Here is a 113,964-nt window from a genome sequence, read left to right on the forward strand (position 1 = left end):
TAGACAGCAATCTGGGTGCTCAGCAACTGTTGGCTAAGACTGAATTCCAGGCCTCAGATTTAGCGTGGGTAAGAACGTTTCAGACTGGAGTTAAGTCTGTTGGGAAGCCCTCCAGCAACTCATTGAAAAGACTTATATTCCTTTCCTGAAATAATTGTTTCTTTTCCTTTAGTAGCCCTGCTGCCTCGCCTGTTCTGCGGCAGTGTAGCTGTTCGTGACAGAGCTGGGTGCGTCGCTGCATCGCTCTCAGGCGTGTTTTTTGGGACCACATCCAGGTATCATATCTACCCACACTGTGGTCAAATCTTGTGTCTCTGATCCAGCCCTCCCTTCAGGGCCAGGCTGCTGAACCACTTACTGCAGCCAGAACTTTGTTCTTTTCCTCCCAAGCAGCAGACGATGCAGGAGCCTTCCTTGGTCTGAGACAAAATTCTTCCGGCGGGGGATTGCACAGGGGGCAGAACATTGTGTGTGGTCTCTGAGCCCTGGTTCCTTTGCATTTTTGCCTGGGGTCAGACTGGGTTTTTCCACATTGCTTTCACTGAGAGCCAAGACAAGCCTTTTTGCTGAGTGCAGTGGGCAGCTCATGCCTTTCCCTCTCCCCTTTATTCGAGGAGAGAAGCAATAAATGCTGCTGGCTTTTAAACTTGGAGGCCTCAGGGAAGTGAGCAGGGCAGGGCTGTCACTGTGCACATGCAATGGCAGCAGCAGTGGCTGAATCCAAGCCCCAGGGGCCCTGTTGTGTTATGCACCACACGAATGCAGGGAGGACATTCCTGCCTGGGAAACACGTAGAGCAGCCAGGGTGGGACATGAAGCGCGGTAGGTGTGCTGTGCTTGTGGCCTGTGCTGCACTGTTAAGATTTGTCTATAGAGCCTACCCCAGGGCGAATGAGAGCAGATTGCCACTAGCTAGGGAGAACAGGGTTGCTTTAGAGAGGAGCCCCATTTTCATCTTCCTTTGCATAAACTGCAACTCCGCGGGCTCTGGTCTGAGGCAGCTCTCATTACTTAGATGGGGTTGTGCCATGCTACACCAGGTAGCCAGAGAGAAAGGAGAATCCAGTCCCCTATGCTGGCACTCGCAGAACAAGCCACTGACTGATGGCTGGGGCAGCACAGGGTCCTGCCACAGTGAGCATAGATCTGCACTGCCCAGTGTGAGCTGCTGCCTTACAGGGTTATAATCCCCAGCTCAAGGCTTGGTCATGAGGAAAGCTTTGGGGGAAAGCTCCAGTTTCCCTGTGCCCTTAACATATACCCAGCAAGATTTGCACCTGTGCAGGTCTAGAGCTTAGGGAATCTTTGTGGAAAGGGCTTGTTTTGACATCTGTTCTCTTTTCCTAGTGTCCACACAAGCAGCCTCCCATCCCTATGCTCTGTCACACTGCACAGCAGCAGAATCAAAGCAGATGCTGGCTTGGCTTTTGGCCCGGCCAACTTGCAGAAGCAACTTGCCTGCTTTTTTTGTATCTTATTTCCCCCAAGCTGCTGTGTTAGATGCAGGGCACATCACCCTGGCTGCAGAAGCCCAACACCCAGTTCCTGCAGGAAAAGGGCTGTTCCCAACTCAAGTGCAAAAAGTTGCCCGGGGGAAGAGCTGCCCATCATTAGTAGGGTGCTGTTTCCAGTAGTGTCTGTGCCAGTGCTGCACGAGGCCTGCAGCCCCTTAAGATGCAGCACAGTCTAGTGTTGAGTGGAAGGCTGGACCAGAGGGCTTCTGGAAAACCTCCCAGCCTAAGTTGTTCCAACTATAAAGCTTGGAAATGGGTTCTCTTCCTGATGCTGGCATAACTAAGGGAATTTGTGTGCAGCTGAGAGCAAACCAGAGTGTCACTTGGTCCTTCTAGAAAAGACCTAGAAGTCTAACAGTTAGTGGTTGCATGATTTGAGAACCTTTGCTTCATGTAGTTACTGCACTAGGAGCCTGATACTATTTTGCTAGAATAGAACTATCCCATCTTCCACCAGCCCCAGCCCCTTGAGTTATAAAACTGCAGATATTCAGATTAGAGGTAACATGTAGCCTCAATATTTAGGGATCTATCAAATTGGAGTGAGGTAGAAACCAGAACTGGGACTGTAAGCATTTTAGGAAGGACTGCCTGATAGATGGTGCTTTGAGTTTAGCAGATTGCAGACAAAATCTCATTTCTTTGGTGGATTTCCCCAGAGCAGATTTTCAGGAGCAAGGCAGCTGGGATCCTTTATCAGTAATAGTGCTGGTTAGTAACATGGCCATCTTCTCTGGAGCAGGGATTCATTTCTAGAATAGGAAGCACCTTTTTGTTAGCTTGTTTGCAATACTTAGAAGATGATAAGAAGCCTTAACTCAGTTGGGTCAACAGTAAAGTCCATGTTGAAGGTTGGAGATAGGCTGGAAACTAAAGGAGGTGCTAAAAACTTGATGCAGCAGCTCTTCACCTGAGATGGTGCTGTAAGACTACAACTTTGTAACACTGTCTTTGTTCCAGGAGGCTAACTTCAGTCTGAATAACCAGCAAGGCCAGCTTCAAGAGAGTCAGAATAGATGTTCAATGTATCAAATAAGACCAGTCAGCTGTGATTCGGTATTTGGAGTGGGCAAAAACAGCCCTTGGACTTAGTGGCTTCTCTCAGTTGCAGCTGTGAATTTGGACTTCATGTTTTCATTTGTCAGCTTCATTTGGATGACAAACAACAGTAGTCTGGGTCAATACAGCATAGCAGCTTGCTAATCATGATAGGCAGGATGTCAGTGTTATTTGATGATGTGTTCACAGCTACTTCTTGCTGGGTGAATTTCTTGAGCCTCAGAGTAGTATCAGGGTTATAGTTTCATTAGAGTGAAGGCAGATCTGGAAAAGGAATTGCTGGGTTCAGCTGGTTTAGGCATTTTTCCTAGAACATAGGTATTGTGCATGTGTTCTAGGAATACCTTCACTGGAAGAAGTGTTTTTCAGATACTGCAGTAGCTGAAAGTTTCCTTTATGGCCAGGAGTTTGCTACCCATCTCAATTTTGCTCTTGCAGCATATGCTTAGGTGAGCAGAGCATGCTGAAGAGCAGCTCCAGCTGTGTGGCTGGAAGCTGCGCAAGTCCACAGAGGCAATAATGTTGTTATATTTGGGCACTTCAACTTTCCTGTTCAGCTGCAGCAAACTCTTCAGCTGGTCACAGCAAGGCTAGACTAAACTTGGTACTGTGATGTGAATCTCAGGCAGGTATGAATACTGTCTCCAGAAGGCTTCAGGCATTCAGGTACTGTGCTGATTATCTTTCGAGGCTGCATCTCTTGTGATGGAGAAATGCTTTCTTTGAACCTGTTCTTGTATGATGGAGTAGCTGAAGAAGTCTGGCTTGGTCTGATCTGACCAAGCTGGTTGGGACTGACATCAAGCTTCTCTCTCACATCATTCAAGCACCTCACACCCTATTACAGGGAGGTTGGGGTTTCAGAGTGATCACAGCTGAGTCAGCTGATAAAATTGCTTACAAGTCTTTAAAGATGCTGATTAAGTGCTGAACAAGTCTCATGCCCCTTGGTCTATAAGGGCTTCAGCAGAAGCCTTTTCTTAAGCAAACAAAGATCCACCAGTTGCAGGTGACTCCAGAACAGAAGAGTGCATGGTACTTGCTCTAGGCTTCAGCAGCAGCTGGGTTGGTTTGAGTTTGCAGGAGCAGGTAGCCATGACTCATTGCCGACAAGAGACTTGCCAGGTGAAGGGTGTAGCTGAGATGCAGAGGTTCACAGAGCCCTTCTAGTCAGGCTGAAGGCTGGCCCTGTGCCTTCTTGCTTGCAGTTCAGTTGGATAAGGAGGGTCAGAACAGCCTTCCCCTCCATACTATGGCCCAGTCCACTGCTACAGGTCTTTTCAGCCTGAGCAGTATTTTTGTATCATATTCACTTGTGTGTAGAATTCCTTGCTTGATCTCCCACAGTGTCAGGAACTGAGGGCCTGGATTTTCAGAGACATCACAGTTTAGGCAGCTGACAAAGCTGCTTACAGGCCCTTGGAAGTGTTGATGAGGTGTTGCTTGTTCCCCTGCAGTGCCAGTAACTGTAGATGAGTTGCTATCTTCCAGTAGCAGCTGTGGATTTAGGTGCAGAGCTCAGTTCCTTCAGGGTCACCAGCAGCAGCCAGGTGTCTGCCAAGGACTGGGTGGTGAGCCTAGAGAAGCTGAACCACCTCATTCAGCTTGGTGTCAGACTCAGCAGTTTGAGCTGCATTTCCTCACCGTCAGGGCAGATCTCTTCAGGAGCAGGCATCCTAGGAACATGCTGCATTTCTCCGAATATGCAGGTGAAACAAGTACAGTCATCTTTTTTTCTTTCTTTTTTCAGTAGCAATATCTTTGAGCTGCAGCTACCACTGATAGTAGAGCAGGAATCAGCACTGTGCAGCAGCAGCCATCAAGGCTTGGAGCTAGTCAGCTTGAGGTCAGCCAGCTCAATGAAAATGAAGCCTTAGGAGCAAAGCAAACTTCTGCTAGGATCTGTGAAGGTAAGCTATGGCAGTAAAGCTCTCTAAGAACCAGCTTGCTCAAACTGTGGGCTTTTATACACACTCCCAGGGGTGCGGCAGCTTAGCAGGGCTCAGGCTTGGGTCAGGCAGGACTCCAGGGTCATCACAGGCCTGCTTGGGAATTGGAGTGGGGAGGGCTCAGGCTTTTAAAGGGGCAGTTGTAAGTAGGATACAGTGGGGTGCTTGCACACTCCATCTATTTGCAGGTATGTCTATGAACACAATGTCAGTTTTAGAGAAAGGACACTTACAGGTACCCTTTTAGGATATGTTGAGAGAAGTCCATTTTATAGCAAGGGAGAGGGCTAAGTAAGCCTGGCTTTTGTGACTCTGCTCCCCTGGACTTATGCTTTTGTATTTATTTTTCAAAGCTGTTTCCATCCCTGTTTCAGCCTCCTTTATAACTGTTGTCTGTGAACCACAACATGGGGAAACTCTGGGGTTTAGGAGATGGACTAGGTGTTGTGAAACATGTTTGTTTCTTAGTGAGGTTTTGGTCAAGTTACTTCAGCTCTGGTTTGCTTATTGTCTGCGTTATGCTGGGGCCCATGTCCCATTACCTGAGCATGATTGTGCGTCTAGCAGTAAGATCCTAGTATGTGCTTGCCTGCTCTGTGGGCTTCCGTTATTCCTGAGAAGATTTAGGAGATGATTTGGGGAGGACTCAGACCTGTGTCTTTTAGTTGCTGGTTTCTATTCCAGCTCAGATTTTCTCTATATGGTCTTTTTTTACCTAACATTGTGCTGTAGGAAGGGGACAAGGGTAGTGTTGTTCAGAGGGAGGTGTGTGTTGGCCACAAGGCAGAGGGCAGACAACTATCTCAGCTGCCAGTTACCCAAGACCCCATGCACAGTCAGGGGTGTGTAAAGGAAAAGGGGCAGCTTCATTTACCCCTAGTTGCTGCCCTGTGGCCATGAGCCTGCTGGGAGGAGGTGGTGAGCCAGAGGGGCAGCCTTTGATGCAAGTTTACTCGGAGAAATGCAGGCCAGTCCAGCTGTCATACTGCAACCGAAACCAGCCCCTCCAGACCTGATCACTCTACCTGCAAGGAGAGTTTGCCCAGTGCGGAGCAGCCTTGAGAAAGCAAATACCTCCCTCTCCCTCTGCACCACTGCACCTATCCATCCATCACAGTCAGCAGGCAGACAAGCCACAAGTGAGAACATGCAGGCCGGCAGCTGTGCAGGTGAGCCTTGCTCTCAGCAGGGTTGAATATAGGTTGAATATAGGTTGCCGGTATTTGTGGCAGGGCTGAGCTAACAGCTCCGGCCAAAGCTGCTGCGATCAGGTTGCACACAACAAACTTTGCATGCCTTGTGCTACCTCCCAGCCACCGCTGCTGCAGCCGCTTTGCAGCAGCACAGCAAGCTGAAGGGGGTTGGGGGGAACTCCCAGATGTAGCCTAAACCTCCTGCGCTGCCCCTGCTGATGGGCTGGGATGCAGAACTCCCGGCTCCCCTGCTACAGCCCAGAACCCAGAATAGTCCAATAGCTTTGCTCTCTCCCTTGGTTTGGCTCTGCTCCAGACTCCACTTAGCATCAATTATTCAGTGCTGACTTGCTGATGTATTGCAGAGGCGCACAGCAGGGCTGTTGAGCTCTTAGTTGTTGCAGATGGCAGGCAAGGAGGATGAGGAGAGCGGCCATGGGAGCTGGAGAACAGCTGGCCAGGATGCTTCACCAGGGTGAAACATGGCTTCTCTCATCTGTCCCAACTCCTGGCACTGCTAGTTGGCCATCGTGATTCGAGAACAGCAGAAGCCAAAGGAGGTTGCCATGAACTGAAGGGAACTTGCAGGTATCTTAACATGAAGCCCTCAGTGCTCTGGCATATGCTACCGGCAGCCAGCTGGCGTTGATCACCCTCAGGGAGCAGCCAAGCAGCTGTGAGTGCCATAATGTATGCTAGATCTCACAGGAGGCCAAAGAAGTTGCAACGCTGTGACCTTCCTTGGCTGAGGAAGGCAGGGGTCATGGCTGGCACCCTGCTCCAGTGTGGCAGGGCAGGGCAAGTGAAACCGCGGTGCTGAGACCCAAGGCAGAGAAGCTGGTTAGCTTGTTTGGGTTGGTGCCTACAGGCTCCAAAGTCTTAGGTGAGAAGCCATTGCCAGGGGCAGGGATGGAAGAGGCCTCCTCTGACCAGCCCGGTATTTATTTTGGACGGGGAAAGGGGCTTTTTGTTGCTGGACAGCCCAGCTCAGCAGCTTGGCTAATCAGTTTTGCTAATTTGTACTTTTCTGCAGCTGAGCAGCTGGGCTAAAGTTTTTGCAATCAATTACTGCTGCTGTTAGGACAACTGCCCTTCTCTTACTGTAGCAGGGCAGACACAGAGCTTGTGGGGCTCAAGGAAGGTGGCGATTTCTGGATGAAGGCCCAGGAAAGAGAGATTAGGAAGATGGCAGCTCAAAGACAAACTGGGCAGGGGTTGAAGCTGCTGCTGGTCTCCTGCTTTGCTGTGCTGAGCCAAGCAAGAGGGCAAGCCAAGAACTGCCCAAAACGTGCAACAGGAGCTGCAGCTCCTCCAGGGGAAGAGTTGATTTAATGGGATGAGTGCAAATGCCAAGTGCAGAGGGAGATGCAAGACGAGTATTGTTAGTCTCTGGCTGACAATTTAATTAGGCTTTAAGCAGCAGGCTTGACACCTTTGCCCACAGTGTTCAGCCTCCACCTGTGCCGGTGCTGCACAGTGATGGGGTGTTGGAGAGCTTGGGCTTGAGCCCCTCCCCCCACCCCGGGTTAAAGCCTGTGTTTGCCACCAGCTCAGCAAAGAGCCGGTGCGGCCCATCACCCTCTCTGGGGTGCTGGTAACATGCTGCAGGCCAGCCCTTGCCCTCATTTGTGTGGAGATGGTGGTTGCCAGCAGTAGGCCGCTTGGCACCACTGCCTCCACGTGTCCTGGGGAACGTTGTGCTCCCACATTATTTATTGTGGCTATAAGGGTGCTGTTGGGGAGCAACGCAGGGTGCTAGGGCCACCATGAGACCTGTGCCGAGGTGGGTGCCTGCAGGAGCTGAGGCAGGGTGGAGAAGCACTCCACAGCCACAAGGAGGCCACAGCTGGGTGCTGGCAGCCTGCACCTGGGGCTGCAACAGCCCAAGATGGCAGTAACTTAACTTTTTTTTTTTTTTTTTTTTTTAATGATTGAGAGCACTGATCCTTTGTGTCTTTAGTGAGTAACAGGGCTCTGCATGCCACGTTTTTCAGCCTCCCCCTGCCCCCACCCAGCCTGTGCCTTCCCCAGAAAAACTCCCTTCCCTTCCTGAGCCAGCCCCAGCGGACACCACAGGGTGGAAGCTGCTCCTGCAGTCACCTAAAAGCTGTATTCTGCCTCCTCCAGGAGCAGACAGCCCTTTTCATTTGAACGTTTGGCTTGTGCTCGTCTCTCTCATGCATACAGAGCCTGCCTGCACAGTGCAGTTATTGCTGAAGGAAGGTGTGCAAGCACCCTCCCCTGCTAGCACAGGGCCTACTCCTCCCGCATCGGCAGCTGAATTCAGTGCTGGGGTAGGGATGATTTGTGGTGCTGGCATTAGGGATCTGGCCTTGTGCTGCCTGCTGCTCTCCAGGTATTGCTTAGCCATTTACCAGTAAGTGCTGGCCCAGGGCTGCTGTGACAGAGAACAGATGCCAAAGCACCAAGAGCCACCAGTAAAGCAGCTGCAGGCCCCTAGTAGCAGAAGAGAGGCACTCTCAGTGCCCTGCTGGGCTGAGCCTGCACTTCAGGATGGCCAATCACCCTCTTCTCATCTACCCTGGTAAGGGAAGGGGATGTGCGGGAGAAATGCACCCAGCTGCAGCACAAACACAGAGAAAGGGCAGAGTTGCAGCAACCTGCAGTGAGAAACAGGGAATGAGAGGTCTGACCAGCTGTTAGCAGCCACTGTGCGCCTGTGGGGATGACTGATCAGGGAGAGACATTGCTTGACTGTCCATCAGCAGAGCCGCTCTGCCTCCTGCTCCTTCCTGCAGCTGTGGTGCCCAAGATGGAAATTTCTTTCCATTTCTACTAGAGAGCATCTGGCCCTGGATACTGTTTGGCTCTGCCTCTGCAGTGTGTCACATAGGCAAGTGCTGGAGTAGTTCAAAGCTAGTCTAAACAGGCCATTTCCTTGTTGACTGAAGGCCAGCAGGTTCAGCTGTGAGTTGAACTGAAATCATCTGTTTGACTGTGCAGCAGGGCTGTCTGCTTGCAGCTGAGAACCTCCATCCAAGGTGAGCATGGGCTGGACGGGGCTGGTACTCAGCACAAAAAGCTACCTGGGAGCAGTGGTGGGAGATGTGCAAACAGCTGCCTCTCACCATGTTAGTGCTCCACAGCCTTGGTTACCAATAGTGGGCTGCAGACAAGGTTTTAACCAGTTAACATACATGCCTTAGCCTCATGACACTGGAGAACTAGGTAGCTGTCTGATCTTCTTACCTGTCCTGTGGTAGCTGTCTGAGGTATCGGAGCACTGATGAGTATTCTTTGCTCGAAGCAGGAATAAACACCATCCAGCAGAGACTGGGTAATCTGGCATTGAGATGCCAGATTTCATACACTGCTTCTAAACCTTAGTGTGTCTTTTAGCTAATCCTGGCCCCTCTTTTGCTCTCTGCACTGTTCTCCTTGGGACAGAAGAACTTCACTGTAAGCATATTGTATGGCAGCTTTCTCTTGTGTGAAACCAGAATAATGGTAAATTTAACAGTCCAAACCCCAAAGTACCGTGAACATTTGAGAATAGGAAGTACTGGACATGAAGGCTGGGGTGTGTGATAGGCACTGATCACATGCAGCTTCTTAAAACACAATTTAGCTGCAAGAGGCACCACTCCTCACCTGTGGTCACAGTAAACATTGCAAGCATGAATCAGTCCTGATACGAGGTAGATCTGTCATGGCGAGTTGCACCTACCCACAGCACATCCTGCAAGAGCTGTGCTTTTCTGCTCTCCCTTCATTCCAACTGTTCTCCAGTTCCTTCCTCAGCATAAAACTGAATGCTGGCAAGAAAACAACTCAGAACCTGAGCTCTCTGCTGAAACAGAGCCTAAGCAGGGCTGCTGGACAACAGCAGTGTTTCTTTTCACATGGGAAGCACCTGAGCCTGAAAGCTGTTCAGCGAGCCAGGACAGGAAGGCTTTACACAGAAAAAAGGAGCTTGCTTTCCCCTACTGGTTGTAATGCCTCATTCAGAGCTGCGGCCTTGACTGGGGAGCAAGACCAGGATGAGCCAGGATGCTTCTACCATAAAGGCAACATAGGTGAGTCTCAGCTGACAGCAGAGACATCTGCTTTAGACAAATGTCTCCACCATCTGCACGCACGGAAGTGCACACTTTTATTCACGTAAGGGAAACACCAAGCCTAAAACTTGAGTGTTCTTCCATCTGGATGTTCTCATATGCAAAGAGCAGTTCATCCTGTAAGCCTTTCTCCCATCCTGTATCTAGCTTTAGCTGCAGTATAAAAGCAGGGAGGAGGTTAGAAATTCATGGGCTTGCACCCATAACTGAAGCTCTCTCTCGTCAAAAAAACCTAACAGCCAGCAAGACAAGGGCTGGAGGGAGCAGTTGGGTCTGCAGCAGTTCTTGTTGTAAGAAACCTCCTGGAGCCAGTTTTATGCTAAACTTCTTTAACCATTATCATTACAACCATGTGAAACACAGCACTGAATACTATGTACAGTCTGGATCAGAGTAAAAAGAAACGATTGACTTTGTCTTCCAAACTTTCTTACAAAAAAAAAGGGGGGGGGAGGGAGGGGGGGAAGCACAGATATAAAAACGATTTTAAGTAGCAATTACAATACATTAGAAAGTCATGGAGGAAGCGTTCCACGCTGTAAACAAGAACAGCAATTAAAAATAAAAGCCAATGGTAGCAGATCTATCAAAGTGCACAGAAGAGACAAACTGACCTCTAATGCCACAGACCTGCAGAGATTACAGCTTCAACGAGGGGGCGCTCCCAAGCACCGGGGCCTGCTGCGTCTGCTCAAAGTGCTCATTTACAAAACAAAAAACCACCCATGTCTGTCAAACTAAACACCTAAGAGCTATCCTGGGACTGCAAGACCAAAGAAGGGGTGGAGAAGCTGTTTTCCTGAGTTTGCTTGCAATAACACTGGCTTTTGCTATGGGCTTGAGGCTGTTGTAAGGAGTCTGGTGCAGGAGTTAAAGGGCTTTTGGCCAGTGGTCGTCCTAGTGACCTGTCACCCCTCTTATTCCTGCTCAACTTCCTGTCCTATCCCCAGAGAAATATCTGGGCCTGGGCCTTGTCATTCCCACCTCTGCTGCCACAGAGGCTTTCTAGAGCCTGGAGCCTCTAGGAAAAAAAAGGGCACAAGAATCCAGGCAGGAGCAGAGGTGTCCTTTAAAGACTGAGTCCTTTCAGGAGCAGTGAGCTGCTCTTACAGAGGCTCTGTGCAGTCACAGCAGGGACCAGACCTGCAAAGGCTGTATATTCATCTGCAAAAACAAGCAGAAAAGGAGAGATGCTAATGTAGCTGATCAGCAAAGACGAGCACACGACATGCTGAAGTAGTACCAGGTCTAACTGAGGCGTCACTCCAAGGAAAGCAGTGCAATGCTGGTAGCTCTCAGTGGACTTCTGGGGGCACCTTTGCCCGTGGGAGCTCTTCCCAAACCTGCCAGAGAAGAAGAGGGCAGAAACCCCCTTTGCACTTTCCCCAGACGTGTACAATTTGATGGCTCTTTTTAAAATTATAGCAAATCACCTTTTAAATGTAAATACTGCAAAACATCCTAGACGCATTCTGGATGGGGATCCAGGACTCTCACACAACATTGGCAAACAAGACATGCAAAAGCTATCAGAAATGAGGGGGAAAGAGGGTCTTGCATGTGTGAGCTGAACAGCTGTAGGAGTTAGCCAAAGTCCTATGAGTGCTTCAAGGAGAGAGCTGACCCCAAGCTACAGAAACCGAGCCAGGAAGAGCAGAACAGCCCCTTGGATGCTTCTCACTGTTTTCCACCAAGGCCAGAGGCCGGCAGGGGTATGGTTCCTAGCTAAAGGCAATTGATACCTGTAGGAAATACTGCCCAGGTATTATAACACAGAGACATGTGTAACTGCTGCACAGTTACTGAAAAACGTACACTAAATTTAAACCAATTCAAGCACCTTTGCCCTTAAAATGATCCATGGTGTCTCAAAATACAAATACTGAGCATTCATACAGCACTCCTCAAAGTGTGCCCCAAGCAGCAACTGACTCCTCACAACCCCCCCTGTGAGGTAGTTAATACGATTATCCCTGCTCCCCGGAAAGAGAGGACAGGCAGATTGAGAGACTCCTTCAAGGCCCAAGATGGGGTCTCTTGTCAGAACAGGGGTTACAAGAGGGTAAGCTGAGGGTGCTGTGGTCTGGTCAACTACATCCAGCCGACAATGGTCTGCTCCCTTCAATGTCTGTACCTGCCACTAGCATGAACCACCTCGTGTGCAAAAAACACCTGATTCCTCCCCCCAGATTTAGTGGAAGTCTCCTTCTGGGCTTTTCCAGGTAGGTTTTCCATCAGCCCAGGAGATAACAGCTAGTTGTAAAGTCACCTCAAACCTTAAATAAGCTACTGCACAGGTTTCCATTGGAGTGATGGACACACAGTCCCAAAGGTGGCATCTGCAGCAAGCACATCTGGGCAAGAGTTTACTTCCTGCTGCATTGATCAAGACGCCTTCATATTGAAGTCCCTTCATTGTAGGAGTGAGCAGCTGCTAGGGAATGGGGACATGTTTTTTTTCAGTGGGGTATGCCCAGAAGTGTTGGAGGCAAGGCTCTGCTTGGATCCCAAGCAGTTACTGGGAAGAGGAGGGCCTGATGATAGGTCACCGTGACTTTCCACAGCGTGAAGGGAGAGCGAGTGGAAGGGCTCCCTCAGGTGTCTCCACAGCAGTGAGCTGTTGCAACACTGATGCTCTACAGCAAGACACTTCTGCACCCACCTGTCAGCTTTATGAGAAAAGCATTGTATTCCAAACCTCCGTGCCCAGCTCTCTTTTCTTGGTTACAGCTGCTGATTTCTGGCACTGCTAAACCAGAAGGGCTGAGAACAGGTTCTGGGCAACACACTCACCCTTGCCACCTCCTGTAGCATTTCCACCCTGAAACTATTTGCTCAGTGTAGAAGCTGGATTTGGCTTGGGCACTGTGCTTAGACATTACCATGCCTCCAGCAGCCCGGTAGTGAAAGCGAGACACCTGCCAGGGCATTGACTCTGTTGCATCAGTACAGCTCAATGCTGCTTGGTGGTTTACCAAGGTAGCAGCCTCTTCTCCTGTTCAGTCAATGGTAAGGCAGCAAGCCCACTTGCTGTCTTGGATCTGCAAGGGAGAGGGCACGAAACAGGCCACTCAGAGGCCTCCCTGAGAGACCAGATTCAACCTTCATCACTGTGCTTGTCATCTCAAGAACTTCAGGAGGGAAAAAAAAATCCAATCAACCAGTGCTCTGTCTTTAACACCCATCCAAAGATGTGCAACCCACATTCCCACCTTGCTTTGTAGTCCTCCTTCAAGGTCAGGGCAAGGAGGCCCACTAGGAGCAGAAGAGCTCACCACTGTTAACAGTTCCCCTCTAGGAAATTGTCCATTGCAGCTGGGGGGAAGCAGAAGTTCCAGCACACAGAAATGGACACCAGTGGGCACACAAGCTCTACTCCGTGCAATGGCTGGGAATTGCATAGACTATTCAGCAAGCTGCCGCACACCGTGCAGAGGCTCTACAACCTCCCCTGAAAGGCTGCTGCCTGCTATCATTTTGAAAAAGAAAAAAAACTATTGCTACAAAGGCCTTTGAAAGAAATGCCGCTGGCCACACTGGTCAGTCATTTGTAAAGAAAGGTTCCCTCTACTTCTGCACACTCCTATGCATTGTGCCTACTGCCATACCCCTGGCTGCCCACCTCCAGCTTGTAAGCCACCAAGCTGCCAAAATACAGGTAGAAAAACAACAAAATATGTAACAAGTTAACCAGCCTTGTCTCTCCCTCCAGAGTGGTAGGGCTTTGGAAGTTTCCAGGAAGAAACAAAAATACAAGCACTTCCCTATTTGTCCATAGAAAAGAAACCATGGATGAAAAACAAAACTGAGTTTTAGTGCCTCCTGGTGCTGATACGTAACGAACCAAGGCTTCCCCTGTGCAGTTGTACCGAAGCACAGCTCAGCACACAGTTGCCTCCTCGCTCTAGGCAGGCTGTGTTGTCACGCAAACACAAACCTACTGTATGGACGTCTCAAGAATGGACAGTGTTGCTCCAGCACCCAATTCCTCTCCCTGCCCTCCCTTTTCCCTGCTAAAATGTCACTGATTTGGGCAACTGTGCTGGGAGAGCAGAGCCTGAATCAAAATTATTCTCTGATTGGGATTTGGTAACCTTCGGTGGCAATTTTGGTTTTGGGCTCAGGGGAGGCCGTGGTGCTCTCAGTGCATTTAATGATTTCTGAGTGCCTTTTTGAGCAGCTACTGCCTCAAAGTCCTCTGCAGCAGGAGGTGCCCCTCCACCAGGAGCCACGGAGGTGGCAGCCAGGGGACGGCCAGCCTCTGGCAAAGGCAGCGCCACCTGTTTTCTGTTCAAGAAGTCTTGCTCTGTTGCATGGGCTACCTGAAGGGGGGTGGTGGTCTTTATAACTGTGTAGGGGCTGTTCTTCTTCTCTGTGGCTGGGGAGGGCATCGGCTGGAAGTGGCCCCTCTCCATCAGCCCTGCTGTCCCTGAGTCGCTCCCAGGTAAGATGGGCACGCTGCCGCCAGACAGCCTTTGCGAAGGAAACGCGTTGAAGGCTGCAGAGCCCAGGCCTCCTGGCTGATCAGCTGCGTCTGTGTTCCCTGGGCCATTTTGCTGCAGGCTGGCAAGCTCACCCACAGATGCAGACTTGGGTACCAAGTGTCTGAAGTGTGTTTTGTTCAGCTGCATCACTCTGCACTGTTTCTCGGTTTTGACCACCTGTAAATAAGCCATGTTTTCCCTGTACTCACTCTCAGGGAAGTTATCGTACTGAGATGTGTTAGAAAGCTGTTGCCTGCCATCTGGCAGAGGAACAGGAAGGGCATCAAGTGCTTTCTCTTTACACAAGGGAGACATTTGTTGTCCTTCTGGCAAATTGCACGCCACAAGATTTGGCTGCCCTGCTGAGCAGTCCACGTTGGAAAGCTGCTCAGGCAATGGCAAAACCTCCCCAGCTAGTAGATCTACAGAAGAGGTTGTGGTGCTTGAGTCTGGAGGACTTGGCACGTTTTGAAGAGAAGAGTCTACGGAGCTGTGCTCAGCAGGGGTGGAAAGGGAGAGAGTTTGGCTTGGAGACTCACAATCCACTGCTGCATGACTGTGATTGAGAACAGGCAGGTCCGCCCGCAGGGCCTGACCCCACGTGTTAGTGTCTCTCTCAGAGCAGCCCTTGGCTGGCAAGGCTGGCAGGACCCGATGCAGCACTGGTGACCGAGCCGTTGCAGGGCCAGCAGTTTTGTTCATACTGTCTGCAGGGGCTAGCAGTTTGTTTTCCTGCTGTTTCCCCTGACACCTCCCAGGCTTAATCCATGGACTCCCACATGAGACAAGGTCTCTAGTGGCAGAGGCATCATCTTGGCTTTCTGGGAAGGTCTGTATCTCGCTTGCTTTCAGAAGAGGGGGCTGCTGGGGTGGGATCTCACCAGCAGCTTTCCTGGGTGATCCCACCTGATCATCCTCTAAAGGCTGCTCCTTGTCCTGGCTCTTTGGTGGATGCACATAGGCGTCTGCCACTTCAGCTGGTTTGCTGCGCTGGAGATCAGGAGTCCTTCCAGTTACCGCTGTGCTCGCATCAGTGGCCATTTCTCCTGGAGCTCCAGGGCTTTTGTTCAGAGATGGCTGTGTGGCATCCCTGTCCGGGTGGTGCTCACCCACGATGCCATTCTGGCCATTGGCTGCGATGTTGGCCTTCACTGCCACAAGGTTGAGAGAGAGATCCAGGCCCAGGGGTTTCCGTGGGAATTCCTCAGGCTTTGCTACATTGGAGGGAAGGGAAAACAGAGTAAACAAAACAAGCAAAAAAACCATGCATTATTTCATTTTGTATCAAGTACTTTACCCAGCAGGCCGTGTCCTGGCTGCAGAGGAAGATTCGCATGGCCCTCACTGAGTACCAGCCCTTCATAGCAGAAGGAGCAACCCCGGGAGCCCAGAAGGACCTCAGTATGAGCATCCTGTCCTGCCCATTTCCCTTATCCATCATTTGTGAAGTTCCAGATATTTCCCTCTGCTGCTTTTCTGCTAACTGCTAGTGCCAGGAGCAGAGCCCACAGAAGTTGTACGCCCTCAGGGCAGCTGAGGGCTGCTGAGGAAGCTGAGCCTGAACCTGTATTTAAGGCAACTGAAGTTGTTGAGCTGGTGGTTGCCCACTCTAGCCTGACTGACACTGGATGGAGCAGTCTCGCATGCAGAGCATGCACCTGTTCCTTTCTAATGCCTCTTTGTGGTGATGAGATTATCAGGAAACAAAATGCAACAGTAGCTCACAGGACAAAGAATTAACAAGGATTCAGTTAAAAAAAAATAAAAAAGTATCACCCCAGCCAACAGAACATTTTTTACCACCAGGTTATTTGCTCCTTCATGCTGTACTTACCTAGTTATTCATAAACTTGAGAAGGTAAGGACAAGCCTAGCAAGGTTTAACAAATGCAGTTTTGTAGTACTTACATTTTCCAACATTATGAAGAGAGATGTCCTCTGAGCTGCAAGGCAGCACAGGCAACTAACAAACAGGGACATCACAACATATGCTGACCACCATGAAGTGGCAGAGGCCAATGCAGGGCCTGGCATGTGCGTCAGAGTCACAAGCTAGTGGGTCTGAGGTGATCCACAGAGCTCTTATATTGCCCAGCAGACCCCATGAATTGGGAACTACTGGTCTAGGTGCTGCTAGCTCTGCACAAGTGAAAAGCCTGAGCAGTCAGCATACGAACAACTGCTGGGCCAGACAAATGGTCTCTGCGGCCCAGAGCCCTGTCTCCAGGAACAGTCATAAGCAGAGGCCTAGCAGGTTAACCCAGTGCCTTTATAGAAATATTTTCAGTTTACAGGAGACAGAGATTTTCAAAGGTTTTTCCTTGTTTGTGTTTCCATGATAGTTAATAACTATTTAAATGCATGAACCTAACACTTTCTATCAGAAAGGTCTTTGTTCAACATACCATCTCTGTCCAGTATTTACAGACAGGGCTCAAACAGGCATTCCTGTAGGTCCCTCAAACTGGGAAAGAGCTGATTCACTAAAAACAGCACGGAGTAAAAAGCAAAGAAAACCAGAGAAAGCCAGTGCAGAAGCATAGCTGTGGTGCCGGATGAGTCCATTTCAGTGTTTCCTCCCTCTGTTTACCCTGTCTGTGAGCAAGGGAGCAACTACCATGTCTGCAAGTTGCAAGATGCTGACTGAGCCGGACTGTTCAGCTGGTGCACAGCACTGCACTGCCCGAGAAAGGGCACTTCCCCTGGCAGCCCCCTGCACTTGCAAAGCTGCCACCTCGCAAGGCCCGCCTGGATGCAACCCTGTCTACCATGCTCTAGGTGACCCTGCTGAGCAGTGAGGTTGGACTAGATGATCTCCAGAGGTCCCTTCTAACCTTACTGGTTCTATGATTCTAAGGCACCTGTGGTCAGAAGCTCTGTGCAGCCAGGAAACTCGCCCCATTCGTACAGCGTGCATGCAGGCCACAGCTGTGGCATCTACCAGCAGTCACAGCAGCCAGAGAGGCTGGGGAGAGAGATGAATGACATCACTGGGAGGAGCAGCAAAACACAAACACGTACATTAGGATAAGACCTGGTGCCACACAGAGCCAAATTTCTGGCTCCAGCACTGAGCAATGCTGAGCTCTGCCTGATTGCTGCCACGCTCCCAAAGGAGCTGCTGGCTGCAGAAGACTGAAGGAAGCCTTGGCACATTCATCCTCCCTCTGCACACAGCTCCTGAGGGAGCAGAGAGCTGGGAAGACACAGCCGCTTCCACAGTTTGCGAAGCTGTGGTAATAAACCTCCAGCTGCTGTGCGGAGACAGCAGCTCCCCAGGGCAGTGACGGTGGTCTAGCCCCCAAGGGTGCACAGTTACTGCTGGCATTAGGGTGCAGCTCCTGCTGCTTGACCTTTCCTCTGCTCTACACACCTGGTGGGGGGAGGTCGAATTTCATCTTGCGCAGTTCAGTCATGGACACCTGCAGTTGCTCAATCACAGCATCATCCTCAAACTGTAAAGAAGCAGCAATTTTCTCCTGCAGAAATTCCCGTAAATCTTCCAGAGACATCTTCAGCAAGCGTTCTAGGTAACAGCAGAAAACTTATCAAAGAAAGAAGGGTGGCATGGCCAAATCACAGGGTTTTGTTTAAGTATGCAATAGGAACGCAGGCAGCATTGCTTTGGTTTGTCTAGATCAGCAGAGTGAAATCTGCCGAGCCAGTGGGTTCTGCTGCTGCTTGCAAGTCAGCACTCTGGAGGTGAGGAGGTCTGAACACATTTGCATCTATTCTGCTTTTTTTTCTCCGAGGTTCAAGGTTGTCTGCCTTGTGCCCTGCTCTAACCAACACTTACGCACCCGTACCAGGTAAGTCCTTTGAGGAGTTGCTTAGCAAGAGTGAGAGGACAACACAGATGTTGGTAGGTGTTTGTGGGGTCAGGGCCTGGCATGACTATGATGTGGGTTGTTTCAAAAGTTCTCACTGATACCTCTAGGAGGAGAAAAAGCTCCATGTGATAGACCTCAAGTGACTGACTGAACAGCATGCAGTACCTGCTGCTCTCCTCATCAGGTTTCCGATCTCCTGCTCTAACAGGGCTACATAGTAGTGCCTTGTGGCTTTGGGCAGGCAAGGAGAAAGCAGTTTCTAACTTTCTAATGAGGCTGGTTGGCTCACCTCAAAGGCACAAAGATCTCAAGATAGAAATGGAACCACCTTAACAGTATGTAAGAAAAAGAGTTTTGGGGCATCTTGGAAGTATTTTAAAGGTATATTAATCATTTTATTTTTCCCTCTACAACCTTTTCAGTAGCCCTCGGCTCAGTTTGATTGCCCATTAAAGCAACAGGAAGCTTTTCAGAGCAGTGCCAAGCCTCCATCCTTTTTGCCCTTCCTGGCAAAGGAGGCCTGATCTAGATCACCGTCTCTAAACCAGCGTTGTCACACACAGCGGTGCAGCTGTTCACCCTGCACCAAGGCGTTCCCCAGCACCTCCAATACCCTGCCAGTGGTGACTGTGCAGCAAAGTAAAATGAGCAAGCTAAAAACAAATCACTGCCTTTGGATGGCAGCACAGATCTAGGCTGACATGAAAATGCACCTCTCAAGTCATGGCTATGTGGCAGTTAATCCATTCTTCTGCCAGAAGGGCTCTCCCACCCTCCCCGGGAGCACTTACCTGCACTGGTGCTCTGCGCCTACCTGTGGCCATGTGATAAGGTGGAGCAGGGAATTTCCACAGCCAGATCGGTTAGTGCTCACATATGCATGCAGAGTTAAGTGATGGGGGTAACCATGGCCTAACCTGTCACCTATGCTGTATGAGACAAGTAGAGATTTCTGCTGGGATCTTACTTTTGTGCAGTTTGAGTATTGTGTAAGCCATGGCTGTCAGGACCCGTTCTCCTTCCAGGATGTAGATATCCCACAGGCGCAAAGTGAGAGTGAAAGGCGTCTGCATCAAACAGAGAAACCCAGCTCATCAGACAACACAGAGGCTTCTCTCCAGTGTTACTCTAATTGCACTGACCTCTGGGATGACAAATACAGAGCCTAGTGGCATAAATATGTCCACATTAACTGAAACACACACAGAGCAAGGCACTTGATGTCCAGGATTCACCTAGACTGAAATGTATTTTATATGCTATGATTAGGGCTTTAAAGCTAACGCATGGGTGGCCTGGCAGTTGTACTTAAAACAGAGACAGGAATGCAGGAAAAAAAATATATATTCAGCTCAGGCATAGTAGCAACTGGATTCCTGTACTGTGGAGGAAGCACCACTGCCCTTCAGCTTTAAGTGCATAAAACCACTCCTGTTTTCAAGGAGGATGTCAGAACTGCCCAAGTAAATGGCTGTTTAGGTGACAGAACTGAAGGTGCCTAGTGCTCTAGGACCAGAGTGGCGTGGGGTATTTCACTAGCATTAAAAAAAAAAAAAAAAAAAAAAAAAACCTACTGTGGGGCCTATCGGTACACAGAAATTTCTTTCTGAGACAAGGCTGAGAAGGACTTATTTCTGCTGGCTAGATTATTCTGAGCGCCTCTGGAAGAGGTTCTTACTTATGCCCATTCTGATCAGCAGGAATGAATCAATACCCAGAATGATAGAGCAGCCCATTTCCCAGGGAGGTCAGTAAAGATTTTAGCGCCTCTGAAAAACAGAAGTTAATCCTGATCCTCCTGTGACATTTAAGTTCAAATTTAGGATGCTATACTTCTCCAGAGTCTGGCACAACTGATCATCACAGCTCATTTACCATAGATTACACAGTTAAAAGGTTTTGCATTTTTAACAGCTTTTGTCCAAGGAACAGAGCTCTGTACCAAGGCAACTGAATTCACTCCGGAAAGGAAGAGCTTATCCTCTGTTTTATAAGAGACGGGGAAGAGACTGTGGACACACAGATGTACTAAACATTACCAAACCCAGATCTTTATTCAAGTATGTGAGCACAAGGCTGCCCCCTAAAAATAAGGTAGTCTGGGCTCAGCATTGGCAAATTAGCTCTGGACAAATCAGGGTAATTTTTTCATGCTTTCATGTGCCTCTAGTGCACAGCCTGCTCATTTGTGTGCAACTGCTGTAGTGCAATTTGTTCAGGTTTATGCCTCAAGCTCTTCTTCTCTATACTCTGGCTTTCCAGAGCCAGAGTGAGGTTAATTGCCTTTGCAAGTTCATAGCAGTGCCAGTGGCAAGAGAAAAATCTCTCCCAATTTTGAAGCTTATACTTTTGCTCTAAAACCCTCTCCCAGCTATTATTTATAGTGTAGCAGACAAAGTTTGCTTGTCATCAGCCTTGAGTGACATGCAGTTATTTTTAGCTTCTCCCTTGTTAAATTTTCTGCCTTATGAAAATATGCCTAGTATCCCACCTTATAAATATTAATGTCTTCTTAAAATTAAGATTCTTTCTCAAAATCCACTAATAAAATAACCAGAATTCACTGTGAATACAGGTGGCAGAGCGGAAAATAACCCATGAACAGCACTCACCCGATCGATGAAACACTGGAGGAACCATTTGGTCGTGTAAATCCCTGTAGTCATCTGTTCCTTGTCCTAGGATGAGACAGCAGAGACATGAGTTTTATCAGATGGACTGCTAGGAGCTCAAGCAATTCACAGGGCTTTGGTGGGGGTTGCTTAATTCATTAATGCTAGATTCTGGTTCTGGCTGTGGCTTGTCAGGCTCTTGTTGGCTCTCTGAATCAGTGTCTAATCCCAGCAACAGTCCCTACCTTAAACACCAACACTGAAGTCCCAGTTTGGCCCTTTACCCAAGATACTCAGCTGAGCATGATTTTCACTGTGGTCATGGCTGGAGCCAGATTTCAGGCATTCCAGACCTTCAGAAATTAATTTCTGTCAGAAGGTTTTCTGGGGTAATTTCTACTCCAGAAATGTACAAAAACCTTCTAAGAAGCCAAAACCCATGTATTCCTTAGAGATTTATGTTTCTGCTTCCATAGCAATTCCCATTCAAGCCTCTCAGAGCACCAAAAAAATAATTAACCACTAAGGAACCCACAAATAAACCCGCACCTGTCCAGCAAAGCAGATTTTGTTAACACTACATCATTCACACAGTACTCCTGCTAAAAAGCCTAACAATCTGTACCATAGCTTAAGGGAATACTTAAAAACCTCGCTGACATCACCAAGCTCTCTCACTTCTGCACCAAGACCTATCACTTCTGCAGGCTGTTTGCTCTCAGAGGTGACGTATAAACTGGATATTTACCTAGGCAGATACACAGCAAAGAGGGACCCTTGCCTTCCTGCCAGCTAACAGTTAGCTATAGGCAGCTGCTCATTAGTGGTAAATGCTTGCTAGGATCACGACTGAGAGCACAGTCAACAGGCAGAGTGCAGAGCCAGACACCTTTCCAGCACTCTGTGAAACAGAGTACAGGGAGCACACAACGCTCTCAGCGGGAGAAACGCAGGTACCGGCACTTACCGACTCCTAGAGTCTCTTAATGAAGGTTCTTTCTTTCTTACTGTCTAGGATTGCAGTTATTCCCATCCTCCTCCCTTTTTTCCCTCCAATGGCTGTAATTAAGTGAAAACTTGCCCTGGCTCTGTTTTACTTACACAGCCAGAACTGGCTCATGCGCAGCACTAAGTGCCGTTTCAGATGATGGCAATATAAGCAGCTTTTCCTGGAGTTGTGCCACGGAGCCCCTTGGGAGCATAAGAAACCTTCAGGAGAGTCTGGCCCTGAATACCAAATGTCTAAAGCAAATGCAAGGGAGGGAGAAGTTTCTTTTTAAAAAAAAAGGGGGGGGAGGAGGGGGAGCAGGTGTTGCAAAATAGTTGCCTAGCCGCTAGCTGTTCGCCTGCGGCCGATGTGTCCCACAGCCGCTCCTCCAGACGACAAATGGGCTTGTACCATCTGCTGAGGAGGAGAAAAACAACTGGATGGGCCGAGTCAACTGAACAATATGACACTGCATCATGTCTTATGCGCCTGCCTCCCTGTTGGCAGGGGTTCTCCTGCCTGTCAAACAGCAGTGCAGGTCCAGGGGGATGTTAAACGCAAACGCAGGACTAGTAATTACTCAGATAAGACTCTAGATATTCCAGCATCACCCTTCACGTTTCATGGCCAGAGTAATAATATAGCAAGGTCTCACTGCTGAGAGAAAAAGCTCCTTTTGCCTGCAGTCTTCATAAATCTTCCTGCCTGACTTTCCTAAGGAAGCCTTTGGATTTTAGCAGTTCCTACACTAATGTGTGCATCAAGCAATCAAATTATAACCATTCTTCTCAGCAAGATTCACAAGCAAACCACTTACTAAACACTTGCCTCTTTGGGCTGAAGTAGTTGTATGCAATTAGAAATATTTTCAGTTGTGCATAGGCTTGGCAGAACATTACATGAATTGCTTTAACATTAAAATGTGACATTAGCATGCAAAGACTGATAGCAAAGGATTACCATGTGCTTCTTCAGCTTTGGAAACAGTTTGCTTAAAATCTGCTCGTGATGAGCTTGAAATCTCTGCAGCTTTGGGAACCCAGGAATGAAAAAACCTTAACAAGAAAAGGGACAGAAGAAAAAAAATTAGAGAATCTTTGGGAGCAGTCAAAGGGGCAGCTTGATTTTCAAGCAAGCTCATCCTCTACATCATCTACTGAAGTCAGCAGGGCTTGCGGGGAAAGGGTACCTTGCATCTTAGGCATCTGCGTGCATCTCTTTCATAGCCTATGTTTTAATCCTTTTATTGGGACTACATCAAACTCCAGCACAAGCCACCCCTTCATACCCAAACTGAAGCATCTAAGGCTGCCCTTGCAGAAGAGGCTAATTCGCACATCCCATCACCTACCTATTTTAGACTAGACCTGGTGCTCACTGGTAAAGACCTCACTGGAGCTGAGTCAGGCACTTTCCTTGCCTGGCAATACACCTCTATCTCATATCTCAACGTTTACAAGTTTAGACAGAGTTAAAGATGTTTGCCTCAACATTAGTGCAACACAAGCTTGTGCGGTACCTTGTCGCCTAGCAGGAGATGCACCTAATGCGCCTCCCAGATGTATTTTTTGGGAAAGCTTTAGTAAAATCAGGCAGTAGTTCTGTGCCCCGCATGCTCCTTTGGACTATTACATCCCAATATCCCATTATGTCCCCCGAAAAGCAGTGCTTTAGCAGCGAGTATAAAGCAAGATTAGAACTAGAGCAAGTTGTATTAGGGCTCCTTCACAGAGGCCCTAAAGCTAGTAGATCATAAGGCCTCATCCTCCATTTATAGAATAACATGTGTGCATAGATTGCTTTTAACCACAAATAAGATGAAAGGACCTTTAATGTGATTAAAGTAGAATAATACATCATATAGTTTAGTCATACACCTTAATAAACACATTAGAAAATGTAGCTCACAGCATATTTAAAACAGAGCACTACATGGTGCTCTTGGATGTGCTTCTGTTAAGACTTCTTAAAAACTCATAACCTTGAGTTAATTGATTGCCAAGGGCAAGACACTTTGGATGGAAGATATCACCTCCATAAGAGTGTTAATTACTAAGCATTAAAGTTCTGCAAAGATAAATCACATTTTTCTCTGATGCACTTGTCAGTCTCCAAGAGGCTCTGTGCTTAGCTTGCTTTGGCATGTAATTAAACCTTACCTGCTTTAAACCAGCATGTAGCAGCCAACAGGGAAAACAAGGCTCTACTGACCAAATAACTAGTAACCTGCAGCCTTCTCTCAGCAACTCTCTGCAGGCAGAACCCTTGTCCTGCCCTGTTCCCAAGCCTTACCATGCATCGCGTGCTTCTGGTTGGTTAGCAGCTGTGCCAGTGCCCAAAATGCATCCTCTTCATTTAAATACATCAGCAGGATGGCCGCAATCTGACTCATCCCTTGACAGTAGCTCACTTCCTGCAAGAACCAAGAGGGGCACATGTGCTCACATGCCGCGTACGCTCTGTGGCGGCCAGCTAGGCTTGTGTGCAGCTGTGGTTTCCTCCGTGCCATATTTAAAATCCTCACGATGATGTTGCTTGCAAAAAAGGCACAGGTGGGATGTGCAAAAGATTCAAGGGATGAAACAGCAGGGATCTTCGGGCAATCCGCAGAGTCTGTGCTGCTGCTGCTGCTCAATTGCTAAGCCAGAACTGTCAGAAGCAGCTGAAGCTGCCTGTGCCTCCCTGTCCTCTTTCAAGATCCCTGTTGGTGGTGGTGGTGGTTTGTTTACTATCCTCAAATTTATAGCTCCCTTGAGGTAAATATACTATGTTCTACAGTGCCCCACTTGCAAAGCTTTAAAATCTCTAAGCACCTTTCCATGATGAGTAAAACCATCACATGAACTTCTCCCTCTTTCTCCCAGTCTAACGAAGGCACCTGACTTCTGCCTACCTCAGTAGGAGCCAAGGTCCTACTTGGCCCTCCGAAAAACCTCCCTTAGTCTGTACCATTGGTTGAACAGCGCCTTCAAAATGCTTATAAAAGACCTTAAAGGTGACAGACCTAGGGGACATGTCACCACACATCTGTGCACAACAGATTGGACATCAAAGGGGTTTCACATCAGGACGTAGCACCCAGATCCATCCAACCTCTCTTTGGACTTTTAGCTGTGACAGTTAAACTGGCAGCTTTGACCTGGCTGCAGACCTCTGCTTTACTTCTTGAAGGTCCCAACACATCCACAAAATCAACCAGGAGGCCTACTGACCTGCCTGAACTGCAGCGCTGCGTAATTCCTGACCATGAAGATGTGCCTCTGACCCAACCCCACCAGTGTGGCTTGAATCTGGAGGGCGGAGTGAAATTAATGTAAATCTGAGCTGCAAAAAGCTGATTCCTAAGTAGTACCTGCAGCTGTTTCAAGAAAAACTGGATGGGATGATAAACAGCATGTAGTTCTGATGCTATTTTGGATTCCTTTAGCCATGCAAGCAGTGAAATAGTTAAAAAAAAAAAAAAAAAAAAAAAATCTGGTAAGCCTGTATGGATACAGCAAGCAGAAAGGAAGGCCTTTGTCTCTTTGGCTACCCCTTGTGCAATCTGTGCCTTCTGGGATAATCATACCCTCCTGGCAGTGTCTGCAGCTAATTTAGGCCTATTCTGCCTGTGCCCTTCAGCTAAAAATGACTGTTTCACTGTAACAAATCAGCATTTTCAATGAGGATGCTATTCAATGTATGACAAAAAGTCAAAAATGTGATGTATAGACAAGTTTGACGGGTCTTTGACTAGGAGGCTACTCTTGCAGGGAAGTCAAAGAACAAATTCTTGTCCTGTGCTGACACTCATCCAAATCAAATCTGCAAGGTGTCATTTACCAGTGGGAGAAATGAAGATGGGAATGAAACAACAGCGTGAAGAATTCAGCACTTATTCTGCCTGCAAGTATATCCTATCGCAGCTCTCTGTACAAACCCACATTAAGAGTTAAACTGAAATTTCCATTGCTTCCACGAGGAAGATAAATGTTGACTGCAGGTTAATTACGTACATCAGCGCAGTACTACTCACTTTAATTGGACTAACTTACTACTTACAGTGTTATAAACTGAGTATGCTGACAGCACGTGGAACAGCGCCTGCTGCCTAGGGAGAAAGAAGAACATGAAAACACCTAAGTGAGGAGTCCTAGGCTTTGTGTGTACACAAACATACATACGCATAAAGAGCAAAGGCTTTAAAAATAACCAAACTTAGGTCTTTTACAAGTTCCCTACGAAGGGAACATGGCTCAAAGAATTACACAGCATTGCTGCAAGCACCTCTACAGGCAAGTGGGATGGGGTTGCTTCCTTCAATAGAAATGCACCAGGGGCTCCACACAGCAGGGCTGAACTAGGCTGCTGCATCACCAGATCAGCCAGGAGGGAGACGTGGACATACCCACATGTGCAAGCACCCACATGTACAGTTTTCAATGCACCTGCTCTTCAGGTTTGACTTGGTGAGTTTTTTATTGTTTTTTATAGACTTGCAGCATCCCTGATATCATGTGTTATAAACCCCAGGGGTAAAATTTTGTCACCATTATTTATTACATTTCTCCTTTCTCTCTTCTATCCTTGCTAAAGGAGTCATGATCACATATATAAATAAGCAGCACAGATTTCCTTGCATGGCTTGTTTCTGTGTGGGCATCAGTCCTAACGGTCTAGGGCAGCCATGCTGTTGCTCACCCAAGTGACAAAGCCATTTTTTTCCAAACTTCTTCAAACTCATCCATTTTCGAGGCCATGTAGACTGCAACTTGCCCAGGTCTGCATGGCCCTGCCCAAGGTCCCTGCTTTCCCAAACTAAGCCTTCTGCAGCTCCGAGTTTAACACCCACCCACGCACTCCAGGGACCAGGTGCCATGGTAGGGTAGTGCCTGGCTCAAGAAGAAGGGCTGGTCCAGTTTGGACCTGTCCAAAGAGGGAGTCAACAGCTAAATCTCAAATCTGTGAAATCAGTAACCTCTGTTCAGACTCCTATTCCTGGCTCATGACACCAGCCCAAGCCAGCTTGTGCCCGTGATTTGGAGACCAGGCCCAGGGGTGGCTCTGCTTCCCCGTGACCAGGCCTTGCCTGAGCTAGGCAGCAGGAGGCCGTCCTGCTCAGACGGCTTGTACTAAACTGGTTCACACATGATTGCCAGCCAGAGGGTGCACAGCCCAAATACCCCCACTCAGCTACCGTGTGAAGTCTTGCACGCCACACTCACTTCACTCCATAGCGATCCCGAAACATGATATGGTTTCGAAAGGTGCGGTTAACATCCAAATCTATCTGCTTGATTTCCGACGAAAAGCTCTTTGCTTGTTCCTTCATTTTCTGTATAGGAAAGAGGGGTAGACAAAAGGGAAAGGTCAGACATTCTCCAAGGCTCTGTCTCTGGCCATACAGCCCACTCAGGAGAAGATGCCCCTTCTTACACAAGGCCCTTTTCAGCCTGCCTGTAGCTGCTGCGTGTGACTTTTGCAGAGCTATCACAGAAATTCAGATGCTGCCGCTTTGCAGAGAGCGGACCGCAGCCTGGAGATGACCTGCCTCCCCCTCGGCTGTTCTGCTCCATTTGTCTGAGGCCAACTGAAATGGGAGAGGCTGAGGTTTTAACCAGGCTTGGTATTTCCAGAGCTGCAGAACAAGTAAAAGCAAGGAAACGCGAGCCAGACAGCCCAGCAGCCACTGGCAAAACACAGCCTCAGCCAGCAAGCTCAGAGCACTGACCTGGATGCCGCTTCACCGGTCAGCCCAGGTACCTCACAGGGAACGGTGACCAAAGCAAACCCCCAACTCACCTTTCTACAAGGACAGACCGCAAACATCTTGGTAGCGCATACATCTACACAGTGGGTCCGGGACAAATATATCCTCAGTTCCACTGAATAAATGCCATGCATGCAGGGCCTGCACGACGTGCTCTTTTACAGTCTGCCTCGTCACCAAGGTATCTCCAAAATGAAGACTGTAGCACTTATCACCAAAGTCAGTAATGAGTGTGCTGAAATAAAAACACGCCACCACCAAACCAGCATTCACTCATCTTAATGTGCAGGTGTACGCTTGGACGAGGTCTGGCACTCTAACTGCTTCTTCCCCTGGAGCAGAGAATCGTCTTAGGTTTAGAAAGTTTCCCCTGATTCCTGGAAAAATGATTCTGGGCCATTCACTAGGACTGGTGCAAATTTTAAGGAACTGATTAAGAATACAGAATAGAAACTAAACTCCAAAACATCCCCATACTCCCCCCATGCTGGCTAATCATTCAAGGCAGTGTCATGCAGGTTAAGAAGTCCACTACATTGAAAAGAAATCTATTGCCAGAGCCAACCCCACCTCACTCAACTATGCTCCCACTGCTCAGAGTCCCAAACCCTGAACAAGCTCCCTAGACGAATCCTACTGCAGCCCCCTCTGTAACTTTCGGTGTAGCCCTGTGCATGCAAGCAAGGACCATGATGCCATAGCTCAACATCTCGTCTTACTCGCAGCTTTCACATATCACTGGCAATCATGTAATTGCCCCCTTTAAAATCCCCAGGCTTAACTGCATGAATGAGATTTGTTCTAGAGCAGCCACTGTCAGTCTGATATGAGGTGTCTCCAGGTTGCTGTTTACATCCCAAAGTGGCCACGTCTGCTCTGGGGAACATCAGACATCAGTAACACCTGGGTGTGTTTTCCAGCCCCACCTGGCCTGCAGCACAACTCCAGCAACACTGAAGCTGAGCAGCGTGGCAGGTTGCTCCTGCACACTCCGCAGTCGGGGGCAGGAGCAGCATTCTTCAGGAGTACTGAGTCAGACTTTGAAGACAACTGTGGAGGAACGACAGTGCAGAGCTTATTTTAGCAAGAAAGGCTAAAAAAAGACAGTAGCGGAATGGAGATCTGATAAACAGTATCATTTCCCTGCTTTAAATCCTGTGCGTTCTGCATCCCGTGACTTGTCTTTTATAAAGGAGGCAGTCTACCTGACACAACATCGCTATTCATACACACCAGGTCATTTCAGTTCAAATTTCCCTGCTAGAGACCCCCCCCCACCAGGGCATAACAGAAATCTTGCCCAAAGCCTATAAAAAACCAACAGTACTGTGGTATGCTCTGACTTCTTCAGCCTTTCTCAATGAGCCTGGCTTGAAAATGCACCCTGTGCGCTGCATCCACCTGGGAAAGCCAGTGGGGCCCACAGGCCACCGCATGGCTTCCCAGGGCCATCCATGGGTTAGGGAACGACGTGCGCTTTGCGAGCAGAGCTTTTTGGGTACAGAACCAGGCATGCCAAACCCAGCTGCACCACAAGTTGCTGCATGGTGAGGATGCAACCAAAGGCAGACAAAATAAACGTCACTGCATCTGCGGAGCAGGTACCTTGTGCAGCAGCTTGCTGCCTCTCTGCACCCAGGAGGCTTTATTAATTCTGCAGCCTGTAAGCAACAAGCCCAGCATTGCTTTTCTTTTTTCCATATTTAAGTAACCCGGGGGCTCCTGCAGCTGCTCTGCTGAGCTCATTAGTGCTGCCAGCTCGGATCGCAGAAGAGAGGCTGGAAAGCTGGAGGTCCCACGCAAGAGACCTCTCACAAAGCAGCAGATAAAAGCCAAGAAGCCTCCGTCCTGCCCCACAGCAAACGGCTCCTCTACCTTCTGTTTTGACTCTCCTCAAACTCTTTCAGTTTTGGCTCAAAAAAGAAACCCCAGGAAGGCAAACAGCTGTCAGCAAAGCAAAGGGCATAGCTCCCGCAGCATCACACCCGCAGCGAAACCGAGCTGGAAAGTCCCCTGACCACAGGAATGCAGCGCAATGCGGCCAGCCTCCAAGGTGCTGCAACAGCAGGGACAACCGAGCTGCCACCCCCAGAGGAAAACGTGGGCAAAAATAAAAAAGGGAAACAGCCGGAGCACACCTAACTGAACCGCTCCAGAGGAGATGCAGACGCGGCAGCCCTGTAGCCGGAGCAAGCGCAGAGGGGACTAGCACGCTCGAAGCGTCTCTGCAGCGGGGACTGCGAGCAGAGAGAACGAGCGGCTGTTTCGGCCGCCTGAAGGGACACACTCAGCCCCGGGGACCCTCCTGGGCAGCAGCACGCACCAGAGCCCACGGCTCATAGCAGGTGGGTGCTCACGCTGGCAGACAGGGCGCAATCTCCAGGCAGAGGATCGCTGAAGGCCCACACAGAAGTTTTTTTTTTTTTTTTTTTTCCAGCTTGTACTCTGGTTTCTGCCCCAGAGGAAGACAGGCCAGCTTTGGGGCTGGCTCCGGCAGGACAAGGGGCTGAAACAGCCCTCTCCTTCCATCCTGAAAAGAAAATCTCTCTTCCAAGACAGGGCTCTGACCTGTCTCTGGAGCAACTGAAAGGGAGAGCTAATTGCTGGCAGCAGGTGGCACCAAAGAGGAGAAGGATTAAGCAGAGCTTTCAGGGATCTGAGTCCAAAGCCCATCAAGCCTGAAGCTCCTGTTTATTGCAGATCTCTCCAGAGCTCAGATAAACTGCCTGTGACTTTCTGTTATCCGGACTGCTTCCCTGCCTGCCCAGCACAGCCTCTCAGGAGGGAGCGGGACCAAAACCTGCCCACTGGGAAAGCTTCGTAAGCCCTGCTCATTAGCACGATTTCACCCCAGAGTCCCCCAAATCCTCTCACACGACTATCAGCAGCATTTCTCCACTAACATCTATGCTTGACTAACTTTAAGAAGCGTTAGTGTTATCTTGCTTAATAGGGCAAGATTTCAGAAATACCAGGCAACTACTAGGCTCTGCTGTGGCAGCCCGCTGCGTGGTACTCGCACCCAGAAGCTCAGGATTGCCCTGCACCCCGCAAAGGCCTTTTCTCTTGCAGATTGTCCCCTGCCCCATATGCTGGCATCACACACCCGCTGGCTGGAGGCAAAGAGCAGGCAGCAAGAGGGGACACGCTGCCCAGCACGCTCCAGGCGCCCCGCTTCTCTGGGGCTGGCGGAGCAAGCGGCATGCATCCCTCTCAGTCCCCCTTCGCCAGCAGCGCTCCATCGTCTCCAGAAACGCTACCGACAAGCTGTCTGAAACGCAGCTGGCGGAGAAGCAGGAAAGACGCAGGCGCCACACAGCTGCGCCAGGCGAAGGGACGCGTGCCGGGTCCACAGAGAACCTGCACCCACTTGCTCTCATGCCCGCCTTACGCGTGGATTGCGAGCTTTGCCGAACAGCTTTCTGGTTTGTTGCGTGTTTGCACAGACCTTGTAACAAATTGTGTTCTTGGTCCGTGACAAAGGCTACACGAATGCAAGCTATCCATTAAAGAAGTCAGGAAAAGAAGTTAAGCTCTCAACCAGATGGATACACAAGCTGCATATGAAAAAATACAGTGTAAAACAGGCAAAGCAGTTGAAGCAATTGCCTCGGTTATGATAAAATACAACAACTCCCATCCTCTGAACTCTTGTTAAATGCATATTGCATTAATTTTTTAATTTCACACCAAGGAATCCTCAAAAACACTTGCAGCGTAAAATGCTCTAATAAGAAGCAATGGAAGTCAGACTTTGCTTCTATCCGCAGAGAAAAACACACACATTGAATAGAGACTTTTAAGACAACATTCCTGTAAAAAGATTAAGAACTTACTTGAAGACAAAAGGAAAAAAATAAATGCCAGCCATTTCAAGCCAAGCTTTCAACATTGCCAGCACAGTCAACTTCCAACTATACACCTAAGTTGTAAATCAGGATGCTCCATAATCAGAAATCCCTCCATGAGTTTTCAGAAACCCACTCTCCATCCAGCCTTTAACTGGATTTCTTGGCTAAAGTCCCTGCTTTTGCTCGTTTAAATCTTTTGATTTTTCTGCACATTTCAAAACATCACAAGGGAAGTTTTAAGCCACAAGTAGAGCTTTAAGGTACTTGCTTTTAGTGAAATGCTTAGTACCCGCCTGCTTTAAGGTACCTTACCTCTGGTACTCAAAATCACCTAAGCAGCTCTGAAAATAGCAGCCAGTACTTCTACAGCTAAACTTTTTCTTTCTCTTTCTGAAGGTGCAGCAACACCTAAGACATCTTTGCTAGCAACTTTCAGTAGAATAAATGGAATTAGTGGATTAGGGAAAGCAGGTGGCCACCAAACCCCAGCCTAGTATATGCATGGATAAAGACTTTATCTCCTTTTCACTTTCAGTCTTCACTAATTTGAAAGCCTTTCGTTCTCCAAGGTCACAGCAGTTCACGGCAGGCATTCAGCCCTGCCAGCAGCAAACATACAAGTCTCAGCGCACTGCTACTTAGTGGGAGAGGGTGTGGAGGCAAGGGTGTTCTCCTCCTCCAAAAGCTCTCCCATAGGAAATCCCATTTCGTTCCTGCCTACCAGCAACTTCCCCTTCTGAAAGCTCAGATGCAACAATAGAAACTTCGGTGTCCGTCTCGGGTCTGACGCACCTCCGTGAGGCAAAATCCCACCCACCCAGCCAGGGGCTGCTCTCCTCGGTTGAAAAGCCCTCATACCTCGTACTTCCCTTCATTCTCTTTCTTCATCTTCTCGACGTCCAGTAGGAGTGACCAGACCTGGCCTCGCACCTGGAGAGGGATCCCCTTGTACACTCGCCGATACATCTGTAAGGAGAAAGACACACACAGCGTCAGCACGACCCAGTCTCCCAGAGGGGTGCGTTTTAAGCTGTACATGAACCTTTACGCTGGGAAAGCATCTGACACGCTTTACAGTAGCAATGCTCCTTGTACACTAGCCTGCTCTGGTCTCCTCTCCGTCTCCTAGGGTCGGACACAGGCTTTTCAGCTTCACGACCCTTGTCTGATCCAGCATAGCCATTCCTACAAGGATGCTCAGGGACTGGGAGAAAAACATACTTCTTGGAAAGGAAAGCTCTTCTCATGAGGGTCATCAGAATATGTCCACAGCAGCTCCCGAAGAGAGACTCACGTGGCTTGGTAAGTGGCAAGGGGCAATGTGGGCTACGCCAAGAGCTCTTCCTCTGAATGAAGTAACAGCCTCTGTAGTGCTCCCTAAGCAAAGGGGGGGATGAGGGAAAAAACGTGCAAACATCTCCCCTCCTACCTCCATGTGTTCACTTTATGCATTTTGCAGATGCGTCCTTTTTTCCCTTGTCATAAGCCCCCCCCCCAAAGAGACCATTAAATTTCGATGGGAAATAAAAAAAGGGGCTTTTGTTTCACCCCTGACTTCACCCATTCAAAGAAAGAACTTCAAAAAAAAAAAAGGGTCTTATTTCTGAATATTTTCCACTCATTCGTTCATCCCACCCTTGAAATGCTTGCAGCTGCACTATAAAACCCAACTGTAGCATTCCTCAAGGCTCCCAAGGTCCCCAGAGCAAGGGCACAGATTTGCTGCTTACTGCCCAAACTCTAGTTGCACCAGCTGAGGGATTTCTGTTACAGAGCAGAGCACCACGCAGAGGTTCCCTTGGGACTAGGCACCTGCTCACACGCAGAGCAGCAGCAGGGCGTAAGGGTGCTGGCTCCTGGCAACAGCCTCTTGCTCTGCACCAGGGTAAGGAGGTCTGCGCCCGGCCACACAGAACAGCGCAGGTGCACACCACACCAGGAATCAACTGCAGCTACTCATGGCATCTGCTAGAAGTACAGCCAACCTCCTTAAAAGCCCCCCTCTCTTTCTGTAGTGGGTTCTGCTTCACACATCTAAGGCAAGATAAGGGCTGCAATTCAAGGGGAAGCACTAAGGTGCACAGCATTAGCAAAAGGTTTTCTACACACTGGCAGATTTGATGCGGTCCTGCAGCATCTCATTCACATCTACACGGAGCAGAGCGTTTGCTACTTTCACCTTCCCTTCCTGGCACACATCTCATAATCAGTATTCTCATTCCTGGCTTGAATTTTAAACTCTCATCTGTATGCAAAGCTAAAAGGAATGTAAATGAGGCACTGCATTTCATGCTGCGACGTAGTTCACACATTGCACTGTCTCTCCAGGGTGACTCTGCAAGATGTAGTTAGTACAACTGAGCTGAGAGTCTCCCATACTATGAACTTATGCTCTTCCCATTCCTGGTTTCATTACTGTCCGCAGCACTAGGCTCATTGAGCCAGTAGGGGCTGTACACAGCAAAGACAGCTCTTGCCCCCAAAGCTAGTGGAAGACAAGATACAAGGTAGGGTTCAAGCAGACAGGCTAGTAGACTGCAAAGAAACAACAATGTAATCTTGGTCAAAATAAATAATTATACATCTAATATATAATAAATGCAAAGATCACCATATAGTAGTAGTAGTAGAAGTGAAGGCTGTGTAAACTAGACGTGATGTTAGAGCATTTGTCCATTCAGTTACAGTAAATATTTCAGTATTTCTTCTGATACAGATGCCCTACAAGTACAACAAGTGTTTAATGTTTTAAAATCCAGTCTAAGCACTTGCAAAATGCTTTGCTCTGCCCTGGAGTCAGCTGCTGCCCATACTCATGACCACTGGATGGCTCACCACTGCATGCAGTCTCAGTAGTTTTGAGAAGCCAATACGTGGAGAACTACCCTCTCAAACCACCCTTTGCAAGACCACGCTTTTCTCCTGTGAATACTCAACAAGAACCATACACATGGCATCAAGGTGAATATGTAGTTGGGCAGGGTCAGCAGCCTCTGTGATAGTGTCCCTTATCTTAAACAAGACATCGCTTGATACATAGTCTGTCCTCATACATCAAATTGCGCTGCTTCCACTCATTCTCTTGGGCAAGGCTCATGAGAGAGGTGTTTCTTGTGGGCAGCTGGAAAAACCTCTAAGCTGCATGTCAGACATTCATCCCAGCCACTGCAAATGCAGGCACCCAGCTTCTGGACCAACCACTTTCAGAAGATGAGTAGAGATTCCTGTTCCCCTTTTGGGCTGAATTACCCAAGAAAAGTCAACTTAAATCAGCAAAGAAGTAGTGTCATGTGTCAGGAGAAGGGATACAGCACAACCAGATTTTGCCCAAGTCATACTGATACGAAGCCAAGGAAAGCCTGCCTTCAGCAGGCCTCTGGGATGTAGCAAAACAAAGGCTGAGGAGAGATCGAGAAACTGGAGGATGTCTCAATTCAGTTAAAATTACTTCATGATGTATTTATTTCCAAAGCATTATAAGAGACTGACTGACAGTTACCAAGGTAGAACAAGATGCTCAAATCTGTGGGAAGAAAATCATTTTGTTTTGAATTCTTGAGCTGTTATTGTTGTACTTTAAAGAATACAATTCTCACTAGCATATAGTAAGCTTCTCTGATGATTTTCTCCATCTGGGAGTGCAAAGAGTTACAAAACATGCCGAGACTGAACCAAACTAAAAAGCCTCTCTGTTATTTATCCCAGGGCTTTCCTCCTCCTACCGCCTCCAGGAGTGAAAGCGATAAAACCTCTGAGCTGTATGAGTCAGGAGTAAAAATGAGCAATTTTCCTTCAGTGTGAAACCTGAAGGAAAACAGGGAAGTTATCATTAAAAGCAGCAATTATGGTGGGATGAAAGGACTGCAGGAAGGCAGCAGGTGAGTACTTCAACTCTGAGCAGTTACCTGCTTTGTGTGAAAGATGAATAAAACTCAGTCATGATCTTTTGTCTCTAAAAACAGTTGAACACTTAAATCTCAGGATAGAGCTCCTAAATCTCTCCTGCTCCCTGCCCCCAGCAGACTGATGGCAAAGTCAAAGGAGGGGAGGAAGAGCAAATAGCACCCCATTTCACAGACAGAAACTGAGAGGCCAGAAGTTGAAGCAACGGCTCAAGATGCTGCACAGAAAGGCCATGCATGTCAGAGCTAAAAACTAAACTTACAGCATTTAGAAACTGCTCTAGGTTTGGCCACAGGATCATCTTTCCATCCTAGGCTTTAACATATAAAGCTCACATCTGAGATGGGTCATCATTCCATTTCCATTTGTCCCTTCACCATGTATTTTACTATTTTTAAGAGCTGGGAGGGGGAAGGCTATCCAAACACAGACTGAAGCTTCATCTTCTCGTTTGTATTTGAGATTTCCTCTGAAAAGCACTCAACCAAGTGCTCCAGATCTTCCCATTACCACCCCGAGAGAACTTGCTCGGCTTCCTTTTTGTGCCCAAAAGCTAGATGATTGGTAATGTGACAGTCCAAAGCAAAGTCCAGGCTTTCAAATGCTACGTGCATTTCCTTCAATTCTTGCAGCTGAAGCCTCAGCTGTGCTGGTTCCAGCGCAGGCAGGTTAGCAGGGGCTTGTGCAGCAGGGTAGGGGCAAATAAGCCGTACAGCTGCTGTGTCATGGGCAGACATTTATAGTTACCACAGGCAACATATGGGAGAGGAAAATGCTACCTGATTTTCCTTACTCCAGTGTCATTAGAGAGGAAGCCAGGGAAAGTCCTGGCAAGGAAACCCTACAGCGTGATGAGGGCAAGCCGAGAAGTGCATCCTAACTTCCCTCTATTGCCAGAGAACGCAAAGCTGGAAAGAAAAAGAAAAAGGCAACAATTCTCATGAGACCCTGAGCCCAGAGCAGTTGAAGGGACAAGGAAGTCTTCATTTTTTGCCAACATGTCTCTGTGGTCGCCAGTGCGTTCTTGGACAAGCAGCTCTTAGATCAGATCCATGGTCTTCTGTTTCATGAGTCACAAGCTGGGAGCTTCCCCACAAACACTGCAGCAGGGCCTTCCTGCAAGCAGCAGTGAAGCGAGACATGAAGTCACCCTACCCTGTCATCATGAGGTGACAGATGGGTTAAGACCTTGCCTGTACAGACAGGAAGGAGTCAAGTTCTCTGCTCCACAAGCACTTGTGAGCACACTGCAGTTTGGAGGATTTGTCATAGGCATAAGCTGCAGAGAGCCCAGTACTTGTGTGCTGAGACTCAGTCCCCACCTCTCCAAACTCCTCAAATGACTTCCATCATCCTGGGGGAAAGATCCCACAGAAAAAACACTGGATGTGGCACAATACTGCAAAAGCAGTGGCCACATAAGAGATGCAGTTTCATCCTAAACCGCTTTGCCAGCATGTGCTGGACGAGGCAAGCAGCACACCAGTGACCTTTAGTTGAGACCAGACTGTCCCGACACATAAAAAGAGGCTTTGCCCAAAATCCAGACATCTTTGGTCAAAGACATCCCTCTCCAAAGGATCGATCCCACATCACCAGTGGCAAAAGCAGCCTGTGAACAGTGCAGAGGTCACACCCTACCCCTAGCTCTTAACCCCCCAAGACTAATATTTCTTCTGAGTCAATTTATTCCAGGACTACGATGAATGACTTACACTGCTGTTGGAGAGCACCCAGCACACTCTTTTCTTCCCCCAAAAGCTGAACTGTCTTAACTGTGCACATTCTTACAAAGCCCCAACAGGGCACTTCCTAGACTCCCCAAGTAGAGTCACGCACTCAGGTTTAAAACAGCAGTGAAGGTCACTGCCAGGTCCTTACAGTGCCGCACCCTTAGACAGACAACCTCCTTGCTAGCACAACCTTTCTCCACAGGCTTGGCACGTGCCAGCTCTAGAGCCATGCAGTCCTTATGTGGATTTGTTTACTTTGGTATCTTTTCCCTCGTGGAAGCAAGCAAGCCAGTACATACAGCCAGGAAAAAGGCACCATTACGTAAGTCTAATCACACTTATGCTAGAAATTGTATGGGTGTTACTTGTCATTTGTTTCTACCAAAATTAAATTATATTGCTGCAAAATATGTCTAGAACAGATACAGAGACAGATCTAACATGGTGATGAGTACGAGGAGCCCCAGGGCATTGCTTTAATTAAAACAACCTTATTTGTTGCTCATACCGAAACTGGTTATGTCAGGAATGATTTTAAGTGTAGCCAGGCCATCCTGGACAAGAGAATTTAAGAGGCAATCCTCCAAGGTTTTTTCCTGCCTTATTTCAGATAATCTGTGATGGCTGCAAAACACAGGGAGTGACCAGCAGTACATACGGATGCACATTTTAAGTACTGCACTGCTCAGTTAGGGAATGTTAAGCAAAAACCAATGCACAGGGGCACACAGGGGCAGCCAGCAGCCACAGGCAAAGTCTGTCACCTCCAAGGCAGCAACAACCAGACCGGGTGCAAACCATTTTTCAGATCCTGCGAGCAATTTCCATGCAAAAAAACAAATAAACAAAAAAACTGTCTGTAGCTGAGAGACATGAGACAGCTTGGGAGGGAGAGCTCCTGGGGTGGCTACGAGGCAGCACAGAGCAGCAAGGTCAAGTACAGAAAAGTGGGAGGAAGGAAGAGTTCAAACTGCCACTGCCCTGCTCCTCCCCAGCTGAGACATGACCCAGTTTCACCCCATTCAAAAGGGGCAAAACTGCCTGGACTCAGCAATTCACACAGCAAGATTTTCTTTTTCCCCTGTAATAAACTAGTCTAGCAAAATGAACAGAGAAGGCTCCTGTTTTCAGTAAGAATTTAAGTAGCCATCCTAGTCTTTATTCAAATTATATACAGCCAGTGTTTTGTGAGACTCAGGGTTTTGGCACATCAGTGAAGTGTTAGAAATGAACCTGAAGAGAAAGTGCAACGCAAATGATGGTCTGCTGCTCAGGGAGGGAACAAAAACAACCAACTGTGTTTTATAAAGTCAGATATGACAGCCTGTTATATTTAACTAAAAAAGTAACTATCTGAAGGCATTCCTACATTCCCAACATAAGGGTTTCTAAACTCCCTGTCTGAACGTATCCAGCCTTCACCTCGTGACACAGGGAAACTTGGTGCAACGCTTGTGAAACATGAAAGCCTAGGGCTACACAGCTCTAGGAGCTCAGCACCTTTCATTCAAAACAGCAATGCAGACATCGTGGTGGCATGTGGAAGGTGGCTCCTGGGACAAATAATGCTGCAGTTGAAGGACCTAACCTGATTTTTTTTTTTTTGAAAGCAAAGTTGAGCTTCTTAGCTTTGCATTTAACACCATGCTGTGCGACAGCCCAGCTGCTCCGACGTGCAACGCGATCGCTAACACAAGCGACACAGGCCTCCCTGTGCACACTTCCATTGGCATAAGCCACCAGGCTGTCCAGGCTGAATGGGGCTGCGATCAAAGCTCCTTTATGCTCCTCCGGGTCACCAGACTTCTTTCCCCACGCACTTGCTGCTCAACGTGTCTGGCCAAGTGCTACCGCTCAGCTAACCGTGAGGGCTGACACTGATTGCCACTGGAGCAGGACTCGAGTTCTCCAGCACAGGGACAATGCCGTTTCTGTACTGACGAGTCATGAACCTTTTAGGGCTTGTCATAAATAATGTCATTTATTCCATTACAAGACCACTGTTCAGAGAACTGCCTGCTGGTAAATGGCCGGCTAGACCTCTCAGTCCCCCATCCAAGAGGCAGCAGCCAGTTGGTAGATTTATCCCACTCTGGCTCCTGAAGGCTGCATGGTGCCCACAGCCAACTCTGAACACAACAGCTGGAAATGGGATCCCAGCATTTACACCAGGGAGTCAAAGCAGTCAGTCACATCACTCCCCCACATTCCTTCACCACCACAAACTCCTAGACTTCTTGCTCTGTATTGTCCTTCCCTCAGCCAAAACTTTTGGGTCTGAGCTAAACATCCAAAAAAGACAACACACCATCTTCCCTGCTCAAAACTAAGCACAGCACTGACCAGCAAAACCCACCAGCAAGCTCATGGATGCCCATGAAGGGCCTCATCCAAGTCAGAAGGAACCTGCTAGATGCTGGGAAATACCTTCCTACATAATGCAAGACAAAACCAAAGGATTTGGCATCACTAAGTTGTCTTTCTGAGGATGACACCCATCAAAACTCCTAGGTGGAAAAGCAGCTTGCCTATTTTGCAGAGTTGCCTGGGAAAATCAGGGGTGAGAGGGAGCAAACAAAGGAGAGAGAACCTGGAAGAGCCCAGCTCCTACATCCCAAAAGTAGTGCCTGTGCCACAAGACCTGAGCGACATCAACTGTTCATTACACAAAGCAGATATGCTTTAAAACCTGAAGGAAATCCCTAAAACTCTTCTGGGATTTGATATTTTATCCACGGGGCCACTAACCAATTACTACTACTTCTAATTAGAGAAATCAAGGACACTGGGGGGGGGGGGAGAGGAGGCACTCTGTTTTTGCCCACAGAATAGCACTGTGGAACTAAATTAGAAAAATTCTCAAGTGAACAGAAGGATTATAAAATTCTGAGCCCTGAAGCTGAAGTTTTATTTTAAAAAAAGATTACTGATGTGATGTCAGGCAGCCTTGACACCACTGTGGATTCACGGCACACAGGCAAGGCAGCAGCTCCGCTCCCACGATGCTCACTGTGCGCTCTCATAGCTATTCAGATATTCTCAGCAGAGCTTGCTCTTTAACAGGGCTCAGTTTTCTCCTGCGGACTTTGAATAAAAGCTAAAATAGATAAAAGCAAGCACCCTCCCCCTTCCTGTTTCTGCCAAAGAGGTCTGAAGAGGAAACAGCTACGTGGTGATTTCTGTGCTGTAGGTGTTGAAAACACACACTTTGACACCGCCAAGTCTAGACAAGTAGGAAGCAAGAATGCATCTGGGAACCGACGGGTTCACACCAGAGCAATTACCGTGCTCTCAGTACCAGCGAGCAGCCGGCCCTTCCCAGACCGCTGCTGCCAGCTGCCACACGGCAGCCCAGGCACCCTCCGGCCACCTTTTTGGCTCTGCCTCCAGCACGGGGGAAAGGCAGAGTGGCAGCGAGCGTTGCTGCCCTTACGGTGTCAACACACCTGGCTTTTGTACCCAGACACATTTTGAGAACCAACATTTCCTAGAGCAACTACATAGCTGCAGGATGACAAAATACTTTACGAGCAGAAGGCACCACAGCCGCAGGGAAGACATCGCACATTAACCACAACTAGAGAAAAAAAAAGTAATTTGGCCACTTGGTAAGAGGGCAGTGAAAAGGAGCACAGAAGCTATTTTGTCCATCAATGCAGTGCCTGAATTCAGGAGACAGGTTATGAGACATTCCTAGGTTCAGGCAGAAGCTCAGTGGGTTGCAGCCCTCTTCTGCAAGCAGTGCCTTTTGCCTTCACAGAGCGCTGTAACTGGTGCACGCTGGCCATAATCTTTCTGCCCTTGCCACAAAGGTCTAGAAGCGTCATTAGGTTTGTTTTTTTGTTTAGTTTTGGTTTTAAAGGACTTGTACCACAAGTTCATTAAAAACATTCAGTTTTTAATAAAAATAACTCCGTTTTGTACTGGTGTTCTGTGCAGAAGTTATTTTGAACACCAAATCCGACAGATAAGGTTAGTGTCGCCACACTTTATTTTCACAGATGAAGGAATATAATCTAGCAGCCTCAGCAAGCAGCTAACAAGGCTCTCAAAGCTACAGTTAATAACAAAAACCAAAGCCTAGGTAAAATGTCCAGGCAAACAAGTTTCTCCCCAAGAAGGCTTCCCTTGAGACAATTATGAGGAATATCAGCACGGCAATATTAGTCACAGCTTCCATGCGATTCCCAAATGGTGGAAACCCAGAAAAGGTACCTGCTGCCAACAGTACCTGCTGCTTCACAGCCACATCTTGTATACTTTCATCTACAAGGACCCACTTGCACAGATAATCTTCAGTGCAAACATGCAGGCAGAATTTAGGAAACTGCCTTTAAAAATATTCTAGTCAGAACAGAACCTTTTCCTCTACTGGTAACCCAGCAATTTCAAGGACATATTTAAAACTTCTTTAATATTAAAGACTAAAGGGTAGAATTAGGCAATATTTTCCCATCATCTCTGTTCTCTCTCTCAGTTGTTTGAAAGTCTGACCCATTTGAAGGATGCATCATTCCCATCCCCCTCCTTACACATGCTCTTTCTTTTTCTCCTTACCTTGTCACTGTTTCTGTATTTGCCCCATTTCTTCAGCATCTTTAGCCACTTGTCCACTCGTTCAATTTCTTGATGTTTTTGCTGGTGCAAGGTGGGGGGAAAGACAGAACAAATTTAAGAAAAAAATCCCAGGACATACTACACAGAAGTTTAAATCTAATGAAAGCAAGGAGTTTTTATAGCTGAATTTTACTTTCATTTATATACAGAGACTTTGCAGCAGTGGCCGGAATAACCAAGAGGTGTTTGCTGGAACCAGCAATTTTAACACATGGTTAAAGTGTTGTAAAAACCAGCTAGAAACACAAGCTTTGCACGCAGGCAGTGTTTCAGCAGGAACATTTCTTAGACCACAAAACCCTTCTGTATTCAACTGGTCACAAATTGTTGTGCATTGCGTCTGCCAGGCGGCAGGCAGATGCAAGACACAGTTCAGTTCCAGTTAGCAAGATTGTAACAGAGAATCCCACTACTCATGTCACCATAAACCAGACCAAAGTGGGTCCCTCTGAGGTTGGCAATGCCTTTTATTAGATGAACTGAGGGAGAGAACCATTATTCACCACAGCTTCATCACAACCCAAGCACATTACAGGCAATCGCCATTTTTGAGGCGAACTTTCAACTCCTTCAGCTGTAGCATGGTGCATGAGATATTCTGAGAATGACTCAGCTCTCAGCTGCCTTTTCTCCCTAAACACTTTGACTTTAATCAACCTGTGCAGAAACAGCACTAATCACTCTGTTCCAGTCAGATAAGGCCACTTTCCTTTTTATTACTGAGGGTTCCTGCAGCCCAGACATTGTTTCAGTAATTACCAAGAAACGTTTAAAACCAGTGCATTGAAGTACTGCTTTCAACAGGTTCATTAACACTCCTATGTTGCCTGCTTCCTCCTCCAGGCCCATGCAGAAATGGAAACCAGTGCTGCAGTGCAGCAACTCTTGCACAATGACCAGCCATTGCTGGAGAGCTGCAATCAGCTGCTGCCGCGTTTAACATTCCCCACACCCCCGGCTCGGAGGAGGCGAGGGTGGGAAGCAGGCACCCGTGTGAAATGCAGCCTCCTTTTTCCCCTTTTTGAGTTGTTGAACAATATGCCAAAGCAGGGGAAAAAGCAATCAAGGCTTTTCCCAGAAGGGGCTATGTTCCAGCTCCCTCTTGCTTTAGCATGTGCAACTTTACTGTAGTGTGGAGGAGGAGGGGTGCCTGAAATTAATTCTCCAAAATTTTATGAAATTGAAGACTTGGAAAGCAGCCAAAAATGCAGCCACTGTCTAGAGGATCTCACTGCATCTTTGCGCATATTCACTTTCACCTCTTGCGTTTGGGAACTCCCTCATTGGCCCTGGCATCTCCAGCTTGGCTGAGCTGTGGCTGCACAAGCCTTGCAGCCCCCATGGCTCTGCCCACCCCTTGCTGCAGGACCCGGATCGTTCAGTGGCTCCTGGCAGCGAAAGCCATCTCTGAGTGCCCATTTCGTGCCAGGCCATGGCCAGAGCTGTGCTACTTGCTCCACACCACCCAGCAGCTACCAGCTGCCCATTTGGCTCTCGTCTGAGCATTGATTTTGCCAAAAGCAAGACCCACATCCTCCTTGGACAGCACTATAAGCATCCGACACCAAGGATGACAAAGCTGCCAGCTCTCACCTTTTCTTCCAGCGCAGTGCGTGTCGGCAGCTCCTGCTCGCTAGAAAAGCAAGGGTTCACAGTTTATTTGAGAGGCCAGAAGGGTGTGGAGTGCCCTGTGCTGCTGCACTCACTCCTCTGTGGGAACCACCTGGAGGCATTTGTGATCTCAAGCACGTGGCCACGTGCAGCTGGAGAGATGCAACTCCTGGGGTTCACACCTTTCCCTACAGCTGTCTCCTCTGACAAAAAGGCAGAACCACCACACTATACAGCATGATCTAGCCTGTCCAAGGCACCAAGCAAAAATCCCTTGCCTTGCAGGAACTGCTGAGTGACGAATTCCAAGCTCTGGACATTGCTGGAAATCCTGGCTTTAAGTTCCTCTTCAATAAGTAGCTGATCAGCAATTAAAAAAGTGTGTCTGTGTGTAGGGGAAAATACAGTTTCCAAGAGAGGAGAATAAATAAAATGCAGAAGAAATCTGATTTTTCCATGGAGACATCTGAAAGAAAACACACAGCTATGTGCACAAATGTCCACCTCACTGGAGTGTGGGGCAAAATAGAAGCGAACCTGCCTCGTGTCAGCAGCTCTCGTCTGCTGACTTTATGTGCTTTCCAATCCACTGTGCCGGGAGCTCGGCCCAGGAACCCACGCTAGAGCCATCACTGGGACCACATGGATTCCTGCAGCCCCACAGCAGCACTGCAGGCGCCAGGCCATGCAGCGTTAAACTGAACTGAAGTGCTGTGATTCATATCAACAAATGGGAATATTTCACCTGGGAAGGCCAAAAGCATCCACACTGATCAAAAATAACCATTTAAGCCAAATGCTAGGATTTCCCACCAGAAATTGCTTCAAATCCCCTTACTGCACACAAAACACCTAATACTGTAGCTTTGCATTCAGATTTAAGAGTAAACAATTCTTTTAAACATTCTCCCCCTGGACACAGTGCACTCCACTTAGAACAGGGGTTTTCTAAGGGAACTGAAAGCGATCAGGTTTCTTGTTTCCCCCTTTACTACACCTCCCTGTACCATCAAGCACAAATGCAAACGCTGGTCCTTTGGGGAAGACCAAGTGCCTCCAAGGAGACATATGACCATTGAAACCTGCAAGCTGGACACCAGGTTTGTGGTGGGAACCAGCCTTCCCCCCCGAAGAAGGAAAAAAGCAACTGAAAGAATATCCTCAAATCATTTTTAAATCTTTCCTACCAGCTGATTTACCCCAAAGCCTTTTAAAAGACAATGTGATCATTCTGAGGCAGTTTAAAGAGTTCTAAAACTTGCCTTGCAGCAGACTGAAACCAGAGTGCTTCCACATGTGTGGATAAGGGAGGAGATACATCTATTCTTTCTTTCTACATTTGGGATTGATCAAGCCAAGCCAAAGACTGGCTTGCAGCAAAGATGCCAAAATCTGTTCCATTTTGTGTAGAAGAGCACCCTGAACGAGCACACAGCGTGAAGGTTGTCAAGGACAGGAAAGGACTTGGGGACTTACTGCAGAAATCCAAAACGGTCGGTAACTTTATACAGGGTGAAGTCGGCATCTTCCCATGGATCAATCTGAGTTCCTTCCTGCCTGCCCTGTAAAGCAAAGAGATACCATGAGCCACCCTGAGCAAAAGAGAAGCCCATTCAGTATCTGTATTATGCTCTTACACATGAGATCCACAAAAAATTCTGGAAAATACTTTGTGCGAGAAGATACATGAACACAAGCAGGCAGGGAGCCAGGGAGGCCCAGTCGGAGCAAAAAGGCTGGTGAAGCACCGAGCACCATGTGGAGCTGACTCCACAAGCAGGAAATGCGTGGCACAAGAATTTGATTATCCTAAGGGCTTCAAAGTACTATGAACTGGTAGCAGAATGTCCAGTAAAGGCCTCAGGCTCTTGCAAAACAGTTGAAAACATACCAAACAGCACCTATGAGTGTTACTCAGAAGCCTGATGACTCCAGTGTTACTGTGGTGATGCCTCATGGGAAGCAAAAGTTCTTGTTCAAAGCATTCTTGCTTGACTAATCACCTAAGTAGCTCCAGCCTTAGCAAGCATGTTAGGGAAAAACACATAAGGTTGGTACCTTCTCATACTTGGCAACGATCTCCGCTTTTTCCCGGGCTATTAAAGAGTCTATATCTTTCTTCATGTCAGAAGCTGTAAGGCAGAGGGGAGGGGAAAAAAAGGGGGGAGGGGAGAGGGAGAAAAGGAGATAAGTAAATGTGTACGCAGCCTAGGAAATATTTTAGGAAAGTGCTAATAGAAAAAAAGCTTTGCTGATAACTTTAACTTCCAGCCTTATCTGACAACTAAAATTAGGCCAAGATTGAAAAGACTCCACGCAAAGCATGTGAGATGCTCCCATGTACGACGTAAGACTGCCAGCTCCTCAGCCTCTGCACAGCGAAACAACCGAGTTGGAGCAAGCGGGAGTTTTCTCCACGAAATGGGCTGCAGGATCAGCTGCCGTGCTTTTGTTCCCAGGCGCGCACATGCCTCTACAAAAGACATCAAGCTTTTAAGCAGAGACATTCAAACCAGCCGTGCTCACCACAGGGCTCTTGCGTTATGCAGTCCCCACGCCAGCTGAATTGCAGCACGGCTTAGCACTTACTCAGAGCAGAGCAAAATGCCAAACTCTGCCCTCAGCTATGTATGTGAAGCCATTCAAAGCTCAGTAGGGGCATCTGAAGGCAGATTTAACATCAAAGGAGGAACTAAAATGAGAAATGTTTGCCTCTTGAAGTGCACACGCAGCAAAGTAAATGGACCGCTCAATGGTGGGCTTCCACGGGCATCCATAAGAATAAAACATCAAACAGCAGCAAGGCAACCACACAGGCTGCCAGCTATGGAGTCCGAGATGGACCAACCTGTCGGCCCAGGAAAGGCCCACTCTAGTTCCAATGGATCTAGGTCAGATCCCTGGGATCTGTGCCCACTGCTTTGCTTTACCCACCATGCACACAGAGAAGAAAGATCGCCTCCTGCACCAAACATGGCATGGGTATAGTGTCAGGAGCAAACACGAGAGAAAAATTACACAAGACCACCATTCCCTGCAAGAGGAAAAGCAGGGAAAAGGCTGGTGAAGTCTTTCTCCTTCAACACTCCTGAGGACTGCTCCACCCCCAGAGCTTGGTGGCTTTTTCCAGTTTTTCTGTGCTTCTGACGCAAATTATAGCTCCGGTACAATACGGACAGGATGAACCCTTGAGTAGTAATGCTGCATTATCAAGGCAAAGCCCTCCAGAGTGCTGCTGACTCCTCGCAGGCTGACGAGTCCCACATGGAAAGAATGTATTTCAAGAACAGGAAGGGAATTGTGGACTAAAATTATAAGTGGCTTAGAATTTGGAAACTTAAATTAGAAAACCTCTTAGAACAGCTTATTAAAAAGGAAGACCACATTTTGCCTGCTCTAAGGAGATTCTGCCTTTCCTGCTTGTTGCAAAAAAGGCCAGCAGGGGTTGGGGGGTGGAGAAAATCTGTTTAAAAGCCACCAGACTTAAACTATTTTCCCCACTGCCACATAGTGAATCATCCAGTGATTTACCCAGAGCATCTGAACACTAACCAACTTTAATATTACAGTGCAGAGATTTGTTGGACGGCTTGAAAGGAGCTCCTGGGAGCATGCGAAGACTCCAGCAGGGCAGGTTTGAAAGCCTCCCACGACAAATCACAAAATTAACCAAACAGTCCATACCCAGACTGCATTTATGTGCCGTGTAGCAGTGGATTTTACCAGGACGATTAAATGGAGCAGCTATCCAGCTGCCCGTCCTTACCCTTCTGCAGGTAAGTGTGGTCCTGTCAACTCCTCTTTACCATATGCCCCGTAGTGCAGAGGGACAGATGAAAAGCATAACTACTAAACCCCTGCAGGCTGCCACATTCAAAGAAAATTACTACCCACCTCATTTGCACTTCATACTGCAGGCTGTTAACACTCTGGTGCTTTCTCATCAGCCCACACCGCACTTATTAATTTGAGGACAATATCCATCAAGGGACAGCAAGGAACCAGAGGTGCCAGAGCAGCCAAGAGCTGCTTGGGATGAGCTGGAGAACATAATTTTCCCCAGAGGAAAGACGACCTCCCTCAGGATCACGGGAGAGATGTGCTGAGCAAAGCCGGAACAGCTCTCCCGCGCTCAGCCTCCTCCTCAGATATCACCACGCGATTATGGTCCCACGTCACCAGCTGCAACTTCACACAACCCGCTCACGGCCGATGTGCCTTGCAGATCCTGACTGAGGTTGCAGAGAGCCATCTTTCACTACCTCTTCACTTGCAAAGCAGCAGTCCTGTTTCCAGGCAGGATTAAATGCAAACAGCACTCAGCCATCAGCTGTCCTGCTCGCATCTTAAAAAGACAGTCCTATTTATTCAGTAGTCAAACTCACTTCAGGGTGAGAATAAATCCAAAAACACCTCTGAAAAAGAGGCATTGAAGCATGCTTTGTTCTGAATACTGAAGTGTATTTTGTTCTCTGATTTTTTCAAGCTGCAGCTTTTACTTAAGATGTTTCCTTGGCTTTTGCTCAATACACGTTAATTGCTGTTTCTTTTCTTTTTTTCTTAAAGAAGCAGGATCTGAGCAATAGTCTTTACAATGTCATCTATTATATCCTTGTTTATCTTCTCCTTCCTACATTTTTCTTTTTACGCTCATCTCTATTTGTTTCTTCTTCTCAGAAGTTTAACTCAAAGGCAAGTTCGCTCCCCTCTTTCTTATGTCTTTTTTTGGCTGTTGTGCGGCCACAGGATTCAAATGAGTTCCTTCAGGTGCTGCTAGCAATACAAATATTCTGCACATTGAAGGGGAAAAAAACAAACTGGCAAATTCAGTGTGCAATTTTTAAGACATTTATGAAGTGGAAATTATTCTGCATGTTGCTGACCACATGCTGTAATAGACCAACCAGAGAAAGAGCTATTCAGTAAAACGGGCAGGTTTACAGAGCAGAAGAAAGCAGCAAGACCACATATATTTTGACTTCAGCCTATCTGAATAGCTCTCTGCAGCCAGAAACAGGTGCAGAGTGGCCAGTTCTGCATTCGGAAGATGCATATTTGTTTTCTCTTTACAGTGACAAAGGTATTAGACTGAAGGGATGCCACTCTGTACAAACTAGAAAAGCCTGAGAAAGCTACAGCATTTGTCTGAGGGGAATGACACTTCACACACGTTAAAAAAAGTTAAGACATTTAATTTCTGCAGAGATTGAAGAAAGGCATCTTGCTTTGATACAAATTTGAAACAAAAAAAATACAACCAACTACCAAACACTGTGTGCAGGAGACTGAAACAGAGAAGACAACTTATATATTACAGTAACAAAAAGAAGCGGTTGTTGTGACTGTCAAAATTTACCTCCCAAATTTTGCCCCTTCAGTACCGTATCTTCCCCAGAGAACAGTTTGCTTCTGTGGCAGTCACATACCTTGAAGCAGCCACAAACAAGAATGGTGAAAAAATGTGAACAACTCCAGAAGGATATTAGATAAAGTAACAAAACCCCCCCAAGCCCTGCAGGTTAAGTTCAACTAGGAAACTAGTTTCTTTTTAAAAGATTTAAAAGAAAAAAAACACAACAAAAAAACCCCACACCCACAATCTGTCATCTCTCCGTGAAATTTCCAGCTGACAGTTTATGATCTAATAAACTAAGGAATCTAAGGAATAACCACTTCCAGTAGCAATAAGGCACAGATGTCAGTCAAAATGTATGTTGCTGCTTGCCTGCTCTGAACACAACATAGCAAGCAGCAAATCCAAGCTTGTCACAAAATATCCCAACTTTTCCTAGGTGACAAGAGCAACTTTCCCGAAGTTATTTCTCCAGCTGGGATTTCAAGTATTGAAGCAGACCCCTTCCTTCATTGTCAGCCTGCAAGTCAGATTTATTGATAAAATCCTTCAAAAACATCCTTTTTTCTCTTTTTTTTCTTAAAAGCATTTTTATGTTATCTTGTTGTAAATGCTGAGGAAAAATGGGGTATCTCAATCTATGCTCTGTGCTCCTTCCCTTAACATTAAGGGTCACTTAAGCTTCATGACATACATGTACTTGATGGGCTAAGAAAAGCCCTTCATGAGGAGTCCCTACCTCACCTAAAATCTACATGAAACCAGGATCTCTTCCCACAGAGGCGATAATGAAAAAGGAAGTGTAGGAGGCAATCAAAATGCCACTTGCAAGGGTTGGCAGCCGTTTGCAGTTCATGTTCCTTCTAAAATATAAGCCAGTTTCAGCAGCAAGTGTCTCCCAAGGGTGAACCTGCGCGCTACAAACATGCTGCCAAAGTTGGAAAAACATTTCTGTGGCATCGAGAGCACGGCACGGTCACCTGCCCTGCCTGCATCTTGTCCCAGGAAGGAGGAACAGGGTTTCTGTTGCTCCCAACGACGACGGGTTTTCTCCTGCTCCTGTCCTGGCTGAACTGTAGAAACTGGAGGCAACATCACTAAAGCCTTTCTGACTTCCTACAAAAAGGCACGTACCTCCAACAAGACAGATTCCAAGTTCACAGATGAGGAATCAAAGAGCTAGGACATGCCAGTATTTTGATCCAGATGGTGGGCTGCTTCCTAGAGCTGCCCTCTCTCTCGCCTGCAAGCCCAACCAGATCTTGACTTGATACCTTGACAAGTCCATGCTGTTCTCCACCGCAGCAGCCTTGCATCCCACCACCATTCTTTCTAAAGCCCAGAAAAAGGTCTTTCCCATCCCCTGCTGATGCATCAACCCCTCTCTGCACCTTCTCTGCTGTCATCCTCCCCATCCACCAACAGGGCCAATCTGCTTTCTCACCAAAGAAATTACCAATTTAGCTCACTCTGGGCTACTGTTTGGCAAAGAATGAGGTATAGCCACCTCCTTCCAGAGGAGCTCCTTCACTGAGGCTACATCTGCAACCCGCTGCTCACCTGCAGGTTTCCCTCCACCCTTTGGTGAACAAGGTGCTTAATTTGCACAAACAAGGAGAAAGCTCCACTGAAGATTCGAACCACTCTGTTCTATTGCAAAGAGCAAGGCATTGAAAACTGTTGTCCTAAAAAAGAAATGACGTTTGGCTTAAGATCTGCCAGAGTTTTCCATGTGTCCAATTATCTACCACTAGAAATTGCCATCAGCCAAAAATAAGCAGATGTGCGTATGTGAATTTTGACACACCAAAACAGCACGCTGAACTACATCAAACTACTCTATGGAATACAGTCAAAAGGTAGTGCATAAGGCCACATCCACAACCTGAGAAACTTAAATTCCTGTTTCACAATCTATTTTAAAGGGGCATTTTAATACACCATTCGCAAACTTTTAACTGCCTAAACTAATTCCTGTAATTTTCCTTTAAGGAGCATGCTTAATGGAGCTGACCTCTAACCATTTACTGAAGTGCTCATACAGCATGTGCTAAGAGCAGTAGCCTCAGCAAATGAGTCACACCTGAAGTCTCTACCTGCATCTCAGTTGTTACACTCACCCAGTTACTAGCTTCAGAGCTATTACTGCATTTGCAACACTATGGAATAAACAGTCCAAGAGTGAAATTAAAAAGCAGCTAAGGAAGCAACAGGCTACAAGAAGTTAAACTGCCCTGATGTGATTTATTAAAGTACACGAAATGGATACCTCTGCATGCTTCAAACTGTTAACGCCATTGGTTCACAGCAAGCAATACACACTGCAAAGATCTGGGTTGCCTGACTTTTTTTTTTTTTTTTTGGGGGGGGGGGGGGGGGAGTAGAGGCTCTTCTATCACAAGCCTAAAAGTCTTTCAAAAGACAAGCTGAAGGGTTAAACCACTGAACATACCTCCCACCTGTAGGTGACATAAGCACAGCTTTAGATCTTCAACTGCATTTCTGTCAGGTGATGAAACCCCGAAGCCTCCTAAGATATCTAAGGTGGCGAACAAAAAAGCAGAGGAGCTGCGCTGTGATGCCAGCTGCTGTGAGAGCAGTAGAGCCAGGTGTTCTCAGACAGACACTCACCTGCAGGTTGGCATGTTGGGGAGATCACAGACAGCTTTCACTGTCTGTGGAAGTGCCACGTGCTGCTGGCTACATGAAGAGCTTCTGCTTCTTAAGAGCCAGGTCTTTACACCAAGTGGCAATTGTACTTCCTCAGGACAGCTACAGAAGTCAAGCCACATGCCTGACGTTTTGCTTAGGCTGTTCACTATTGCAACCTCAAGTGTCATAGCTGTCCCAGCATTTTTATTAAAAACCCTAGGAGGAATATTTCAATCTCAAACTGGAGAATTCCAAAATTCCTTCATAGTGCCGTACTGGTGGCTTTTGGAAAGTCTCAATCCCCAACTTTTAAGACGCTTACAGCAGATACATCTTAAATGCCAGCCCAACCAACATCAGGAGTTGCAAGCCCTGCACTGGTTGCATCAAGGACATCCATGATGGTGATCCCAAGCTGCAGCTCCTCTCCCATTAACAAAACGAGGCGTGGGGTTTGTAACAGCAAGTGTCCTCACAGAAGCCAAACATAACTTCAAACCATGTCACAGGGCTACAGACCCAGTCAAATGTGCTACAGCAAAGGAAATCAGACTGCCACTCTTCACAGCGAATAACGCCCTCAAGAATTAAATTACTAGCAAGCAGGATGAACCAAGATATGGGAGATCCTGTTTGTGTATTTATTTCCTTGACTACAACAAACACTCAAGAGCACACAGGCTTTTTTTTTTTTTTTTAAAAAAAAAAAAAGACCATAAGGAGTACTAAGACAGCTGAATTTCAAGGAGGTTCATGTTTCACCCATCTTGGGGTCTTTGAAAATGATTGCCCAATTATTACTTTATATAAATGAGTCACTGATGTGTTATAAAAATTTCACACAAGCTTCTGTCCAAGTAAGTTTGCATCATATCTGAAAAAGCATTGCACACTGAAGAACAAAGTTAGTGATCTCTATCAAAACATATTCATCTACTTAGTAGAGGCATTAGTAAAATTTGAGTGAGAATCTCTGTTGCAAGTCGGTTTGATGCAACAAGCAATGTCCCTCCCCCAAAAGCCCAAACGCAGAGTCTCCACGGTTATCACGTGAGATGCTGACGCGCACAGGTCTGAGCCATTCATTAGCATAAATAGCCACAGCGAGCAACTGCGCTCAGAGTGATTCTCACCAATCGTTGAATTTCTTTTTACATTAGAGGACGAAGCATGGAAATGCCAGCTAGCCCAAGGCAGCGGGCTCTTACCTGAGCTTGCTATCAGGTGCCAAGATGCATCAGTTCAGCTGGAGTTGTTCTCCCCGCTTTGAGCATCTAACTGGTGGGAAGCTCTCCCAGCGCTGAGCTGTTTGTCTCTGCCATAGATCACAATAATCCTCCGTCCTCTGCTGTCACACCCTGCCAGTTCCAAGTCTCGTCTTTCTGGCTGGCTTGCGCATTCCCAGATCAGCGCCACGGCACTCCTCGCCACTGCTCCTGCACACGAGCGCTCACAACAAGCAGCCAGGAGAAAAGGCAACCCAGGAAGCTCTCTCCATGCAGGCTCTCTTTACCTCCAAACTCACTGCAAAAGAAGCAAAAAGCTGATGAACTTCCTTTTCTTCTTGCACAGAGGAGGCATTTCTCTTTGCCAACGTTTGGTGGATTTGCAAGCAAATGGTTAAATATGCTTTCCCCTTTGCACTCTGAGTACTCCACACACAGGACCATTGCACTTCCCCATGCTGCAGGCAGCATTTCAGGGGCGTGAACCGCTGCCCAGGAAGGGAATCACACCGGAGGCAGCTTCAGACCCCAAAAAAATAATGGCACTGAAAAGCAGCAAGCAAGCCCGTGGGCTGAGACACCACAGACATTTCTAAGCGACGTTACTGGAGGCCAGGGCAAGCTCTCAGGGTGGGGGATACAGGGTGAGGAAGGAAGCTCCACTGAGTCACTGCAGACAGGGCGGGACAGAGCACCAGCAAACACACGGAGAGATGCAGAATCCCCAGCTTGCCAAAGGGAGCGGGTGACATGCCTCTCTCCGGCTCTCCCCGTCCTCCCTGTTGCTTCACACGCACACAGGGAGAGCAGGTTTCATCTGCGCGGCCAGACAACTGCAGAGGCGCACGGCGGCAGGCAGCCACTCAGCTTGGGATTTCCCAGCTCAGCAGGGAAGCAACAGGCTGCAGCCGCAGGGCATCCCACAGCATCAAGTTATACTTGTCTGCACCACGGAAAAGAAAACCCATTTCCCGTGATGTCATTCATGTTCGACTTTGTTTGATTTGTCCTATTTTTTAGGATGGGTATCCTCCTCGCCAGCAAGGCGCTGCCTTCTCTTCGCCTGCAGAGCAACGCATGCCTAGCACTACCTTATGTTAGCAGAGAGGACTCGATGGAGAGATTTTACTCAGCGTCATGGCGGTAGTTTGTGATCGATTGCCGAGACACACCGGGGACAGGAAAAACAGCCCGCGCGCCTCCACTCGCATGGCATCCTTTGCTTGGCGTGTTCACGCAGGGAGGCGCCGCTCAGACACAGCCCAGCTTCTGGTTGTCGGGGGGCTCCTGTGCCTTACATCCAGCCTCCCGACTGCTGGCAGGACGGAGCTGCCTCCCTCGCTCATCTCCAGAGAAGCTTTTGCCCCAGCCTCAGGATGCAGTCTCGCATGTAATTTAAGCTGATCTAAGACCATGCTGCTGCTGCAAAGGAAAGGTGGGAGGGGGTTCCTGCCATCCTCCTCTTCCCCTTCAGGAAGATGTAAAGCTGGGGAGAGAGGGAAGCAGCATGCTGCCCCTTTCGGCAGTACCAGGGACTTAGGCCAGTTTTAGGCTGGCTGTGGCAACACGCTGAAGCCACCAGACTGCTACAGAGCAGGCACCGGCAACGCAGGCTTAACCACTTCCCAGCACTCGCCGTTTCTACCTGATAGATGCATCTTGAGAGCCAACAAGCGGCTAAAGCAATTCTAGGGACACCAGAGCCCAGTGAGCAAATTAGCATTTCTTACCACTTTAAACAGCACCAAAAAATAGAAGAATCAATAAAATCCACCAACCTACCACAGCCATGAAGGCTGCTGAACTGCAGCCTGCGGCACGTGGCCATGCCCACGGCTTTGAGGACCACAAGCATTTCACACAGTTCTCGCCGCAGCGCTACGCGGTCAGCGACGCGAAGCTGAGCGCTCGCAGGGGACCAGGCCGAAGCGCCCCGCTCTCGCCGCCGAGCGGCCGCCAGCGCTTCCCAGCCGTCTCCTGCGGCGGCGGCTGGAGGAGACGATCTGCCAGAGCGGCACACGGCACTCCGCCGCCAGGCGAGGAGGAGCCCCGCTCCGCACACGAGCGGCGCGCAGGGGAGACGAGGGGGATTTTCCACCCAACACACCTGTTTTTTAGTTCTCACCCTATGTAGTCTGGTGGAATAACGCGCCGTTTTCACAAGTGTAAAACTGAGAATTTACTTCTAAGTGTAACAACGCTGTTTGAAATTAGCCAACACCCCAGTGTGGGGGAGAGGGAAGTGTGTGCTAGCGCCCAGAAGAGAAAGCACAGCCTACTTTCACCACAAAAAGCCCCTTCAGCAACATGATTTCTTTTCGGGTTTTATTCGCAAGCACTTGCGAATGTTGTTTTTTCACATTCACAAACCATCAAATCAGCTAAATTCCCCTGCTGTCGCCTCACCAGCACTGGGGTACAACAACCCAAAACCGTGCAGATGACTTGGCACATGCCCCTTTTGGAGGCGGCTACTTTTACCATCAAGTAACGTATAATACAAGTTACACACCTTCTCCTCTGCCTTCTCAGTTCGCACCAGGTTTATGAAGGGCTGCAGAAAGCAGCGGTCACAGCAATAATACTCTTCTGCAAAGTACCACTAGACTATGGTAATATGATGATATGCTGGAATAGTTTGGCCAAGCCTTTTATTAATAGAAATACTTAAATGCAAGACTGTATTTCCATGCTATCCAGCCCCCTCAGCACTGCGTGTGGCAGTAAATAAAACCCTAGCCCCCTCCCCACCACCTTCCCGCTGCTCCCAGCACTTACATTTCACCCTCAGTTTCAGACCAGATTTTTGCAGCATGCCTTCAAGCTCGGGTTAAGCCTCTCCGACTGAGGATTGAGATGCAAGGAGAGAAGCGGGGAGAAAAAAAGGGGACTTAAAGAGAATTACTCTGACAGTGGCTCCTCCCTGCTTATCCTACACCAGACAAGAGCTGCAGAAGCGCCAAAGCTGAACTGTTGCAATGTCAGAAAATACAGCTTTAAACATAAGCTAAACCCTCAGAGCAAACTATTCTGCAAACATTTCTTTAGCAGCTTCTATTTTTAGACCTCAGAGGGAATAAAAATCATAGCCAAACATTTGTTTTAGGCTCTCTTCGCCTGGAACTCATCTCTACCAGACAACAATAAAAAGAAGAAAGAAAGAAAGATGCGTGATTTTTTCCTTTTTTAAAGTCTCATTATTAAAATGATCTCTCCTCGACCTCATTAAAACAAGAGAAGTGAACTGGAGAACACAGGAGTCCAGATGCTGCTTTGGGAATTGATGACTGATTTTTCCTCCATTCTGCAATCCCTCCTTCCTCCAGTCCAGGGTCTACAAAAAGGTCAGAAAAGCCTTAAAAAAACCCACTTCTTTGGGGTAATGAACTGGTCTGAAAAGGAACTATATAAACAAGGATGTTAGGAATGAGCTGCTTTTGGTTGCTTAAGGCTGGAACAGAAGTTTACATTTCTTCAACTGTAAACCGAAGGGAGCTACAACATTGCTCGTTCCCCCCGGAGCAGGCAACAGACCTGACAAACTCGAGCACTCCTCGCGATTGCAGAAGCGCGGTCTGACTGCAGCATCCGACTAAGCAAATTTTAAAGAGGCATCAAGTATACGGACAAAATGACTTAACGGCAGCTGTAGGTTTGTAAGCATTGAAGACTAACCCAGGCGGAATTTTGGATTTTGAGCTGGAATACTGACAACACTCCCAACACTGCTGGAAGGGGAAACAACAGTACTCAAACACTCTGGCAAAGATCTGCAAAACCGCAGAGCTTTCATCCCAGCAAGTCCTCCTCCCAAAATGTGTTATTTTATTCTTTTCAGTTGGCAAAACAACGACATGGGACACACTCCTCTTCCTTTCTCCATCTTCTTGATCATTTTTGCCTCCAGAGGCACAGGGAAAACACTGGTAAACTAAGGGCTTTCAATGCACTTCTTTTTTACATTATAAAAAAAACCAAACAAACAAACAAACAAAAAAAACCCTTTTAGGTTCAGTGGCTGCTGCCAGCTGCAGGCTATTTAAAAACAGCAAGAGTCCGAAGCAGAGGGGTAGGGGCAGACATCCTGGCCGATACCTGAGATTTTACCGTTGGCACTAGGAGAGCTGAAGCTAAAGAAACAGTCGCTAATCAAAAGCCAAAGAGCGAGAAGGAACAAGTATTAGCCGTCATGCCGCCAGTGACCTGTGCTCTCCTTGCCAAAGAGGCACCTAGTCTTTTTAAAACACAAACAAGCAAAAAATGAACATCCTCTCACACAGAGTTACTGGGTCAACCAATGCAATAAATAAGTAGGAAGTTAAAAATCCACTAACACAAGAAGAGACAACTCGTCTGTGGAAAGCCGGCAACATCTTGGATTTCCATTACCTTCAAATGACAACTCAGGATACTTATAACATTGTTAACTTCCGTTCCTCCCCTGAAGCCCCGAGCAATCATGTCAAGTAGGAGAAAACTTCAGGAAAACAGGAAGTATTTGATCCAGCACTGGAAAGGTACTGAGAAAATGTCTCCCAAAGCACTGCAATCTTACAAATACAAAAAGAATATGCAGTGCTGTATTAGGATACAGGAAATTTTTTAAGGAGTATTAAAGCAATTTTTTTTAATTATAACATAACCTTGCCCTTGCTTTTTGTTTGTTGATAACATTTAAAATTACTCAAATTGAATAGCTATGGGAATTTTTGCTATTTTGTGCAAAGGCAACGTTTCACATAAACAAGAACATTTAACGGTTATGTTCCCTTTGAGGAAATTTTTTGCACAATAAGTCCTCTCCTGTTTTTTAATGGAAAGCATGGTTATAAAAAGCAGCTGGTAGGAAGACCTGAGGCAGACGTAATCCTGGGGGCATTCTCTGGTGCACAAAACAGCAACGGCACCTAGGTTACAGAGCACATGCTGCTGAACACAACTCGCCAACTTAGAAATCAATATAAAAATAGTGTTGAAATCAACATCCATACAATTTGATCCAGGCTCTAAAACACTTCTTATGATGTATGATGTGTGCTGCATTTAGCTGTTCCTGCTTTACCACAGTGCGCGTGAAATGCTCGTCTGCCACGGAGACTGGATCTGCCGAGCTGCCAGGGCCGGGAGATGAATATGCAACGCTGCAGTTGGAAGCTGCACGTCTACCCGTCATTCTGAAGCAAGGGATATTATTGCAACAACAGCACTGCACTTTAAATCCAAGGGGAACAAAGTCAGGCTACGGCTCCCACACTGAGCATCCGCCACCAGCAGCCGCTCGCCCGGCCATCAGTCGCGTTGGAGAGGACGGCGGCCAGGAGCACACAGCACCGACAGGCAAAGCGGCCTGGAGAGCAGCGATAGCGGTTCCCCGAGAAGCCTGATAAAGACTGATAGGGCTCTGCCGGCCCAGAAAAGGTGGCAGCCCTCGCAGTAAGCGTACCAGGTGACAGCAAGCAAATTGAGAGATCCGCGTACCATACAGCAACCTTTATTTGCCAGGCAGCCTCTGCAGGGGTACGCAGCTACCACCGGGGAGCTCTAGAAGAAAGCAGGACAACTGGTATAGTCTTCACTATTTCGAATAAACCTGAACCGCCCACAGAGAAAAGCCAACCAAGCATCCTGACAATTATTTACAAGGATAATAGTTTTTACTAAAAAGTGCCTCACACCAATTAATAGCATATATTGCAATATACTGTTAATATAAGATGTGTCTTATAATAACATAAGGTCCCCTAACACTCCTGCCTCTCTTCACAGGCCAATTCATACAAGCATGAACCTGAAATCCAGGTTTGCTGCCTCTGCTGCTTCCCCACCTCTCGTTTTGAAATGTCTTCTGATAATCACAAAATTGGGACTAGGCAGAGCCCCAAAGCCGCTCATCCCCACGCGTAAGCCGGGGCTTGAATTTGAGCTTTAAGACCTGGGAAGAGGGTGCGAGTGCCCCGAGCTCATCACGCAGGACAAGAGCTGCCCGTCACTGTGCACGGGCAAAACCCTTCATCAGACAAACATCAGCAGTGCCTCAGTAATACAGGAAGATCAGAGAATTATTTACTACCAGGAAGCTAGCTGTCACTTTGCCTAATCTCAACAGCACCCCAGAGCTCTTCAATCCTTTGTACAGTCTCTGTCTTCAGCTAAACCAAAATAGAAGAGCTTCAGGGAAGCTCCCCCAAGGGCATCGCCTCTCAAGTGCACAAGTCTCATCCTGGCCTATATTTAAAGGCAAGGGGGAGGAAATGGTTATCTGCATGAAGGCAATTTCATATAAAAAAAAAATACTTAAAGGGTGGCATGATCAACACCTGAGAGTGCTACTTTTGGAGAACATCTCTGCATGGTGTCCCCATAGAGCCTGCAGGAGCAGGCAGTTGTCAGTCAATGGCGATCTGAGAGCAGTGGAAGGTATTTTGATAAGAAAGGCATGAAGAAATCACTTCTATTTTTCTTGAAGTAAATAACTAGGAATAACCTCCAAGTCTGAGTTAGAACATGACCACAGACCTTGAAATACGACTTTGTAATATAATGCCAACTGCATGGAGGCAGGGTTGCAAATTTTTTTAAAAAATATTTATTTTCCTTACATCAAGGGTAGGAAAGACTGTTAATGTTGATCCTGTTTTTGAAGCACAATCACTTCAGTCTTGACCTGGCAGAGTACAAAAAAAATAAAGCTCATCTTTTCTAATACTCAACATGTTAACACAGCTATTGCTCCCCAACTGCAGAAAGCAAGATGAAACTACACCTCTACAGAAAAATTATTGCTAAACCAGAGCAAGTATACTTTTCCTCTACCAGTGCTAGCCTTGTTTTGTGTCGGATCACAGAAAGAAATTCTCCAGTAAATTGTGCTGAAAATACAGATTCCTTATCACTATTTCATGCACAAAATTCCCAAAATCTTAGCTCTAGAAGAATCAGCAAAGTTCAGTGGTTACAAGATCATTTTACACTATGGCATGTTTCTAGCATTTGTGCCCACCAGGTGTTCACCCACTCCTCTTCACTGGCTCACGTAAGCCAGGACCTGGATTCCTATCTTAGCTGACTGGGCACAGATCTCCCCATCATTCAGTTCAGGAGCTAAAGAATCCCAAACTACATCTATAAGAGCACAGAAATGCCAGTGCTATTATACGCCAACCAACCTGCTCGTGGTAGCTCTGGGGACCTCAGCCCGGTGCCATGTGGCTGCATAAAGCTGCCTGGGCATCTCCAAGTGTCACTGCATTTAGCAAATTGCATCAACTGTCATGACCCAGGAGAGCATCTCCAAGCCATCGCTTTGCAGCAGTCCTACGCATGCCTGGGCTTTCTGCAGGCATGGAAACCACTTCGTAGAGGTAATTCAGTCACCCAGGAGAAGCACAACATGTGCCCATGCTTGTGCCAGCACAGCAGGTCAGAATACACACTAGAAATGTGCTATTTAGCAATGCAAAGAAAGCCACAACATTTATGCAATCTACAGGACTGTTTCTCCACTGTTAGCCTGCAAAGTAGCAAGGAAAAATGCCCGTGTTTCAAATGACCAAAAATCAAACATACCATTTCAGCTCTAGTTCTCAAGATTTCTATTCTTCTTCCTTTCCTGCTGCTTCTGACAGATACTTAGCCACAGCAAAACACAGCCCCTTCCAAAATTAGGGCCTTTCCCAAATGCAGGCGGATCGCTGCTGCTCCAAGCAGCGGACTGTCTCTTTTTGGATATTCCTCCACTGGATCCTGTTTCTAGGTTCTAGCAGATAAGTGCCTGGGTGCGGTCTCAGTATTCAACAAGACCTTCCTGGTGTATTTGACAAAGGTCAAAACTTTACCAAGTCCACTATGGGAGGGCGAGTGCTAAATCTCATTTGCAGCATTAAAGCCCATTATTAAGAGTTTTTCCCACTTCCTTCCATTGACAGAGAACAAAAGCTTGCAGCCTGCTCACAGTCACAAAATATTTGCCTTTCCAAACCGCCTTGTTTTGGAAGTGTTTTCAGTAGAAAAACAGCTTAAAAAAGACTTAAAAAGTAATAGTGCACTCTCACTCCCAACTAAAAATAGCAGCATATGACTTGAGATAGAGGCTGTTTGTAACCCATCTGGTAAAACAAACCCAGGCGTAAAGGCACGCCAGCCCAACCCTTCCCCCGCCGGGCACTGCGTACAGATGTCTCTGCTCTGCTCCCACAGGTCCTGTGGAGATGGTGATGCTCAACCCATGCAGTTCGCAGCAACGGTGCCAACACTTCCCTGCACAGACCTGCTGCAAGGAGCTTCCCCTGCTTTCTAACTGCATGCCATTTTCAGACGATTTCCAACCCACTCTTGAATATCTGCTGTCTCTCTGTTCTCACCATACAGATAATTGTATTTCCTTCCTGTCAGATCATCATGCTTTACCTAAAAGCCACCAGGATGAAACCTGCACTCTTGCTGATTCTTGTCATGTGCTTGGTGGCAGTAGGAAGTGCTCTCCCACCCCAACGTACACAATCCCACAACACTCCTGGCCTACAAGGATTCAGAATTAAACATGGGTGTCACATGAAAATATAGGCCCCAATGCCAAGCCTACAGTTCCCCAAAAAGCACAGTATGCATGCACACGCTTGGTCATCTTTTATTTTTATTTATTTTTTAAGCTGCTAATCAGAGCACCCAGTTTAAGGTTCTAAAACCAAAGGTAACAAAAGTTCAAGTATTATTCAGGATATGAAATACTCAACTACCATAGCCTAAGCTGACACTTTGCAAAGTCCTAGCAGAAGTCTGTCTCCTGTGGCTGTCATCAGGCCCAAACAGATTTTGCATGCACACAGTATTTCCTTGCAATGCAAACAAGCCCCAGACAGCCACTCCATACTCTGAAATTGAAGCAAGGGGAAGTGCAGAGTAACAGACAGAGAGGCTGCCAAAACTCTCATGAAGTGGCTCACTGCTAACCTTGCATTACCTGCTAGGGAAAGCTCCCTGGAGGGCTCATCCAGAAGAGCTAAGAGATACGTTACACTGGCGACTGCTTCGGCATGAGGTTTTACCAACATCTGAACAGGTTGGAAGAAAGATTCAGCTTCTTTAAGAGAAATTTGCCTGGTCTAAGAACATAGACAATTGGAAAAGATCATGCTGGCAAATTCCTGGTGTAAAATGATGCATAATCTCTTCCAAGTGAAATCCTCGTTATTGCAATGATTGCCATGCAGCCTCGTCGAAAGCAGCGCTTGCACATGTGCCGTTATCTCACGGCCGAGCCTGGCTGTGCTTGGGCAGCAGCTGCACAGAAACCAGTTGCAGGAAGCAGGCTGGGTGCTGCAGGGTGCAAGGAGCTTTTTTTGGGCTCAGCACTGGCCCACTGACCGGAGGTGGCATTGACACCTTCAGGATGCTGTGTTATCTTTTCTGATTGATCTCAGTCCAACAACACACACACTTGTCATAAAAAAGGCATCACAGTAAGTGATTTAAGTACTTGTCACAACCAAAACATCTCAGCTCAGGGAATTTTTACTTAATTTAATTTATTGCCAGTTAACAGAAACTCCTGATCACTGATTTTGATGTTGATTAAAAAAAACAAACAGGTAAGCACTTAAGCATACACCTTTCCTCCCCCTTCCCCAGGCTCAACTTAAGCCAGTCTATCCCAGCTGCTCCAGGACACTTGTGTCCAAGCAGGGCTGTGGGTAGATGGGCTCCTCCACTCAACCCTGCATGAGACTTTGCTCAGCTGCAAAGCACTTTTGGGTCCTTCATGGGGCAAAGCAGCGTCGTGAAACCTAAGCTTGCTGCACTGATTTCAAACACAGGGTTCCGGAGAGAGGGGAGGATGCTGGATACAGCTACACTGAGACAAATTCTCGGACGGCTTCCTTTACCTTAGGGCTCAAACTTTGAATCTGCCAGCTGGACAGTGCCTGTGACTGGTCAGAAACATGGAAATTGAGAGAGATCTGGCTTGCAAAAAAACAATTTCCTGAGGGAGGGAAGAGAGTCCCAGCGCTTCAGCTACATCGCAAACACTGCTGCTTCTCACACCAGACAGGAGAAGCATCAGCTCTTACAGTGAAGCATGTAATCATCCCCCTTTTTTCCTTATATTCTAATCAATCTAACAAGAGATGGATGCATTAAGTACCCCGTATTTCTGCAGTTCTGCAGAATAACAGGAAAACCACATCTTTCTACCCTCAAGATTAATTTAAGAGTATCTCCAGAGGGAAAGGCTCCTCTGTTACAAAGGCAATATTACTTAAATGTAAAGCAGCAATTGTGACATTAACCACATATGACAAGTCTTATATTGAAACACCTAAAAATGATGATTATTCGGAATGATTTTTTTCAGTTTTCAAAAACAATGCATCAAGGCGGTTCCGTTCCTACGCAAGCGCCCTCTCACAGGCAGGGAAAAGAACAGGCGAACACGCACACAGCAAAGCGACTTAGTACCACCCAACCTGGCACCGACGGCTCTCGTGCTAAGCCTCTCTAATACACCGTTCAGAGCAACCGTACATGGGGGGTGTTTATTATTAACACTCGACTTAGTGGCTCCTGTCGCACAATGTCATCAGATGCGGGCAAAGAGAAACGCCTAACCACGCAGCACACCAGGCAGTTTTCTTTAAAAAGCCCAACCGTTTCCGGCTGGTAGCTATCAATAGACAGTATCAGCAAGCCCAACCTCAGAATACTTCCTTGGCCTCTCCTCCTGCTCAACACACCACCTCTTTTTCAAGAAGCTTCTTCAATGCCACTTTGACATTCACAAAAGCCTAGGAACTGCTTAGCTGATTGCAGGGATCTGTAATGACTTTTCAGTTTGAAGACAGCAAGAAAAATAGCAGCCTGTGGACTGATGAAGATGATCTTCAGGTTTTACACTGGAACTGCTTTGCTATGTACATCATCTCAGAAAAAGAAATTTGCATTAGAGTCCCAAATCTGTCCACACGGTCAGCTGCAGACCAAGCCACTACACAAAGATCTGAATTGAAGTTGTTATTCCTTACGCCTGGTTTCCTACATGGGATTGTTAATTATGACGTTTCTGTCAGTATACCCTTCCCTTCTGTTGAGTAACTTTTAAACCTGTTGTCCAAGTACATTTTTTCAAGAGAAATCAAGATCTCAACTTCTTTGAAGAAACCAGTGCCCAGGGAGAAGACATAGCAATCCTCTGACTGCTGCAGCTGCGGGAGAAGCTGAAGCACAAGTCACCCCGTCGACTTGGGAAAAAGCCCTTATAAAATATCCCCAGCTCAGAAATTGTACTCTCCTAAATAGTGAAACAACCAGACAAATTCACAAGAAAGCAATTTCACTACTACTCCTGCCTACAGGCTACTGCTCCCTCTTCTCCTCCCCCCAGCAATGTGTTTTGGCTGCAAAAGCTAAAGGAACTACAAAAATTTAAAAGAAAATATTATAAGAAGTTATTAATAAAAGGAGGTCATAGAAGAGCAACAACTTGAAAATAGCTTTAGCTAAAAATATCTAAACCCCACACCCATTCTTTAGAGAAAATGTTATCAGATGCTTACTTCCCAATGTTATCATATTTATTTATTTTTAATTAAGATGTTTTTTTTTTTTTTAATGAAACTTTGAAAACTGAATATTTGTTTTCAGGGAACAGAACAAGAGTAGCTCAGGAAAAGACCCCAAAGATCCAATTTTTCTAGGTAGTGTAATGGAAGATACTGCCTGAATCTGGCAAGTGCAAATCTTCTGAAGTCACTTAACTCTACAAAATAACTTTCTAAAAAGAGCAAATATTTCAGCCACTCATATTAAGTTGCAGAGAATCTGTGCCATATAGACTCTCCTGCCAACCCCCCCACCATCAGCCAGAGCACGAAGGCAGAGAATGTGGGAAAAAGATAACAAACGCAGAAGCACAGACCAAGCATCCACGAAACCCTGGCAGTCCGCACGCACGGGGCTGGAAACCTCTGCTCGTCTCATCCAAAGTCTAGGTCAGACAGTGCACTGGGGAAAAAAATGAGTTATAGACAGACTTAATTGATTATCCAGCCTGCTGCTCAAAGCCATCCTGTCTCTGCGAGATGGTAATTGAGGATTAGCGGACACCAAAAAAGTGTCAGCGTACTGCCACAACAGCTCCCTTCGACAGCAGCTCTAGAGCCGCTGTAGAGTTTTCTTTAGGATATAGGTTGTGTAATGCTCCTTAGGGGCACACTGAGGAGTCTGGATGATTTACTCTGTAGCAGGCATTTGTTTAAAATAAATAAGTAAATAAATAAAACCAGATATGGCCTACTGTTAATTTGTAATAGTTCATCGATTGCTCACTTCCTAGGATGCCCTGCAGTACTGCACCTTGAACATACTGTATTAAACCACATTTTGGACAGTAAGACACTTTTTCAGAGAGAAGTGCCTACCGTCATGAGGGCCAGAGCAGTCCTGGCTGATGACTGTCTCAGGTTGTACACAGGGAAACCCAAGCAGGGACTGTGCACAGACCATATCCTGACCTTAAAGGCATCTTAAAACACATTTAAGTATCAACACCAGAGCTGCAAAAGGCAGTACATACACAAAAGCATCACCTGCCAGAATAGAGCAAAGCAGAGTAAAGAAAGATTATGCTTAATCCTTATAGAAAGACCAAGAAACTATGCTAATCAGCCTCTCTGATTAAGTTCTGCTTTAAAGAACAGCTACTTCTATTACTCAGCTTGTACTTACAGAATTTTGCTGGTGTTGGCAAATTCAAGTTTTAACATGAGGTTTAATTGTGGACAAGCTTGACTTTGAAAAACACCAGTCAAGTCCTTAGTGATCTGTCCAGAGTCACTGCAGTAGCCACATATGCACATTTTGACATGCCAGAACCTCCTCACGTGCTATTTACTGATTGAAAATAACCTTTAAATGGTTTATAATTGCAGATTACAGCAGCACAGGCTGAAAATGCCAGCCAGAGTCCAGCTAAACTACAGGTCAAACAAAATAAAGGAAGATGCACTTAGATGTACCCCAGCATAGTGTTGTACCTTTTCAATGCTTAAATAAGCTCTGGTTTATCGACCACTTAGAGAAATACTAGGGTATTACTGCAGGCAGATCAGTGAAAGCCTCTGATAACATATAATAATATTTTAACAAAACAAGAACATATAACAAACATCACCACTTCAGAGCATGCTGTTGCCTCCAAAGATAAATGAAATCCAGTGATAATTTCTCTCCTGAAATTGTGTTTGGATCACATGCTCTAGCCTGCAAACATTGTTCAGAGCGTGCTGCAGAGGTGCTGTGCAGCGAAAGGCCAGAAAGCCGCTCAAAAGCCAGACTCGGAGGGAGAACAGGCTGCTTGCTTTGGAAAAGGATGACAAATAACTGAGCACATGCTGAGGAGTAGGAGGGAGGAGGATAAAGTAGTAGCAACCTCCTCACCTTAGCAAATGCACATCTTGTGCCTGCCACACCTTGCTTCCCTGCATGTCTCAAAGCCCTTTAGGAGACGCATCCGCATCCGTAACCTTCCCTTTTTCTCATCACCACCACCAAAACAAACCAGCAGAAGCCGCCTGACGGCGAGTGCTGGCTGCCGCCCCCTTGTACCAACCCAGGCTCGCGCCAATTCTTTCTGCCCACCACTTGCTTGTTTCCACTCGTGGTCTTCCCTGGACTTGGCCTTAAGGCGTTGGTCCTTTTGGCCAGCACCTCTTTTTCTGGTCACCCAGCGAATAGCTCATACCACACAAGCCCTATTCCTTATCTAGCATCCACAGCCAAAACACAAGTTGCTCCACGGTCAGCTGGAGCTAACAAAGTCTTGTTTATAAAGGCTGCACATCTTACAATATATCTACGTACCATGCACTTGAAGTCAAAGCAGGGATTTCACCGAGATGCAAGAAAGACTGTACAAAACAGAACTTGATGGACAAGTGGTCTCTCCAGTTTCAAACAGGGTGAAAGCCTATAGCCTTCCCAAACCAGCAGCATCCACACTATCCATGTCTTGTGTGAACTCTCCAGTGCTTTCTGTGGCTCAGACCACAGTTATCACCTTGGCAGGCCCCCGGCTGCATTATCACAGACGCCAGTAGGTCTAAATTCATACCTTTACTCCATGCGCTCCTCTGTCAATGCTGTTTGAAACTGGCCCAGTTCTCAAAAGTAGCAGCATCAAAGACGCAGAGTATGCAAGTCTCCCATTTCCCTAAGCAGTCAGGATAAATGCCTATCAAAAAAATATATATATTTTTAAAAAACTAACCTGAAAATTATGAGCAGAGAAACAACCACAGCCATGTTATTCAGGCCTTTAAAAAAAGCTTGTTTCAGGGGACACGCAAGGCCCAGCCTCTACAGGAGCACAGGACCCAGATCACTGCGAAAGAGGCAGAGATGTGCTTGGGAACAATCTTTCCTAGGCCCCCCGCCCACACACGTGGGGCTCCCGGCTCCACAGTCACTAACGTGTTTCCGTACAGTCAGTTGAGATGAACTTGGAAACCTTGTCCGTGTGACATCACTGCTGGGTTGGCCTCTAAGCAAAGTGAGCTTTTTATAGAATTTCCCACTGACAAATGTCATCCAGTAAACCTTGGTAGCCTTAGTCAAGCGGAAGGAAGGAAAAGGGAAAACAGCAACGCACCATCGCAGAGGCTGAGGCCAGTGGGCGGCATCTCCAGAAAAATCAAAACAGACCCAAGCCCCAAGTTTACCCCCCTCCCCCACTACCTGCATTTGAGGTGAGAGGTGCAGGTAAGAGCAATGCTACCTGGAACACTGCTTATTTCTGCACCAGGGAGGAGGAGGAGAAAAATGAAGAGGGAGGAAGGGAGGGGGGGACAGGCAGGCTTAATTTCAAGTTTGAAGAGAGTAGATAAAGTTTAAAGCATACTTCCACAGCAAAAAGGGTTTCAAGTTTCATATTCACGCAGCAACCACTGCGCATCCAAAAAGCGAGCTGGGGCTTTCTGCACATGCAGAGAACGGAGAGACTCTATAATAGTCTCAAAGCATTAACAAGTGGCATTTGCTGGAAGCTCTCAAAATATTAATGGAAACAAAACTGTCCAGCAGTTTGGTCAAGTTCGCGTGTGCGTGTGTATGTGTCATCCTTTTCTTCATAGCTCTGCTCAGCACTCCCACAGCACTACAGAGTGGTTCCTCTTCCTTGGCTGCTTCTTACTTCATCCTCAACCAGGCATCCGCGTGGAGGGAGTCGATATGATGGCCAAGTGACTCACGCAGCAGCAATGTGGGTGGGAACAGCTTCCATGCCCCGCTCTTGAGGATGCAGCCTTTTATGGTATTTTTAGAGTGGAAGTCGTTGCGGTTTGTAGCACTTTGCTTTTTGTCTTGCACAAGCCTCAGAGAAAATGGATCGTACTCCTCAAGGCTATAGTACAACCAGCCAAGAGGCCAGGCTGGTTAGCAGAAAGAACAACTGTCTCCACTTCCTTGCCGGCAGGAGCCCGCTGTTGTGGAGTGGCTGCCTCCCAGCCGCGCTGGAGCCAAGGCCCTGGCACAGGCTGCTCTTAGGACGTCACGTGGCAGCAGCAGGGCTCAAATCCTGCTGAGTCGTCAGTCTGCAAGTTAAGATGTCCACAGAATAACTAATAAAGCCCAATTTTCTAAGGACTTATTTCCTCTGCCCAATGAGTTTTCCCCTCTGCATCTCCAGTAACAAGTGTCCAGGCAAGAGGAAAACAATGTTGCTCCTGCTCTGGATGGGATGCCCAGTGCAAGAGAGCCAGCAGCTGCCAGAGGCTGCAGCAGAGGTCCTGTCTGCCTCTCCCTCCATGGGAGCTCTAACTTTGGACTGCATTGTCCATTCCTTAGCCATCAAGGAGGAAATTAACTCCTCAGATTTTACTCCGGCAAATATAGATGCAGCAGGTCAAAAGATTAAATAGTTATTAGGGAAAAACAGGCAGGAGCGTTGCACTGAAACCCAGGCTAAGACCACCCCAAAGACCTTTCCCAGAGAAGAGCAGTGGCAGAAATGCCACTTTCCAGGCTCACAGACCACAAACGTGGCACATGGACAAAGCCAGTGGTTCAGCTGTGCCCTTGCAAAGCTGACAGTCACACAGGTAATTAAAAGAGCATCACCAAACACAGCCCCATACTGTTTAAAGCAGGGTTGTGGCTATAAGTGTAGAATAGCTCATGTCACAGGACAGCTCTCAGCTCTTCTGCTCTCCTTTTTGCTTTCTCCTTTAGAAGAGGAGGACATGAAAGTTTCTGCCTCTTCACGCATACCTGACCACAACTCCAGCTGGTAGCTGATTTAGTCCTTTTTAAAACTGTTAAATGCCAGAAAAAATTCAATTATAAACTGCAGATATGTAAAATCTCTAGAAGAAACCCTATCAGAAAGAAGGGGAAAAATAGTAATCAATCCTAATGCTACATACTAACACTAAGCTTTTTTTTTTTTTTTTCCTGGCCTTCTTCAATCCCAGGGAGCTCTGGAAGTAGCTGGCTTACCAGGCAGAATGGCTGAGTGACAGACCACCCCTACGGTTAGCCCTTGTACAGACCACACCACTGGACTCCACAAAGGCAGAAGCGGCAGCAGAAAGCTGCTCCTCAAAGCTGCTCCTCAGGCGTGAGCTTACAGATATAACAGACAAAGCCAAGGGGAAGTTTGTGGGAGGTTCGTTTTAGCTGCATAACCAGCTACGTGTCTTGGACATGAGCCAGAATGACAGGGCCACTAAACAGTGGCCAACCGTGTGCTGAAACCTTCCAATCCTACTGCAAGGTAGGGGTGTCCTGACGGTGATTCAACACGTTGTTGTTGGCCCAGCAACCAGCCACATCTGCAAAAACACAGCGATGCCCTGAAGAGGCCCCACACGAGGCTCCTGGAGGTGGTGTGCAGCGTGCCTTCCCCATGCCTGCAGTTCTCTGCTGTTCCCCTGACCAACTCCAACTCAGAGAGAATTTCTTCCTCCTGTTGTTCAAGTCCGTAAAGCATCTTTTCAACTCACACGTGGCTGGCGTACGCTGTCCTTAATGCTTTGCGCTACGGGTGATTTCTCCATGCATGATCTCAAGTGAGCCATCTCACAGCTGCTGCTTTTAATCCATGCAAGGATACAGAGAGAATTCCCCAGGCAGATTAAGATGAAATCTTTCTCTCCAAGAAAGTAAAATTCATTTCCAAGCTTAGGAAGTCTTCTTGCTATTAGATAATGGATTAAGATTACAGAATTCAATCAAGAAAAGGGCAACAACATCATGCCCAATTACTCCATCTTACTTAAGTTACGCAGAGCTAAATTTGTCACAGGAAAGCAAAGTGGTTGTTCTTACCTCATTTCTCATGAAACTGTGAGCTACACACCAATTAGACTCTTCAAGCAACAGCTACGTAAGAGGCAGCACAAGTTCCTCAATTTTCATTACTCTTTACTTTTACTAGTATTATCAAATTTGATCAGGAAAAAAGAAATCAAGAGGAAAAAGGCACACAGAAGAGTTCTGAACAGTAAAATAACGTGCACTGGCCTGGCCCCATGAGATAAACGCTACTTAGTTCGTCTGCCCACTGTAGCCTCCCACTGTGCAGTAACACCTCTGTTTAAAATCGTTTGGATATTTCAGCAGACAAACAAGAAAGCTGCTTCAGCCAGCAGATATTTTGCAAACCTAAAGTACCGGACACTGGCTCCTACGGAGGAGAAAGTCCAATTAACGCAGAAGTGGGGCTGTGACAAGGGAACCAGTGCAGCCAGGCTTTCGATGCACCTGCGCTTTGCAGCTGATCGCGTCTCAAAAGCGGCAAATTCAAACAGTCCCTTCTTGTGTTTACGGCCATCTCCTCCCAGGCATCTACTCTTGTGCCTAGTAAGGGTCGAGCTCTCTAACAAAGTCTTGCTGCTTACTTCAAAGCTCCTCTCCTGCAGGATGTGCACTCTCACAGCGAAGAAGAGGGTTACAGACACTAATTCACCAATGTAGTGGAAAACCTTCCTACTTTCTTCCTTGGTTTATTCTCCTCCCTTTCAACAAACTGAAACACCTTTAAAGTTGCGATCAAGAACCCGCCCAAGGTAAGTTACAGATACAAAGAGGAAGGGAGGACACAACCCTTCAGCATGCCAAATTTATTAAACCCGTATACCCTGTTTCATGAAACGATGCCTTTACTGCCTCAGGGGTCCAGATTTCATAGCGAGTGGCAGTGCATTCAAGACATGTTAGGCAAGGAAAGAGAGAGAAAGACAGATGATCCCGAGCCTCCTTTTTTCTGGAAAGGAAACTGTTCTGCTGACTCAGGAAACCTATAAAAAAAAAATCCAAGAAATTGCCTCCTTTCCAGGATCTACAAACAGTGCATTACTCGCAACAGAACCAAAATTGTTTATACAGGCGGATAAGAGCCTTCCAGCAGAAGATACAGATGGCGTACAGAGGCAGCAACACAAAATCCTTTAAGATGAAAAGGAAGTTCTTCATCATAATCTTGGCTACAAGCAGAGAAGGGGGCAGGAAAACACGATGCAGGTGATGCTTAAAAACAAACTGCCTGTCATCTTTTAGGGAGGGAAAAGAAAACCACAGAGAGCTACCCCACTGCACGCAGCCTTAACAAGCTGTTACCTTCATCGCTCCCTTACAGGGTCGCAGCCTTCAGCTCACAAGGTGGCTCGCTCTTGGCATGACGACGGCCTCCTCACCCAAGCGGCTCTAGTGCCGGAAGCAATGGCCTCTAATTAATTACTAAATACTGTGTGCACATGCCGGAGACTGCCAACAGATGGATTACAGTGGCCACTGTGAGGACAGATTTTTTTTTTTTTTTTATCCTGCCTGTTGCTGAATGTGCCCAGCTCAGACTCACCGAATTCAAACGCTTCAGCAGCCAGATTTGCTTAACTGCAACTGGTCTGCAAATTATATACTCTCTGGAGATTAAAAAGCTTTCCAATTACAAACTCAGCAGGCAGGTTCCCTCCGACAATTAATTTTCTCCCCCCCGTGCAGTACAATACAGCACGGAGAAATGAAGCGTGAATCAACCCTTTTGGCAGCGTGCGTCCAGCCAAGACAGGACACGTCACGGCACCGACACACAGGGGAACACCCTCCCCACAGTCCTGCTTACCCAGTCGCAGCCAATGCAATCACTAGGCAAAGGCTGGAAGTACATTTTAGGCTCAAAAGTCAGCTGAAACAGGTCCAGTCTCTCCTCCCACTCCGTAAATACTATCCAAATGGGGTCACCCCCCCAACAATAAACGGATGACATTCATTGCAGTGCTGACATAATCTGTGTCCTTTCATTCTCCTTGTACTGCAAGTGCTAAAGATGCTTTTGTACATCCTCTGAAGCACCTCATTTAAAAACCATGGCAACCAGGGCATGGTATTCAGCTGCTCTTGAAGAAAGTCATCCCCCTTTTCTCTCAATAGGCTTTCAGAAGACTGAAGAGGGGCAGAGAGGAAGGAAAAATCACTCTTCAGAAACTTAACACAGTCATAGGAAAATACTGCCTAATTCAAACTTAGTTCAACCATGACAGCTGTATTTGGGCACCCCTCACAAGACACTACAGACTGGGCAAACACTAGGCAAGCATCGACTCTGACTACCGGGTGTCACCTTGCATCAACAGCGTGAGAAATGCCAATACCACCACCAGCGCCACCACCACAGAATATGGAGACAGAGAACTCTTACAGGTCCTGCAGTTCAGGAACACTCAAATGCCCCATTTTAAGTCATAGGGTTTGACACCACAGTGGCAACATCAGATGGGTAAACCATCTAATTTGCTTTGAAAATTATTCAGTGCTCTTTACAGAAACTCTCCATTTCTTTTTGGTTATTAAAAGATTATTCAGTTCCAATAGCACCAAGTTATTACGGGGCCTTTACAAGGCAGATGATGTTTAAGGAGTTTTGGAGGGTTTTTTCTTGCTCATTTTTACTGCCCCAGAACTTTTGACGCTTTTCTGTACCGCTGGGTTTGGAAGTTTGTCAGCTGCACCTGTGCCCTCCTTTCTGAAATGGAAACAAGATGCATGAGCACAGAAATTAGATGGAAGGAACAGAGTGGCTCCCACTCAAAAAAAGGCCATAACTGAAAAACTGAAGAGGCCTCTTAAAAAAGGGACATTTGCCTAAGATGAATGGTCCATTATTATTATTTTTTTTAAGAAAATAAACAGTAGTAGCTCAGCTTTCAAACAACCTCATGTACAATTTGCACAAAGAAAAAGAACTTAAACATGACTTAATGGTTGTAGCATCCCTTATAGGTAATTTTAAGGGACTAACTTCTTTCCAAAACCCACCACATGTTATTAGGGAGTCACGTTCCAAGATTTAAGTTTTTACAAATAGAAGCTTTTAACCTTAATAACTGCAAAAATTTCCTGCAAAAAATAGAGCAGCATAGACCTGGACAGGCTGGAGAGCTGGGCAGAGAGGAACCTCCTGAGGTTCAACAAGGGCAAGTGCAGGGTCCTGCACCTAGGGAGAAATAACCCTAGGCCCCAGTACAGGCTGGGGGCTGACCTGCTGGAGAGCAGCTCTGCAGAGAAGGACCTGGGAGTGATGGTGGATGACAAGTTGACCATGAGCCAGCAAGGTGCCCTTGTGGCCAGGAAGGCCAATGGTCTCCTGGGCTGCATTGGGAAGAGTGTTGCCAGCAGGTCGAGGGAGGTGATCCTGCCCCTCTACTCAGCCCTGGGGAGGCCTCATCCTGAGTCCTGTGTCCAGTTCTGGGCTCCCCAGTACAAGAGAGACATGGAACTACTGGAGAGAGTCCAGCACAGGGCTACAATGATGATCAGAGGGCTGGAGTACCTGCCCTATGAGGAACGACTGCGAGAGCTGGGCCTCTTCAGCCTGGGGAAGAGAAGACTGAGGGGGATCTTATCAATGTGTACAAGTATCTGAGGGGAGGATGTCAGGGGGACAGGGACAAACTCTTTTCAGTGGTGCCAAGTGACAGGACAAGAGGCAATGGGCAGAAATTGAAGCACAGGAAGTTCCGCCTGAACGTGAGGGTGAATTTCTTCCCTGTGAGAGTGACAGAGCACTGGAACAGGTTGCCCAGAGAGGTTGTGGAGTCTCCTTCTCTGGAGATATTCAAGGCCCGCCTAGATGTAGCCCTGTCTAACATGCTCTAGGTGACCCTGCTGAGCAGGGAGGTTGGACTAGATGATCTCCAGAGGCTCCTTCCAACCTTACTGATTCTATGATAGAAAACTTAAGCCATGTCCTATCCTGTTAAGTAGGCTATTCCACAAATGACGCACAAAAAGATATTCTGCCTGCCTGTATGGAACTGCACCAGATTCAACAGGGAATAATGTGGCACTGGTGCCGAGGAATTGGGACACACTTCCATTTAAACAAGGCAGTCTTTGATTCATTTCAAAGTAGTCAGCAGCCTGCTTTTGCCAGCTCTCAATATGCTATTGTCAACAGTACATCTATGACAGTTTATGCCATAGAGATATGAAGATAGGTAGTTTAATATCTCAATTTAAAGAATGCATTCTTAAAGGGAGGAATCGAGGCACAAAATAGTTAGCTGGTTTCTCACGCTGTCGGATGAAATGAGAACCCTTCTGCTAAACTCGGACATCCCCTAAACACTGCCAGCTTCCAGCAACCACAGAGCATTAGGCAACAGATAAACTATGCCAGAAAGGCCATTGCATAAATCTATGTCCCAAAACACACGGTGGCTGCAAGCGCTCTGATATGTTTGTGCCGTTGTAGTCCAATATCCACAACGACAACTGTTTGCTGGTGCGAGTCAAAGGCATTGCCCGGATTTCCTGTGGGAATAGTGGATGCGAGGTTTAGTCACACCAAAGTTTCCATTATATCACTACTCCATCCAACTTTCAGTCGAGCATTAAAGCAGGGCACAGCTCAGATAGAGCAGATAAGAGCAGAGCATCTGAATTCTTTGTACTTGACCAAGGCAACTCTCAATTCTGTTTTTTTTTCCACTTAAAAGGAAATATATTTCTTCTGGCTAACAATGTCATCTCTCAAGATTGCTGTGGAAAGATAAGTAAGAGGGGTGAACCAAGGACAAACTGATAAGTTAACTCTGAAATTGCTGACTTCTCTCTGCTCCTGCCGCCATCCACAGCGTTACTTCTAAGCAGGAGAAAAACAGGAGAAAGCTTGAAAAGGAAAACAAGACAACAATTTGGGGAAATTCCTGCAGCCTACTGTTGGCTCCACAAGAGCCTGTCAGAGTAACTATGATTACTTTTGTAAAAGCTCTGTTTATACAAAATGGAGCTGCACTCTTTGAAGTGCAAAAGCAGACACAAGTTCAAGCAAAATACCACAGTGACTCCTCAGTATTAATCATAAAAACTTAAGATAACATCCCCAATCACAAAGAATTCAGGGTAAGTTAATAAACTATTGTCAGACAAAAACATCTCAAAATAGGTGTTCCCCATTCATTATACTGAGTGATGAAAGATGATGCACTTTTGGAGATAACATACCCCATTTTACAGGCTTGTAGGGTCTGGCAGAAGCATCAGCTGAGTTCATGCTAGGCAAATCCAGTTAAACAAGGCACCAGGACCCTTCCTCTCAATCTTGCGAGAAAGGGGAAGACTGAAGGTGTTTAAAGGCTTAACCTTTGTGCTCTTACTTCTAAATATATGGGAATAACATTACAAAGGGTCTTATACTTCTTTATATAAGCATGAAAAGAAAAAAAGAGCTAACCTAACAAAGGAGTTTGCACGAGACATCTGTATTGCCATTGCAACATTGCATGTTGCAAATTACTGGATATCAAAAACCATTTTTTTTTAATGACACTCATTCAGTCTCAAATAAGTACCAACAAAACATTTTCCTTTTCATGTAACTTATGGGAGAAAAAACAGAAGAACTACCCTCCCTGAAAGCAGTCTGGCAGATCTCTCTTATGACTTTGAAGGAAGAAATTTATTATGGGAATATCCAACTCATTGTCTGCCAGTAGCTGGCAAGGCTGATCCTCATAAAAACTGCAGAGATGTGCTGAGAGTTAATGCACAGGAGCATGACAGGAAGCAGTGCGTTCCCAAAGCTTTTTTTTTTTGCCACCTCCTTGGGAATGAGCAAGGCAGCTCCTCCTCTGCCTGGAAGCCAGGAAGAGTTTGCTCATTGCTCACAGTCAAGTTTGTGAATGCTTCAGCAACTGCCTCCTCCTTCAAGCAAGCTGCCCAAAAGCTTACCCAAACCTGGGCCCCCTGCCACATTATCTGCTTGCCCTAACTAATGAGATAGTCTGTTTGTAAACACAGGCATTGACAGACACTCTGGCAAGAGGATATAAAACATGCTCAACACAACTGCTGATGCTAACTAGTTCCCAACCTGCACAAGGCTTCCTGCTCTCCTGAGCTAACGAGAGGCTCAGCCTCCAGTCAAAACACAAGCCGCTGCTGAAGAGCTTCACAAGTATCTACAGCTCTCGTTTCATTTTTCCTCATTAAATTTATTTTATTTTTTTAAATCAAAACCTCAGGGTTGGCTCAGAATAACCCTGGAAGCACTGCCACTCCAAAATCACAAGACAAATTTGTGCCTTGGGGGATACCAAGCTCCACGCAGAGCGGCCCTGATTTCAGAGCTGCAAGAGGTAGGCACTTGGCAGGCTCTTCTCCAAGAGGAAGGCAGAAGATGAGGAGAAAGCCCTTCAACAGCATTTGACTCTGCTTTGCAAAGCCACACTCTGCCACATGGCAACTTGCAGTGGAAAAGGCACGTGGCCACACCAATAGCCCCACAGAAGGCAAGCTCACAACCATGCCATTTGGAGCATTAACTCCTAATTGCCCACTAGTTAGTCATCTTACTTAATGTGTAACATTTGTCATCTTTGGTCCATTCTCCCCTTCTCCATCCAGAAGGGGGACATGCCCATGGCAGAACACAACCTGAGACGCAAATTTCTGGTTCTGCGCTGCCTCATGGTTCTTCAAGAACATGAAAGACCAAAGAAAGCTGCTTGAAATAAAGACTCAAAACTTGAATTCCCACAAGTTTTAGCACTGCTTCTAATAGAGGGAACTAGTATTGAACCAAGGGCCACTCAACCTATTCCCCTACCTCCAGCAGCAAACAACATGTCGTGGCCCTTCCCAGGACCACACATGCAGCCCCCAGCGATTTGTGGTTCAACAGTCTTACTCACAGAAACTGCTTGTTTGTGAGGAGTCATGTTGTAACATCCTACTTCGGCTTTATTGAAGCATGGAATTCACACCCAAAGCATGCTGCATCACTGAATCCAGATGGCAGGGGAGAAGGATGGATAATGGAGGATGGATCACAGCAAACCAAGACAGAAAGCAATTTGCTGACCAAGCAGACAAGACAGAAGATGTTACTAACCTATAGTCCTATGCAGGACTTTTCAACTGCTCCTGCATGCCCCATCACTACATCACTCAACAAGTTGCTCAATAGTGGCTACCCATCTTTTTGCAAAAGCTTGCTGTCCCACGTCTGAAAGATCACTGACCCTGCCAGAAAAAACAAAGTATTTGTAAGGATAAGAGAAGTATTGTATTACTGGAGAACATGCCTCTTAACTGGCACAAATATAACCCTGCAAGTGTAGCTCTTTAGCTGGTGCTATTCAGAGAACCCAAAGAGCAGATAACAGCAGCCTGGTTTTGCTGCTGCTATTGCTGAAGTCACTTCAGCCACATTCTGGTCTCAGATAAAGAACAAATTCGGCATGCACAAACAGAAAGAACTTCATAGAAAACTCAGTGTTAACATACCAATTTAGCTTTTTAACTACCATCTGCATTTTTCCATTAGTGGAAAGAAAAAAAAAAACATGATTCTTTGACATGGGTCATAAATACAGATCTGGCTGCTGTACACACAGATCACCTCTACTCTCTTGTTGAAATAGATGTCACAAACGGCCCTGCATAAAACTAGCAGTGTGCCCTACAAAAACAAGCTACAAATTTTATTTCAAAAACAGGATAGGCTTTGAACTTTGCAAGAGACCAGCAGAAAACCACAAGGAATACAAAAAGGCTAACTTGCCCCATTGCCCAAAATGCCAGTCAACTTTGCTAGACAGAAACACCAGCACTCACTACACACACAGACATCTCTGCCACCCCGCCCCCAGCACTTGCATCCCTCAGTGACAACTCAATGGCTCAAAATCATTTGTCACCCTTTTCTAACGGTTGGTCACGTTCACCGTTTCACACAGTGAAGTGGTGCACATAGGTCTTCTGTGACGGGTACTGCACAACTACCCGCAAAGCAAGACTAGAGGAAAAGTCCCACCTCGCCCTCACAGCCAGGCAGGCAGCTATTTCCTCTACTTAGACGCATAAGCGATTAATTTAATCATCCTACCATTTAGGAGCCTTAGTCACAGATAAGGGCTCCTCCTCACAGCACTGTTGACTGTAGATCTTGTATGTGGATATAACTATGGATCTTCTCAATCACTTAAATATTCTTAGCTTCAACTGAAGGCACTTATATATTACATCAGAGCAAATTTTCAGCATTTCTGTAGCACCTGGCACCATCCCCAAGCACCTGTAAGGTAGCTGATTTAACATCAGCCCCCAAAAGGAGGGAAAGGGGGACAGTTTTAAAGAAATATCATTGGAAAGACAACAAAATGCATGGGAAGGGCTTTGCCAAAATCAGTCACTCAGTTTCTTCTCTGATGCTACTGGATCTCAAATCCTTTCAACATCCATCAGCACAGAGAAAATGCAAGGCTTGTCTTAAAAATAGAAATCTGTAGGCTTAAGTTCTAGCCTACTCACTTAATCAGTAACCTCAAGCAAGATCTCTCATCATTCACAAGAATGGGCACAGCCTTTCCTTTACCTCTGAAGTCAATATACTAAGTAATACAACCATACACATAGAGAGATTCACAGGCATGTAAAGAAATCCAGAGCTAAAGAAAGACCAGAAAAAAAGCCCCCACACAACACAGCACTCTCGTGACCATACAACAGAGTAAACAAAGCTGCCAGGAACATGCATATTTATTATATAGCATGATCACTCTTCAGGCTTACTTCCCCCATCCAAAGGCCAACAGTGGTGTAGTACTAGGTGTAGTATTATTTCTGTCAAGCCATCATAACTAGTAGTGTTCTTGCACTGAAGATGTGATTTGGGCTTTGCATGCATTTGATTTGGATGGCAATTTTGGCAATTTGAGGAAATATGGCTGCTATTTTATTATTTCAGCATTTGGAAAACTGAAATAAGTTCCTTTGCATTTTTCAGTACTTTAAATGGAGAGAGCTTCCTACTCCTGCCTGCCTGTTGAGGAACCAGTGAGATCATGCTGTTAGCAAGCATCATTCTCACTTCACTTTTAGCTGGAAAGACAGTCAGTACAAAGGATGCCCAACTACAGAATGCACAGAGACTGGCAAACTACCAACAAGAAAATAAATGCAATAAATGCAAAGAGAATAAAGTGCAACAAAAACAGCTGCTAGGTAACAGATACAGGGTCACACGGGCATGTTTCCAAACTCCTCTTCCACAATACACATTCAACATCATCTCCACCAACGAAGTCAAAGCAATGAAGCACAGGGTGCTTTTTCAACCAAGACTGCTATCATCCCATTTTCTCTCTGGTTAGATCTGTCTCAACCCTCTTCACATTCTTCAACTCCACAAAGTGTTGGCCTACAAGCACACTCCAGAGCAGCAAAGTCAAGGCACACAACATATCGTCATGAAATATTAAGTTGTGGGCATCACAAAAATGGTATCTATGCACTGTAGAAGAAACTAAACAGCCTGCAGGAGCCACTGGTTTCATGCAAAGTATGTCTGGAATGGAGAACGATTATTCACAGTGAAAGACCATCAGGCAGCATATTAAAAAAAAAAAAAATCTAACAAAAGGAGGAAATGCTTCTTCCGTGATACAGAACTGAACTGTAGCATGTTCTGCTACTAAGAACAAGCTACAGAAAGCATCTGAAAAGTAGCAGGGCAAACAGGACTATCTGTAGGTACTAAAACCAGTAACTCATTCTCTCCTTCCCTAAGGATCCAAGCTGGGTTGTCACCAGATAGGACACTGGCTGAGACAGACTCTTGCTGCAGCCCATGTGCCAGGTCTTACCCTCTTTAGTTATCATGTCTTGGCATTACAGCCAATGCTGAGAGTGGTTTGGGCCCCAATATTTGAGCCCTGTGCCCTCGCACATTATGAGATTTTTCCCTGCAGGGCTTTGCAATATGAGCCGACCAAACAGCAATCATGGATGCTTCTCACTGTCCTTGTAGAGTTCAACAGCAACCTGCTCCTTCGTGGGCAGCGGATTCACAGGGAACACTGTTTGCCCTGGCCCGCAGCCCTAAGCAGTGAGATACAGCCTGCGCTGTCTTCTCCATAGTGTGTCATCCTGAAACTGAAACCGCAACTGTTCACATGGATGAGAAGCCCAATTCTCTTTCATCAACCCAAAGGCAGCTCCAACTCCAGGACTGACTTCCCAAATGAGCTGCACAGAATTCATCCAGTGTCCACAACCACCCTTCTCACCAACTGCCTGTTACGAAAGGCAACAGTCCTCAGGATCTACAAGCCACCAGCTTCAAAGGAAATCTGTGAGGGCAAGAGGCATCTCCATTTGCCTAGACATCGGCACCACATCGACCTCTGTGATCTTGAGAAACTGCAGCAAGCAGACTGTGCTTATGCAACTCTTATGCCACCAATTAGGATGAGCTTAAGATAGGCCAAGATAGCCTCTCTACACTACAGCTTCCCACAATAAGCACTTACCAAAACCATTCATCAGTAGATGATGCTGGAAGACTGTAAAAAACACTACACATACCAAAAAAAAAAAAAAAGAAAAGAAAAAAAGCCATGTGTCACACTGCTGAACAGCGCTTAAGCCACTTTCCTTTTTTCCTGTGACCTCTGGCAGCTTAAATGCCAAGATCTTGACTCCAAAGCAAGCGTCTAGAGATGAAACCAGGCACAAGCAAGCCTGTCAAACCACCCCAGGGCGGCTTTGGCTGAGTTTTTCATTCAATACAAAACTTTTCTTGTTAACATTAATGTTCATGGCAAGGAGGAAGTTGATGAACACTAAGTTAACCTTGCTCTGTCAGAAGATGCCTATATGCAATAAAGTCTCAGAAACAGGTTACTGGCTCACACGGAGGATATCTCTGGCTTCCACGAACCAGGAGTAGATGTGACACCAGTAACACAGAGCAGAGATCAAAGATGCTTCTACATACGGCAATCAACCATCCAAAACAACCTAACAATAAAACTTTATTCCAGGAGGCAGTCCCTTCTTTGCTTTGTCCTCCAAACCTTGGCTGCTTTGCCAAGGCACCTTGCCAGCCTTCTGCCCCGCGGTCAGAAGCTGCATGTGAGCAAGAGGAAGCCTTTACGCATTGCTGCAGCTACCTTCCACTTTGGTGACCAAACCTTCCTGTTTCTCAGCGCTCGTCACACGCTTCCTGCTCCCAGCAGCTGCTTCAAGCACTCGCGAGCGCTCAAGCAGCCAGGCGCTCACCTCTGTACCCTCGAACACAAGAAGCCAAGGCTTCCTAAGAAGGGTCAATCAATCTATGTAGCCTCCAAGCCACACAAAAGTGCCTTGGAGGTACATCAACTAAGTCATTAAAATGTTATGACAGAAAAATATGGATGCTCTCACTAATTAATTAAAAGAAAAGAAAGAAAATCTGACCTGACAAGTGCAGGCATTACAAACAGCAGAAATCAAAGTGATGATCACAATTGCTTTCACCAGCAAGCTCCACAGAGAGGTGAAAATAAACAATGTGGCATTAGCCACCAGGTCCTGGTTCAAAGGGCATGAAACCTTTTGCTGTTGCAACACTTGTTGTCTCAGTAAACAAGGTGCTTTCAGCACACCTGGCTAGCAGACCAGCACCTTCCCTCCCTTCACTCCTCCCCATACACACACTTGCTCGGGGAACATAGCACTGCCTTCCCACACATGCACAAAAACAGTCTCCTTTCCCAGCCGACATACAGAAGATACCCTCCTTTTCCATGCCTATGTACATAACGCATCCAAACACTTTAGAGCATTACGAAACCATAATGCAGTTCCTCCTGAAGTTTTGTTTGAAGGCAGAGGAGGAAGAGCTGCACTGAATCAATGCAACTCCTGTGAAGAGTGCTACTGGAGCGGCGCACGCAGAAACGTGTTGTGCTTCAGGGCAGACAAATCCCTCCACAGAGCACATTAAAACCAGGACATCCTGTCAATAGGGCCTGTTTATTCACAGTCTCTGAGCCGTGAAGAAACGAGAGCTGACAGCAGTGGCAATACAAGCAGTCTGTCCTCTCTGCTGCTCACTGGACTCTTGTGTCAGCAGCGCACCCCACGGGCACACCATACGCACTCTTGGCATTTGGCATCCAACTTTTAGGCATGCAGCTAAACCAATATTCCCTCTAATTTCTTCTCCCACCTCATACCAGCAGGGCTTCTGGCAATAAGGAAAGCAAGCAGCAAAAGCAGCCCGCCTCCTTCAGCGTTCACGGGTAAAGCAGTATCCTTAGCCCAGGATGACAAACGAAAACAGCACTAATGAAAGCATTAACGGAAACTTCACAGCTAAAAGCTGGCTGTCATGCATGAGTCCAGATACACTGAAAAACAAACTGCTTTGCTGCAGCAACAAGCACCTCTCTCAGCAGTCGCTGCAAATGCCATAGCCAGGTAATTTCTCAGTTCTGATTGTGCGCTTCTCAGCTTCCTTAAGGAACCGAAGGGGTCCGCAGGGCAAGGGCATCTCTCCTGTGCCAGACTTTCTTGCAGAACATGCTAGCCAACAAGCCCATCCACCCGAGCATTTATCAAGCCACGGATAAAGGTAAACACCCCAGAGACTCCAGGGGCTGGAGACCTTACCACAACACAAGCGCTGTACCGCTCAATGATGCTGGTGGAAAATAAACGCAGGTGCTGCAACCAGCTTCCTTTCCTCCTCGCTGTACTCCTCATTTCATTGAAATTACACTGAAGAACAGAACTGAAGCTGCCCTGGAAAAGAGTGTTTTAATTCACCTAAACGAAGCAAGAGCTAAGATGCAGCCATTCTGCATCTCAGTTCAGCATCTTCTGCCACTTATTAGCCAGCTTCCTTCTGCTCAGGATTACACAGTAAGAACTGCAGTGGGAACTACTGCAGCACTTTTCAGGCTCCTGTGCAGACTGCAAAACTCACCCACTTCTCCCCTCTCAAAACAGCAGGTTTTTGGTATACGAAGCAAATCTTTAGCGGTCTCAGGTTGCTTGTTTTTTTCCTCCCTCACCTACACCAGTTCATCTGTATAGCAGATGCTTCCTCTGTTAGTTTTGGTTTCTGTTTTGTTCAGGGTTACTTCTGTCTGCTTGCTTTTCTTTTTTCTTAATTATTATTATTTGAGTTGCTCTTAACAAAAAGCCCAGCTCCTAGCTGCAGTGTAAATTGTACATGAGAATGGCTGGCAGACTGCCCTTTTTAATCTGTTAACAACAGTAGGGTTTTTTTCCCCTGTTTCAATTCCAGAGTAAATGAATAGCTCAGCCTCTGGGGAAAAGATACAGTAACTTTGTATATCTCAAATCAAGCAGAGTGTTTAAATGCAGATGGTGCAAAATATGCACCTGTGATTCATACAGAGCGAGTCCGTGCCCTGCAACATCTGTTCTTCTGCCAGAGCCGGGGTGCACTTTAGGGACAAGCTTACTAAACTCAAAGAAAGCTGGCAGCTCCTCATCTCTCTTGCAGAGAGGATGTCCCCATGGGCTTCTGGTTGGAAAAAACCTCTCAGAAACTTGGAGTATCACATGAGTATCCATTTCACTGCTATTCTGACTAACATTTATAACAAAGATCAGTTTGAAGCTAAAAAGCATCATCTGGAGACCTGCATAGGTCCAAGCATTAGCTGCCAAATTTTGGAGCGAGTTAAGCTTCAGGGCTACTTATGGCGTGGATTATACTCACCTTCAATCCGTTTTAGTTAGCCTGCACCTGGAACGCGTATTATACATCACAGGATGCAGTCAAGTTCCTCTGAAAGTGTACAATTTACTCCTGCAGAGAAAAGTAGCCTTAAACTGGCACTATTAGCAGCCAAAGAGAGCAATATCTAAGCATAAATATGCTGCAGGAGGGACCATGCCCAATTTCATTGCTCCTCAAGACAAACCTGAAGAATCCACACAGGCTGCTGCACTCCAGAAAGAACAGTTTTACTTGCAAAATAACATTCACTGCATGTGCAGAGCATGTTTCAGATTGGGTTTTGTTTTCTTTTAATAATGTCAACTTTTCTTTTTGAAGCCAGACCAAGAAATTGCTTCTCGATGTTTTGCATTCATTTATCTTCACAACAGGCATCAGTTTTTTTGCAGCCCTCAAAGGAATCTCTCCTTTGCAATACTCACAACTAAAGAATTAATGCCCATTACACAGAAACACAGAAGAATCAAGCAGTCTGGCCAGCCATGTGTTTTGAAGATCCTTTGTGGTTTTCTAAGGCAGAACCAATCATTCAGATAACCCAGGATAATAATCATTACTTTCATAACATGTAATTCTAGATTTCAAAGGAGAAAAATGCGCAACAGGAATTAGTCAAAAGACTTGTCTTCAAAAAGGTTACTTCTCCCAGTAAAGAGGGGTAGACCACCCAATTTACAGATCAATACAGCTCAAAGTATCTTGAGCCCTTCAGGTTTAGTCCAATGCTTAGGACAATTCTTCATGAGATATATTAATAGCTATCAGTAACAAATAACATCTACAAGTAGAGTTTTACACAGCTAAAAATTCACATTGCACGCATTTTGCAGGCTGCTTGTACCACATCAATATATAAATCATGTTTTCATGAGCATAACTGTTGAAGTGCAGCCACTAAGAAAGTGTTACCGATCTAACTTTTAAATCATTGACACCAAGTGTGTTTTATTAGATTTCATCCTTGCAGCTTTTACAGTCTTATTAAGGACAGGAGAGGATTATTTTGTGAATTTCTTACCTCTTAAAAAAAAAAATGTGGATACCAATACATTGTGGTGTTGCAAATATAGCCGCATAGAAGTGCTTTATATGTCTGTAGCTTGTCTGCTTGTAATGACAAAACCAAGACAATCCTAAGTAGCAAGTCAGCCTGAACATGTAGGAGCCCTTTTAGCTATACTAGTATACCACTTTCATGACCTGGACAACATAATTTGCAAGTTAAGGCAAGGTTATAATGATAGGCTCTTAAAAGAGCGTGCCAGCGCAAACCCAAACGTCCTACATGGGCACTAGAAACAGGTTTTCAGAAGATTCTCCAGGTTAACCACTCGCAAACAAGCAACTGCTGTTTTTTTCCAGACAACACGAGCCGGGCACACGTGTAGGCTTTTCCACAACATGTCTGAAGTCCTTGACTCAAATGTAATGTAATACAAAGTGTTTCCACCAGGAAAGCAAAAGTCTTTCACAACATGCCTGCATCCCTGCTATGCCAAACCTCTTCAAGAAGAAAGCTCAAGCAAGCTCTATGGTTCCAGGACACTTTTTTAGGGGGGGGTGGGGAGGGGAATTAAATTGCTGATATCCTTGGTTTTGAGCTAATTTTACAAATATTCTCTCTCAATATTAACTCTAAATACTTATCTCAGAGAGATTCTTAATTGGGGTAGAGGATACAACTCAGCCTCAAAGGGTTGCTTAACATAGCCTTGAACTGCAGTCATGAGTCAGAGACAGAAAGCATCACTGCAAGGACATGACTCCTAGTGGTCTCTTGTCCAGGATCTGAAGAGCATGTCCAATGCCAGTGGCAGAAACAGGAGCAATGACATTTTCATTCAAAAATAATCTCAGTATTCAATAAATTGCCAATTACACACCTTTCCTAAAATCACATTTTAACTGACAGAGTTTAAAACTTCTGAACTACTTATGGAATGAATTACACTCACCTTCAATCTGTTTTAGCCGCCATACACACCTGAAATAATTAGAATTGCTGCACAGAGCAGCAAAATCAACTTCCTACCTTTTATCTTTGACATTTTCAGGCAATTATGATGAAACCTATCTAGGACATGCTTCAGTGACATGGTTAGGTCACTTGCTAGAATATTTCTACATTTAATCTACATATAAAGCCTTCTGAAGACGGAACATCAGTATTTCTTGCTGATATTTGAAAACAACTGTAGAAACAGTTGCTTATGGCAACTTTAACAAGATTAAGCAAGGAGAGAAAACATTTTTTCCTACATGAACAAAAATCATTACCATGCTCAGAGTATTATTCCAAGTCAACATGAGCAAGCACTGCATAACTTTGAAAAAAAATTAATCTCTTTCACATCTATCAGGAAGGTTCTCAGAGGGGCTGACACAAGGAAACACAGCTTGAAAAATGGTCTGGGCTGCAAGAGGAAGATTATCTGTTGTGAGGTTGATCTACTGCCAAGAGCAAGCATGCTAACTACAGCTAGCCTTCCACAAAAAATTAACAGAGAAAAAGCATCTCCAAAAAAACCCAAAGAGGTTTTAATTGGGATTAAAAGCACTTGAGTTTGCAGTTCTGAATGCATGACCTCGGAAGAGGTACTCTGAGAAATGCTTTCTCTCTTATGTGGTTTCTTTAATGGCATCTTCACAACAGTATGGGGGGAGGGGGGACTAATTCATTCAACATGCATTTGGCCTCTAGCTGCTTAATCAAAACATTTTTCTATGACCATTTAATAGTTGGATCACATTGAATCTGTTTTGACTAGAAGCAGCGCCACTGGTTTTTCACATGTGGATTTCATTGCAAAATTCAGGGTTACACTGGAGAAAAGTTAATTCAAAGGAGAAATGAGAACAGCGACTTGAGAAAAAGGGTAGTAATCTTTACATGGGTTCCCCCTCCTCCCGTTTCTCCCCTCTCTCTTTTTTAATGTTTTTTTTTTTCCTAATTTAAGAAAGGATACCTACATCAATTTAATATTTCACCTGTCCTGGTGAGAAGCAGTGCTGTGAGGGCCATCCTAACTAAACAAAAGAAAAAATATCTCCCACACATACTTGGCCCTTCATTCTCTGCAGCAAAACAAAACACACACATAAGCATGACTCTGTGCTCTGGCACATTACAAGCAAGGATGAATTAAGTCCCAAAATATCCTAGAAATTTTGCCAATGACTATGGCGAGTACTCAGGTTTGCTGCACACCTCACCCTTCTGGCTGCAACAAAAGAAAGGGTTTTGCTGGGTGCTTCTGTTTCCAATTACTACACAAAGTGTAAATACAATTTTTTTTACATATAAGCCCCAGTTTCAAGAGCAGTCATCACTGTGCCAAGCACAGCACAGGGGTGGTAGCAATTAGCACATGGTTCACTAGAGCTCATGCAACAGGGGCTCACTTGATCACCGAGATAATTACCAGGACCTTTTTACATCTCCAGAACACAAGATCATGTGCTGAAAACACTGCAAGGTCATGGTAATTATTTAGCATTTGAGGAGTATTTGGATCTGCTGTACCAGGTGGGTGGCTCTCACGCTCCACCTAACAAACCAGCAGAGATTTGCAGATGGACGCAATGCTGACTTGGGGCCCAACTTCCAAGTTCAAAGCAGGTAAAGAGAAACATCTTCAGTGCCAAGTTTTTTCAAGTCTGCTAAATGCGCATGCATACAGAGCCTAGTAACAATCTGTTATTTCTGGAGCAATGCAGGGGAAAAAATAGGCCTTGGGCTGGAAGGGAATAAACAGATTCAACACATAGGATGCTATTCAGAAACATGCAGCAGAATTCATTACGTTACTAAAAACTTCACATTTCAACATAAAGTCATTTCCATTAAGCACATGAAGTCCAGCTTAAAACTGAACTTGGCATGATCTTACATGAAACCTGGCCAAAAAAACATACAAAAAACCCCATAAGCATCACACTGTCAGAAACTCGCACTTTGGCCAAGCATAAGCACTACAAAAGGAGCCTTTCTGCCCAAAGTTCTGAATATGAGACATTCTGCAAAAGGAAAACTGCTTCCATGTTCCTGCAAAATGACTCTGGGGACTCCAGAAGCATTGAGGAGACTCTTTTAGACTCTGACTAAAGCAAAAAGGCCCATAAAAATCAGAAGACAATGTGAACAATGCTGAGCTATTAGGTCAAAAATGAAAGCTGCTGGGAGAGAAGGGGAAATGCCCACAATAGCTTTGGGAAAGGCTGCCTGAAACCCTCAGGAAAGAAAGAGAGACATACTTTTAAAAATTCAGGATGACTGGCACTTAAAAGTAACACAAGCAAAGTACATCACTTTTGTGCTAGAAACTATAGACAAAAAACATTCATCTTGTTTGGGTCACTTATTCCAGCTTCCACAAGCTCTTTTTTTTTTTTTTTTTTTTTTTTTTTTGGTCCATTTTAATCTACAAGTGTATGTTAGCAGCTTTCTTCTAGCTGGTTTGGAGACTTCTGCAGCTTGTGCTCAACAGGGGAAGCTCCTGCTGCAGCCCCACAGCCTCCCCACCCTGTTCCTTTTTGCTCCTACCGCAACTCCCACACCCGGGTCGAGCCACGGCGTCGGGGCTGCTGGCACCGTACGGCGAGACTGCCTCTGCGTAGCACCGAGCCAGAAGGAAAACAGGGCATGAATGACTGATTGTGGGGACGGAGGGAGGAGGTGCACCAACCGCTGGGCAAGTCGGGCTCCATCCTCTGCAACTCCACTCTGTCTCAGTGGCGCATGTTAATCAATGCAAGGGCACAAGCCAAAAAAGCAGATTGCACAAGGCAACAGGGCAAACAGCCCACAGTACATGAGACTCCTTGAGTTCAGATCAAAAAGCTCTTTTTACAAGGCTGGAGCTGTTTTTGCAACAGCTGGACAGGAGGAACAAATGGAGGCAGGTTAGGCAGTGCCTCCTGCTCGCTGGGGTTTGTGTAAAGTAAGGCTTATCGTAAGCCACCACTGAATATGCAGCAATACAACATATCTTGGCGTATTTAAATGCAACCTACTAAAACACTGATTCTCTGCTCCTCCTTGACTCTGGTCCTTGCTGTGCAATGCAGAAGTAAACAAACACGTGGGAAGCTGAGAGCAACACAAACAGCAGCAAGATGCTTCTGTTGCCCGCCAAGCACATAACCAGCTCTGCCCTCTTAAAGCAGCATTCAGACAGTTACACTTCCACACTGAGCACACTCAGCAAGGCCCAAAGAACAGCTGTCCAAGGCAAACTTAAACACAGATACTTCTGGGATCAGTTAATACACCTGGAAACAGTAGTCAAATCCTCCTGCCTGTATTCCCATTGGAATAATCAAAGTATACAACAGGCCCTGCTGCAGCAATTTTGCAGGGTTAGATGGTGTAAAAATAGAAGTAGCTGGCGAGCCAAAGTTCTGCTGGAAATCCACAAGAAACTCTTCCCTTAAAGTTCCCATTTCCACCTGCTTCCTCAACCTCATCTTCCTAATGCCTGGCAGGCCATCGCAGAGCTCCTTATCCGCACAGGCTCAACAGTACTTGGAAAACAAAGTTCAATCGCAGCTGTACGTCAGCCAGCAATGACTGAACTCTAGTCCTCTTCTACATTTAAAAAGCCAGGAGAAATGCAAGACAAAGCCAGAATGGCCAGAAAACTGGAGTCAACACTGCCTGCACCATCAGCAGCATTCCAGAGCCAACAGGGGATCCAAGCAAGCAGCCAGAACTTGAGTTTTATAAATCCTCAGTACACTAAGCCCAAATCATCCAGCAATGCTGTCACTCTCCCTTCCTTCTTTTCAATTGCAATAACTATTTCCCTATGTCTCAAAGACCCCAAAATACTTCCTGTCCTTTAAGGAGCCAGCAATTCCTTTGAGACCAGCTTAGGCTGACGACAAAGCTTATCAGATGACAGCAGCAGGACTCTAAAGCAGAGAGCTAGCATTCGTCTAGAAGCAGCACCATTCAGACAATATTAAAGCAAGGAACAAAGCACAGCCAAAACAAGTCTGGATGAGAGCTGTATTTTTTTTTTTATCTGAGGAAAAACAAATAAGTTGACTGAATGGAAACTCAGCCAAAAAGGAAAAAGCAACACAATCATTTGCCAAACTGATAAAATATTTGATAGTCCGCTGTGCTTCTAGCTTAAAGAGAAAAATACAGAATATCCTTAGTGTTTTTGTTTCTTTCTTTTTCTGAGATACGTTTCTTGGCACCATGCCTGTTTTTCACCTGAGGATAAGTAACACGGAAAGCAACATAAAAAACCCAGCATGAGTGACAGCTGAAAAGCAGCCATCTGTGTGGGTGTTTCTCTTTCCAAACCAAACTGAGTGAAAAGGGTTTTCCAAAGAGTCAGCCAAGCAAAGGGTAACTTCATAAAGCATCTCTGTGGGATCCAACTGGGGAGTATGCTTCATGCAAATATCATGCCTAAAAAATTATTCCCTGCTGCCCACTACCAGCAGCCCTTCCAAATGTCCATTAGTCTCTCCTTTCCTACCCTTCTTAAAAATTGCAGTTAGGAACCACTGTAAAGCATACTTTGCTTGGAAAGCAAATGCACAGAAAGAACTTCAGCTAGCCTGCAGGGCCCCTCTGCATCAGGCCACTAGAATGCTACCCATGCAATGATCACCACCACCACCACACTGCAAATACAAACGAGTCATTTTCTTAGCATATCTCAGATTTCACCACAACTGTCAAGCATCGTGTTGGCAAATAATTATATAGCAAAGCAAAGCAGGAGAACAAACTGAGTGCATCTCAAGGGATAAGTAGTGGTTAGGCAGGCACCAAACAACTGCATTTCAATGAAGACTACAGAAGAGTTCTACATCTGAAAGGAAATTCACCGAAAGGCACTTAAATTTGCACTGTCCTAGTTACAGAGTGCTGGGAAACCAGGAACCACTAAATGCCAAAAAACAGACTTGCATGTCAAAACTGCTCATCTACTTTGAACCAAGTCTTTTCATTTTTAAAAGCTGTGATCTGAGCACAGGCACAGCAAAAAACAGCTCTGTCCTTCAGCACTGTAACCCTGATATAGCCCTACTACCACTGCAGCCACACACAGAGACCTGGATCTCAAAGTCTAGCCCCAACATGGCCACTCCTTGCTTGCCAGACTATCTGGAGCAAAAGGTTACCAGCCAAATGAATTCTTGCCCTGTTCAAAAGCCAGAAAATCTGCAAAATAAAAATACAGACTAGAACAAATTGTGTCTGACCTTCCTCCAGGGCTGTGTTCACAGCATCAGCTCTGTGCACCCAGGAGGATCAGTCTCCCGCTATTGGCTGCGAAAGCACCATAATGCCTCAGCTTAACCCAGCAGGGACCCGCAGGACGGGCTTGGAGGAATCCTCGCATCGGACCAGAGTAGGGGCAGTCAGAAGTTGTTCAAGGCTAGACCAGAAAACACAACAAGTGATGGACACCAGCATCAGCTGTGGTGAAAACTCGAACTTGCCTCCCTTCCTAAGCATAATTTCCAAAAGCAGGGAATTTGCAGCCTCCTTCGGTAACTTGTACTAGTACTTGGCTATCTATTTGAGGAGTTACACCAGCCAAAACAAGCACCGAACTATTTATGAAAACAGCTAGACAGCACCAAAGACATGATCATCATGATGGGCTGCAGAACTTGGCATGAGCTGTTTGCAGTACTTAGTTTTACAGGGCTTCAAAAGTAACAGGACGGACTTGGAGAAGAACATCCACTCATAACTATTAAATGCACAGGCACACACATTGGCTCTGGTCAGTGAATTTGTGTTTTCTGGAAACTGGGAGTGTATTCACACGATCAGCTTAACTTTATAATCCCTATCAGTTCTTGCCCTTCTAAGAAGCAGCCCAAGAGACACAGGCAACTTGAAAACCGTGATGCAAAAGAGAGGACTGTCACAAGCAACATAACACTTCTAGCTAAAACTAATCATCAGATCCTCACTTAAGGTGAGGATGTTCAATCCATCATCCTGGGAAATGTGGCCAAGGGTGGAGGGCTTTTTCTACTGTTCCTGAACAGCTGGGCTCTGGCACATTTCTGACTGAAGCTGTTTAGCTTCAGCCAAGCTTTTTGCAGAATGGTTCCCTTACAATTGTTGGAGATAGGGTATTGGTTTAGGTGTACCTTTAGTCCAACTCAGTATGGCTGTTTTCACAGCATCTCACTCAGCAAATTACAATACACGCCTATGTATTTCAAGTGTAGTACAATAATACCAGTAAAAACTACCTGACAGGAGAAATATTTTCCTAATGGACTACTCAAAGCCAGAGGCGGATACCTCCTCCAAGCACTAAACATCTAGGGTGAAATCCTCCTTGCAGTCTCAAAGCTCAGAAGAAAACATTGACCCATGGTTGCACCGAGATACTTGCTCATTTCGTAACAAGCTGCTGTAAAAGGAAACCAAGCTAAACTGTTCACATGCTCAAGGCCATTTAAAGTAGAGACTTACTTGCCTAATGTATAATGGTGCTTCTAGCATTCTGAGGGTACAAGACAAGGCAAAAGAAATGTTATCCAGGAAGAAGGCCACGATAAGATAGGCATTCCCATAAAACAATTACCTGTATCAGGAAAAAAATTAACACAAACTTTTCCCAGAGAAGTTTTTCAGAATTAAAAAACCTACATATCCAAAAAGTCAGATTAAAGGACAATTACACTCTCCTGAATCTAATGCTGTATTAGATTTAACTGCTGCAGCTCTTCCAGAACTTGAGCAATACGCAGAGAAAACACTTTCCAGGACTGTTTATTTGCTTCAGTTGCATTTTTGGTTAATCACAGGATCAAACGGACTACAAAAATTGATTTGCCACTGATGGAGCCAGCAGAGCCACCACATCTACAAGATACCGCTTTCAGACTTTGGGGAGGTAGAAGCAGCATGGGACTGACTGCTGCAACAACACAGACACTTGGAAAGACACACAACCACACAGCCCTCATCAGGCAACATGTTCTGACCTACACGTTAACAGGGAATTTGCAAGTCCATTGACAAAGAAGCCTGCAGGCCTTTCCAAGAACCACGGAAAACAAAGTAGCTAAAACAGACAGATCGTTTTCAAAAGTAAGATGATAAAATATCCTAAGAACACATAAGTTCTCCTGGGGAAAAAAGGAGCACTTAATTTCTCTCCATCTTCCCAGGAAGCTAAGTAGGAAATAATAGAGTTCCCTCACTGCATAAATTCTTCTATCAAGTTAAATTAGATTCATTCCTCCAAGAAATATTAGTGCTCTAGACAGTTAATGGGTGCTGTTCTCTTGATCCTCATGGTGCTTTTCCCCAGATGACTGAAACAGTACTTAAAAAGTTTCATCCTCTATTTTTTCACAAAGATGCATCTCTTATCTGCAGGCCATACTGCTCAGCAGAGCAGAAGAGAAGCAAAGAACATCCACTCCAAATGAATACAGAAAATCCTAGTGCTATATGTCCTCTCTTCTGTTTCCAAACGTTCAAAAGAAACTGGAACTCAAAAAAATCCTCCCTGTTTTGTTAATGGAACTGTAACAAACCTGCTGTGCAATTCTCTGCAAGAAGCTATGAAAAACAGAACAAAGCAAACTGCAGGGGTTAACCTGCAGGGCAGCTACTTAAGTAGAAGCAGCAGACAACAAATCATTTATACGCACGTGGAGCCAAGTCTTATTTGTCAGAGGAGCAAGCATCAAAGGCTTTGAACATATTCATCCACTCCCTGATGTCAGCCTTAGAAGTCTTGTTTGCAGTGTTACAGCTACAACAAAGATGCTTCTATAAAAGGAGTAGTTATAGCATCAGGAACATGCCAGGACAGGAATTATGGGGGGAGAGGGGGAAGCTCCCTGCGCCTCTGAAAGGTATTTTTCGCATGTAAAAAGCCAGTTCAAGACCCACAGTGGTTAACTGCACGAGCAACGAACGTACTGGAGAAACAGGTGGTGTGTCCAGAGGAATCCCTTAGACCATTTCAACAAACCACTTACAGAGTCATAAAGACCAAAGAGATATTAAATACCAAACTGATAACATCCCACACTGCAGCTGGTCATTGAAGCAACCAACCTTTTGGTTGGACCCTGGGCAACAATTGCTGTGTTCACCTCTGCACATTATCCATGGGATAACTCAACTTTCACACAAATACAAAACACCTTCCCATAAACAGACATTTCCCATATAAATTATTCCAGGAGAACACCACAGACAGTACATTCTTTACTTCTGTGGCAGCTGACATGAGGAAAAACAGCAGCAATTTGGGTAACCAAACCCCAGTCCTCCAGCTTCTGCCATCGGGAACACAGTCTTGTGAATACACAAGTATCTACTACTTGAACAACTCTCAACTATTTAATTACCCATTGCAGCAAATGCAACATTGTTCTTAACTTCAATTACCAATCCTTATGCTCTTACAAGTTTCTCAAGTTATTTTTTTCAAATCAGCAGTTAGATTTTTTTTTCTAGCTAATGCATTATTTTCTCTCCTCCTCCCTTCCCTTACCCCAAGTATTCAATTAAATTGCTTCTTTTGCTTTCTTTGCAAGTTACACTGCAAATGCTGAACTTCTGCCAATTAGACAAGGAAAGTCTTGACTAAAAATAAACAAAATTTCAGAAAAAAGCTCCTTTCCAATAAAATGTTGTAATTAATACAAATAGAGAAAAAAAACAAAGTCAATCTACAGGTATGCATAAGAATGAAGTTCAACAGATAGCTATCCAACTACAATAACTTCCCCCATCTTGAGAATACCAAAAAAAGAGGAGGAGAGGGAGGATTCAGAGGCCATGGGTAAAATCAAGTTTCCATCTCCTTTTTCAGCTTCCCTCTCACCTTCAGCTAGCAGATTTGTGACTGGCAAGCAAATAGCAAATACTCACCTTTACCAAGTCACATTTGCTCCCTGGAAACACAGTTTTCGTAAGAGCAGTGAGCTTCCCTGTTCTTTACCAGCCCACATTCCTCCAAGAGGCTAGGCAATGGCTTTTTCCTTGTTCCAAAATTCAGTTCGTCTACTGTACTTAAAATGCTAATTCAAGCATCACTTTACATAGTCTGGGGATTATTCCATCCTATCACACATTGTCTCCATTTCCTACGAACCAAATTGATCATTACGCACATGAGAGGAAACAGATGATAAACTGTTCCCCACACAGCCAATAGAGAAGGCAAAAAACACATTACAGGAAAGTCACTGCAATACTTCAGGCACATAAGAAAACTGCATGTGCTTTCACCACCTGAGTCACTGGAAGTCTGTGGAATTGATTCAGCACCTCAGCAGGAGTCTGTGGATTTGGTTCAGCATCATTTCCCCCGACGCAGGCACACCCGAAGCAGCTCTGCTAGCACAGAAAGCAACTCTTACCTTCACTGTTCCCCCTTTCATTACATCTCTGCCATTAAATAAAGGTCTTGCAAGCCAGAAGGTCATTTAATTAAAGGAAAGTACAAGTAAATGGCTAGGACTGAAAGCAAATACTCTACTAACTAGCTCTGCTTTAAGCTCAAAAGCGGAGGGAATGTCCTCTTGAGGGATGCACTAAACTCCAGTAAAGACATCGGAATTAAGTGGAAACAGCTTCACCCCAACTCCTACTCCTCCAATGTGTTTGTCACACCACCCAGGTAATCCTGGATGAACCAGGTTTTCAAGAAAGATTGCTTCCCATAATTCATTTCATTCTTTAGGAAGTCTTGCCATCATAAGAGGTATTCCACTGCGCTAACTTCTTTGCTCTGCGGTGTTCAAAACTCAAAATCGATATGTGACAAACAGGATGAAAAAAAAATATATCTCCAACTCATTTAACTTCTACTCATTTGTCACTACCAGCCCTGCCTCAAAATTGAGGGGATGGACCAGGTGCTGTCAAAGACTCACAAAAATCTTACCTGCTACAGTTTTTAAATCTTTCCAATTCTTTCTAATTCATTTTATAAAGCAAGTTAAGAATTGTTTTCCTACAGTCAAAAGAGCCATTTCAGACAGGCCAAATCTCTTTCAGACAGGCTGATCTCTTCACATTCACCGAAATTCCCCCAGCAGCATTCATTTACACATCTCGGACCTCCCCTGAGTGACCACAAAAAGCAAAATATTCCACTTCAATTCCAACGGTCACATATGGAGCATTGCCTGATCGGCTGGGAATGTAATTCCAGTTACTAAAAAAGCACCCTGTGACCCAGCCCTATCTTTTCTCCTCTTCAAATTAATGCCATAATTGAAATCAAGGAACACGTGGACCTGTTGGTAGTATAACAAGGGGCAATTACTGAGAGCATGTTTGGCATCTTGGTAACTGCAGTCCACTCAGAGAATCCACTTACATTGCCAAACAGCTTCAGAGAGGGCAGATGGGATTTTTCAGCTGAGCGCTGATGCCTTAAAGCAATAAATATATTGAGTAACTCGAGCAAAAAGACACATTGGGCAGCACAGCAGAGGCATTACTCCACTGTTCCTGATAGCAATCAGAGGCAGGGCAGAGCAATTATTATCCAAGGAGGAATAATCTGCTACAGGCTGTGCCTGCTCTAAGTACAGAAAGCTTAAGAAAACAACAGCAGATTTGTTCACACTGCAATACCAGCGTAAGAGCAGCTTCCTCCTGCTGCGACTTGGAATCACAGGTATAGGCATGCTATAGGGGAACCCATTAAAGGCCATCAGAGGCAAACAAAGCAGTAAGCCGCAGCAGCCCGCGAGCCAGCAATGAGGATGCGATTCACAGGCTGCTGAAGACAGCTGAGTGCCTCCTTGCTGGGTGGCCGTGACTCAGGCTCTGCTGGGTACATGGCAGAGCCTTCGTGGGCAGGGCGAAACGCAGGAAATGCCAGCTACTCTCCACTGGAACATGGATAGCTTCTCCACAGTCCATCAGAGTTGCACAGCTCTTCTGTCTGCAAATGCTAACAAACCGTATTTCTTTTTCCCCAAGGTGTCTCACACACTGACGTGCCTAAGACCTTATCTAGAGGCAAGCCCCAACTCGCAGCCTCATCGTGTTTGATGAGGAGGACATGACACACACCTGACGTGCACTGCCACATCCATGCCAGGGGAGGGGAATGAAGACAGTCCAACACTGACAAAACTACAGTTTCTTGTGGTCTAAAGTTGGCATCAGTGACTAACTGGAAAAAGCCACTAGCAGTGAAAAGAAATGAGGATATGCTCAGTGCTGTTGCTTCACCAAGTACTTGTGCTTTTATCCATTCATCAAAACTGCATGAACACAATAGTGCAGAGAGACAAAGGTTGTTTTCCAGCAATTGCTGCAATGAAGTTTCTGAAAGAATTCAATTTCCAGAATACTTTTTGGTCACTTCCTAGATGGCCTTATCTCATGGCCTGAAACCAGCTCTACAAACAAAGGCAACACTTCCTTTGCACTTTCCTCTTTCCAAAATCTCTTTCCAATCCGCTTGTTGTGTCTGCAGACTCAGAGCTGCTCTCAGCAGCTGCAGCAGCTTGCCTAAAGCCTCTGTAGCTGCTTCCTGCACAGGATCATGCAAAGCCACAGAAACACCACTGCCACAGGGGAGGAACAGAGAATATCAAGCCAGGCCCCTCCTGCTAAACCCTCTCCATGTTTGTCAGGTGACACCAGGTGGTTTTAAACAATTCATCTGCCACTAACTAATATAACAGGAAACAAAGCCAGGGCAACTACAGTTCTAAGTAAGGGAAGAGAAAGGTTATGCCTACATTAGCAAGCAACATGGCCTCGCAGGAGCAGAGCTGCAGAGGGAAACTCTTGTGCTGAGGACCCAACAGCTACACACACTCAATGAGAACTAGCATGGCCCTGTAGAACGTGTGTCCACTAGTGGTTGGAGAGAGCACTCTCCTATTCAGCTCCACCTAAAAGAACCCAGTTTATATGTCCCAAGACATATAAATGTGAACCTACAATGTGAACCAAAGCACACCAAGCAGTGCTAGTCCCCAACTCATTCTGAAAAGCACACTCCTGACCCAAATTGAAACTGATGCAGACATACCCAATAATGAAGGATCAGGAGAAGCAGTGAGGAAATGTGCGCCCTGGACTAGGAGCAGGCTAAAGCCCTCCCAGCCATCAAAATCCTTCACTCAACCAACTAAGCCATTATAATGCTTTCAATCTGAGAATGCTGTCAGCAAAGTTAAGTACAAACATTACCTTCTGCATTGGTATTTTAACACTACATATGCATGGAAAAAAATATTCACCGCACTGTCAGAATGCTACAAAAGCAGCCTCTCCCATTGTATCTGTCAACCAATACCCATAGGCCAAGCAAAAGGGCAAATTAACAAGCAGTCTCTGGAGCCTCCCAACTTTTCATCCTGCTGTGGGATAGTGGGGAGTAGGAGAGACCTGCACTGTCCCAGGCTACAGATGAGTCGTAAGAGTTTCCCCACTATCTTGGGCAAGGGGTTGCACTCCTCTAGGTAGAAGGCAGGAACTGCCCAAAACCAGAGGAGCTCCACATCCTGTGAGCTGTGCAGAGAGCCTGCCAAGAATGTGGGCCACTTCAACTACAAAAAACAAATCTTACTGATTGATAGCAAATAATCTCCTCCTCCTCCCTTTTCTTTAACACTTAGCAAGGACAGTAAGCCTGGGACAATTCATGATCAGAAAAGCAAGCAAAGAAAAACCCGAACAGAGAAGTAAATATAGATGACCCTGCACAGGGCCAGACTCCACTGCTGGAAGGCTACACATCTTTAGTGGTATATTCATCTTCTTCTGACATCAAATATTACTCTTACACACATTTCACTCGCTCAGACAAATACAGATACTCTCCTGTTCCCCACGAAAAGAACAGCAGTGAATACTACAAACCTACTTGCTCAGAGCATAAGCTTCCCTTAAGGCACTGAGAGTGAGCCTGAACAGGATCCCATTGGCGAACATCAACTGTCAAATCCTGTAAGTATCAGAAAGGATATTAATTAGTGACACTAATTAAAAAGAACAGTTGGTGAAAGAAAGGAAACCAAGTCAGTGTCATGAGAGACCAACGGCTATTAGATCTTTACACTAAACAGACTCCTGCCCAGTCCGTATGTCACAGCTGAGGTACCAAACACGACAAAGATACTTATCCCAAAATCACAGAAGGAAGCTAGGGCAAAAACACAGATTACAAGCCCCAGACCAATGCTATTTGCTCAGCAATGCTTCCTCATTAGCCAGTACACTAATGTTAACATCTAAGTAGAGTGGAGGCTAATAAATTTGATATCAGGGGTCATCTGCTAAATTGCACTACTCTTCTATAGAACTTCTGTAATTTTTTCTAGTCTGTAGAGCAGATGAATCTCATCTGATGTCAGAGCTGTGTTGCTTCTATTTTTTTTTAATTCAGCACTGATCAAAACTGTTTTCTGTTTCTCACTACTTGCTTTATACAGTCCCTTGCATATTAGTCATACAAAAGAAATCTAGCAGCATTGAGTAAAGGCTGCAGCAGAAGTCTGCTCTGCTGCCTGCAGAAATACTTCTCAAAGTGGCCATAAAATGCAAAAGAAGTATTAGAAAAATAAGACGTTTTACTGGAAACATTTACAAACAGCCATGAACAGACATTCTTCTGACCACCTAACTGAAGCTAAAGTTACTATGTATGGTAAGAGAAATCAAACGTGTTTAATATGATTTTACTTTTCCACTTTTGTTCATATAACACAATGAACACAGTGGCTGAAAATTGTCTTCAATTACATTTTAACTGAGAGAGGATTTGAAAGTTAGAGGAAAGCAAGGGAACAAGGACAGCAAACCTGCACAGGGACAGCAAAACTAGGAGAACTTCTTAGAGCAATGCTTCAAAGTACCAAAATGGGAAGGGGAACGTACTGGGTCTTTAACAACAAGCTCAGCCCAAGGACTTGTCACGTACTTGCTGCCAATTGGACCTCACTATAAACTGCAAGATTTATTCATGTACTTTACCTTGAACTGAGAAAAAAACCTTGTTTTTCCCTAGTCTTTATGGAGGACTCACAGACATCAGCAATTACCAATCCATAAGAGCCAAGAAAAATCATAGTTCATTCAATCCCCTGCTTTCTCGCTTCTGTTTTCCCATTATGGAAGGGCTGAAGGCATTTGTAAGGATGAATACAATGCTGAAAACCACAGACTATAGCATAGACATTGGACCTAAGCCTCATGCACAAACTTTCTGTCACTATTTGTAATTGCTCTCCCTTTTGCTTTACACTCGCATCAGAAAAGGAAAGTTATTCAATCATGCTACGTACCAACAGCACTTTTCTTTAAGTAATTAACTGAATGCCATTCTTCTACGGTGGAACATAAAATCTCTACAAAGACCAAAAAAAAAACAGAACACAAATCCAATCTGGCCAATAACTTTCAGTGGCAGGTTATTTATAAAGCACAGAAAGGCAATTTTCTCCCAACAAGGAAACTCATGTCTTAGTTTCATGTGGCATACATTTGAAAAGGGCTGTGCTAGCTCTGCAGGACTTCGTCTTTCTGAAAGTATGAATTTCAGGACAAGTTAGGAAGCAATATGCTAGAAATTAATAACTTCTAAACAAAGGCCATATCATCTTCTATAACATCAACCTTTTCCTGTAGCAGGGCTCAGCCTCTGAGTAATGCCATAGAGAGGCCTGATCTACTTGCCTGGGCTCCTGTTGAAAGAACCATTTCTCCCTACCTCCTCCTCCTCCCTGCTACTAACTTTCATGATTCAATTTCTACTATTAAACAGCATTCCCAAAACATTACTGGCAAAGTTCAAACCCATCTCCTACTGGTACTGCTGAGCAAGGCAAACAGACATGCTTGTAGCTTCTCTGTAAGTCCTGCTGACTGCTGGGTTTAATAAAACCCACATGTGGCTGGCCTGGCCTTCCTTCCCAAAGCAGACGCAGCTCTCAGACAAAGCCTTTGTCCTGCAACAGCCGGCACACGGCTCAGCGCTGAGGGATCAGTCCTCATCCTCGCTATTCCTGAACAACCTTTGTCACCAAGGCTGCACAGTTCCCATTGGTACCACTCCCCACGGGGCTGCTCTCCTCCAGAAACATGGTAATACCTCATGCGACAAAGCACAAGCACTGGAGGACGTGCTCATGTCAGCAAAGCTTCTCAGCTGCCTTTCTGCTGCGGTTATACTTTCCTTGCTGCCAGTGCCCCAGTGATTCTCATCCATCCTCAACCTTGACGTCCAGATATGTCACTTGCTGGCAAGACCAAACTAGTCTAACTCCTAGTGGACATGATATCATTTTATTTCATCTAATATTGCAAATAAAGATTGACCACAGAGCTGAAAAAAGTTACCAGCCAGAGGTAGAGGACCAAGAGATACCAAATGACCTGCAACAGGAAAAGGAAGCAGCATCACATAAGTACTAGAACATGCAAGTAAACCATGAAGCAGAGAAATAGTGAGGCTCTTTGGCACTGTAGGAACCAGAGAGGAGCAGTCCCTCATGCAAGAAATAGTAAAAGAAAAAGGAGACACCAGCCAGGAGAGCATGCAAGTGATTGTGAGGAGACCCAGCCACTGCTAGCTATCTGCTCATCCCAAAGACCAACACTGCAGCTTTGCGAATGCTCCTGGCCAGAGCAGATACAGCCACTACAGGAGACCTGACTTTTTTGCTTGTCGGGGTGACTGCTGTCAGCTTTGAAATGTTATACAGGTTTTGAAATGTTTACGCTAGTTTTCTTTAAGAACCTCCCCCCTCTTCTGTGTCCTCCCAGTGATCTTCTTACTTTAAGCACAAGCAACAGCTCTGGCCTCTTGTAGCCAACAGCATGGCTTAGTTTCTGTGGGTTTTTTCTAATTGTTATCACCAGAAAGGATACACAATTCCCTTGATACAAGCACATATGACCAACTCCTCAGACATGATTAGCATGCTGAGAGCTACCAAAAGTATGCATGCTTTCCAACCACCAGCACCTTGAGAAGTCATAGCCAAGGAAATCAAGCACTAGCAATAAGCATCTACCATGCTGGCTTTACAACCTGAAACAGGTCAGAAAAACACTTATAACCAGATAAGCAGGAAAATAAACCTACCCCTAGCCTCACTGCCAGAGGAGATGACAGCAGATTTCTTGCACTTCGTTCCAGAGCGGCCCTGACATATCAGGCCTTGCTCTGCAGCTCATTTAAGCAGACAAATATTCTGCTTGATATATTTGGAAAGAATGTTTCCTTTAAAAGTAGTGCTCAAAAGTTCCCCCAGAGGGATAGATCCCCTGGGTTAACTGGGAAGTTGAATGTTTGCAGCTGTTTCTGTGTGTATATAAAGCTGTCTATTAACAATACACCTCAAAGGGCTCTAGCAACATCAAAGCCTCTCAGAAACATTAATGCACATTGCAGCCATTACCTCTCTTTTACAGGGAGGGAAACTGAGGTAGAAGTTGCATAAGCAAGTCAACAATAAAATCGCTGTCCGGCTTCCCAGTCACATGCACTACTCATGTACCACATCATTGCCTTTCAGTAAGCAGTTCCTCTTATTTATTCTGCCACTGACATTTCTCTATTCCACAGAAATTCAGACTCTTCTAAAACAGCAGTTTCTACCATCCAGTAAACCAAAGCCTGAGGAAATTGCTTCAAGGTATTGTAAAACATGTTTTCCTTCCCACAGCTACCATACAGCTTGGAAAAGCAGACCTTTCCTTGGACACAGCAACAAACTGTAGCTCCAGCGGAAGCAAAAGGGTCCACTATTCTGCGTTTCTCTTCTCACCTCTGAGGTGCAATCCACCCATCAGCTTAACCCACCTAAAACTCTTGCTGCCAAAATAGACTATCCTGCCTTTTCCCTCTTCCACATGTCTCAGTCATCTCCTCCACATTTGTGGCAGTGAGCACAGTTCTTTTAATCCAAATGGAAACTAGTCCAAAAAAATGAAAATAAAGGGGAAGGAGATAGATTTTTGGCATGAGCACAGTTTGAGATCTGGGAAGCATGACCTCAGGAAGGTGGCACTGGGGCATGCCTAGGAACCAAGATGAGGCTCTTAAGCTACGATGCAGCACTAGGAAGAGGAAAAGCATCACAGCTTTGTCTCTCTACATGTATAAGTCTCTTCAAACCATTTTAACAGCTCTGGTCACTGCTGAATGTGCTCAGCCACTCGCTTTTCAGGAGACTCATCAAAAACTGCTACCCACAGACTCCAGATGGGGCTGATGTGCCCAGCAGCTATGCACGGAAGTCACCTCTTCTTGGTTTCCCTCTGGCTTATAAAAGAATAGCAGGAAGACAAAGTCTCTCTGTGAGGTTTTGTGGGTTTTTGGTGTTTGCCTAAGCTAAAGGATGTTCTCAAGGAGTTTTCAGGAGGTGAAGAGTAAGCACAAGCATAAGCAAAGGGTATAACAGACAGCAGCATGCTGAAAATACATAAGCAAAGTCCTCTGCAGCACCAAAGGTCAAATCGATCTGGACATTCCTAAGGCAGTCACAGAAGCTCATGGAGGGGAGTTTCCAGTTCTTTGCAGAGAAACCCTGGGGAAAAAAAGCAAGAAAAAGCAGAAAGACAGGCCTGAACTCTGAGCCAACCTTTCATGCTGTGCTGCGACCTCTTTCAACACCCACAGGAAGCATAGGTGCAGCTCAAAAGCGCAGCGCAGCCAAAAGCATCTGGCAAGGGCTAGCCTGACCCCAGTACTGAGGGGGTCCAAGCTGCCACCCAGCCACGTTGTTCCCCATCCTCTGCTTGCACACAAGCAGGGAGATAGAGGGGCTCTCCGTGCTGCCACACGCTCACCACCAGGATCCCGTGCAAGGCTGCTGACATGGTCCTCTGATCAGCACCTCTCCAGAGGAGAGGCAAGGGACACCCACGCTCAGCTCTGAATTTTAGGGCCTTGGGCTGGTTGCCAGAATGAGCTTTTACAACCAAACAAGTGACCTATCTCAAAAAAAAAAAAAAAAAAAAAAAAAACAGCAAGAGCATGACCACCCTGAAGAAATAAAAGCCACAACAAAGCTGTGCTAAGGGGAGACAGTGAATAGGTTGGCAGACCTAACAGGACATACCCAGCATCTAAACACAATCACTGATCTTAGCAACAATTTGATGCAGCTCCCCCCACCACACCTCTAGCTTTCAGAGGCAAAGCAGGCAGAGCTGATCCTCTCTTGCTTTTTGTGTTTACATACCGTTAGTCACACAGTCTCCTGACTAAGCAGCTTTGAGGTCCCAGGCTAGCTTCAGCTGGGAAACAGTGAGGGATCTCTACTGCACTCTCCACCAAAACCATCAGCTCTGTCAACCCTCTCAGCACGAACAGAGGAACATAGTTAACACCTGTATATTCAAGCCTCATTTGAACAGCCTTCGCAGAAATACTCAATGCTGTTCCCACACTTAATATATATATATTTTTAATACAGATTTTCTTTTCCTTAGAAAAGCACCAAGCAACTCAAACTGAATTTCTGTGGCATCAAAATCAATAAACCATCAAGGCCTCTCTAACAAAACTGTTCTCACAATCTTCCTGATTCCTGGTAATTATTTCCATGTAACAGCACACTCACATCACAGAAATATCCCAAAGCATCCAAAAAGAAAAGTTTATTTTGAAGCTCAAGCTTTCACCTCTATAGAAATTCCTCTCAATTTAGTATGCAAAAGCAAATGATTAATACAGGCCAATCTTTCACATGGCAGAGTTTTCAAAGTCAGCTGAGATCAGCTGAAGCCACAGAGCTCATGCTAGGCATGACACAAGCACCCTCAGCTGTATTGTGACATTGGTGCTGGGAATCCTCCTACCACCTGCGCGTAACCTCCTGGCAGCAGAGACTCTGGGCTGCCCAGCAATGTGTGTCAGCCGTGGCTTTTCCCCACTGGCTTTGCAGCATGAGAAGGAATCGCAGCGCAGCTCCACTTCGCAGCATGCATCCCTGCTGCCACCAGCAGGGACGCAGCCTCCCACGCACATACCCTTCTGCTAGGTTCTTCATGAAAGGAGAATGGAAACAAACTAAACAGAATTAAGGGAGTCATCCCAAGGCAGCACTAAATCCATGCTCTGTCAGTTAAAGTAGGATAACGCCCAGCCCAACTTTTTCCACTCAAAGCCTGAAGTTTCCAGCAGTCAGAGAATATGGACTAGCAGGGCTGTTCAATCTACAGTTTTAAAGACTAGAGATATGTTTCCCACCCAGACAACTGGATCACCCTGCCAGCCTCTTGGACATCTCTGTCCCTGACACTCCAAGGTAGAAGATCATCCCTGGAAAATCCTAGAGGGTGACTCATAAAACCATTTCCTGAGTGACAGAGAGGGCTGACAACAGCTCATTGTTGTCAAAAAGCAGCAGAGATCCATCATCTCCCTCTTACCCCCTCTTGCCTTCACCATGTCTTCATCCCAGTCACAGGTTCCCTCCACAGTTTCCAGCACTCGGGATTCCTCCTCAAGCCAATTTAACTCCCAGTGACAGAGAATTAAGACCGCAAAATAAGTATTTATATCACACAGGATTCTCTGCCACTTCACTGTATTAAATAGGCTCAGTGACAGGTTTAACAAGCAGCAGAGCTGGCCATGGTAAGGAGCAGGACCTAGTCTGACAGGCTGATACAGAGTAGCAAGACATCTCCTGTTCAGCAGCTGCAGGTGGTTTCATTGATTTTGCTGTGTATAAAGCTCCCTGACCCAGAGGGGAGTAGAAGAGCTCTGCAAGGTTCTCTCCAACCTACGCTGGAGTGAAAAACCTTGTTGTAATAAATCCAAAGAGAGCTTAGCCTCAAATGCTCAAGAAAAACACCCAAACATTTAAGAGGATTTTCTGTGCTGCCACTGGCCTCCTTGCACACTGCCCTCCTTCCACCATAGGCAATCCCTGCTTCAGGTGAGGGGCTACTCAAAACACTAATAAAAAGTGCTAGAAAGGGACATTTACTGACCCCCGCAGGCTGCATGTCTGCACCCTGAAGCACAAGACTGCATTTTGACAATCATTTCAATCCAGGGCCTTGAACATTTAAATTACATTGAGGGCTATGCAAAAGCTTCCTGTGCTTTCCCTGGTCTGCACGAAGTTGGAATAAGTAAGAGGATTCACAGACTAAGCCCAAAAGCAACACAACTGCATAGCTAAGTCTACCCCTCCTCTCAACACTCACTCCACGCAATTTTTCCATGGACACTGGATTAAAGCAAGCCCATTTAAAAGGCAGCTAATTACACATTAAACACACTAGCTGGAGGCAAGTTCAACCCCTCCTGTGGTTAAGATCTTTGAGAATTTACTGGTTGTCACAGCTTTGCATTCTATTCCCCCCACTTTCTGCTTCCAATTCTCCCCACATCTTTTGCTTGAGGCATGAGGTAAACAGAGCAGCCTCCAGTCAGATCTCCTGACCCGTGAATAGCCATCAAGCCACCTCCTGGACTCCTCAAAGTCAACCAGATGCATTGTGAGGTCTCTGGCCTCAAGAACAAGAAAGGGCCTGGAGGAACTGGCTCTCTCATACTGCCATATGAATTAAAGACACAAGAAACTGGATTCAGCATTTCAACAGCCATGTTACTTGAGTCTTGGGAGTAGCACGATGGGCACTATTTGGCAGCAGCTTAGGTAGCTCTTCCCCTGCCTTCTGGATAGGCTGGTACAGTGACATTATGAACCAGATGGGGATACAGCAGTGGCTCAAGAATATGACAGTAAAGAGTAGATTCATTGCATGGCCACCCAAGCTGTTGTATCAAGGCAGCAAGTTGCAGGGAAGTGGCTTAACCAAGCACCAGAAGAGCCAACAAGCAAATCCATACCTTGCAGAAACACATAGGGCTTTAAGCTACAGGTTTCCTTGTGAAACTCACTGTGCAAGTAAGGAAGAAAATGCTGTTGCCTTAAACCAGTTCCAGTAACTTTATCTAGGTGAGCATTGTAAGCAGCACCAATAACATTTGCAACACTTCTAACCCACTTCTAGCATTATCACTTGCAGGAAATAAACATATTACATCCTCCTCGATAAGTCAGCCCTGGCATTTAGACAACAATGCTCTCGCAATTGGTTTCAACTCATTAAACTGAGGGAGGAAGAGAATCAGTAAAAACAAGACACCGCAGAAACTTTATGAAACTAATTTTCGAAGAAATAGAATTTTTGCTTGAAAATCCTAAACACAGAGGTCACTACTGCTTGTTGCCTTCTTCTAGACACTGTATTAAAATCTTTGGCAAGACATGCAAGTAACTCTTCGTGCAACATTCTTCCACTCAAGCTCAGGGCAGGTGTCAGACCTATTCAGGTCAATATAAATGATAGCAGGAAAGAATACATTCCCAAATTTTACCTTGGGAAAAGAAAAACCACACAGCTAAAATTAAAACTTGAGCAGTAAGAAGATACAACTTTTCATGTGAAGAGAGGAAACTTAAAAAGAAATGGTACTAGCTCATACTGAAGACCCATACTTGCATCCCCCCAGCGAGCAGCAGATGCTGCTCACGCATGCTTTACCACGACAATAGTACAACTGTTTTCCGCAATACACCCTCCGTGTTTTCGGCAGCCTGCAGCCAGCACACAGCTTAACACTTGGCAAAAGGCATGCAAAGCATGCCCCCTCACCAACCCTACTAGAGAGGGGAACAACTGTTGCAGGGAGGGAAGGGAAGCAAGAGATGTAAAACCTAGAGCCAAAGGGCACAACTTCACGAGGTCCCACCAATTCCTGCCAAGCAAGCCAGCCCGTAAAGAAATAAAGCAAGTCCGCACGCCTGCTCCAAACAAGGATTGCCACGCAGGCTACTGCTCGCTCACAGGACACAGCGCACGCTCCACCTTGCTGAATAAGCACATCCCACCACCCTGCCTCTCACAGCAGAGGCAAAAACAGCTAGCTGCTGAGTACCTTAACAACCAAGCACTTCTGAGCAAGCTGGCTTTAGTTCTGCTGTCAGGATGCCAGCAGGGCCTCAAGCAGTAAAGAGCCTGAGTTCGTACCAACAGACACCCGGGCAAAGCTGGCATAACTGGGGCCCACAGGAGCCGTGCATCTTCAGCAATGCCGCCTGGCGCTTGCTCCCTGCTCAATCCAACGGCACGGCAGAAGAGGCAATAGCTCACAATCCGGAATTTGCTATTCTCAGGGCTTTTCCATAGGAATACCAAAAGCCTCAAGGACATTTTTTTTCCCCTTGGTCTGATGCCAGCTAGTTTCCTGAAAGGAAAAATCTATGCTGAGCTCCAGGGGCCAGGGCAAGCACTTCATTTGTTTAATTCTGAAGTAGCCAGTACTCATCGGCACAGTAAATTCCCATCTTGCCTGAAGTGCTTGCTCCTAAGCGGTCCACAGGCTCAGCTGCAGCGAGGGAAGCTCTGATTCTCACGCTGTGCCTCTGTGTAAAGCTCAATGGTTAAATGATGCTGGCTCCTGTGTCTAATTTCCAGGATCCAGCCACAAGGACAGCTAAAAATATCCCAATTAACCATTCCTTGTCAATTCAAGAGGTGCTGACATTGCCACAAGAGTATTAAGCCACAGCAAACAGGAAGATGTGGTTTGCAAAAAATCAAACTGGGAAAGCAGCTGGCCAAGAGAATTGGCTGAACTCAAGTGCGGGCTTTTGGTAGAGAGCTCTGATGTGCTTGCAAAGCTTTCATTCCGGTTTGATATAAACACGGTATCATTTTTGTGCTCTTTGCTCAGCATTGATTATACACAGAGAGCTGATCCTGGCTGTAAGAGCCCATGCAAGCTGTCTCTTGAATCAGCTGGCAGCTCAGCTCTGGGGTGTTCTGCATGTCAAGAGTTAAGTGGGAAACTCATTTGTGGTGACCATTACCAAGAGACTGCTGGGCTCCAGGAGGAGCACGGTTTTAGATTCAAGGACTTCTTCGATGCAGATTTAGCAGCAATCTTTTGTCGCTGTCCAGGCTTTATTTGACATCCCTACTTTAAGCTTCATTTGTGGGTAAAATGGGGTACGTTACTCACAGCCATGAACCTAGGAGAACCAGCAAAGCGTCTCAGCTCGAGTCTGAGCGTTCTTTTTATCACAGAGTTACATTTTGCTCTCCTGCGCTGGGTTCTCATTAATAGAATTGCCAGGCCGGCTGCTTCAGATTTAACACTTCCCAAAGACACGAGTTGGAATGGCACCGGTCCAGCCTCGGTCTGCAAGGCGTTTGCTGTTTTTCGATCCTCTAGCGAGCCGCTACTCTAACGAGCCTGACCCCGTGACGCGAGCGGGGGAAACAAAAGAAACAAACACCAACTGTCCAGGACAATCAATATCTTTCGAGGAATACACAGGCCTCTTGCCAATTCTCTCCCAATCCAATTTAGCTCTCCTACAGTACAAAGGATGAAGACACGTGCAGGAATCGTGTGGATGATAAAGCGAGTTAGCACAGAGTGAGGAGAAGCTAATTGACGAGATTAATAATCCAATGGGTTGCTGACCCAGAGAAGTAAGGCTGCTACTCAAATAGCAGCTTGGGAAGGCAGAGTGTTTCCGAATCCACATCCATCTGTTTTCTATTGCTGGATGCAGAGGGCATGCAAGCAAACCCCCAGCCAAGGGGTGCACTCAACCAACTCAGAATTACAGAGCAATTGTAAGCACCACGAGCATTTGTTTTAAAAATACCAATCACTGTGTAAAATGGGGAGCACCCCTTCCAAAGCGTGTTGTAGCAAAACAGCCAAATTGTTAACCTCCACACAAACATCACAGGACCTAATCCTGCTAAAAGGCCACTTTCTATTCACAAAAGCTGTCATACAACCACTCTGAGAGATTTACAGCATGGCACAAACCAGTCCCTTAAACCATCGCAGCATTGCCCATGACATGGATGATCAGGAGCATCACAAGCCAATGAAACTAAAAGCAGATCCAGTAAATGACCCCACCACAAAGCTGTGCTGACACTGCCATGACTTCAGCATTGTAGGGGCTGCTCCAAGCACAGAGCTGCTCATGGAGTGAGATTTTTTCCATCACCTGCAAGAGGACTTCCCTGTCCTTGGCAGGGAGCACAGGGAGAAAATGATGGCTTGGCAGCACTCAAATGATTTTTGCCTGCATTAGTGTTATGAAGCTGCGGGTTCTCGACCAAGTACAAACACAGCTGAGTTTCAGCTGCTGCCTTATCCCCGGGAACGCAAACTCAGGCACACAGTACTGCAAAGCATGGAAAAGATAGCAAGGAGGATGCTTAATTGCACAAGGTAGACATGCCCTTGCATGAGCTTGAGCTGTGGGAGCTGGTCAACTCTCTCCTGCAATTAAAAGGCAGGAAAGCAAAACACAGGAACTACTCCAGCATGACTGCAAAGGAGTCAACAGGCTTTCAATTGCAAAATACCCTTTACACACACTCTTCAGGGTGATTTGGTCACTTCACTGAAGAGAGCCCTATAGCCTAGCATTTTTTAATTCTAAAAAGAAGGAAAGCAATGGTTTTGCCATGAGAAAATATCAGGCAGAACCCAGTTATTAAATCACACCTGCAGTGAATGAGGGAGAGCGTGGATGGGGCTGGTGATGCCACGCTAATCTCAATGGCTTCCTCTTAACCCAACACCCTGCATCTGCTCAGTTTGCACTTATATAATTCAGGCAGCAGACCGCTAAGGGAAAGGAAAAGACACAAATAACACTAGGGACATGAAACTTCTCATCTGGGAGGATCAATGCAAAAGGTAGCCAACTCAGCGGGAAGTATGTTTCCAGCTCTACTGAGCTGGATCAAAGCTGTAAAACTGAGCTGGCAAAACACTACCATTTGTATCTAAGGCAGGTGTGCTTCGGCAACAGGAGATGCTCTTAAGCCTCACCCAGCTTCTGCGTATCAACAGAAAGAAGCAGCTAGATAAGAAATGATATTGCCGAGAAGTGTGTGTACGGGTGTGGCTGCATGTTTCTTTGGGTTCAAAAAAAAAAAAAAAAAAAAAGATAAAGATGGCTTTCCAAACATGTTTGTTGGCCAATCTTCCTTCAGCTGAAAAACAAGAAGGAAGCTCACAGTTATGAAAATGAGACAAGAAAGCCAGGACAGTTTCTGAAAAAAGCTGAGATCATGCTTCTCAGACCCTTTAAAGAAAGATGCAACATACTAGTACATAAAAAAAGAACAAAATGGGAAGAGAACTTAAACTTTCAAGTAGTTTGGATAGAATATCATTCAGAGAAGCTATTAAGAAAACTCTGCAAGAGGCAGAGCCCATTCACAGACTAAAACCTGCCAAAGAAAGGAAATAAGTAATTTTTAAAATTCAGTTTTCAGTTGGAAAGTTGTTGATATAAACTAGTATTCTAATAGAAATTCACAGCCTAGACAATGCTAGCTAAGAAAACGCATCCCGGAAAAAAATAACTTGAACATCTGAGGAAGGACTAAGAAAAACCCTAAGAAGGGGGCAAAACCGAGCAGAGAGTGTTCTGAATCCCACAAAATAATGGATTAAACATTGCCTGACCACGAGTACATCAACGCTACACGAAAGGAAACCGTGTTAAGCACCGAGGCGGTTGATGGAGCAAAAACCCGGGCAGCCCCCAAGGGAATTCTACAGAAGAAGAGATTCGTAACCTCCTTGGTTTACAAAGTGCTTTAGATGTGTCCCCTACACCGTTCAGTTGGGTCATCTCAAAGTAAAGAAAAAAAAGAAGAAGAAGAAAAGAAGAAGAGAAAGGACCGTCGGAGGGGAAGAGCCAGAGCAGAGCCCAGGTCCTGCGCGCCGGTTTCTAATCTCGGGTTCAGCCCCGGACGTTGCCGCCGCTGCTCAGCGCTTCACGCGGCTCGGCCCCGAGCCCAGGAGCCGCCTCGCCATGCTCAGACGCCCCGGGGGGCAGGCCCGCACCCGCTGGCACCCCGTGTCCGGCGGCGAAGGGCCCCCCTCGCCCCGCAGCGACGGAGCGCTGCTCTCACCGGCAGGAAGGCGGCACCGGCGTGAGCGGTTTTACCTCAGCGCGGCCCCGCGGGCACCACCGCGGCCAACGGCCTCGCCCGCGCGGGGTCCTGCGCGACCCCCCGCCGCGCCGCGCCCCGCCCCGCCCCGCCGCGCCGCGCGCGCAGCCCCCCGCTGCCCCAGTCCTGGGCAACCCGCTGCTCCCCCGCGCGCGCAGCCCCCCCCGCGCGCAGCGCCCCGGCGGCTCCTTACCGCGGGGCGCCGGGCGGGCGGGTGCGCGCGAGCTCCCGGCGCCGCCGCCGCGCATCCTCCGGCGCGCGCGCCTCAGCACCCGGCCCGCCGCCGCCGCCGCCGCCGCCAATCCCCGGCGGGCGCGCCCCGCGCAGGCGCGGAGGGCTCCCGCGGGGGCTCCGCGCGGGGGCAAACATGGGACATGTAGTTCCCGGCGCAGCGTCTCGCGAGACGAGAATAGGAGCGGCGCGACAACAGGCCTTTGCGGCGCCGGGGAATTAGCTCAAATGGTAGAGCGCTCGCTTAGCATGCGAGAGGTAGCGGGATCGATGCCCGCATTCTCCACGCTTTTTTTTTTTTCCCTCCGCACGGCTTTGGCCGGGGTAATTCCTAAAAAGGCATTTGCCGAAGCCCAGCTAAAGTAAGCTTTCGGCTTTACACATAGCAGTGCAGTGGTGCCCAGCACTGCCCTTTGTTTCTTGCCCAGCCATCAAGACAAGCTCATCTGCGGAGGTTTTGTACAGCAGCACTACAGCTGTGGTCTCTCCCTGCAGCTACATTCACGCCAAACCCCTGGCTCCCCGGTAACGTCCATTTAACGCTCTAACTCCCTGCAGGTTGTAACCATGGTCTTTAAAAATCCAAATAGTCGCAGAACTCTCCTTTTTAAGCAGCACAGCCAAAGTGAAAGTTTGAGTAGCATTAATTCTCCAGTAGGTAGTGAAGATTGATCTCTCTTTTTCAGAAAACAGTAATGGTGACATGCAAACTAGAGTCCAAAAAGAGAGGCATCTGGGGTTTTTTTTAGCTTGAAGTTTTCATGATGATCTTTTAAAGCTGGTTTATACTCAGGCTTTTGATTGCCAAATAAACACATGAAATAACCAGCTTTGCGTTTATGGGCTTGGTTCTTTCATTTTCCCTGCTAGCTTTTAATTACTGGGTTGGAGCCAGTCATCCATCTTAAGCCCCAAATCCCTGCGAAATCTTGGTGCCCATAAGAAACCTCAGCATCAGAGAAAATAAGGCAAGATGACACGTTTGCTCAAACAGAGGCAGCATCGCCCTCTGCAGACTAGTAGGGGAAAACTCCCACAGCTTCAGGCAGAAGCATCTGGCAACAACTCTGGTGGTAGCATTTTTGTTGCCCACCTTGGCAATTTTACCTGAAAAATTCCTCTGAGCCTGTTTTATTTGTTTTTGGTATTCAATTCAGTGCAACCTACCCGCTCTTGTTGACAATCAACATCTAGAAACCACAAATCTCTTTGTGCAAACTGCCCTAGCCCTGGCCTGGCCCTGGCCACAACTTAGGGAGGAAACATGTATATAGCTTCCTGTGGCAAAATACTAAGGAGACAATCACAGCATTATTTCATTATGAGGATTCTTAGAGGGGGAAAAAAAAAGACGTGAAACAAAGAGACAGAGCTTTTCTTTTACAAGAACAAGATGACCACATTAGAATAGTTAAAAATTCTTCTCTGTTGGCTTTTTTGTGGGAACCTATAACTAGCTGACATAGCACAGCACAGCCGTACGCGTGTCCGCACACCCATGCAAGCCTGTGCGAGCGTTTGCCTGTATCTGCTTGGGAGCGTAAGGCCGGGTCAGCCCCCTTCACAGCTCCCAGTCATACACTGACCTCCCTTTTTCTGCTTCCACGACGTCAGCTAATCCACAGTGTCAGATTTTCCACCCTGGCTCCACACATGCCGCGGCTGCTTCCTCTCCCGCCTGCTCTATCGGTTTGCTGGCTCTTGAGGAATGGCAGAAGTTTCGCATTTTCTCCTGGCTACAAAGCCCTCCTTCCAGAGTCACACAGAGCCTCGAGGAACAACTGGGTTGCGGGCAGGGAAGGGACAGCCCAGCTGAGTGAGGAAGTGCCACGGGATCAAAAAAGAGGCAAAGCAGGCCTTTGGGTGCAACAAATGGAGCTGGGCATGTTCTTACAAACTCGCTGTTACAACTGCCACGATTGTGTCTCTTTACTGAGTTTCCCAATCGGCATAACACTGTTAAGTTAACAAAAGATCTGTCCCTGCCCTGAAAAGTTTCATGTCCTTAATTAAACATTTTAAAAAAACACTGGAGTGTTTGTGAGCAGGGGTGGCAAGGCAGACACCTCTGAGGCCCTGCTAGGAGCCAAATGCACAGCACCCCAGAGCACTCGGCCGGCACCGAAGCCAGGAGCTCGTGCCACCTTCCCACCTCCTCTGCACAAGGAAAATAAAGGCAACTGGGGGGGGGAACAGCTAGTGCAGGCTGAGTCCCCTTCCAAGAGGGGGCCCAGTGAGCCTGCTGAAAACACAAACAGGCCTCACGTCACGAAGTGAGCGCAGGAAAGGGATGTGAAGGCGAAAGGCTGAGAGAGGAGCCCAAGCCAGGG

At 46.3% G+C, this 113,964-nt stretch overlaps 1 protein-coding gene and 1 non-coding gene across 9 annotated transcripts; one reads left to right on the forward strand and one right to left on the reverse strand.

The window, feature by feature from the left end:
• Nucleotides 1–10,106: 10,106 nt before the first annotated feature.
• Nucleotides 10,107–111,653, reverse strand: LOC134140620 (USP6 N-terminal-like protein). Of its 8 annotated transcripts, none has more exons than XM_062576056.1 (15): nt 111,597–111,653; nt 52,386–52,701; nt 45,231–45,304; nt 44,649–44,734; nt 43,155–43,194; nt 41,502–41,582; nt 32,167–32,274; nt 26,913–27,022; nt 25,750–25,798; nt 24,001–24,121; nt 22,669–22,763; nt 20,721–20,786; nt 19,076–19,175; nt 17,652–17,804; nt 10,107–15,492 (listed from the first exon to the last, which is right to left on the reverse strand). In XM_062576056.1, the coding sequence occupies exons 3-15, from the start codon at nt 45,294–45,296 to the stop codon at nt 13,808–13,810; spliced, it is 2,760 nt and encodes a 919-aa protein (XP_062432040.1). In that variant the 5' UTR covers nt 45,297–45,304; nt 52,386–52,701; nt 111,597–111,653; the 3' UTR covers nt 10,107–13,807. The 8 variants fall into 8 exon arrangements, with proteins under 8 accessions (XP_062432040.1, XP_062432041.1, XP_062432037.1 ...); XM_062576057.1 differs by lacking the exon at nt 111,597–111,653 and adding an exon at nt 98,288–98,328; XM_062576053.1 differs by lacking the exon at nt 111,597–111,653 and adding an exon at nt 82,332–82,463.
• Nucleotides 111,654–111,847: 194 nt separating this feature from the next.
• On the forward strand, nt 111,848–111,920 carry TRNAA-AGC (transfer RNA alanine (anticodon AGC)). The gene has a single exon. It is a non-coding gene; the product is annotated as a tRNA-Ala (tRNA).
• The last annotated feature ends 2,044 nt before the right edge of the window (nt 111,921–113,964 follow it).

This window comes from Rhea pennata, chromosome 5 (genome assembly GCF_028389875.1).
Source record: "Rhea pennata isolate bPtePen1 chromosome 5, bPtePen1.pri, whole genome shotgun sequence".
In the NCBI taxonomy this organism is placed as follows: Eukaryota; Metazoa; Chordata; class Aves; order Rheiformes; family Rheidae; genus Rhea; species Rhea pennata.

Bases quoted from the DNA above. Each gene is read 5' to 3' on its own strand.
- LOC134140620 (XM_062576056.1), bottom strand. From the start codon at position 45,296: ATGAAGAAAGATATAGACTCTTTAATAGCCCGGGAAAAAGCGGAGATC. The intron at 24,122-25,749 runs GTAAGTAGTAAG...TGGTTCTTGCAG, and splicing joins CATACTCAGTTTATAACACT to GAAGTGAGCTACTGTCAAGG. The intron at 15,493-17,651 runs GTGTGTAGAGCA...CCTCCAATGTAG, and splicing joins ATTCGACCTCCCCCCACCAG to CAAAGCCTGAGGAATTCCCA.